The sequence below is a fragment of the Ovis canadensis genome, chromosome 7, assembly GCF_042477335.2.
Source record: "Ovis canadensis isolate MfBH-ARS-UI-01 breed Bighorn chromosome 7, ARS-UI_OviCan_v2, whole genome shotgun sequence".
In the NCBI taxonomy this organism is placed as follows: Eukaryota; Metazoa; Chordata; class Mammalia; order Artiodactyla; family Bovidae; genus Ovis; species Ovis canadensis.
In genome coordinates this window covers 78,070,150-78,181,096 of record NC_091251.1, presented here as the reverse complement: position 1 = coordinate 78,181,096, position 110,947 = coordinate 78,070,150, and the positions used below count along the sequence as shown (strand labels likewise).

Genomic DNA, 110,947 nt, shown 5'->3' with positions numbered 1-110,947 from the left:
GAAGGGGACGACAGAGGATGAGATGGCTGGATGGCATCACAGACTCGATGGACGTTGAGTCTGAGTGAACTCCGGGAGATGGTGATGGACAGGGAGGCCTGGCGTGCTGCAGTTCATGGGGTCACAAAGGGTCAGACACGACCGAGCGACTGAACTGAACTCAACTCAACTCAACTCAATTCAAGCCAACCTAGCTTGCAGGTCCTCCACAGCAGCTTTCTGGGGCCAGATACTTTTCAGCCCCACCAAGCATTACATGAACACAGGTCTGAATAAATCCTCACTGACTTCTAAATAATTAACTCATCATGCATAGATAATAATACCTCATCCAATAGGAAATAAAGACAGTCCTGGGCAGACAAATGCAAAGTAAGTGTTAAAGGTTTGTAAAAATGTCAGCTCATACTGTTAAGTGAAGATGGCCTCTTTCCAGTGGTATTCTCTCTCCCCCTCCCAACAACTCAATTTTTTAGACTCTTGGGACTCAGTTTACAATATCTCTAATATTACCTCAAAAAAGGAAACAAATCTGCAAAACTCAGGTTCCACTTAAGATGCATGTTTTTATTGAAAAAAAAATTTGTAACCAGACAGAATAGACAAAAATGTTATAATCTGACTATAATATTCTCTCATTCTTGATGAATCACTAAAATATAACAAAAGATTGCTCTCTATGCTAATTTTTAAGGTTGTCCAGTTAAACCATTATTTGGTATCCTTTCAACAGGTTAACCTCTTAACTATTTAGAGTTTCTTCTCAGAAACATTCATATATTATACAGAAAACATTCATAGTTTATTTGGGAAACATTCATATTTTATACAGGATGTACAAATTTGAGATGAGACCCCCCCCCCCCAACCTCCCAAAAAACAAAGCAACCCACACGATTGTAGCTGCAACACTATCCTAGCTGCATTGTGGTGATTACGTTCAGTCTGCATCCACTATTTACAACTGGATTTTAATGTTATTTACAGAGGGGCCAAAAGCACTCATCTAAAGTAAAGGCGCTCGGGTTTAATGTGCACTTTCATAGCCCTAGGAAAACACAACCATTATATACACTGTAAACACCACAGGGCATGAAATCCATCTCCAATCACAAACATCAACCTCACAGATCAAGCATACAAGGTCTAAGTAAGGTGCCTGACTTTTCCTTTGTAAGCATACTTTTCATCCAAGAGTACTGCTATTCTTTTCACAGGACACTATTCACTTATTTCAAATACAGGGCCAGTGCTCTAAACATTCCCGGAACCCTTTTTTGGGGATTGCCTGCACAGTCTGTGATGAACTCTGCTGAACATTCTTGATGGTGGCAAGTCTTCGTCCTCAAGGATTTGATTTGGGAAAACAGGCATAGTTATTCACAGCCAGGTGAATCAAACCATGGGATACAACCCTGAATCAAACGTGAGGCACCACTATAAAATGATGAGACCAATTTTCTTACAGATCATAAATTCAGAGATTTAAGATGCCTGAGCAATGGCGGTCCTGATGGAGTAGCAGAGATTCTCCTGGAGTGATGACTCAGAGGCAACACTCATTGAAATGGTGTATCTAGGTGGTGGTTTGCAGGTTTTGAAATCGGTCTGTTGCCTCGCACATACATTTCAATACTCCTCTTCAGTGTCAGTCCCTTTTGCTTTCTTATGGATTGCCCGATTAAAGCTGTGGCAAGCAGGGACCCAGCGATTGTCATGGAGCCCCAGCTTACAGCCAGGGAAGCCCTTCTGAGACCGGTGGCAACACATCCAGTACCCCGGCCCGTAGGGCAGGGCCTGGCAGTAGGGCTTGGGGTGCCACCGGCACAGGGACACATCCCCTTTCACATATTTTTTCTTGCACTGCTTGCACGGATCCTCTCTGTAGCGTGGATCCCGAACCCAGCGAGAATCTGCTGGCCTGATATTGTAATATTCAATGATAAACTTGAAATAGCAGCAGGTACATTTAAGAGCCACTAAACTCTTAGTAGGAAGTAACCTGAAGATTTTCACCATGATGTGGTGAGGCAGAAAAGCCATATACTGCTGAGGCTCTAAAAGCTGTTGGATTTTAAACCTAGTCTCCAGAAAGTCATGTGACACCTGCTTCTTCCAGCTGGACGCCTCAAGCATTGGTAATGTGCTTTCCACAGGAGAGGCCAGCGGGACAAATGAATCAACCGAGATACTTTTTTCCTCAGATGCACCATCACCTCCAGCAGCCTCTTCAAGCTGACTGGCCTCGGAAGACTCTTCTGTTGTGCTTTCATCTGACTGCGAATGGCCTGCCTGGTGCTGACCAGATGGCAAAAAAAACAGCATCCCTGGAAGTGGGTCTTCACAGGACTCCGAACTGGAAGGCTGGTCTTTCTCTACCTTGGACACAGTGATACTGATGCACAAAGATTCTTTTTTGCGCTGATCAGAATTTTGGTTAGCAAGTGGCACAAGCTCTTCACTAATGCCATCAACAGCATCTGTGGGCAATTCAATGGCTTGGGGACAGGTGAGAGGAGGAAAAGGTGGCCCAACAAGTTCCTCTGTCATTTCCACATCGTGCCTGTTGCTGCTTTTCATGGCAGTCTGCTGATCTGGCTCGAACTCTGCACTGTCTGTGTGCAAACTCACGCCTGCCGGCACCGAGGGGCAGCCCCGAGGCGCGCCATCCCAGGCCTGGGCCCCCTGAGGAGAACAAAGGTCAGCTCTTAAGGGGCTGCAGCCCACAGATACAGACCCCACAGTTTTCACCTGAGTGTCAGGAACCTCCAAGGCGCCTTTGTCTGCTTTGCCTTCCTCAGCCTGGGTGCCATTCACAAGTAGCACGCGGCCCACGTTGCGGCGAAAGCTGTTATTCCTCGAGAGGCTCCCGGGCTCCCGCTGACTCTGCCGCTTCAGGCACTCGGACTCCAGCCTGGCTACCATGTCGAGGACACGGACGGGCTCGCTCTGTGGTTCACCAACCTCAGGATTTCTCCTTTCTGCAGGTTCTTCACATGCTCCTGGGGCGGACAAAGGCTCGGGACTTGGGGGTGCACCTCTGGATTGCCCGGAAAACCGCACCACAGCAGGTGAGTTAGTGCAATTCTTTGCACAACTGGCTAGCAGAGTGCTGGCTCTTTGCTCAAGGAAGGCAACCATCTGTATGACTGACAGAGGCCTCCCGGCATAGACGCCGTCCCCGCCGTCACTCACGTAATGCACAGAACAATGCTCGATGCCACATGCGAAAGGCTCAGGCTGGTAGCATCTACTGTTGACCTCCTTCATCCTTTCTAACTGTATCTTGGCTTTTTTAAGATCCCCTGATTTTTTCCTTCTTTTAGTAGCTCTCCCATCAATATCCCAGGAGCTTTTTATTTTCATAGATCCTATTCTATTACTGCACTGGTGGGCTGCAAAGAATGCTATCTTTTCCTTAGTATTTCCCGGTTTCACAACAGCCCAGATATCAAGCGGCCCTTCCCCTTCTTCACCCTGGTGGATTGTTGCAGATGGTGCATTCTTCTTGGTTTTAACATTCAAGCTGCTCTCTTCAGGACTCTTCCCACTCATACTGCACAGAACATTTGGAGAAAGGATTCCAAAAGGCTTTCGAGATGATGCTTTACCAAGAGAGGCTGAAGGAAAGACACTTGATTTCATACGCCTAGCTTTGCATTCTTTATCGCTGATAGCCCGTTGGTGGCTCATAGGAATTCTCAGAGTTCCTGTGCCGATTTCCAGAGGTTGCCCTTTCTTCTGGAGTTTCCAGTATGGCTTAAGGTGCATAACAGAGGTTCTACAAGAAGGAAATACACATTTGATTAAGAGTCTGATTTTATTTTTAGAAAAGCTTTTTTAAAAAAAACTTATATTCACATGGTTCTAGCAAGTAAAAGAAACATTATCTTTCAGTTCACTAAATCTCTACCAACTCTCATTTCCACTAGTTTTTCATATACAAATCAAGAATAACAAAAGCAAAAACAACTACTTTCCATGGTTTACATGCTGGAAAATAAATTTCAGACTGAGTGACTAAAGGAATTTCAGACCGGCATTAATTCACATTCTATACATAAAATTAGTACTTTAAATGTAAAGAAATTTGAACTTACTAAGACACTTAAGTATCAGTATAAGACACAGTATAGAAGAAACAATAGGATAAAAGAAATCCATCCAAAATCCCTGGTATATTAATGCTTTTCTAAGTCACCATAACTAGCATTTTATTGATTGCAAAACAGTCTATCAGAATTGTTATATTGCTTTCTAAGCTATTCTTACTGTTGAATATTTTAGACATCTATAACTAACTATCTGTACAAGCTCTTAACTGTCAAATTTTCTGCAGATAAAATACAAAGTCCACAATCTTCATTAATTGACTGGTTCAGGAAAAAAGTTCCTGTTTTGTTCCCTGGGCAGGGGTGGAGATGGGAACCATTTTATAAATTACAAAGATAATTACATTCAGAGATATATGTTCTAGTCCTTTTCATATCACTAATTAGCGAGACAGGGTAATTTTACCTTGGGTAAGTCACTTCCTCTCCGGGTCTGAGTTGAAATGGTAACTGAGGGGTTGTGATACTAGTCTAGTCAAAGCTATGGTTTTTCCAGTAGTCATGTATCGATGTGAAAAGTGGACTCTAAAGAAAGCTAAGCACCAAAGAACTGATGCTTTTGAACTGTGGTGTTGGAGAAGACTCTTGAGAGTCCCTTGGACTGCAAGGAGATCCAACCACTCCATCCCCAAGGAAATCAGTCCTGAATATTCATTGGAAGGACTGATGCTGAAGCTGAAACTCCAATACTTTGGCCACCTGATGTGAAGGACTGACTCATTTGAAAAGACCCTGATGCTGGGAAAGATTGAAGGCAGGAAGAGAAGGAGACGACAGAGGATGAGATGGTTCGATGGCATCACTGACTCAATGGACATGAGTTTGTGTAAGCTCCGGGAGTTGGTGATGGACAGGGAAGCCTGGCGTGCTGCAGTCCATGGGGTCGCAGAGTTGGACACGACTGAGCTAAACTGAGATACTAGATTATTTAATGATTTTGTTAGTTTGTATGCCAAGATATCCCACTGCTATACAGAACACCTTGGATTGAGAAAAACAAGTCTTGTCGGGATGCCTGGTCTCCCATAAAATAAAACTACAGCCCAAAATGAACACCTGCAGTCACAGATTGGAGGGAGTGAGGCAAGGGCTTTCACAGGTCTAAGTATGTGGGCTCTCAACCCACTCTTGTTCCTAGGGATACAGTCCAAGACATACACATGGGGCAGTCAGTCACATCCCTTTCTCATTCACTCCGTAACAGTTACCAGGCCTGCACTGTGGCAGCCTTCATAGTGACTGCTTTCAGATAGCAGTTTTATCCATCAAGAATGAAAGTGATTATCCAGAACAGATTTAACTTTCATTTCAAATTTAATTCTTAGAGTCCAGTGTCAGCTAAAAGAAGAAATATGGATATGAATATCTTCCAGCTAGGTAAAGAGAAACCTTACTTTTAAGGCACACAAAGTACAGACACCCCTGAAATAGATGAGACTGATTTGTTTCTGATCTTTGGCAATTACAGCCTACATCTGTTGAGATTACCTCCTTGTGTGCACTGAAGCATTTTTAGCAGCTTTATATTTTATAGAATACAGAATCATTATATTCTATAGGTCAGTTTTACAAGGAGTTACCCAGAATTCCTCAAGAAGATGATATATATATATATATATATATGAGTAAAATAAATGAATATGAGGCCTCTCTTACATTCCTAGTGCCCTCTGTGTCAACAATTTTCTGGTTTTTCATCTCTCTTCAATACCTCCCATGTAAAATGTAAGAAACTGAGGTGCTGAAAAGCCCAATCAATTCGCACATGATGGTCTCACTGCAGAACGCCTGTGAATACATTTCATCTCCAGCAACGTGTGCGCCATTCTGCACTGCACGCTATGTTCTCTTCGCCTTCCTCCCCCACACAGTATTTTAGGTGCTATTATTGACAGACAGCAACATTTGGAAGAAACTAATGTGATTACAGAAGGCTTTTGTGTATGTGAACCTGCAAAGTCAGCTCAACTAACGCATTACTAATAGACAAGGTTTTAGTAGGCTTAAAGTAGATGATCCCACCGAACAGGAGTGAGGACAAGTCCAACAGGGAAGGAAAAAAGCCAGTAAGGTCATTTGATGCAACCAGGGTGACTGCTAGAGAGTAAATGGTGCTTCTGTGGGACCCCCGAAGGAAGTAGAACCTTTAGGCACAGGCTGGAGTCCTGTGCCTGGTTGAAGGCACTGGTTGAAGGACGGCTGAGGTATTAACCACTTGCCCTTCCTTTGCTGGGTTTGAAGGCCCTGAGACAGTAAAATGCTGGCAAGACTCAGAGAAACATGCAAAAATTAAGAGGTTGGGTTGAAATCAGTTTTGAAGCACGAGGATGATAGAGGGCATCTACTGCAAAAATCCGTAAAATAAAAATTTTACATCTCTGAGAGATTACATCAGACTGGCACTTTGCCCACCCGCCACCCCATCTCACTCTCTTAAGTACAGACAGGCACTGCAGAAAGCTCCAGTCAGATTTCCATGGTTGCCAATCTCTTCACACAACTGTATTTGAAAAGTTCACCACAATAAACTCCTGATTCCTTGCAATTAAATAAAATGTGGGTTATAGCACCTACCCACACATGAGTGTTTGTTAGATGCTCAGAAATGTCCTTGAAAAAAATTAAGATCCCTGTGCTCGTTGAATCAGAATTTCTGGGACTGGGCCAAGAATCTGTTTTTAACCTTAGATTTAATTTGAAAGAGAATTTAAAGGTCAGTCATGTGTTAGATCTAAGAGTGTCAGTGGGGTTCTGGTTTGGGCTGGGGGGCTGGGCTACTGACAGGCATGAGGTGGAACTGACCAACACCATTCAGTCCACACTGAAGCATCTACTCTTCAGGACAGACCCATCTTCTTACTTTTTATTCTCTTTAAAACCCACACACAAAAGTCAATGGCCATTTTATTGCCAAATTTCTGTCCAACTCCAACTCCTCAGTTTCTTTGCACTGCTTTTCCAGCTCTCTTTTCTTCTCCAGTCTTTAAACACTGATGTATTCCTCAGAGTTCTTTCTCTAGACCATTATTACTCTTAAGCTATATATCTAAGTGACCTCACAGTTTTAATGACCACAGACTCATGACGCTCCAGTGGTATGCTCTCCCAAGCTTTATATGCTATGACACGCCTAACAGACATACTCACCTGGATGTCAGAAAGAATCTCAAAACTCAAAATGACTACTTAATGACAGCACCAAGTACCTAGAAAAGTTGAAATCACTTCGATTCCTCCTCCCATCCAATCACCAAGTCACTAAAAATGGCTTCCTCTTCTTGTTCATCCCTTACCCAATTGCCCTAGTTTCAGCTGCCATATTTTCTCTCTACAAAGCCTAACCCCTTGCATCAATGAGATGCAAGGTCATGGAGCCCACTCCTGCCTTGCCCTTTCATAATTCAAACTTTGGAAGCTTGTTCACAGGCCATTAACACAGGACCACGTAGATTAAAGCCAAAATTATCACCTAAGATACAAATTTTAAGGTAGGCAGAGCCATAAAACTAACGAAACAGCTTCAAACTTTTTTCATACTAACTGCCACCCATTTATTTCTATCCATTTATTCTCAAAAATTTATTAATAAACACTCAGGGCTGGACTTCAGTGGTGCAATTATGAGTAAGACACAGTTACTGCCCTTGGTTGGTTTAGTCACTAAGTCATGTCCAACTCTTGCAACCCCATGGACTGGCGCCTGCCGGGCTCCTCTGCCCATGGGATTCTCCAGGCAAGAATACCAGAGTGGGTTGCCATTTCCTTCTCCAGGGGATCTTCCTGACCCAGGGATCGAACCCGGGTTTAAGGAGACAGTAAAATCAAATAGGCAATTACAATATAGAGTGTGCTATGTGTTCATAAGGGACAGTACAGGTGCTGTGACAGTCCATGAGGGAAGAAGGTGGAGGGAGAGGACAGAGAAGGAAGGAGTGTGTGAAAGGAGGAGAGGGACCATCAGCACCAAGTTTAGTCTCGAGGGCACAGAAACAGGCGAGAAAAGCCGAGAAGGAAGATAAAGTCCTACGAGTTCAAAAGTTAGACAGTGTTTTTGGGGAAACTGAGGCAGGTGAGAAATAATCAGCATCCCAGAGAAGGTGGAGAGACAGAAGTAAATGGATTAGAAACGAAAAATAGGCACGATTTTATTTAGCGCTTGATTATAAATGGAGGCTGAGGGAGGGAGTCAAGGATGGCTCCTCATGGCTACAGCAACCTGGTAAAGAGTGGCACCTTCTAGTGAGACAGCGACAAAAGCAGGTGAGTTGTTAGTATGGAGCAGGGGAAAAGGTAAGTTCAGTTTTAAGAAATGCTGCATCCAGGTCTGGCCAAGAGAAACAAGAGGAAAGGAACAAGACAGTTGCGACAGAAATTCAACGAGGATAAAGTTTTCTGGACAGAGATTATGATGTCTTTTTCCAGAATTTTCACAAGTATATACTGCATATCTTACGATTATAATCAGAAAAAATGCACATAAAAGTAAAGAGCAATCACACACCCTACCCAAGGCCATATAAAGAATTCTTTCCAGGGGACTTCCCTGGCTGTCCAGTGGCTAGGACTCTGGGTTCTCACTTATGGGGGCTGGGGTTCAATCCCTGGTCAGGGGACTAAGATCCAACAAGCCAAGCTGTGCAGCAGGAAAAAAAAAAAAAAAAAAGAGTCCAGTTAGTGCTGGAGATCCCCGGGTGCTCTGCTGCAAGGAACTGCAGCAGATGAACAGAGGAGAGTCAGAAGTTCACGGAGTGAATGGCAGGTGAAAAGTGAATGTCTGCAACTCTCTCATCAAGTCTGGCTATAAATGATCTTTGTACACAACTGTTACCTTAAGTCCTTTCCAGGAATAAAGTGAGATATAACAATGAATCAATTAAAACTTGAACAACCTTCCTCCTCCAGTAAAGGTCAAAATCTTACGTTCAAGTAATTCCAGTATTCTTTATCAATTCAATTTCTGATTTCAGCTCAAAAGAGCTGGAAAAAACTCCAACCCAAACATACTGTACAATCTGAAAATGAAGCCATGGAAGAGAATTTAACTTTGCTTGGCGGGGAGCAGGGGGAGGAATGCCTAGACAAATGTTAACGAGTCTAAAGAATCACACTAACTCTAGTCTACAGAGAAGCGAACTTGATCAATGAGGAAATCAAGTGGCAATATGGGAATAGAGTGAGGAAAAGAATGAGATTTCTCAGTGCTAGCAGGCTTAGTGCTAAAAGGAACCTGACATCAAAGGCCTGTTTTCTAACTTGTCGCTATTAGTCTGTGGCCTTGCCTACCTAAACAGGTTGGAAGATAACTCGTTTCCTGTTTCTTTCTACTTTATTAAAGTTTCAGGAATGCTCATTCCAAAGAGGAGTCATTTATCAGTATAACAGGAGCTACTCTTTATTTACAAAAGACTAGAGGAATAAAAAAGTATGTTTTCCTTTAGAGGATGAAAGAAAGTAGACAGTAAATAAATCACTGTTCTTTAAAAATGTAAATGCTTCCAGAGAACATCTTATTACGATGGCCTTCTTCACTGGACCATTACAGAAAAGATTAGCAGCTTCAGCAAAGTACTAAAATGACTTCTGAAGCCCTACAGGTAGATAGTAATAGAATTAAGATCAGAATTAGGTAAGTCTCTTGGATCTATATATATTTTTTTGCTACAAAAATACAAAATTAAAATCCTAGGATCAATTATGACACAAAATTAAATAATCTGACAGCATCTATTCAAAGGGCTTCTACCTTTCAAATTGGGATCAGTTTTTCTTAAGTGCCACATAAAACTTCTACTCAGAACTGTGATGATTTAAGCAGATGTGTCATAAGAAGCCACACTAACCTACAAGTATGTACAACTGCTTCTATGGCTATTAAAGTGGACAAAAAATGCCAAGATCAGGAGTGTGTGAACACAGGCAGAGACATAAAAAAAGTCTCCCACTAACCTCTAAGCATTGACAGAATGCATCCAACTCTCAGTGTATCTTAACAACAAAACAGAACAAACTCTAAGCCAGAAAAGACCGTATTTCTCAAACTGAGCTCCAAAATATTTGGGACTGGCTTTTTTTCAGGAGGGTGTTCACTCCTTTTTTAAAAGTAATACTGTCTAGAGTCATTTCAAGGGAACTTTGAACTTGTTTTGGAAGGACTGGATGGTTACTAGTGTATAATTTAATGGAAAAATCTTTTATTGTCTTTTAATATTATACTTATTTTTCCTATTTCCAATGTTTCTTACTGAAAACGAAGACTTCTATTTTTTTTACATAGAAAATTGTTACTTCTTTGAATGTGCTGGTGCTTTTTTAAAACTTTGACACCAATCATTCTTCCATACATATTTTATGTGAATTTATAGCCATAGCAATTTTTTACATCGTTGCATATGCAGTATATTCAGAGCTTTAACATGTGTCCTATTCGATTAAAATGTAACTTGGACATAAGGATGTCATCTTCTTTAGGGAATAAATGTTAGAGAGTCTAAGGCCAGTCATGAACACAGTTTAAAAACCCATTAGTTGCCAAACAACATTTCACAGGAAAATAAATCAGAACAGCAACCACTTCTCAAGTGTAGATGCAGCACCCACATTGCGCGTGTCTGCCAGGGTACTCATACCACTCCACCTTGAGCCTCAATCTTGAGCCAAGCAACCTAACAGCCCACTGGGCACAGGCTGGCCCACTGACACTGTTACAAACAACTAAATTTTGTTTTTAATTTTTACTGAAGCACAGCTGATCTACAGTGTTGCTTTAGCTCTACTGCGCAGCAGAGTACACCAGTCATACACATACATGCATCTGCTCTTTTTTGGGTTCTTTTCCCACACTGGTCATCGCAGAGCACTAAGAAGAGGTTCCTGTGTTATACAGTAGGTCCTTATCAGCTGTCTATTTCTATATACTGAACCACTAAATTTAAAAACGGTTTATCCCTCGGGAAGGAGGGAAAAGGCAAAGATTCAGGATAACAAACACTAAAGCATCAAGCAAAATAGTTTGCTTCCATTATCAATGAAGACAAATGTAAGATTCTTGTCAGCAATCCTGGGTGGAGGGGAAAGCAGGGAGGGGATTACTTGACCTACAGTGTTTATCAAAGAAAGAAGCCTAAATCTCAGTCCTGCCCAGCTCTTTAGTAATTCTACCACATCCCTGTATAATTTGTTGAATCAAGACTGCAGTAGCAGTCTTCACTGGGTGGTCAAGGTTTAAGAATTAACACTTGTAAAGAAATGAAGTTTATGATCAACAGAAAACAGAGAAAGTTGCTCTGGGGCTGTTATTGGAGCTTATCACAGCCGGTTTAAATACTGAAGTGAAAAATGAGTATTTTTCCAAGGGGAAATGTGAGAAATCTACACTACAGAAAGCCAATCGTTAGGCACTGAGGAGACCAAATTGTTATGTTACAGCAAAAATCACATACTGGGTTTTATGTAGTTGTATAACACATCTCATATAAAACTTCTTTGAGTACACAAAGTAATCATGTTTACATTTAGCTACCTTCCAAAGGCCTGGAAGTAGCTAATGATCAACCAAACAGGATCAGAATAACTTTTAATCCTACTAGCCAACACTGAAGGTGGGCAGAGGGGAGAAGAGAAAAAAAATATATTATTATAGAAAATCTATACTAAGAAACTCCAGTACTCTTGCCTGGAAAATCCCATGGACAGAAGAGCCTGGTAGGCTGCAGTCCATGGGGTCGCAAAGAGTCAGACACGACTGAGCGACTTCACTTACACTTTTCACTTTCATGCACTGGAGAAGGAAATGGCAACCCACTCCAGTGTTCTTCCCTGGAGAATCCCAGGGACGGGGGAGCCTGGTGGGCTTCCGTCTATGGGGTCGCACAGAGTCGGACATGACTGAAGCGACTTAGCAGCAGCAGCAGCAAACTAAGAAAACACTTAGGCAATTCAGCACAACACCTTACCCCAGTGGCTCAACAGTAAAGAACCCAGCTGCAATGCAGGAGCCACTGTTTTGATACCTGGGTTGAGGAGATCTCCCGGAGGAGGGCATGGGAGCCCACCCCATTATTCTTGCCTGGAGAACCCCATGGACAGAGAAGCCTGATGGACTACAGTCCACAGTGTCACAAAGAGTTGGATATGACTGAAGCGACTAAGCACACACAAACCAAGAAAACCTACTGCAATTCAGCAGAAAACCTTAAAAAGAGAAAATAGCAATAGGCAGAAATCACTAGCTGGTCTTGTTTAGTGAAAGAAGCTCCTTTATTTTCTATATACCAAAGTCAGCCAGCAAAAATAACATTGAGCTGTGAAATTTTTAAACCTGGCTACTCTCTATGCAAAGGTACTTTCTTTGACCTTCCTCAAAAAGCAGCTTTGGACCTGTTCACACAACTGGGCAAAGGATAAGTTTATATAGAATTTGACCTAGGGAACTCTGTGGATACAATTTCACTAAGATGTAAGCCCCCAAGGACAGAGACCCTTGTCTACCTGGTATACCACTATTGCCCTAGAATTTTACTGAAAAACTGTTCACTGGATTTGAATGAATGATGTATTCTACATTATACAGCCTGAATCTGGAAACCAGAGACAGAATGCAACATCCGTCCCTACTGCACAAGCGCCTCAACTGGATGGCTACAGCCTGTTGGATTCAACAAGGTATCAGTGGCAAGAAGAATGTGTGGCAAGTGTCTCAGAAAGCAAAACTGCTGTTTGTTAAAATGATTTATTATACTATTATTTTCCAAAGAGTCACCTAAAAATTACCTTACTAAAGATCCATCTGGAATACTACTGAAAAAAATCAGGGTTTTTTTTTTTCCACTGCAGATATATATGAAGAATAAATTCAATCATACTTATCAGCTATGATTAGAAAGGGTATTCAAATTCAGCTTACCTGAGGAGCACTGAGCTTGACAAGATGTGAAGAGAGTTCAGAAGAAAGTCAGTAAGAATATATTAGAGGAAATGTATTAGTTATTCTATGTATTAGTTATCTGGTCACTTTCAGACTCACTGAAGAAAATCTCTCCTATTAACTCCACCACAGGTACTTTCATGAGCTTCTGTGTGAGCTGCTCAGACCACTAGGCCTTAGATCAATCACTCTCCAGTTCGCCAGTTTCAGCTTCTTGCTTTAAATGAAATACGAAAGACGTGACCGGGTTTTTCTACACAAATTAATTCTTTCCATAAAAAAACAAAAATACTCATATAATACATATTAATAGGAATATCTGGAAGGTCATCAAAGATACCAAGTGGGCCCCACAACCCAGTGAATAATACTCAAATGTAAAAATGCAGGTCAAGAAATAGGACTTACTGTAAACTACAAAAGTCAACAAAATCAGATCACCTTCCAAGCCTCCCTTCTACAATCTTACCCCCAAAAAATGCACAATTTTGAAACCAAGGTCTTCAGTAAGTAATCCTATCGTTAACTACACTAAGCAGACATATTTTTGACCCAGAAATGATTTTTAATCAATTATACTTTTTGCCTAGAAATCATTTTTTTAATTAATTGTATAAGCTCATTAAAAGAAATGACTTACATAAGCAAATAAGACTTTAAAACAGCAATTAATAATATACAAGTAGGTGAGTATACTGTATAGAGCTTCTCCATCTTGATTATATTCTTTGCAGCCAAAGATGGAGAAGCTCTATACAGTAAACAAAAACAAGACTGGGAGCTGACTGTGGCTCAGGTCAAGAACTCCTTATTGCCAAATTCAGACTTAAATTGAAGAAGTAGGAAAAACCGCTAGACCATTCAGGTATGACCTAAATCAAATCCCTTATGATTATACAGTGGAAGTGAGAAATAGATTTAAGGGTCTAGATCTGATAGATAGAGTGCCTGATGAACTATGGAATGAGGTTTGTGACATTCTACAGGAGACAGGGATCAAGACCATCCCCATGGAAAAGAAATGCAAAAACAGCAAAATGGCTGTCTGGGGAGGCCTTACAAATAGCTGTGAAAATGAGAGAGGTGAAAAGCAAAGGAGAAAAGGAAAGATATAAGCATCTGAATGCAGAGTTCCAAAGAATAGCAAGAAGAGATAAGAAAGCCTTCTTCAGCGATTAATGCAAATAAATAGAGGAAAAGAACAGAATGGGAAAGACGAGAGATCTCTTCAAGAAAATTAGAGATACCAAGGGAACATTTCATGCAAAGATGGGCTCGATAAAGGACAGAAATGGTATGGACCTAACAGAAGCAGAAGATATTAAGAAGAGGTGGCAAGAATACACAGAAGAACTGTACAAAAAAGATCTCCACGACCCAGATAATCATGATGATGTGATCACTAATCTAGAGCCAGATACCTTGGAATGTAAAGTCAAGTGGGCCTTAGAAAGCATTACTACGAACAAAGCTAGTGGAGGTGATGGAATTCCAGTTGAACTGTTTCAAATCCTGAAAGATGATGCTGTGAAAGTGCTGCACTCAATATGCCAGCAGGTTTGGAAAACTCAGCAGTGGCCACAGGACTTGAAAAGGTCAGTTTTCATTCCAATTCCAAAGAAAGGGAATGCAAAAGAACGCTCAAACTACCGCACAATTGCACTCATCTCACATGCTAGTAAAGTAATGCTCAAAATTCTCCAAGCCAGACTTCAGCAATACGTGAACCGTGAACTCCCTGATGTTCAAGCTGGTTTTAGAAAAGGCAGAGGAACCAGAGATGATTGCCAACATCCGCTGGATCATCGAAAAAGCAGGAGAGTTCCAGAAAAACATCTATTTCTGCTTTATTGACTATGCCAAAGCCTTTGACTGTGTGGATCACAATAAACTGGAAAATTCTGAAAGAGATGGGAATACCAGACCACCTGACCTGCCTCTTGAGAAATTTGTATGCAGGTCAGGAAGCAACAGTTAGAACTGGACATGGAATAACAGACTGGTTCCAAATAGGAAAAGGAGTTAAGTCAAGGCTGTATATCGTCACCCTGCTTATTTAACTTATATGCAGAGTACATCATGAGAAACGCTGGACTGGAAGAAACACAAGCTGGAATCAAGATTGCCAGGAGAAATATCAATAACCTCAGATATGCAGATGACACCACCCTTATGGCAGAAAGTGAAGAGGAGCTAAAAAGCCTCTTGATGAAAGTGAAAGAGGAGAGCGAAAAAGTTGGCTTAAAGCTCAACATTCAGAAGACAAAAATCATGGCATCTGGTCCCATCACTTCATGCGAAATAGATGGGGAAACAGCAGAAACAGTGTCAGACTTTATTTTTTGGGGCTCCAAAATCACTGCAGATAGTGACTGCAGCCATGAAATTAAAAGACGCTTACTCCTTGAAAGAAAAGTTATGACCAACCTAGACAGCATATTGAAAAGCAGAGACATTACTTTGCCGACTAAGGTCCGTCTAGTCAAGGCTATGGTTTTTCCTGTGGTCATGTCTGGATGTGAGAGTTGGACTGTGAAGAAGGCTGAGCGCCAAAGAATTGATGCCTTTGAACTGTGGTGTTGGAGAAGACTCTTGAGGGTCCCTTGGACTGCAAGGAGATCCAACCAGTCCATTCTGAAGGAGATCAGCCCTGGGATTTCTTTGGAAGGAATGATGCTAAAGCTGAAGCTCCAGTACTTTGGCCACCCCATGCAAAGAGTTGACTCATTGGAAAAGACTCTGATGCTGGGAGAGATTGGGGGCAGGAGGAGAAAGGGACAACCGAGATGAGATGGCTAGATGGCATCACGGACTCGATGGACGTGAGTCTGAGTGAACTCCGGGAGATGGTGATGGACAGGGAGGCCTGGCATGCTGCGATTCATGGGGTCGCAGAGTTGGACACGACTGAGCAACTGAACTGAGGCAAGTACACACTAATTACAAGGCATGCTGCTGCTAAGTCGCTTCAGTTGTGTCCGACTCTGTGCGACCCCATAGATGGCAGCCCGCCAGGCTCCCCCGTCCCTGGGATTCTCCAGGCAAGAACACTGCAGTGGGTTGCCATTTCCTTCTCCAATGCATGAAAGTGAAAAGTGAAAGTGAAGTTGCTCAGTCGTGTCTGACTCTTTGCGACCCCATGGACTGCAGCCTCCCAGGCTCCTCCGTCCATGGGATTTTCCAGGCAAGAGTACTGGAGTGGGGTGCCATCTCCTTTCCGATTACAAGGCATATATATCCCTAATAATTATTTCTTGCTAGGAAATAACCACCACTAAGCAATCTAAGACAATTTCATAAGTGGATGAACTAGGTGGCTCTGAAGTCATCCTGAAGTAATCAGCTACCCTACACAGCATATAGAACATCTCAACACCAAATCATGTACTATATTTTAATCACTGCTACAAAGTCAGAGAAAGAGAATATTAATTCAAAATAAAATACTTACTTCATTAAATGCATTAAGTAAAATTTTATTTCCTGACAGGTTTTGATTCAAAATAAACAGAAGGAATGACAGATATCACCGTTTTCCAAATTTCACTGAATTAATGGATCTAGGCAACGATTATCAGTAGCTGCTAACATCACGAAACTGAAACACAACCAGACATTACATACTCCTGACGGGGGAAAGGAGATACTTAAAAAAATAAATTCAGTTCTATTCTGGCCAATTCTTTAGTGCTAGTCTCAGAGGAAATACAGAAGACAAAAAGATTAATATATATGTGTGCATGTATGTTTGTAGTTTTAAGTCCTCATCCCTTAGATATCTTGAAATCTTTTAAGCTTAAATGATACGTTTTCAAAACAACATGAGAGAAGGAATTCCCTGGTGGTCTGGTTAAGACTCTGACTTCCAATGCAGAGGGTGCGGAGCCAAAAAAAAACACAAACACAGAAGCAATATTATAACAAATTTAATAAAGACTTTTAAAAAAGCCCACAAAAATAATATTATAACAAATTCAATGAAGACTTTTTAAATGGTCCACATCAAAAAAAAAGGTGGAGAAGTGGTTCAGAGTATACAGATCAAGCAAGATTGGCAACTAGATGACAAATTATTGAAGCTGAGCAATAGCAAAGTGGGGTTTATTGTTCTATTATTTCTGCATTTGTTCAGTTCAGCCACTCAGTCATATCTGACTCTTTGCAACCCCGTGGACTGCAGCACGCCAGGCTTCCCTGTCCATCACTAACTCCCAGAGCTTACTCAAACTCATGTCCATTGAGTCGGTGATGCCACCCAACCATCTCTGTTAACCTAACTAAATTTTCTCAGAATTACTGGTTTTTTAAAAGGAGAAATAAATAAATGGAAGCATCTGAAAACGATGGATGGATGAGTCCAGAAATGTTCATTATGCACACACAGTTGGAACTGCACACCCTCTGATTTAGAGGGAGAAAACTGGAATTCACAGGTTCCCTGGGTAGGGAGCTCTGCAGGGATTACTGTTAAATCTGTCACAGATAAGCCCCAGGCTGTCTGATGCAGTTCTCCTTCCTGGTTCAGACCCAGGGCACCAACCAACAGAAGTTCTTCACGCCCTTTACTGAAAACTGAACAGGAAATAAACCAGAAGGCACAAAAAAGATAAGAAAAGGGAGACAAACACACAGGCAGTCAAAAAAGAACTTAAAGACAACAGTGGTCAAGACCAAGCAACTCATTTCTCAAACGAATATGGCTTTCAGTCCCTCATTCTGTAACCTAAATGTGCAGCTTAATACCTGAATCCGCCTTGCAAAAAATGCTCTTAACTTTCACAACTTTAAAGAAAAATATAAACATTTAAATAAATACATATGAAGTTTTGCTATTTAAAGATATCTTATTGCAAATTCTTTTCTAACAACAGTCACCCCCCCCCACATTCACTCATGGGGAAGGGGAAAATTATATTATTAATATTAAAATATTAATATTATTAATAATGTAACCATTGATATTTACTGAGTACTTAAGCTGTACACTATGGAGTTTGATTATGTATATATATGTATTAATTTCATCTTCAGGACAATTTTATGAGATACAAAAAATTACTATTATTAATTATTCCCATTTCACAAATGTAGAAGCTAACCATGTGGAAACTGACCAACTAAGTATAACAAATACTAAGTGCTAGGTCACTTTTTGGGGGGAGCGCTTTGCCACGTGGCATGTGAGGATCTTAGTTCTCTGACCAGGGATCAAACCTGTGCCCTCTGCAGTGGAAGCACCAAGCCCTAACCACTGGACTGCCAGGGAATTCCTGCTGGGTCATTTTAAAAATGTGCTTCATAATATTTTAAATGAGGCCATGTATGTGTATATACACATATATTTATATAACAATTAGTAAAACAATCAAATGATTTATCTATAAGTCACTAAATGGTCTGTACAGAGGTTCCTAATTACAAGTACAGTATATTTACAACTGTTACAGACCACAGTCACTTTAAGTTCATTTTAACAGAAATGTTTCTCTTGCCCAGGAAATAATCAAAGACCCAACGATAACTGAACATACAGGTCCAAGCTGAACAAGAAGCCAAAGAAAAAGCATTACATGCCATCAACTCCTTAAGTGTATCCCTGTCTGAAATTTTATAAATCCCTCATTGGGTCAAGTACAGATCACTTTACACAAAGGAATTCCAAGAAAAATGCCAGAATTATTCTACAATAGCATCCTCGTCTCCCACATCTTCATCAATCTGGACTCCAAATACAGGGGGAAATAATGTTAAGGAACTCCTTTGAATGAAAACACCTGCCCTTCGGGGTTGTACCAGATCATTAATGGACCCATCTAACTTGCTCGGTGGGACACCCAGTTTGACAGGGCAACCTCCCCACTCAGGAGACTATTTCATAACCTCAGAAATAAACCCCAAATTCCACCTTACCTCCCACAAGAGAAGTTGTGCCACATGATCTCCCTGCTTCTCTACAAAGCCTCGACATCTTCTCAGTCATCTAGGGCTGAAAACTCAGCACAGGGGTTCTCAAATTTCTAGGAACCTGGATCCTTTTCAGAATCTGAGAAAAGGTCTGAGTTCTCTGCCCCAGAAAAATGCCAGAATATCCACAGAAACAATTTTGGACTGAATTTTGGGGAAATCTCAGGGCTTATGATTAAATAGAGGCTGCTTTGGTTCCTCCTCCTCCTTTTACCTTCACCTTCACAGTAGCCATCTGACCTTTCTACCCCACTTGTCAATATCTTTATCACTCTTTATCCATAGGAACTACTGAAACAGAACTGGGTCCCTCCCTGCCTAGGTCTCATCCACAGCGCCAGCCCTACCCATCAACGGTGACTATAAGCCTTGTCTGAATTCTCAGAATATTCTCCTGGGTCACTTACCATGCCTACCTTGTCTTCATCTCCCCTATTACACTGTAAGCTCCTGAAAGGTAAGAATAATCTTACTCCTTTCTGTATCTCTTAGAGAGCATGCAGCAAAGTGCCCTGCACATGGCAAGCGTTTTCACAAGCATGAATGTCAAGCCTGAGTACTTAAAAGAAGCCAGCCGATCAGCATAACCTCTTAACTGGAACATTAGGAGTGTCTGACTCATCAATGCTTGGGCAGCCCAGGAAGTTGATGCAACTAAGCAGCTCCACCCATCATTTCCTGATCTAGCACCCTGCTCTCTCAGAGATGGGAGGCGTGTGAGGTGGAGACTCAGAGGCTCTCCAGCTCATGGTCAGTTTTCTACATTAACAAAAAGTACTTGGGCTTGAGCAGCAGCATTTTTCCAGCACTCTAGTTACCTAAAACACTCCTATGCAGTATCAGCTTTTAAAGAAAATCCTGCTCACCAGCCATGCACACACATTTCCACATACTGTCACTTTAGCTACAATAAAAACTTTCATGTAACTAAGAACCTCCAGAACAGAACAATCTAGATATGCAGGCATTCAGCTATGAGTTAGGCAACCTCCTTCTCATTTTCAAAGCCCCAACCACATCCTTTAAATACTACAATATATAGATCCTAAGTTTCAGTAAGAAACACTGTGAAGTCTCCACATGATTCTTTAGGATATTAAACACAGCTGTCTAAGGACATGTTTACTTATAGATTAAAAAAAAAAAATCAGTGTTAACAAAACTGATGATAAACAGGCTCCTGCACATTCAAACTAGAAAGAGGACACAAAGAAATTTTTAAAACTTCCATCTTTAAGGTATATAAAAGCATAAACTATGTCCTAGTATAATGTTTTGGTTATTTCTGTGTAAGTTACGTATATATATTATATACGTAACTTACATAGAAATATATATAACTTACACTAAAAAAACACCTAATGCTTTAATTACTTCAAAAGAAAGCCCTAACTTTCCTGGTTCTAAATTATATAAAGTATGCAGAGTTCACACCCAGAACCATGAGGTACTTCAATTATTAACAAAGCAAACCACAAAGGAAAACCTGATCAGATTTCAGTCCTGGGTTAAATAGATGCAAAACTACAGATACCAAACAGCAAAGCCAAACAAAACTCTCTCCCCTAAATTTTTATTAACAAGCTTATTCCTCTGTCCTATTACTAGTACAATAACATAACAGTAACCTTAATTCACAAACTGCTAGAATTTGTGACTCATGGGTATAATTCTTGCTTTCCATCCTCAAAGCAGGATCCTACTCGCTAGGCAAGATGGTCCTGTAGCTAACAAACTAGTCCATTGGAAAAAGAAAACAAACATCTTTCCTAAACGTAACAGCACCTGAGCTTCAAGGAATGTTTTGTATCTACAAAGCACTTTCATAAAGATCTCACTTAGCCCTCTTTCTGTTCCTCAGCTTATTTGCATGTTGGGGCCTTTACGCCAGCTGCTCCTTCTTTCTCCCCAATCTCTGTATGCCTACCTATCCCCTTGAGGTCCTCATGTCACCATAAACTTCATGTTCCTCCGTCTTTTTGTAGTTCACAGCCTGCAACCATTGTGCCGAAAAGGAGATAAAAGCCCAGAAATTGAAACCTGCTCAAGATCACAGTAGTGATGTAGTCATTACTTCAGAGGTCAACATCTTCTGATACGCTAAAAATTTAAAACACTGTATTTTAAGTTATAAAAGATTTAAATAAATAAAGAGGCTCACCAAGTTCTCTTTATGAAAACAGTCTTCAATATGTTTTATTTCAGGAACTGACACTCAGTCCCATCTTGTATTAAACATCTTATATTAAACTTCCCTCCCAGTTTTAAGACAATCTTAAAAAGCTCTGTATCCAAAACATCTTCTGCAGTAATTAGCAAAGAACTGAAAATTTCCCAGGAGCAAACCAAAAGCTAACATGCACCACCTGGGAGAGGTGATAGTGCTAAGCCCAGGATCAAATATAAGTAGACACTTTGGTGGTGGTGGTTTAGTCGTTAAGTTGTGTGCAACTCTTGCAACCCCATGGACTGTAGCCTGGGGTTAGATTCTAGCCTAGATTCTCCAGGCAAGAATACTAGAGTGGGTGGCCATTTCCTTCTCCAGGGGGATCTTCTCGACCCAGGGATCAAACCCAGGTCTCCTGCATTGCAGGCAAACTCTTTACCGACTGAGCTAGAAGGGAAGAGAGTAGACACTTTAAAATCAGCCTATTCAGGACTTCCCTGGTGGTCCAGCGCTTAGTAATCGGCCTGCCAATGCAGGGGACACAGGTTTGATTCCTGGTGGGGGAAGATTCCATGTGCCGAGAGGCAACTAAGCCCACACACCTAGAGCCCATGCTCTGCAGCCAGAGAAGCCACCGCAATGAGAAGACCTCACACCACAACAAAGAGTAGCCGCTAGAGAAAGCCTGCGTGCAGGAACAGACACCCAGCACAGCCGCAAATAAATAAATAAGAAGTCAACACTTCTTTTTCTTTAAAAAAAAAAAAAAAAAAACCCTATTCAGTGTTGCACTGAATGTCCTCATGGAGAGTAATATTCACTCTAACTCTTACTTATACTGAGCGGAATGTTTATGTGAGAAAAATATTAAAACACTAGTGCATGATTAAATAGAATATTCTTCAGTTCCTGAATTTGCTTGGAAAATAATTATTTAATATCTACAGATATGCTCCAATATGTTTGAAACTCTAATTCAAATTGAAAGCCAAATAATGTTAACAAAGGTTTCAGCCGCAGTTCAAATGGAGAAAAAGTAGTGTGTGAGTAACCACAGTATCTTTCAGTTCAGTTCAGTCGCTCAGTCGACAAACATAAAAGCATCTGCAGACTGAATGTCAGCATTTGTATTGCATGTGTCAATTTAGTTTCCAAACTTCATTCAAAGTAACATCAAAACAATAGTCAAGTATTGTATACATCATGCACCTATTTTCTCTTGATAGTTGTGTAAATCGAGACGCATACAAACTTTACTAGTTTTGTTCATACAGATTTAATTATAATGTAAAAAAATTTCAATTCTACTCATACTGAAGGGCCTCAATAAATTTCTTCCTCAGATGGTATTCATACGTTCTTCAAATTTACAAGATACTGCTCCCAAGACCAGAAGTTATACAGTGAAAAAGAGGATGACAGCAGCATAGGAAAAACTATTAATACATTTGTAAGTATATCCCACAGTGATTTGATTAAAACTACAAAAAAGGCTGGCCCATCCTCATCCAGATGGGCAACACTGGTGATGCACTCAAACTGCTACTTTCTAGAGGGGCGTAAAGAGAGAGGGCCCCTTAACTTTGAGGATTTTCACCAATCCTAAACCTAAAAAATTTACCTTTGGTGAATTTTCTTCCATTTCACAAGTATAGAACCATTTCTAGTCTCTAATTTGAATGTTCAAGTAATTATTTCTGGGCTTCCCTGGTAGCCCAGTGGATAAGAATCCACCCACCAATGCAGGGGACACAGGTTTGATCCCTGATCCAGAAAGATCCCCATGCCAAGGAGCAACTAGGCCCATGTGCCACAACTACAAAGCCTCGCTCTAGAGCCCGGGAGCTGAAACTACTGAAGCTGGAGCACCCTACAGCCTGTGCTCCGCACCAAAAGAAGCCACCACCATAAGCAGCCCGTGCACCTCAAGGAAGAGAAGCCCCCACTTGCCGCAGTTAGAGAAAGCCCATGCAAAGCACCAAAGACCCAGCACGGCCAAAAAGAAATACAATTATTTTTTAAAGGGTAATTATTTCTCCTATTCAAATCTTACAGTTTGAAAGCTAAGTTATAGAACAGATCTTTCAATAATTCACTCAGTATTACTGAGCATATATTGAGCATGTACCAGGAAATCTTTCAGAAGTTGCAGGTATAACACTGGGCAAGTACAAAAATCCTCATTCTCATCAAACCTGTGTTCTAGGTGGGAGACATGAATAAAACACATATGATACACAAAGGTAAATATGGAGGGAAATGGAAGCAAGAGGTATATGCATCATGCACTAATGATATATTCAGACAAAAAAAAATGAAGTCACTCTGTCGTGTCTGACTCTGCAACCCCGTGGACTGTAGCCTACCAGGCTCCCCCCTCCATGGGATTCTCCCTCCATGGGATTCTCCAGGCAAGAATACTGGAGCGGGTTGCCATTTCCTTCTCCAGGGGATCTTTCCGACCCAGGGATCGAACCCGGGTCCCCCGCATTTCAGGCAGATACTTCCCTGAGCCATCAGGGAAGCCCTATTCAGGAATAAGATTTCAGAAACTGGAATGCCTGAGTCCTCCATTTATACTGTCCCCCTTCTAGTATTAAACCAGGAGGTTTGAGTTATGTATGAAAAAGTGAAGAAAGAAGAAGAATCTAAGGAAGAGTTCAGTTTAAGCTGATTAAGCAGTAATCAGTATTTCTCCCCTCCCAAGAACTCATTCAATATAGGAAAATTCAGCCTCATCCCCCCTTCTCTCTCCCAAAGGCAGAACAAACATGGCTTAAAATTTTGTTTCTAAGCTCCTCAAGGCCTAATCAACTTCCACTTATTACATACTTTCTTCACCCGATTACCTACATGGATTTTAATTTACTATGTGTTCCTACTCTTCTGCTGCTGCTGCTAAGTCACATCAGTCGTGTCCGACTCTGTGTGACCCCATAGACGGCAGCCCACCAGGCGCCCCCGTCTCTGGGATTCTCCAGGCAAGAACACTGGAGTGGGTTGCCATTTCCTTCTCCAGTGCAGGAAAGTGAAGTTGCTCAGTCGTGTCCAACTCTTCACAACCCCATGGACTGTATAGCCTACCAGGCTCCTCCATCCATGGGATTTCCCAGGCAAGAGTACTTCAACTAATTCCACTGATGGTTCTAAATCTAACTGCTTATTTGCTAGATTATGGTTCTTCTAAAGATGTCTGATGGCATCCAAGAGTTCTCAACTCTCCCTAATTTTCTGAATCATCATACCTCAAAGTTGAAGAATATACTCCCTTGAAAGAGAAGAGTGTACTTAACCATTCATTCTTGCCACAAATGTTATTATTGCATGGAATTAATCTGAATAACTTTTAAGGTTTAAGAATGGGATAACATAATTGGAGAAAGAATGCAAAATACGCAAGAATTTTAGAAATAAATTGCTTTTAAAAGACATTTTGTGCAATTCTTCACCAGTCCTTTCCTGGTCTTCCAGGCAGTGGTTCTCTGTCTTTCAGGGTAGAGGCTCTACCCCATTCTCCAGGAACTTCTAAATACAATCAGTTCTGCTGTATGGTATACTGATACACTGGGGAACGATTCGAGTAAGATGTAAATTTCATGTTTGCTTATGTAGGATTTCTTCTGTAAGAAAACAATAGCTGCTGCTGCTGCTAAGTCGCTTTAGTCATGTCCGACTCTGTGCAACCCCACAGATGACAGCCCTAAAGGCTCCTCCGTCCCTGGGATTCTCCAGGCAAGAATACTGGAGTAGGTTGCCATTTCCTTCTCCAATGCATGCATGCATGATAAGTCGCTTCAGTTGTCTGACTCTGGGCGACCCCATAGACGGCAGCCCACCAGGCTCCTCTATCCACAGGATTCTATAAGCAAGCATACTGGAATGGGTTGCCATTTCCTTCTCCAAGAAACAATAGGTGCACATACAAAAGCTGCTCTCGGTTGATGCCAGCAGCATAGGGCGCGCGCGCACACACATACACAGGTACAGAACTCAAACATCTTTTTAAAACTTTTAAAAAACACATGCACCATCTGTACTGTTTTCCTGGAAATTTGAAATATTCTGCCCAAGTAAGCTATGATGCCTCAGGGCTCCCCAAACAGTCTGGGAGCTAACAGTCTAGGCTCCCCAAACCCCCAGGGGTAACGGTTAATAAATTAACCAACACACTTCACAAAGTGGCTAGCCCCCAACCTTTCTGCAGGACTCCAGATTTGTAAACTGACTATTTGAAATCTCTACTTGGATATCTAATAAGCATCTCAAACTTTCCTTTTTTCCTGATATAACAATTAAACTTATGCTTTTCGGGGGTCATCATTATCCATACAGAAAATTATTTGGCTAGTCTAAAATGAATTATACTTTGATTTTCCTAAGCTCTTTAATTCTACTCATAAGCTAAAAGATTAGATAAAATCAGGGTAGATGTTTCAGGTGACAAATCTCAAATCTCGATCAATCTTTTTTTCTTCCCACCAACCTTCTTTTCAGATCTTACCTTTAAACCAACTGTTAAGGAAAATCTCTAAAGACATAGGCCCCAAACAACATTGTCCCATAGAAAGATCTAAGACAAGGCACTTCAAAATCTAACCACAACATGTTTATACCAAAGATTACCTGTGGGCCCCCCACCTACACAATTTGGCCCAAATCTAAAAATCACTTTTTGTGATTAACCCTGGTGGCCAAGTGGTTAAGACTCAGCTCCCACTAAAGGGGTAACAAATTTGATCCCTAGTCAAGGAACTAAGATCCTCCCTGCTATGTGGTGCATCAAGTAAATAAGTAAATATCACTTCTAACCTTCACCTCCTTTGATTCTCCAGTCCCCTAGACCTTCTCTACCAGTCATCTTCAATGTGGACTAGAGGGTGGAGTGTGGTAACCATATTAATGAGCCAAGGAAGCTACTTGATCATCCTCAGGCAGCAAGTAGAGCCCACCAGGATTTGTTTGGAAGTCTCTGTAATGTGATGGACCCTCTCAACTCCAGATTTTAGATTTTACTTCTCCTTTGCAAACAACCTCAGTTGTATTTTGTGCATGCTGAGAATGTTTAGACACACCTTGAGCAGGCCTGCAGTCTCACCTATGAAAAGGTATTTGGATTGTTTTTAGGTCCTTTTGAAAGGTAATGGAGTTGGCTCCTTGTCACTACGGTGATGAGAGCCCTAGAAACAGGTAATTTCCAAGTGAAAATTCAAAGCATTCTGTAGCTTTGTTTTTTTAATCAGGAATGAGGTAGGAGGAGCAGCAGAAGCAATTATGGAGTGTATTTATAAACATGTAAAGGAGTATGCTTAACTCTGAATAACAAGATTTTAAATTGCTTAATTTACAGGAAAAAATGAAGGGAATAAGAGGACTGAAGAAAATAAACATCTGTTGTTGTTATCGCTAAGTTGTGTCCAACTCTTTGCAACTCCACAGACTGCAGCATGACAGGCTTCCCTGTCCTTCACTATCTCCTGGAGTTTGCTCAAACTCATGTCTGTTGAGTTGACGATGCCATCCAACCATCTTTTCCTCTGTTGCCCTCTGCGCCTCCGGCCTTCAATCCTTCCCAGCATGTTAGAGTGTATGTTAACTTGTACAGCTCTACACCATCACTGAACTTGGCACTATAGAAATTCAACCAAAGCACCAGTATTACAGTACCAAGCCCAATCTTCCAAAACACTAACGTTTTAAAGGAGAGATGCCACATCTTAATAAATTCTTAAACGAAAATAATATTCCAGCACCTAGTCCTGATTCTAAAAAAAAGTTCTTAGCAAACTAGGGATAGAGTAAAAGTTTATCTTAATAAAAGAAATCTACCAGAAAATTACAGAAAATAGCATACACACTAGCAAAACATTAAAAATATTCCCTCTCAGAATCAAGAATAAAGATGCCAGCCATCATATTACCAAAAAAATAAAAAGACTGAAACATTGAAGGAAAAGACAAAGATCTGTCATTATTTGCATACTACATGTTACAGGGCTTTCAAATTAAACAATCAAATTAAAAACTATTTGGTTTAATAGTACAAAAACATTATATAAAAGATCAAAATTAAAAACAAACAACATTTTAAAAAGAATTACCACATGACCCAGCAATTCAACTCCTAAGTATGTACCCAAAAGAGGTACTTAAAAAAATACTGTGCACAAGTTTATAGCAGCACTACACTTGAATAGCCAAAGGGGAGAACAACCCAGATTTCCACCAGTGGATGAATCAATAACTCACAATATAAAGAAATAATGGATTATTATTTAATAACTGACACGGGTCCAACCCCTGATCTGGGAAGATCCCACAAGCCGCAGAGCCTGTGTGTGCGGGAGTGCCAAACCGCTTCACCCATGCATGTCTTGACTCTCTGCGACCCTATGAACTTGTAGCCCACCAGGTTCTTCTGTCCATGGGATTCTCCAGGCAAGAACATTAGAGTGGGCTGCCATGCCCTCCTCCAGGGGATATTCCTGATTCAGGGGTCAAACCCAGGTCTCGGCATTGCAGGCAGATTCTCTACCATCTGAGCCACCAGGGTAGCCCCAACTAAGCCTGTGCACCACAACTGTGGAGCCTGTGCCCCAGAGCCCGGCTGCAAAAATGGAGCCCACAGGCAGCAACTGCAGAGCCTGTGTGCCGCAACTACCGAAACCCACACACCCTAGAGCCTGTGCTCCGTAACACGAGAAGCCACTGCGATGAGAAGCCAGTGCACCGCAACGAGAGAGTAGTCCCCACTCACCGCAACTAAAGAAAAGCCTGGGACTTCCTTGTGGTCCAGTGGTTAAGAATCTCTGCCTCCACTCAAGGGAATGCAGGTTCCATTCCTCATTGGAGAACTAAGATCCTGCATGCCACGTGGTAAGGCCAATTTAAAAATTATTTTTTTTAAAAGGTGAATCTTATGGTATGTGATTCTTATCTACATTTTAAAAGTAGATGGAAAAGAACAATCAGTAAGATCTGAGGTGGGAAAAACATAAAACTCTTAAAAAAATTATGCTAAGACTATAATAACCAAAACAGTATGGAAGCAGAGCAGAAACATGTAAGGAGTTCAAGAACACAGCAATCTAAATGATCAGATGCACAGTGAGTGGAAAAGCAGAATGTCTGAATAAACAGAGAAAACCAAATATCTGAGTAAAAAGGCAGATGCCTACTACACCATAAAAACACAAAAGTGCCAGACTGAGTAAACTGCAAAACTCAATACTGTCAGTTATGAAAAATGATTTTAAAGTCTTAGTGGGAAATAACTCCTTACCTAAGAAAAAGACACAAAACACTGCAATATCTGACTAAATACAAATTTTAAGTATCTACTTGAGGCAAAGACACCATAAAGTTAAAGACAAGCAAAAGACTGGGAGAATATACACACAAAAGGTTAATTTTGTGCAATATACATAAAAGGTTAATTTCCATGACATTAAATAGTTCACCTGGGCCAACAGGGGAGGGATGAAGTGTCACTATTTTAGCATAATGGTGTAAAACAAAAATGAAAAGACTATAGTCTGCAAAACAGAAAGGTATATAATGCCCAGCAAACTGGATGTTTTGGAAGGTGAGTTAGGGACATGTATTTTTTTCACATCTATTTTCAATGTTGTTTGAATTTCTGACCACAGAATGCTAATTTTATAATGTCAAAATAATTTTATAAGGAAAGTCTGAAAGGCAAAACTTTCAGTAGATGAGGGCCACTGAAGATTTTTTTAACTACCGCACAACTGCACTCATCTCACATGCTAGTAAAATAACACTCAAAACTCTCCAAGGCAGACTTCAGCAATACGTGAACCGTGAACTCCCTGATGTTCAAGCTGGTTTTAGAAAAGGCAGAGGAACCAGAGATCAGATTGCCAACATCCGCTGGATCATGGAAAAAGTAAGAGAGTTCCAGAAAAACATCTATTTCTGCTTTATTGACTATGCCAAAGCCTTTGACTGTGTGGATCACAATAAACTGTGGAAAATTCTGAAAGAGATGGGAATACCAGACCACCTGACCTGCCTCTTGAGAAATCTGTATGCAGGTCAGGAAGCAACAGTTAGAACTGGACATGTAACAACAGACTGGTTCCAAATAGGAAAAGGAGTATGTCAAGGCTGCATATTGTCACCCTGCTTATTTAACTTCTATGCAGAGTACATCATGAGAAATGCTGGGCTGGAAGAAACACAAGCTGGAATCAAGATTGCCAGGAGAAATATCAATAACCTCAGACATGCAGATGACACCACCCTTATGGCAGAAAGTGAAGAGGAGCTAAAAAGCCTCTTGATGAAAGTGAAAGAGGAGAGTGAAAAGGTTGGCTTAAAGCTCAACATTCAGAAAACGATGATCATGGCATCTGGTCCCATCACTTCATGGGAAACAGATGGGGAAACAGTGGAAACAGTGTCAGACTTTACTTTTTTGGGCTCCAAAATCACTGCAGATGGTGACTGCAGCCATGAAATTAAAAGACACTTACTCCTTGAAAGAAAAATTATGACCAACCTAGATAGTATATTCAAAAGCAGAGACATTACTTTGCCAACTAAGGTGTGCCTAGTCAAGGCTATGGTTTTTCCTGTGGTCATGTATGGATGTGAGAGTTGGACTGTGAAGAAGGCTGAGAGCCAAAGAATCGATGCGTTTGAACTGTGGTGTTGGAGAAGACTCTCAGGAGTCCCTTGGACTGCAAGGAGATCCAACCAGTACATTCTGAAGGAGATCAACCCTGGGATTTCTTTGGAAGGAATGATGCTAAAGCTGAAACTCCAGTACTTTGGCCATCTCATGCGAAGAGTTGACTCATTGGAAAAGACTCTGATGCTGGGAGAGACTGGGGGCAGGAGGAGAAAGGGACGACAGAGGATGAGATGGCTGGATGGCATCACTGACTCGATGGACGTGAGTCTGAGTGAACTCCGGGAGTTGGTGATGGACAGGGAGGCCTGGCGTGCTGCGATTCATGGGGTTAGAAAGAGTCGGACACGACTGAGTGACTGAACTGAACTGAACTGACAGCATGGTTGGGTTAGTTTTTCTGACAAACCCCTGGAGCAGCTTTACAAAGAATGTCTATGAAAAGCACCAGTTTGGAAATATGACACGTAGTGATTCATTTCTCTATTCAACAAATGCTGAACACCTACTGGGGCTTGGCACTGAGCTAAGCATTGGGACCAGTTAGAAATGTTGCAAGTTGTCTCAGCAAAAGATCAAGTATGCTAGGTATATTATTCTTTGGGCACTGGTATAAGGGATGTAAGGTACCATTTGAAAGGCATCTGTGGATAATATTCTTCTGATACTCCTTATATTACAAGAGGATCAGATATTCCTGATAATATAATCCATTTTTGACAACTCGAAAAACCAAAAAGCCCATATCAGCCTCTTCTTACAAGTAACTGTCTTGTTTTCAAGATTCTCTGACTTGATCAAGTCCATGTCCTAAAAATCTTTGAATAAAGAAATTTCAAAGCCACTCTGGTCATTTTCTCTGTATCTTTTTTTTTTTTCAGACCTTGGTTTTGTCAAAAGATGACTAAAAAAGGAGGACACAATATTAAGAGTTAACCCAAAGGAAAAACATTTTAGTGACTCATATTAGAGATATTTTTAATTGTGATTTAATCTGCACTGGTTTCTTTTTACAGTTGACATATTCCCATTTTATCACACCCATCTGCTATTGCAACAGCAAGCCAGTTTTAACAAAAGACCATGACTATACATAAAAAATGTTTTAAACTTTCTCATCTTAAAATACATTTTTAAAAAGTGTCCACCAAATGAAGGGAAGCACGAACAAAAACAAAAAACCCTGCTGATAACTGACAAACAATTAATCCTACCATTTATCTTGCATGCTCAGTCGCTCTGTGACACTTTGCACTGTAGCCCGCCAGGCTCCTCTGTCCATGGGATTTTTCACATGAGAATATTGGAGTGGATAGCCATTTCCTCCTCCAGGGGATCTTCCCAACTCAGGGATGGAACCAGCACCTCCTGCACTGGCAGCTTCTTTATCGCTGAGCCATTGGAAAAGTCCCACCATTTAGCTTGCTGCTGCTGCTGCTAAGTCGCTTCAGTCGTGTCCAACTCTGTGTGACCCCATAGACGGGGGCCCACTGTCTCTGGGATTCTCCAGGCAAGAACACTGGAGTGGTTTGCCATTTCCTTCTCCCAACACATAAAAGTGAAAAGTGAAAGTGAAGTCGCTCAGTCGTGCCCGACTCTTAGTGACCCCATGGACTGCAGCCTACCAGGCTCCTCCATCCATGGGATTTTCCAGGCAAGAGTACTGGAGTGCGGTGCCACTACCTTCTCCCCATTTAGCTTAGGGTATGTCAAAAACATGAGAGGTGTGGCAGCAGGTCCAAGTTATGCCACTACCTGAGAGCTAACTGCTTAACCATCTGGGGCTGAGGAAACAAACTTCTCCAAGGCTGCTGGTTAAACAGGCAATCACCATCACCTTGACAAAGGAAACTGCCTGAATGAGCTTTTCTTGAAGGTACCATAATGTTACCACAATTCTCCACAAACCATGCCAACAAGGTCCCCCATTTTCATAATTCCTATCTCAAATGCATGCTGTGGGCAATGCCAAGCAAAATGCACGTCAGTTTCTGAGGAAGTGATTATGGCAAGCATGACAGTTAAGACCTAGATACCCCAAGGCAGTTCCACTTTCACAGTATTTTATTGTTTTCACATAAGATGCCTGTTTAAATATGTTAGTCAAGATGGTTTTTACCCTAGCTTTATTTTTATTTATGGTTTTATTCTGGCCACGCTGGGTCTTCACTGCATTGCTCGGGCTTTTCTAACTGCATCACGTGATCTTAGTTGCTCCGCTACATGTGGGATCTTAGTTTCCCAACCAGGAAGTGAACCTGCATCCCCTGTATTAGAAGGTGGATTCTTAACCACTGGACAAGGGAAGTCCCTCAAGATGATTTAAGTTATACTTGTGAAAGACTTTGTAATAAGAATAAAGTTCAAACCCCAGAAAAAAAATATTTTCAGACTCTTGGTGGTGCATACTCAGTTGTGTCCAACTCTTTGCAACCCTTTGGACTGTAGCCTACCAGGCTCCTCTCTCCATGGGATTTTTCAGGCAAGAATTCTGGAGCGGGTTGCCATTTCCTTCTCCCAAGGATCTTTCCAATCCAGGGATCGAACCCGAGTGTCCTGTATGGGCACAGTCTTTAACGCTGAGCCATCAGAGAAGCCCCAAGACTCTCTATAAAGAACATATCAGTTCAGTTCAGTTGCTCAGTCGTGTTCGACTCTTTGCAACCCCATGAATTGCAGCACTTCAGGCCTCCCTGTCCATCACCAACTCCCAGAGTTCACTCAAACTCACATCCATCGAGTCAGTGATGCCATCCAGCCATCTCATCCTCTGTCATCCCCTTCTCCTCCTGCCCCCAATCCCTCCCAGCATATAATCATATGGAAAAAACCTGGCCTAATCCCCAAGTCATCCTGAGAAAGAGCATCATTTCTTCCCAGAGAGATCACCAGAAATTACAACAGATTTTAAAAAACAAAAACTCTTTTCCCAAGAGGAGAAGGGGGCAACAGAGGATGAGATGGTTGGATGGCATCACTGACTCGATGGACATGAGTCTGAACAAATTTATGGAGACAGTGAAGAACAGAGAAGCCTGGTGTGCTGCAGCTCATGGGGTCTCAGAGTCAGACCTGGTGGGTGACTGAACAACAACAAATAATACTGACTGGCCTCTATCTCATAAACAGCGCGGGGAAATCGTCTAATTAAAAACACAAAAGACAATGAGGGAAGGAGAAAAACTGAAGACTGAAAAAGGGGGCAATAAGCAGCACTTACCAGAGCCCTTTTAGTAGAAATATTTAACAACTGGATATTGCTATAACCATCTTCACAGCTTTGAAAAAGAAGGTTCGCCTAGACATCTAATTTCACATGCAGAGCGTCAAATATTTATTCCTCTTACATCCCGTCAAATATCTGTTCCTTTTAGCCACAACTGTCACTGCCTTGAGCCACACAAAAAATTTTAATATATGTAAATAGCTGCATTCCTTGAATCCAAGAGGAAGTGTCTGAGAGGCCCACGACTCCCTTCTGAGAGATTACAAACAATTTCTTTCACTTTAGTTGCTACACTGCTGTCCGAACACCTTTCAACTCTTGCCTTACCCAAAAGGTAATCATAATAAACAGACAAAGGATAACTTAGTGGACCATGAGGTAGCCTGGTGTAAAATTAATAGTAATGAGAGTCTAACCAACCCAAACACATCAAATCTAATGGGGAGAGGAGGGCACTGAATTTGAGCAGAAGTTAGGAGCAGAGACAAAGTCATAAAACTGGAAGGCTCGCTGCATGAGGGAGAACAGATGCTTGCCACAGAGCAGATGAGCCAGCCACTCGATAGGCAACTGGAATGGCTACAGAATCCAGGACAGTTAGGTACTGTGGTTCCAATTCTCTGTAATACCAAACTATATGACCTAAAACTGCCCTGTATTTCTGTATGTCCCCACACACCCATATGAAAAGCTAACAACATCTACTTACAGATGGTTATTTCTTATTTTTGGAAATGAAAAATATTCTAGAATCAGTAGAATCTTTTCCTCACTGCATTTATGCATGACCTGCAAATCAGGAGGCTGACTAAGCCTACTGAGAACTCCCTTAAATTGTTGAGTCTACTTACCTAATCTTTTTTTTTTTTCACCAAGAATTAGATGCCAGACTTCTGGGTAAGGATGATGGACTAAACACATAGCTATTCACTGATCCTTCCCAGAACACCAAGGGATTCCTTTTCTTTCAATATAAAAACCCACAGAGATGAAGAGAACTGAAGATTATAGCCACAAACTTTTGAAAGCTGGAAAACAAATGGTTAAGAGGTAAAGGACCCAAAGACCCAAGAAAACTGAATCCTAAGATAAGCATCAAGGAACAGGCCTCCAAAAGGCTCAGTGGGGATAAATGGGAAGAATTAACAGAAAACCTTTCTGAAATGCAATTCTCAGGTACCCTTCCACTCTCTCAGGTAGGCAGATAAATGCCTTTCCTTCACCCATGCAACACTGAAGGTAATCTAAGAAGGTTTATAAATAAACAGAGGTTTACATGGACTGGAGATCATTAGGTAAGGTGAAGACAGTTTAAGCTAACGTATGTACTAGATTCCAGTCCCCAGTGTGTTGATAAACAAATGTCTAACAACTGGCTGGGGTCTGGCAAGCAGAGGAAGGAGGGGAACAAGGGTAGTTATTTGTAATATTTGCTGCTTACCATAGCTGCTTCAAGCAACCAATGTCACTGAATGCAGAATTCAGAAGAGATGCCTGTGACAACATGGTATTCCCACTCTACAGATAGATGTACATACTCTTAAGAGCATCCACAATTAAAAATGTAATACAATAAACAGAGAGTGGTGAGCTTTTAGTATTTATTAATTTTAATAGAACATTTAATAAGTCTGTATAATCTTTAATAATTGTTGTATGTAGCAACTCACTCACAAAGTTCCTGAAAACAACCGTCTCTGACGTGCTAGTACTGCCCACTAACCCCAGACCCTTTGTCAATACCTTTCTCAAAAGACTGACAGCCAGGCCGTCACCTCCAGGCAGTGATTAGAAGAGACGTCTCTGGGGAATTTGTCCAGCGATTAATCTACAAGGAAAAATATAAAAATATTGACAAGTTCTCAAACTATATTTGACCAGCCAGATCATCCTACTTCAAAGCTCACAGTTGATAAGTCCTACTTGCACGTTCAGAGCTTCCAGTCAGCTTCTTAGGATCCGACTTAAATATCAGGAAACAGCGAAGAGTCATTAGACATTCTAGTATAAAAAATAGAAATGGAAATAGAAAAAGCAAGCTGAGCGACCTGGGCAGTCATACAGCACTCTGCAGAGCTCCACATTAGCTCCACGCTGATGCTCTGCTGTTGCTGTCTTAGAATTCTTTAATAATGTTAAACAAGGGGCCCCACATTTTCACTCTGTACTCAGCCCTGCAAATTATGTAGCTAGTCCTGACAGACTATACAGGCAGAAGAAAATTCTGGAGAGAAAGACACCACTAATATTTTCAGAAATATAGCACAAAATAATATAAACATGAAGTAAGAACAGTATGTTAAAAAAAGAACAAAAAAGAGAGAATCAAAAAGTGATCACAAGCATACTTTCTTGCTAATTTAAACTGTAAGAGTTGAAATGAAAAACTCAATAGAACAGCATAAGAATTCTGGAAGATGAGTCCAGGAGGTCCAATATCTGAATAATAAGAGTTCAAAAAGAGATACAAAGGAAAAAGGGGGAAGTCATCAAGAATGTGCCTGATGCAGGACACCTGGGTTCAATCCCTGGGTCAGGAAGATCTCCTGGAGAAGGGAATAGCAACCCACTCCAGTATTCTTGCCTGGAGAATTTCATGGACAGAGGCACCTGGCAGGCTTCAGTCCATGGGAGTCACAAAGAGTCAGACACAACTGAGCAACTAACACATATCAACAAAACAGTGTCATGATTGAAAGGATTCATCAAATGCTCAGCACAATGGATGGAACCAAACTCACACTAAGGTATATTATTGTGCAATTTTAAACACTGAGAAACAAAAGAACTGATCACATAAATAATCAGGAACTTAATGACTTTGGCTTCAAGAACAATGCAGTAAACTTGGAGGAAACTACAAAACAAGTCATGCCTTGAAAATGTGCAAGCCAGAATTCTATACTCAGCCAAACAATCAATTAAAAGTAAGGACAGAGTAAGATGGGTTCAGTCATTCAAAGTCTCCAAGCTGATTAAAAATCAAACCCTCCCTTTCTTAGGCAGCTATTGGAGAATACGTTCTGACAAAGTAAGACACAAGAAAATATGAGATCTAAAGAACCAGAACTCAACACAAAGAGGAAAAGAGTAAGCCTAAGATGCTGGTGACGGAGAAGGCGATGGCACCCCACTCCAGTACTCTTGCCTGGAAAATCCCATGGACGGAGGAGCCTGGGAGGCTGCAGTCCATGGGGTCGCAAAGAGTCAGACACGACTGAGCAACTTCAGTTTCACTGTTCACTTCCATGCATTGAAGAAGGAAATGGCAACCCACTCCAGTGTTCTTGCCTGGAGAATCCCAGGGATGGGGGAGCCTGGTGGGCCGCCATCTATGGGGTCCCACAGAGTTGGACACGACTGAAGCGACTTAGAGGCAGCAGCAGCAAGATGCTGGTGAAGGGAAGACCCAGGATAAAAGGTACACATAAAAACAATGGGAAACCAGTCAATATGGGACCATATCTTCAGGAATATGAGAAGCTAATAGAACACCTTAAGTGTTGGGATTTCCTGAAAGGAAATTTGGGCAAGTTGCAATCTGAACTATACAAGGCATTAATATAAAAGTAAGCAACAACAAAGAAAAACAGAAATTTCACAGAAAACCAAAATAGTATAGAAAAGTAAAAGTGTTCAAAGCTTGTTAAATGGCTTAACTGTGAATAGCACATTCACTCTTAACTGTGTAAACACTGAACACTGATCTAAGCAGTTATGAACACCTATGCCAAGATGGGAAAAGAAAAAAGGTACCTGGAGATGTGGAAAAAGAACTAAATCTTCATCTGCCAGATGGGAAATAAAGATAATACCTGAAGCTGAGAAATCAAGAAATCAGAATACTAGAATGCTATTAAGAATGACAAGGTTCAGAACTTGCTACCCCAAAATACAGCGCCTTGGCATAGTGACTATTTTAAGCTGAAGAAATCTGAGAAATGACAGGTGCAGGAAGGACTATCTAAACTCTGAAGCAGGTCCTAAGACCCTCATGTGAGAACAGCCTTCCCTATACCTGGAGGAAGGGAGGATCCTTATTTCTGAAGATGAATAGACAAAAAGAAATTCAAAGTAACTGGCCTTGTTAAGCTTCCCGTTTATTAACCTTAGCTCATATTATTTTGTCCTATCACATTCTTTCATGACTTTCTACTCTTTCAAACTCAGTATCAAAATGCTCAGGCCTGATTTCCCTGGCAGTCCAGTGGTTAAGAACACACCTGCCAATGTGGGGGACAAGGGTTGATCCCTGTTCTGGGAAGATCCCACATGCCAAGGGGCAACAAGGCTCCTGTGCCACAAGTCCTGAGCCTGCGCTCTAGCACTCGCATGACTTCACGAGAGAAGCCACTGCAATGAGAAGACGACGCACCACAACTAGAGAGAAGCCCCACTCACTGCACCAAGAGAGAGTCCATGCATAGCAACGGAGACCCGGGGCAGCCATAACTAAATACATACGTACATGTGTGTGTTCGCCGCTCAGTCCTATTCTTTGCAACCCCACAGACTGTAGCCCGCCAGGCTCCTATATCCATGGAATTCTCCAGACAAGAATACTGGAGTGAGTTATCATTTCCTTCTCCAGGGAATCTGCCTGACCTAGGGCTCAAACCTGGGTCTCCCGCATTGCAGACAGGTTCTTTATTATCTGAACTACCAGGGAAGTCCACAAATAACTACATATACACATTTAAAAAAAAAAATGCTCAGGCCTAACCACTTCTTCAAGTTTTCATTTCCTTATGAAGACTCGTCACACAAAATCTATATTATCAATAAATAAATTTGTATGCTTTTCCTTTGTTTGTTATGTCTCTTGTCAGTCCATTTACAGGATCCTAGCTACAGAACCTAGGAGGATAGTAGGAAAAAGAATTTTTACTCCCCTCCAAGAACACAGAGGTAAGAATCAGCTTTAAGAAATTAAAGCGTTTGCCTCTAGGGAAGGAGAAGTAGGGGACCAAGTGGGAGAACTGCTGCTTTTTAAAACAAGTCTTATAGAGCTATTGAATCATTAAACTATGCATTTAACACACTGATAGAAAAAATACAAAACAAAAACATGAGAAAAACTAGCACCAAGTTTAGCTTGATTTAGTTCATGATTCTTTTTTTTTTCAGATTACAAGTTTTCCCAATAAGAAACTGTTCTCCTTTCACTTGCTGTATTTCCCATTTTTCTACAATTGATTACTCAGATAATAAAAAGTTAACAATCATTTTACTACTGTCTGATATTCTAAGTCATCTGCAACTCCAATTATTATTTAGGGATATTCCTGTATCATATGATACAGGAAAAGGTGGCCGTTGTCCTTCACGGAGTTACCACAGCAATTTATACCAAATGACTCCCTATCTCACAAAGGGTTTCCTTCTGCAAGCCTAAAATTCTGTCAAAACACTACAAAAAGACTTTCCACTTAACCCTGTAAGAAATTCAAATAAAAAACACAATGTGCCTTTAAGGGGCAACAAATTCAATTTTTTCATATCTTTATTACCCTAGACACTAAAAGATTTCAGTACATATAAATTACAATATACAACATATTATTTAAATACAACTGATAGCATTTAGTATTTATTTTTAATCTTTCTTTATATAGCTGTCAGGTTGATCTTAACTAGCTAATAAAGTTATTATACAGTCAGTTTACAAAACACAGTTCAGGTAAGTGAATGCGGTCACATCCTCCTGTGCACCTCCAGATGGGGGCAGTCATGGTCAGCACAGGGTACTTAAGGAGGAATCTGCTTACCACAGAGAACTGAGCGAGTCTGTAGACAGATGTAGTCCAGTCAAAGCAGCTACACGTTTTCACGTATTCCTTTAAGAGTGATTTGACTTGTTTGGATTTGGTATAGTATCACTTCTGGATTTAAGGAAAACGAAACAAGGTTTTACAGTTTGTTATGTTTTGTTAGCAGGAGAAGGGAACGACAGAGGACGAGATGGTTGGCTGGCATCACTGACTCAATGCACATGAATTTGAGCAAGCTCCAGGAGGTGGTGAAGGACAGGGAAGCCTGGCATTCTGTAGTTCATGGGGTCGCAGAGAGTCGGACACAACTGAGTGAACGAACAACAACAAAATATTGGTAGGCAGGCGGCTGTGAAGAAACCCTAATCTAAAAAGACTCCTTTTGCACTTAAATTGAGGTGGACAGACATACCTGAAGTCACAGTTAATTTACATTTCTCATCTCTGTTTTGCCTAATCATGGCAAAGACTATTTTGTCCTCACTATTAATTAGTAAACCCTAGCATTTCATGCACTGGAGAAGGAAATGGCAACCCACTCCAGTGTTCTTGCCTGGAGAATCCCAGGGACGGGGGAGCCTGGTGGGCTGCCGTCTATGGGGTCACAGAGTCGGACACGACTGAAGGGGCTTAGCAGCAGCATGATAATGCAGCCTGGAGGATTATGAACACTCCTCACACACATACCTCTAAAGCCAGGAAAATATGTCTTTGACATTAAAAAACAAAAACAAAATTTTCTCAAACTGTCAACAAAAACAAGCTGCTGCCAGAAGAATCTCTTTGTCAAAGTCAAATTAAACTTTGCCAGTACACACAAAGAACATACTTTCAGATGAGTGGCTGTTAACCAACTTAATCTTAGAACACTCAAAACTTCAGGTTCACACTAGAGTACTTTAGGTAAATACTACTAATCTCTTCCAGCTTCTAGGAAGCTTACAGCCTTAGTTAGTAAAGTTCACTTGGTTTCTTACCACCTTCATCCATCCCCATCTAACCTTCCTCTCCAAAGCAGCTTTTTCTGTCATGTTTTGTTTTTGAAACAGCTTGCTTTATCCACCCTAGGTTTTCCCAAAATATTTCAGGGTTCTGACAATTCTGCCAGTGACTAAATCTTCTCCTGGGAATAGCTGCCTCATTATCACTATTAAAAACAGTCACTCCTAATACTGACTGATAAGAATCTCAAAACCAATCTAAAGATAAATGTATTACAAATGGAATAACGGACTCACCACAGGACAGAACTCAAGCAGTCTTTGTGTTCCTTTTAAGCTATTGAGTTTTGTGTAATCCTAATTCTGACTAATATGAAGGATTTACCATTACCTTCCTCATAACCAATTAATATGTAAATTACCGAGAGTCAAGCAAGCACAAAAGAAAAAAGGGAAAAAAAATCACAACCCACACTCAACACAAAAACTCAGCAGCAAATGCCCTTATGTTTTTAAGGTAATACTGCCTTCCAACTGATCTCCTGTTTCAGAAATATTTTGTGCAGTACATGTGTTGTGTGGGTAACTTCTGTTCTTGGCAAGCCAGTGCTCCTGGCTTGGAAAATCAACAGCAGATAACCTAAAGTAAGAGGTCTTTTCCTATATCCTTCAAATGGAACAACTACTTAGAAACCTAGTTCTTGCAAAAGAGATATACAAACTAGAGATGATCATGAATTTACTTCCGTCATCATTATTTTGCTTCTATCTAGCTTACTTAGTATTTGTGGAAAGTTACATAAGCATAGTTCATCATTCTGGAAACATGAAAGAGCAATGCAGAGATCATTCCCCCATCCATACACAACCCCCTAAAAAAGCAATGTCCAAAAGCTCTTTCACATCAACCAAAATCAACATGGGCCATTTTGCAGTGAAGGCAGAGAACATGTAACTCAGGGGTATGAAAGTTTTTGCGCTATAAACTCCTTCGGCAGTATGCAAAGACTATAAACTGGAATTTTTTTTAAAGCAAAAATACATATACTGAGAAACCTATTATATGGTTATCAAAATACTTAAAATTCATATAATATTCAATACATTTCTCTTTTAATATATAAAAAGCGCTAAAAAGTCTATTAACTACCATAATTTCCAAATTATGACCAACATAAATGATATTTTCAAGGTATCTATAACAACTACAATGTGATATAAAAATATGATGTCAATTGATGACAGTCACAGGGATTGCTAACTTGCTGTGGTTTGTAGGTACATTTCAGTCAGAGATTAGTGAAAACAAGTAACTAACATTTTTCTCATTCAAGCTCACGGATCCTTGAGGCTTATGAAGTATACTCATCTGGAGCATTTAAAGAGGTATTTAGAGATCACTTGGTCCAACCACTTCATTTTAAAGGTAAGGGAATTAAGGAGGAACTGATGACACTGATTGCCTGAAGTACATTTATTCCAAATCACTCAGTTCTATTTAAAAGTAAACCACTGTTTTCTTCTGAAAACCTGAATCTCACATCTAGGCCTACTTAGAACTTGCTTCAAACTTGCACCTCAGTTACATCATCTGTAAAACTAAAATAATAATCCAACTTCAGAGGAACGTAAATGTGAAACCAAATTTAATAATCCATGTTAAAATACTACAGCAGTTACCTTTAAAGGTAAGGCTAACTATCAATTAATTCCATGAGAAATCAAAGGCAAATTATTCTTATTCCTTCAGTTCAGTCACTCAGTCGTGTCCGACTCTTTGCGACCCCATGAATCACAGCACGCCAGGCCTCCCTGTCCATCACCAACTCCTGGAGTTCACTCAGACTCACGTCCATCGAGTTGGTGATGCCATCCAGCCATCTCATTCTCTGTCGCTCCCTTCTCTTCCTGCCCCCAATCCCTCCCAATATCAGAGTCTTTTCCAATGAGTCAACTCTTCACATGAGGTGGCCAAAGTATTGGAGTTTCAGCTTTAGCATCATTCCTTCCAAAGAAATCCCAGGGCTGATCTCCTTCAGAATGGACTGGCTGGATCTCCTTGCAGTCCAAGGGACTCCCGAGAGTCTTCTCCAACACCACAGTTCAAAACCATCAATTCTTCAGCGCTCAGCTTTCTTCACAGTCCAACTCTCACATCCATACATGACCACAGGAAAAACTATAGCCTTGACCAGACGGACCTTTGTTGGCAAAGTAATGTCTCTGCTTTTCAATATGCTATCTAGGTTGGTCATAATTTTTCTTCCAAGGAGTAAGCATCTTTTAATTTCATGGCTGCAGTCACCATCTGCAGTGATTTTGGAGCCCAAAAAAAGTAAAGTCTGACACTGTTTCCACTGTTTCCCCATCTATTTCCCATGAAGTGATGGGACCAGATGCCATGATCTTCGTTTTCTGAATGTTGAGCTTTAAGCCAACTTTTTCACTCTCCTCTTTCACTTTCATCAAAAGGCTTTTTAGTTCCTCTTCACTTTCTGCCATAAGGGTGGTGTCATCTGCATATCTGAGGTTATTGATATTTCTCCCGGCAATCTTGATTCCAGCTTGTGATTCTTGCAGCCCAGTGTTTCTCATGATGTACTCTGCATAGAGGTTAAATAAGCAGGGTACAATATACAGCCTTGATGTACTCCTTTTCCTATTTGGAACCAGTCTGTTGTTACATGTCCAGTTCTAACTGTTGCTTCCTGACCTGCATACAGATTTCTCAAGAGGCAGGTCAGGTGGTCTGGTATTCCCATCTCTTTCAGAATTTTCCACAGTTTATTGTGATCCACACAGTCAAAGGCTTTGGCATAGTCAATAAAGCAGAAATAGATGTTTTTCTGGAACTCTCTTGCTTTTTCCATGATCCAGCGGATGTTGGCAATTTGATCTCTGGTTCCTCTGCCTTTTCTAAAACCAGCTTGAACATCTGAAAGTTCATGGGTCCACGTACTGCTGAAGCCTGGCTTGGAGAATTTTGAGCATTCCTTTACTAGCGTGTGAGATGAGTGCAACTGTGTGGTAGTTTGAGCATTCGTTGGCATTGCCTTTCTTTGGGATTGGAATGAAAACTGACTTTTTCCAGTCCTCTGGTCACTGCTGAGTTTTCCAAATTTGCTGGCATATTGAGTGCAGCACTTTCACAGCATCATCTTTTAGGATTTGAAACAGCTCAACTGGAATTCCATCACCTCCACTAGCTTTGTTCGTAGTGATGCTTTCTAAGGCCCACTTGACTTCACATTCCAGGATGTCTGGCTCTAGGTTAGTGATCACACCATCGTGACTATCTGGGTCGTGAAGATCTTTTTTGTACAGTTCTGTGTATTCTTGCCACCTCTTCTTAATATCTTCTGCTTCTGTTAGGTCCAGACCATTTCTGTCCTTTATCGAGCCCATCTTTGCATGAAATGTTTCCTTGGTATCTCTAATTTTCTTGAAGAGATCTCTAGTCTTTCCCATTCTGTGACATTGTACAGGAGACCGGGATCAAGACCATCCCCATGGAAAAGAAATGCAAAAAAGCAAAATGGCTGTCTGGGGAGACCTTACAAATAGCTGTGAAAAGAAGAGAAGCAAAAAGCAAAGGAGAAAAGGAAAGATATAAGCATCTGAATGCAGAGTTCCAAAGAATAGTAAGAAGAGATAAGAAAGCCTTCCTCAGTGATCAATGCAAAGAAATAGAGGAAAACAACAGAATGGGAAAGACTAGAGATCTCTTATTCCTTAGTATACCTTAAATATCCTCAAATTCTAATTTATTTACTACATTAAATATGCTATCAAATGGATCTCCCGAAGGACAAACTGAACCTAAAACTTAAGACACTTCAAGCATAAAATATGTTTAGAACCAAAAGTACTGGCTTTGGAGTAAGACTATTACAAGCTATGTGCCTGTAATTCTATGTGAAATGCTTATCTGATCCTCCAATTCTCAATCAGTAGTAAGAATAAATGCTAACAACCACACATATAAGACTACCATAATTAAATGTCAGTCCATGAAGCATATAAGATTCAAAGATAACCTCATAACACAGTAAGGAAACTTTTCTGGTTTCTGCATTATGGATATTCACTTTCTCTTCCATATTACTTGATAAGATTACTTAAAATAGGATAAAGTATAGTACAAATAATATCCTTACTTCAGTGCAGCATCTCAATAATCTAAAACAAAGCCAATCAAATAGCCAGCAATTTTTTTCCCATGGAAACTCCTTGCCAAAATAATTAATTACATATTAAAGACAGTATGACTATGCATTGAAAAAGGAAGGGAATTAAAACTAAAGGCCATCCCCAAACTTCTAAACCAGACAAAAGCAAACAAACATTTGGAAGACAATGGTAACACAAAATAATTTAAGCACATATTTAAGTATGCAAGTGGGGGTAAAAATGCCAATAAAGGCAAGGCTACTCAAGTGCTCCCCACATATTCTGTCTTGCCTGCCTCCACAAAAAGAATTCAGCGGCCGACTGTAAACACGTCAAAGTTACATGCAGACATTTTAGTTGACTAGGAACAATATACAGAAAATACAGCAGGTAGCCCTGGGAACACAAAAGGATCATAGTCTAAAGCAGATTTGTTAAACTAAGGGCGGAAAAAAGAATCATTATCTGTCATGCCCTCCTGTCACACCCTCTTATTTGTACTCATAACTGCAAGCTGTTTTAAAGACAATGGCAATGTTATTAAGGGTACCTTCATGCTGTGCCAAAGCACATATACAGAGCAATTCAGAACAATCAGTCTTACTTTCATAAAAGCAAAGGTTGCAGCCAAATGAAATGGGTGGATACCACATTAAACAATCTTGGAATTAGCTTAATAGGATATGGGAAAAAATGATCCTAATGCCGATGCTAAATTCCCTTCTTTCTTTACACACACAACAATTTTTACTATTTGAAAAGCACTTGTCAAGAAAGATTTCATTTACTAAGACCTAAACACAGCCTGTTTTTAAGCACAAAGATGCTTATTATTTCCTTGTATAATATATAAACTTAAAAACTTCATAAACATATATATATGTGGAAACCTTTAAATATAGACACTAATAACTCAAAATCACTGCAAATGGTGACTGCAGCCATGAAATTAAAAGACACTTACTCCTTGGAAGGAAAGTTACGACCAACCTAGATAGCATATTCAAAAGCAGAGACATGACTTTACCAACAAAGGTCCGTCTAGTCAAGGCTATGGTGTTTCCAGTGGTCATGTATGGATGCAAGAGTTGGACTGTGAAGAAAGCTGAGTGCCAAAGAATTGATGCTTTTGGACTGTGATGTTGAAGAAGACTTTCTTGAGAGTCCCTGGACCACAAGGAGATCCAACCAGTGCATCGTAAAGGAGATCAGCCCTGGGATTTCTTTGGAAGGAATGATGCTAAAGCTTAAACTCCAATACTTTGGCCACCTCATGTGAAGAGATGACTCACTGGAAAAGACTCTGATGCTGGGAGGGACTGGGGGCAGGAGGAGAAGGGGACGACAGAGGATGAGATGCTGGATGGCATCACCGACTCGATGGACGTGAGTCTGAGTGAACTCCAGGAGTTGGTGATGGACAGGGAGGCCTGGCATGCTCTGATTCATGGGGTTGCAAAGAGTTGGACACAACTGAGCGACTGAACTGAATAACTCTAAAGAAAATCAGGTGTTATATAAACATTTAATGAAAGTGAAGAGAAGGCAATGGCACCCCATTCCAGTACTCTTGTCTAGAAAATCCCATGGATGGAGGAGCCTGGTGGGCTGCAGTCCTTGGGGTCACACAGAGTCAGACACAACTGAAGTGACTTAGCAGCAACGAAAGTGAAAACTGAACGAAGACAACAAGTAACAGTAAAACCTAACGCTTTGCTTGTTGCAGTTATTCTACTGCTCTATTCCTCAGGAAACAAATTATTCTCCCACTGGGTTTCCTGGCTCTGTTTTCCTAATTCTAATGAAGTTTAAAACATTAAGCAATTGTGGCACACAGGCTCAGCAGTTTCTGCACATGGACTTAGTTATCCCATGGCATGTGGGAACTTAGTTCCCTGACCAGGGATCGAACCCTAGTCCCGTACATTGGTAGCCAGGTTCTTAACCACTGGACCACCAGGGAAATCCCTAAGCAATTGTTTCTGGAAGTTTGGTAGCCACATAATTGTACAGCTTACTTTCTGAGAATAAACAAACTGCTTTTTAAACAAGTAGGAAGAGGAGGACTATGCATTATATACATGAACACATATTTAAGTAAGCATTTCAGCAAGAATGTCAAGTTTATTTGATAAAACAACTAGTTATTCTTTACTAGACTACATAGGTTTAAAATGCACTTTATTCATCACTGTGGCATGTCAATACTTTAATCAATTGTATTCAGGCTAAATTAATTACGTTAGTGCTCTGTTAACTGCCTTTAAGGCAAAAATCAGAAAAGTGACAAAGAAAGAGCTTAAACAATGACAGGACTATAATTACATGAACATAACCTTATACACAGACATAGTACTATTAGTAGTAAAACAAAAATGAGGGACAAAACTCAAGTCTTAGGAGAAATTTCACTACCAAACTGACTCAGTGAAAACAACAATTTTAATAGCTTGCATTTAAGACTCGTATTTATGAAAGATGTTTTTGGATATAATTTTAATGCATTAATTAGAACTTATATGTTAGGTCAACAGCTAGTACAAGAGAAATCTATTGCTCAAACCAAACTGAAAGAGGAGTGTCTTCTCAGATACACTGTTTTAAAAAGAACCCCACAAGAGTTTAAACTCTTCCTGGGCAGCTTCTCAGAAGGTATAGTATCTACTGCCCTATTTTGCTCTAAGAAAAGGAACCATTTATGAAAATTTCTGCCAAAAATTGCAAGGTAGATAAAATTTAAAATTTTAATAAATCTTTTTAAAATATCCATTTTGAAAACCAGGTTTACAGAGAGCTCCAAACCTAGACAAATGATTAAAATAAAAATAGGCTGGAGGGGCTTCCCTGGTGGCTCAGTGGTGGGGAGTCCATCTGTCAATTCTGGAGACACAAATTCAACCTCTGATAGGGGAGGATCCCACATGCTGCAAAGCAACTGAGCCCATGCACCGCCAACTATTGAGCCTGCCAGAGGCCAGGAACCTCAACCACTGAAGCCCTGTGCCCTAGAGCCTGTGCTCCACAGCAAGAGAAGTCGCCCCAATGACTGCACACCGCAACTAGCCAGCAGCCCCTGCATGCTGCAACCAGAGGAAATTTCATGCAGGAAAGAAGATCCAGCACAGCCAAAAATAAATAAATTAAAAATATGTTGGAGACTTCCAGTGGTTCAGGTCAGGAAACTAAGATTCCACATGCCATACTGCATGGTCAAAAAAGAAAATGAATAAAAATTAAAATAAAAAATAGGTTGACCACATAAATTATAGGCTATTCACAGTGACTTTGGGCAAAACCATATATTATTAAGGCTGCTGTTGCTGAGTTGCTAAGTCATGTCCAATTCTTTGAAACCCAGTGGACTGCAGCACGCCAGCCTTCCCTGTCCTTCACTACCTCCCAGACTTTGCTCAAACTGATGTGCATTGAATTGGTGATGAAATCCAACCATCTCATCCTCTGTCGCCCCCTTCTCTTCCTGCCCTCGATCTTTCCCAGGATCAGGGATTCTTCCATTGAGTTAGCTCTTTGCATCAGGTGCCGAAAGTACTGGAGCTTCAGCTTCAGCATCAGTCCTTCTAATGAATATTCAGGCCTGATTTCCTTTAGGATGGACTGGATGGATCTCCCTACAGTCCAAGGGACTCTCAAGAGTTTTCTCCAACACCACAGTTCAAAAGCATCAATTCTTCGGTGCTCAGCCTTCTTTCTGGTCCAACTCTCACATCCACACATGACTACTGCAAAAACCATAGCTTGGACTAGACAGACATTTGTTGGTAAAGTTATATCTCTGCTTTTTAATATGTTGTCTAGGTTGGTCATAACTTTTTCCCAGGGAGCAAATGTCTTAATTTCATGGCTGCAGTCACCATCTGCAGTGATTTTGGAGCCCCCCAAAATAAAATCCGTCACTGTTTCCACTGTTTCCCCATATATTTGCCATGAAGTGATGGGACCAGATGCCACAATCTTAGTTTTCTGAATGTTGAGCTTTAAGCCAACTTTTTCACTCTCCTCTTTCACCCTCATCAAGAGGCTCTTTAGTTTCTCTTCACTTTCTGCCATTCAGTTCAGTTCAGTTCAGTCACTCAGTCGCGTATGACTCTTTGTGACCCCACAGACTGCAGCACACCAGGCTTCCCTGTCCATCACCAACTCCTGGAGTTTGCTCAAACTCATGTTCATCTAGTTGGTGATGCCATCCAACCATCTCATCCTCTGTCATCCCCTTCTCCTCCTGTCTTTAATCTTTCCCACCATCAGAGTCTTTTCCAAAGAGTCAGTTCTTCCCATCAGGTGGCCAAAGTATTGGAGTTTCAGTTTCAGCATAAGTCTTTCCAATGAATATTCAGAACTGATGTCCTTTAGGATGGACTGGTTGGATCTCCTTGCAGTCCAAGGGACTCTCAAGAGTCTTCTCCAACACCACAGTTCAAAAGCATCATTCTTTGGCGCTCAGCTTTCTTTATAGTCCAACTCTCAACATCCATGCATGACTGCTGGAAAAACCATAGCTTTGACTAAACGGACCTTTGTCGGCAAAGTAATGTCTCTGCTTTTCAATATGCTGTTTAGGTTTTCTTCCAAGGAGCAAGCATCTTTTAATTTCATAGTTGCAGTCACCATCTGCAGTGATTTTGGAACCCAAGAAAATAAAGTTTCTAACTCTTTCCACTGTTTCCCCATCTATTTGCCATGAAGTGATGGGACTGGTTGCCATGATCTTAGTTTTTTGAATGTTGAGTTTTAAGTCAACTTTTTCACTCTCCTCTTTCCCTTTCATCAACAGGCTCTTTAGTGCTTCACTTTCTGCCATAAGGGTGATGTCATCTGCATATCTGAGGCTGTTGATATTTCTCCCTGCAATCTTGATTCCAGCTTGTGAGACATCCAGCCTGGCATTTCACATGATGCACTCTGCATATAAGTTAAAAAAGGAGGGTGATAATATACAGCCTTGACGTACTCCTTTTCTAGTCCTGGACTGGTCCAGTTGTTCCATGTCTGGTTCTAACTGTTGCTTCTTGTCCTACATACAGGTTTCTCAGAAGACAGGTAAGGTGGTCTGGTATTCCCATCTCTAAGAATTTTCCACAGTTCGTTGTGATCCACACAAAGGCTTCAGCATAGTCAATGAAGCACAAGTAGATGTTTTTCTGGAATCTCCTTGCCTTTTCTATGAGTCAACAAGGATTGGCAATTTGATCTCTGGTTCCTCTGCCTTTCCTAAATCCAGCTGGTATGTCTGGAATTTCTCAGTTCACATACTATTAAGCTTAGCTTGAAGGATTTTGAGCATTACTTTGCTTGCATGTGAAATGACCACAACTGTTCAGTAGTTTGAACATTCTTTGGCATTACCTTTCTTTGGGATTGGAATAAAAACTGACCTTTTTCAGTCCTGTGGCCACTGTTGAGTTTTCCAAATATTCTGGTATATTAAGACTGAGGCCATACTTTTAAATTTATCTGGTAAACTTGATGAGAATGATGCAAAAGTTTAGCACTTACCCAAAGTACTGCAAAAGGCAAAACAAAGATACATTTCACATCTGTGGGCATACCCAAAAACTGCCTAAAGCAAGTATAATGCTGCAAATCTGTTCTAAATAACTTATTATAAATAAATTATTTTTAAAGCAAAATAAGGAAATAAAAATTTCAATCCGTTTTGTGTACTGGGTTAGCCAATAAGTTCATTTGGGTTCTTCTGTAACATCTTATAGAAAAAGCCAAATGAACTTTTTGGCTGACCCAGTATTTGAAACCTATTAAAGGTCAAAAGAAAAAACAGCCTAATTGAACAGAACATAGAAAACTAATAAATATTTCATTTCAATCAAACCCCCATCTCATCCTTACTACTTTGAAGTACAGGAACTCTGCTAATCCCTTAACATCTGTGGAAGCTTCAGTTTGGGGTATTTTGTTCTGTACTTTTGTTCTGCAATTAAATGACTGCTTTGGATCAAAGAAAGATGATATGAAAACATAGAATTATTCAAGTTTACAATAAAATAAAGTGGTGGGAGAGGAAAAGGAGACTGATATACAGAAATCTTTGAAAGATTCCACTCTGCTCAAAAATGACTTAAAATTATATCTAATTAGTATCCAAACTTAAATATTCTAGATTTTTTTCATGAATGAGAATGACAGTGATGGTATTAAGGAAATTCAGGGTTGGTGTTCCAAGAATTTGAGATGATCTGAGGAAAAGGCAATGGCACCCCACTCCAACACTCTTGCCTGGAAAATCCCATGGACGGAGGAGCCTGGTAAACTGTAGTCCATGGGGTCACTAAGAGTAAGACATGACTGAGTGACTTCACTTTCACTTTTCACTTTCATGCACTGGAGAAGGAAATGGCAACCCATTCCAGTGTTCTTGCCTGGAGAATCCCAAGGATGGGGGAGCCTGGTGGGCTGCCATCTATGGGGTCGCACAGAGTTGGACACGACTGAAGCGACTTAGCAGCAGCAGCAAAGCCAATCTCATTAGAATTGAGACATATACTAACTCATATTAAACAATTTCATCCCATCAGCAGACATATCATTGTAACTAAGCAATAAATTCAAATACTATTCTTTCCCTTCCTTAGAAGGTAACAGATTGATTTTTGATATAAGATCCTAAATTTGTTTAATGCATGCAAACATATACACACTGTTTACAAACACACCTATAACTGAGGGCTTCTTAAACCCATCAAAAAAGAAAAGGTTAGATGAGACGGTATTTCCCTCCATGATTTAGCTTAATCCTAAGAATATTCCTCCAGGATTCTGTCCAAAGTATAGCAATATATCTACATTTCATGATACTTTTCATATTAAAATTTTATAATATCAATCCACTAAAAATAAAAAACCCTAAAAATAGATTTTATAGTCTAAGATGTAAAACCACTCATTATCAAAGTTTCAATTCACCCTTCTCAAAAGATTAACTAAGTACACAGTTTTATAATGACAAAGCACACAACGTGCCTTGACAGGAAGTCATAGCAGTTGAATTTAATATATGCCAAAGCCCTCATTTCAGATGCTACCTTAACTCCACATCTAGTATTACAGAGTGAATAACAAATTATGGTAGTAAAGCCCCACAAAATCCTCTTTACTGGTAGAAATAATCAGTAAAGAAATCTGTCTTTCACTATCTACTAGTGGTGGTGTCAGACCTCTGGAAAGCGGCATGAAATTTTTTGTTTACCACAGTCAGTTCAGTTCAGTTGCTCAGTCGTGTCCGACTCTTTGCGACCCCATGAATCGCAGCACGCCAGGCCTCCCTGTCCATCACCAACTCCCGGAGTTCACTCAGACTCACGTCCATCGAGTCCGTGATGCCATCCAGCCATCTCATCCTCCGTCGTCCCCTTCTCCTCTGCCCCCAGTCCCTCCCAGCATCAGAGTTTTTTCCAATGAGTCAACTCTTCTCATGAGGTGGCCAAAGTACTGGAGCTTCAGCTTTAGCATCATTCCTTCCAAAGAAATCCCAGGGTTGATCTCCTTCAGAATGGACTGGTTGGATCTCCTTGCAGTCTAAGGGACTCTCAAGAGTCTTCTCCAACACCACAGTTCAAAAGCATCAATTCTTTGGCTCTCAGCCTTCTTCACAGTCCAACTCTCACATCCATACATGACCACAGGAAAAACCATAGCCCTGACTAGACGGACCTTAGTCGGCAAAGTCATGTCTCTGCTTTTGAATATGCTATCTATGTTGGTCATAACTTTTCTTCCAAGGAGTAAGCGTCTTTTAATTTCACGGCTGCAATCACCATCTGCAGTGATTTTGGAGCCCCAAAAAATAAAGTCTGACACTGTTTCCACTGTTTCCCCATCTATTTCCCATGAAGTGAAAGGAAGGAAACCCAGAAGTTTAGCAACATGGGACTTGCTCATTGGTTAATTCTAGAATCACTGATGGAGACCAGAGTAATGAAACTCTCCAAGTCCAAAATTAAATGTAACTGCCCAATTTTGTAAGCTAAAGAGCGACAAGTTCTGAGAACTAAGGAAGGCAATCATTTAAGGTCTCCTAAACCTCTGAAATATAAATACAACTCCTGGCTCACCAACAAAAAATATAATGTTTCAGTTCCTAATTTTTTTTAAGTGTTTCAAGTTAGGTGTTTTAATACATTTTGATAACAGCTCCTTAGTCTTTCCAAAATAACTAACAACCATTATTGAACACTTAGTATTTTCCAAGACTTAAATGAAGCCCAAACAACAAATAAATTGGAAAAGTATCATCTAAGCCCTCCGATGGTGCTGACATTCTAACAGGGAAGGCAGAAAAACAGTTATAAAACAAACATACAAGAGCTAAAACTATAAAACTCTTAAATCTTCATGACCTGGGATTAAGCAATAGTTTTTTACATATGACACCAAAGGTACAAACAACAAATAACAGAAGAAAAGATAGACTCCAGCAAAATTTTAAACTTTTTAACTACCAAGAAAGTGAAAAACACAGCCTCCCAGAATGGGTAAAATATGTGCCATTAATATTTCTGGTAAAGGATTTGTATATAGAATATAATGAACTCTTATAACTCAATAATAATACAAAGTAATACAAACAATACAAAGAGATAGCTCAATTAAAAATAAGGAAGGGAGACTTGCCTGGCCCTCCTGTGGCTAAGATTACACTCCCAACACAGGGGGCCCAGGTTTGATCCCTGGTCAGAGAAATAGATCCCACCTACCGCCTCCAAGGATTCTGCATGCCACAATTAAGACCCAGCACAGCCAAATAAAGAAAGAATTATTTTTTCTAAAAAAAGGAAAGGATATTAATAGAAAAGTTCCCCAAAGAAGATATACTAAAGGCAATAAAGCCATGAAAAGATGCTTAACACCATTAGCTACCAGAAAAACTCAAATCAAACCCACAATGAGATCAACTTCACACACACTCAGGATGGTTAAAATCAAAAAGAGACAATTCTTGTTGGAAACAATATGGCTAAGCTGGAACTGTCATACACTGGTGTTGGAAATGTAAAATATGTGGCAGCTATGGAGAACAGTTTGGCAATTCTTCAAAAGACTAAACATAGAGTTGCCATATGATTCAGCAATTCCACTCCTACTTATGGTCTCTAGAGAAATGAAAACATACTCTACACAAAACTTGTACATGGATGTTTGTAACAGCATTATTCATAATAGCCAAAAAATAAAAACAACCTAAATGTCCATCGATTGATGAACAGTGTATATCCATATGCTGAAATACTATTCAGCCATAAAGAGGAATGAAGTGCTGATATGCGTTACATGGATAAACCTTGAAAATATTATGCTAAATGAAAGAAGTCAGACATAAAAGATCACATAAAGTATGATTCCATTTATATGAAATATCCAGAATAAGCAAATCTAGGGAGACAGAAGGTAGATTTCGTGGTTGTTTTTAATAGTCACTGGAGGGATGGGGGAAATCTGTGTGACTGTTAATGAGTATAGGGACTCTTTTTGGTATCTTTATGACAGCAGGTAGTATTCTCATGACTTGAATCGAGTGTTCTGTAACTGACTTTGGTTGTGATCACACAACTCTGAATAGCACTGAACTGTACACTTCATACAGGGTAATTGCATAGTATGTGAATTATGTTTCAATAAAGCTTTTACTTAAAAAAAAAAAAAGGATATTAAGAAACATATAAAAGGAACCTTCATCTAATCTGGAGAATCAGGAGAGTTTAGTGAAGACCTGGATGCTGCGTTTTAGTTGCAGCACGTGGGATCCAGTTCCCTGACCAAGGATCAAACCTGGGGCCCCTGCTTTGGGAGTGTGGAGTCTTACCACTGGATCATCAGGGAAGTCCCCAAACTCTTAATTATTATATTTAATCCTAATAACCCTTTGAAGTATGGGCAGTTATTATCATCATTTTACAGATAAGGAAACTGAAACATGGTGAAGGAAAGTAATCTGCCCAAGGTCAAAGCAAGTGGTGCTATTATGACTTGAACAAAAGCATTCTGGCCCCAAAGTCCCCCATACTCTACCCAGCCTTTTCCTGGAAACTGCCTATCAGTTCATTACAACATAGTTCTGTATATTCAATCCTGTACAGTAAGCAGATACATTATACATTTATACACAAGTTTCTTTGGTTGAGCACTAGGTGAAGTACTTAACTTGGGTTTAGAGACCATGTTTTGTTACACTTTTAACCTTTAAACTCTGGAATCATACTCAGCAAGACAGGTTTATTGATTATTAGTGGCTCTGAGAATTAAGACTTCCTGAAAGACATCTGTTTCACACAACTGAGGAGGTATTTACTCATTATATTATTATCACCATATCATTTATGTGTATAAACCAGTAAGCAGAATGTAGTTAGAACTTGTGGTAAAGAAATGTTTTAGTATTTGTGTAAGAAAGTAGATCAGGCTTGAGTTTCTAGCATGAGTATCTACATGGATGATAGTCCCTGTCTATGAGACATCAAAGTCAAAATAAATAATAGCCAGATATGTGGACGTGGTCCTCAGAAGAACTGGACCAAGGAGATAATCTTGGAAGTTTAGGCATACAGCATGGTAGCTCAAAGCCATGATATTAGGTTGATGCAAAAGTAATAGCAGTTTCAGATCCTGAATTTTAATTCATTATAACTAGGCTCAAACACATCCTTATTAGTCAAAATAGGAACCATTACAACCAACACATTTTTCCCAATGAGAAATGTTTGTTTATTCCCATAGCAAAAAAAAAAAAAAAAAAAATCCATGCTTCGAAATTCAATGAACTCTTGGAAAGCATTTTCTGCATCCAGCTGGTTGTGGAAGCATTTTCCTTGCAAAAAGTTGTCAAGATGCTTAAAGAAGTGGTAGTCAGTTAGTGGGAGGTTCAGCGAATATGGCAGATGAAGCAAAACTTCGTAAACCAATCCATTCAACTTTTGAAGCATTGGTTGTGTGACATACAGTCAGACATTGTCACAGAGAAGAATTGGGCCCTTTCTGTTGACCAATGCCAGTTGCAGGCATTGCAGTCTTCGGTGCATCTCACTGATTTGCTGAGCATACTTCTCAGATGTAATGGTTTCGCTGGGATTCAGAAAGTTGTAGTGGATCAGACCGACAGCAGACCACCAGACAGTGATCATGACCTTTTTTTTGGTGCAAGACCACTGAGCTGTTTGTTGCTGGTTGTACATAAAATCCACTTTTTGTTGCAGATCACAATCCGGTCAAGAAATGGTTCACTGCTGTTGTGCAGATTAAGAGAAGACAACACTCCAAAATGATGATTTTTTTTTATCTGCAGTCAGCTCAGGAGGCACCCACTTTTCGAACTCTTTCACCTTTCCAATTTGCTTCAAATGCCAAATGACCACAGAATGATCAACACTGAATTCTTGGGCAACTTCTTATGTAGTTATAAGTGGATCAGCTTCCAGGATGCTCTCAGTTGGTCACTGTCAACTTCCAATGGCTGGCCACTGCTTTCCTCATCTTTAAGGCTCTTGTCTCCTTTGCAAAACTTCTTGAATGACCACTGCACCGTACATTCATCAGCAGTTCCTGGGCCAAATGTGTTATTAATGTTCCAAACTGTCTCCACAGCTTTATGACCCATTTTGAATTCAAATACGAAACCACTCAAATTTGCTTTTTGCCTAACATCATTTCCAAAGTATAAAATACATGTAAAATAAACAGCAAGTAATAATTCATTAGCAAAAATCATAAAGCAAGAAATGTACATTAAAAGATGTATAGCATAACCACACTTATTTAAAATGTATTCCAATATCAAATGGCAAAGCTCAACAAGGGAAAACTGAAATTACTTTTGCACCAACCTAATAACAGATTATAAATGCCTAAGGAGAAAGCACAGATAGAGAAAAGGTCTTAAAACATTGGTTTTCCAATTTCATAAGCATCACAATCACCTGGAGGGCTTGTTAACCAGACCCAGATGGCTGGGTCCCATCTCCAGTTTTTGACTCAGTAGGTCTGGGTAGGACCTGAGAATTTTCATTTCTAACAAGTTTGCAAGTGATGTTGCAAGTCTGGGGAACCACACTTTGAGAACCAATAGCCCACTCTGATAATTCTTGGATAAGGAACCTAAAAGGAGACCAAAAGGAGCCCAGAACAAGATAGGAGATATACTACTCCAATGAAATTATTTTTTGCCAAGGTCACCAGCAACATAACTAATAATCCAGTGGAAACATATGACTCTTTAAAACTTCAAACTAAATTCTACTTGAAACAAAATGTATGGAGCACCTACCATATGCTAGGCAAATCTGTTGCCTGTAACTTGACCCTATCTTCTCCCTTGGGTTCTGAAATATCACTCACTCCCTTGCTGTTACTTCTTTTGAACACGTGTTATCTTGTTTCTCTTTCCACCCACTCAAAATATTTCAAGATTTTCCCAGAATTCTGAGTCTTCTCTTCTTCATGCAAGCTTTCCCAGGGCAATTTCACCTAATCCTCTGCTAAGTCGCTTTGGTCGTGTCTGACTCTGTGTGACCCCATAGACAGCAGCCCACTAGGCTCCTCTGTCCTTGGGATTCTCCAGGCAAGAACACTGGAGTGGGTTGCCATTTCCTTCTCCAATGCATGAAAGTGAAAAGTGAAAGTGAAGTCTCACCTAATCATCTGAGTACCATCTAACTGCCAATAATTCTCCCACACCTCACCTTTAGAACTGACTTTGCCTCTGGGCTTCAGATCCTATTTCCCACTGCCAACCAACCATATATTTATTAATACAAACTACACCTCTTTCTTTCTATATTCTCACTTCAAAAAGCACAACTATCCACCAAGAGGACCAAGCCAGAAATCTGTGACTCTTCCTAGAGCAACTGTTCTCAAACTTATCTGCGTATTAGAACTCCCAGGAGCTTAAAAAAAATAAACTCACTCATAAGTCTAGTAATAATATGGTAACAATAATCCTGTTAATTATCCTGTTCTATGCCTTACACGCATGCTCATAAAGTACTTAGCAAAAATGCTTGCAAACACCCAGGAAAATGGAGCTATCTTCATAAACACTTTAAATTCAGCTCTTCTGAAGTCTCTGATTAGAATCAACATTTGTTTAAACTATTTCACTAACAAAAAGACAAACAGCTGAAAAATTTGTTTATAAGACCCTCTAAGGTAAACTTTAAAAACGTTCAAATTCACTGATGACCCATAAACCAGGGTGGAAGGAGGGGGAGGGGCGGCACCAATATATTCAAACAAGCTAATAGGAGAAGCCCATTATATACAATACTTAAAAGAGTTTGCAAATAAGACGTTCAATTCCTCTTTGGTGTTACTTTGTATTTTGAGTATTTTCAAAAAAGAATAATGAAGATTTAACACAGCCACTCTCTTTCAAGGTATAATGCTTTGTTTGTATCCCTTGCCCAATGATGTTAGTTTAGCAAATCTACCTTTTCTTGAAAAGATGTGCAGGAATGGGCAAATGGTGAAGTCAGTAAGTTCATTTAAGGCTGCAAAAGTCTGCTTTCACCTAAGATGGCCAGTTTCTTATAACTTTAGAATTAACAGGATAGTTCACAAATAACCTGGAATGTGACAGGAAACCAAAGAATAAAAGGTACCAAAAAATTTGACTGGAATAAAGAGTACAGGTTATTTTTAATTGTTGTTTGCTTTAGCTGAACAAATGCGTCGTACATTTGTGTTACAAATGGATCAGAATAAAGCTAGATATTTAAAAAATAAAATGTGCATGCAAATACCACCAGAGTATATAAAGACAATTTTTTAAAAAAGCCTTAAAAAAAACTTACAAGCTTTTGCATATCAAAGAAAACCATAAACAAAACAAAAAGGCAACTTAAAGATTTGGAAAAAATATCTGAAAATGATGTGACCAAAAAGAGCTTAATTTCCAAAATATATAAACAGCTCATACAACTCAGTTAAAAAAAAAAATGAAAATATGGGCAGAGGACTTCCTGTGGTCCAGTGGTTAATAATCCGCCTGCCGATGCAGGGGACACAGGTCCCATCCGTGGTCCAGGAGGATCCCACATGCCACGGAGCAAACAGGCCCATGCGCCACAACTCCCGAGCCTCTGCGCATCAGAGCCCAAGCTCCACAGCAAAAGCAGCCACCAGAATGAGAAGCCCAGACGCTGCAACAAGAGAGCAGCCTCTGTTTGCCGCAACTAGAGAAAGACTTCGCACAGTAACAAAGACCCAGTGCAGCCAGAAATGAGCACATTTAAAAAAAAACAAGCAAACAGAAAAGGTAGCTCTAAAAAAAAAGGGGGCAGAAGACCCAAAGAGACATTTCTCCAAAGAAGATTTACAGATGGCCAACAAGCACATGAAAAGATGTTCAACATCACTAATTACTAGAGAAATGCAAATCAAAACTACAATGAAGTATCACCTCCCACCAATCTGAATAGCCAACAGTAAAAAGTCCACAAACAATAAATGTTGGTGAGGGTGTGGAGAAAAGGGAACCCTCCGACACTGTTAGTGGGAATGTAAATTGGTATAGCCAATATGGAGGTTCCTTAAAAAAAGTTACCAATCCTACCACTTGACATGTTTCTGGAGAAAATTTTAATTCAAAAGGATAAATACACCCCAGTGTTCAAAGCAGAACATATACAACAGCCAAGACACGGAAGCGACCTAAATGTCCATCAACAGGTGGATAAAGACGTGGTATCCAGACAATCACAAATGGAATACTACTCAGCCGTCAAAAATGAAATAATGCCACTTGTAGCAGCATCAATAGACCCAAGATTACCATACTAAATGAAGTAAGTCAGACAGAGAAAGACAAATATCATATGCTAACACTTCAATGTGAACTTTAAAATATGATACAAATAAACTGTTTACAAAACAGAAACAGATTCAGACATAGAAAACAAAACCAAAGAGAAAAAGGAGGCGAGAATGATAAATTAGGAGTTAGGAATTAGCAGATACAAACCACTATATATAAAACAGAGAAACAATGAGGTACTACTGTGTAACACGATGAACTATATTCAATACCTTGTAATGACCTATTATGGAAAGAATATGAAAAAGAAATGCAGATATATAACTGAATCACTTTGCTGTATACAAGAAATACAACATTGTAAATCAACCACAAGAAAAAATTTTTAATTTTAATAAAAATCTAAAATGTACAAATTAGTAATCTTTGTATCTTCAGAATTAATAGGATATTTAGAATGTTTATTGGTGATATACAAGAGCTTAATAAAAAATTTCATTCTAGACACAGTAACTGCTTCTGGGGAAGACACTGAAAGGTACAGTGTGAAAAAATGACTGACTTTCCAATATACACCCTTTGTATCATTTAAAACGTTTACTATGTGCATGTATTGTATATCGTCTAAGTATGCCTCCAGATTCAACCGCCAATTTACAGGAGATACAGAGGACACAAGAACATGTTAATTAAGCTAAGCCACAGGGACACAGTCATTAAAACCCAGACTGAGAAACCCCAAAAGCCATAAAATAAAATCTGATTTCTTTAATAAACAGATTCACAAGGGAGAGAGAAAATGGGAGCAGTAGATTAAAAGGGCCTTAAAGGTCATTACCAACCAAATGCAAATTAGGAACTTGACATGGATAACGATTCAAACTATGACATCTGAGATAGGTGAACCTTTGAACATGGACATTTGATGATATTAAGGCATTTAAGGGGGTGATATATATATATATATAGGTTTTTTGAGTCCTTATCTCTTAAAGATACCCTGGACTCCAATAAATACTTGGGATTTGCTTAAAAATAATCCAGGAGGATGAAGCAAGAGGGTAATAAATGAAACAAAACTGGGAATGATTTGACACAGTAGTAAAGAATCGACCTGCCAGTCCAGGACACACAGGAGTCTCAAATTCCATCTCTGGGTCAAGAAGATCCCCAAGTAGAAAACGGCAACCCACTCCAGTATGCCTGCCTGAGAAATGCCATGGACAGAGAGGAGCCTGGTGGGCTATACAGTCCATGGGATCACAAAGAGTCAGTCACAACTTAGTGACCGAGCATGAATACAAAGCTGTGACGGGTACATGGGAGTTTACTAATGCACTGCATCTACTTTTACGTGATTTAAAATCTTCCATTGGAGAAGGAAATGGCAACCCACTCCAGTATTCTCGCCTGGAGAATCCCATGGATGGAGGAGCCTGGAAGGCTACAGTCCACAGGGTCGCAAAGAGTTGGAAATCTTCCATTACAAGTTAGAAAGTCAAATATTTGCAAGATATAAATATTTTTATATAAATGAAGAAAACCAAATCATTTAAAAATACCACATACAACTTAAATATATGTGGGTTTTAGATGAAATAAAGGAATTTAATGATACTAAGATGGCGATTAAAACTCAGAAGCTAGGGGTCAGATCAATCTATTAATTTTGTTAGATTACATAATGGTATTGTGGTTATGGGGAAATTGCCTTTTTAAAAGACAAAATATTGATGTATTTACAGCTAAAAAAATGGTATGTCTAGAATTTGCTTTAAATTTTTTTTTAATTGGGACAAGGACAAGAATAAACAAGCATGGCAAAATGTTAAAACTAACTGGTACGTATATAGGGGCTCATGGACTACATGGTAGTGTGTATTTCCATCTTAAGATGTAAATAACATTATAATAATATCAACAGTAAAAATATTAGATTCTAAGAACTTCCTCCACAATGTGAGAGAAGGAGAAAAAACAAGATAAATAATCCAAACTAAAACCCTAATTCAGATAATGGTCAAGATTTGGGGGGAGGGAGCAAGAACCATTACACAAGGGTTTTACTCACTCAACTCACCTGAATGTTACACACAGCAGAGTATGGTAAAGAAAGCCCCAGTGTTCCACCACATTGGAGGCAACAGCCAAAGCAAAAAAAAAAAAAAATTATTTTCAAGAATTATTTCCTCCTGCCAGTTTTTGCCCTAGAAATCCATTTATAAAGAACTTTCAAAAATTTCTCAAGTTCAAGAGTTAGGATTGTCAGTGAGTGTTTTGTATAGAAACAAAGCTTCCCCAATACCCTGAGCACATACAGTTCTGACAGGACATAAGAGTTTCTGGGCGTGAAAATGGTATTCTTTCATTTCTAGTTCTCTGGCTCTGCTCCAAGACTACTTTTATCAAGTCATCTTGAGTGAGATCCTTTTTTAGGGGAAACAGGAGGAACTTTGAAAGACTTTCATGGAAACATTTGCACATACACATTCCAGTCCTTGAAGTAATGACACCAAGTGTTCTTCAAGGTTCTAAAGAGAAAATTCTAAAATTACCTAATTCCACCCAAATTTCTGCTGCAGCCAATCACCACCATATTTAAATCACATAATTGTTACTCTGGGTAGGGAGAAAAGGAAAATGAATACTTTGATATTTTACTAAATGCCACTATTTAATATGCATTTTTAACTAAGTCCTCTAAGTACAACCTTATTAGGTAGTTGGTTGATAGCACTATCAATGTCCAAAAATTACAGATGGGAAAAGTGGGGCACTGAGAGGCTAAGTAACGTGTTAAGTAAATGGTAGAACGAGACTTGAATCCAGTCTGGCTCCAGTACCTGGGCTACTCTCTCTACAGAATTCATACCCTAGAACTTCTCACTCGGAAACACAAGAAAGATGACTACATGAACATTTCCAGACGCTAGCTCATTGACCCTCTTCACAATTCCAGTTACCTTTGAGATTTTACATTTTAAAAAACAAGATAAACAAAGGAAAATAACAAAACTAAAACATCCGGGCAGATCCTTCTTTAAATAGTGTGGAAAGAATTAACAGCAGCTATTATAGGCACTGGAGAAGGAAATGGCAACCCACTCCAGTGTTCTTGCCTGGAGAATCGCAGGGACAGAGGAGCCTGGTGGGCTGCCGTCTATGGGGTCGCACAGAGTCGGACACGACTGAGGCGACTTAGCAGTGGCAGCATTATAGGTACTAGCACCACTGACCAAAGCTAATAAGGCCCCTTATCTGCCCACTCTACTGCAAAGCTCACTACTCAACAGAGCCTGTCTAGGTAAAGAGATGCCAATCAGTTTTATATCGCTTCATTCTTTCATTTGATTGGTTAAATCAGAATCAAACATCTGTAACATGAAAGAGACTAGGAAACAAAAAGTTGAAGAAATGTGACAAAGGAATAAACAATTCATAAAACAGAACTTGTTAAAAGCTCTTTGAGATCCTCAGAAAGATGGTGCATTCATAAATCAAGAAAGGAAGCTGTGAAAAGGCAAAAAAGTACAAGAAAAGACTCTTGATAACAAATTTTTAAAAAGGTAGTACAAGGTTTTATACTGTGGAGGTAAAACCTAGAAAGTAGACAGAAACAGGAAACAGACAAGAAAGAACCAAAGGATACCCAGCATCAATCCAGGAGGTCAGCATTTAAGTAACAGAAATTACAGAATGAAAATAGGGAAAAAAAATTGAAGAGAGGACATTTTCAGAGAAATATAAATGTTCTACAACTAAAAGATTTAATTAACTAAAAGATTTATAAAGTCTTCCAATTAATAACCCCACTCAGTGCTCAAATGAATAAAGACCCATGCCATCAAAATCTTTGGGAAATTTCAGGCAACAAAGACAAAAAAAGGCAATAAACGCTTTCAGAGAAAAGGTAGCTCATATGCAAAAGAACAAGAATCAAACTGGCCTCCCACAGCAATATAAATAAAACCAAAAATAAACAAATTGGGCCTAGTGAAACTTACAAGCTTTTGTACAGCAAAGGAAACCATAAATAAAACAGACAAGCTACCATATTTGCAGAGAAAATATCCGCAAATGATGCAACTGACAAAGACTTAACTTCCAAAATATACAAACAATTCAATAACAAAAAAACAAACAAACCAATCAAAAAAATGGACAAAAGACCTAAACAGACATTTCTCCAGAGAAAACTTACAGATGGCCAACAAGCACATGAAAAGATGCTCATCATAACTAATTATTAGAGAAATGCAAATCAAAACTACAATGAGGCACCACCTCACATGGGTTAGAATGGCCATCATTAAAAAGTCTACGAGTAACATGCTGGAGAAGGTGTGGAGAAAAGGAAACCCCTTACACTGTTGGTGATAATGGAAACTGGTCCAGCCACTATGAAAAACAGTATGGAGGTTCCTCAGAAAGACTAAAAACAGAAGTGCCATATGATCCAGCAATTCCCCTCCTGGGCATACCTAGACAAAACTATAGTTCAAAAAGATGCATGTACCCCAATGTTAGCAGCACTAATAGCCAAGACATTGAAACAACCTAAACGTCCATTGACAGAGGAATGGATAAAGAAGATGCCGTACATACAATGAAATACTACTCAGCCACTAAAAAGAATGAAATAATGTCATTTACAGCAACATGCATGGACCTGAGATTATCACAGTAAGTGAAGTCAGAAATAGAAAGATAAATACCATCTAATATCACTGATATGTGGAATCTAAAAAAAATAATACAAATGAACTTACTTACACAATAGGAACAGACTCACAGACATTAAAACAAAAAAAACTTACGGTTACCAAAGAGGAAAGGCTAGGAGAGAGATAAATTAGGAGTTTGGGATTAACATATACACACTACTATATATAAGACAGATAATCAACAAGGACTTCCTCTATATGACAGGGAACTTTACTAAATATTCTGTAATAACCTATATAGGAAAAGAATCTGAAAAAGGATGCATATATGTATATGTGTAAATAATCACTTTGCTGTACACCTGAACTAATACAACTCTGTAAATCTACTATATTCCAATAAAAAAATAAAATTAAATTTAAAAAAGAGAAAGACAAATGCCATATGATATCATTATATATGGAATCTAAACTATGAAACAAATGAACTTATCTATGAAACAAACAGCAACTCACAGAGAACACACTTGTGGCTGCCAAGGGCAGGGGCGGGGGACAGGCTGGGAGTCTGGGATCGGCAGGTGCAAACTATTCTTTATAGAATGGACAAACAACAAGGCCCGACTGCATAGCACTGGGAACTCTCCTCAATATTCTGTGACAAACCACAGTGGAAACAAACATGAAGAAGAATGTACATCCAGGATAAGTGAGTCACTTTTCTGTACAGCAGAAATTAACCCAACACTGTAAATCAACTATACTTCAATTAAAAAATAATAATAATAAAACTGGCCTAAGACTTCTTTTCAATAATAAAGAATACTAGCAAAGAATGAATCAATGCCTTTGAAGCACTGACAGAAAATTATGTTCAACCTACAATTCTACTCTCAGCCACACTAACATTCCATTTTTAAGAATAAAATAAAAACATTTTCAGACAAGGAAGTACTCAAAATTTACCTCCCACACATCTTACCTTAGTATGCATCGCAGCAAAACAAGGCAATACAGCAAGAAAGAGGACTATATAAAACTGGAGCAGAAGGACACAGGACATCAAGAGATGGATAACTATGAAAACGGGAGACACCAGAAATTCATTCCATCTTTAAGAAAATGAAACATATTGAGGTCAGTTATAAAAACTAACAAAACCCTCATCAAAAAAAAAAGTACAACTGAGAACTCTGATATGGAGAGGTTATGGCATCCGTTTTATCTCTGCAGAACTACCTTCTCCCCACCCCCAACACACATCTCCATCTGGGCATGGGACCAGACTCAAGCTACTCTAATCTAGTCTCTCCACCTTGCCATAGCAACTTGTTCAGAAATAAACACAGAGCCAAGAATCAGTACTGGTGAGAGAGAGAGGTGAAGGAGGGTACCAAAAATAAAGCCAAAGGGGAAAGCAAAGGGATATAGGGAGACACTAATTCTTCTAAGTAACATTCAAGCACCTGGACCCAATCCTATTCTACCCCCCTGAATTCCTTTCTTACTTAGGTTCTAACTGAACTAGTTTTCTAACACTAATAAGGATCTCTAACTAAAATACTCCTCTTTCAAAGCAGGAAGTCAAAAGACACCACCTACTGTTAGTAAAATAAAAACATACAGTATTTACTAAGGTGAGCAGAAAGCTAAAAATAATGATATATAATTATATCAGAAAGAAGGTGGGGAACAGGGTAGTGGTGTGGAAAATAATTCTTCATGGTTTTCTATGTCTTGCAAGCAAGGCACCGTCTGCTCTTTGTTCTGGACTATATTCTCAAGGACGTTCACACCATGAGCAACCTTGGAAGACAGAAGCCGTCTTCAGTATACTACTGTCTCCCTTTGAAGCAAAGAGCAAGCACGCTCTTTGAAATATTTGAAATCCTTAAAAGCAGAGTTTCCTCCAGTAACAAAATCCATTATGTGAACAGTGTTGGCCCTCTCTGCAGTGTCCTGTGCGAAGTGCAGCTCGGGATACAGGCACAAATGAATGTTGATACCCTAGCTACTGCTAAGGCTATAAGTAATAAACTGTACTTCATCTCTGACTCTGCCTCCAACCATAACAGTCTATATTTCCACCAGCATCCATGAAACTGTGACAGGCTAATTTGTTAGCTTCAAGTAGAGCAAACCCTCAGAGATCCTTTGTAATTCTGGACTGGTCGTAAATGAGAGCTAAATCTTGACTATCACTATAGACAATGCTTAAAATTGACAAATCTAGAAATGGAAGCATAAGCACATTAATATGGGGATTATCACTAGAAGAATCAAATAAAGAAGGAACTGAAGTGGTTCCCTGGGGGGTGGGAGGGGACTGGGAAGGCAGAGGACTAGGGGATTTTACTTTCATCATAAACTCTTTGAACTATCACTTTTTCCATCTACCATAAACATGCATTCAAAAAAGAAGCCTTTCTGGGCTCCTTTAAAGTGGGAAAAAAAAGAAGTGTACAAGAAAAAACTCTTTTCAAGAGGATGGGATGAACTGGGAGACTGGGGATGTGTATACGTACACAAGTATGTATAAAATAGATAACTAATAAGAACCTACTGCACCGCACAGGGAATTCTACTCAGTGATCCGTGGGCACCTAAATGGGAAGGAAATCTACGAGAGGACGTATGGATATGTACAACCGACTCACTCTGCTGCACAGCAGAAACTAACACAACACTGTAAAGCAACTATATTTCGGTAAAAATTAATGAAAAGAAAACCCTCTTTTTAGTATTCATTCCAGTAAAATTGGATAAGAGCATCAAGAAAACTACTCATTAAGCATGATATTCTTCTCACAGTTCCAGAAATCTAAAAGGGAAAGTCTCTCACCAATGATCATCTCAAGCCAGAAAACAGTCTCAATGTATCTCCAAAAATAAGTATGTCATGTCTTGCTTTGGAGATTTTTTTTTTTAATGAGTCTACTAGCGATGTACACAATAGTGTCCTACAACTTCTATGGAAAGCATATTACCGGCTTCAGCATATAAATGCATCCTTAAACATGATTTCCTGCAATAAGATTCTGCTGCTGCTGCTGCGTCGCTTCAGTCGTGTCTGACTCTGTGCGACCCCACAGATGGCAGCCCACCAGGCTCCCCCATCCCTGGGATTCTCCGCAAGAACACTAGAGTGGGTTGCCATTTCCTTCTCCAAAGCATGAAAGTGAAAAGTGAAAGTGAAGTCACTCAGTCGTATCTGACTCTTCGCGACCCCATGGACTGCAGCCTACCAGGCTCCTCCGTCCATGGGATTTTCCAGGCAAGAGTACTGGAGTGGGGTGCCATCGCCATCTCCGAATAAGATTCTAAGTTACCCCTTAAATCACCAGTGTTTTAAAAGTGAAATTAAAATTATGAGAAGAAATACTTCTATGGTGAAGGGAATAAAATATGTCATCTTACAAGGAAATAAATAGACAAACAGCTAATTAATGGTCAAAAAGTAATTCACATTAAAGAATCAGAATTTTCTAACCAAAATTTGAAATTAAAACAATTAAAAATAATTTGGAATTATATTGTATAGTTGGTAGGGGATGACTAGTTCCATTTAGTATAATTTTTTTCTTAAAAATCCAGAATAGCAAAACCTACTCACTGTCTACTTCTCTACTTCTCCACATAAATTATACTTCTTATACAGCTTCAACTGAACCTAATTTTTAGGGATGATGAAGAAAGGGCATATACAAATTCTGCTCCCGAGATAAGCTAAATTGTTCTTGGGCTAAACTATAAGTCTAAGTAATAGAGGATCTGATTAGGAGCCAGCTCTGGTTCCATTTAAAACGCACTTTAAATTGTTGTTTAGTTGCTATGTCGAGTCTGACTCTGCAACAAAAACATACAAGTGCTTCAATCACACTAGTTTCATTCAAACTACTTAACTTTTGAGAAGCTGGGGCAAATAAAAGAGCTCCGTGAAGTTAGTTTCACTACAGCGTTGCTAATTTCTTTTTCATATCTAGCTGCTCTTCACTAAGAAGGCTTACTGTGCAGTGACGTTCCTCTACAGTCAGACTGCATGGGTTTGAAATCCAGCTCCGACACTCTACTGAGACAAGTTGCTAAACCTCTAAGACTCAGTTTTCTGCAAGAAAAAAGGGACAGGAATACTTTCTTCATAGAATTGTTACAAAGATTTTTTTTTAATACACATAAAAGCTTTAGCATAAGACCAAGTCAAAAGAAAAAAGAAGGAAGAAAGAAGACAGTTACTAATATTGTCATGCCTTATTTCATGGAAAGCCACATCCTCTAGGAAAGAGATGCTCCATCTGCACACAGTGGAACACACTCTGAGATTCTTTCTTATTAATTAAACCACCAGTGAAGGTTATGAAAAGCAACTTCATCAAAAAGATGCTACAGGCATGAAGCAGACAACACATTTCAGCAAGCCAAACTCAGTCCCTTTCCACCAAGAGAAAAAGAGTCCTTAAATTTTGCACGTTTGTTTGCCTTGGGCTTCCCAGGTGGTGCTAGTCTAAAGCATCTGCCTGCCAACACAGGAGACACAGGTTCAATCCCTGGGTCGGGAAGACCCGTTGGAAATGGAAATGGCTGCCCACTCCAGTATTCTTGCCTGGAACATTTCATAAACACAGGAACCTGGCGGGCTACAGTCCACGGGGTTGTAAAGAGGCAGATATGACTGAGCACACACACACACACATCATTACGGAACACAAAGGTCAACAAAAGCAAAAACAATGGAGGTACTTTTAAATATAAATCTTAATGTAAATTATTTTATAGCTAACTTTATCATGTTACATTCTTTCCAACCTTCATTCATTCAACCAGCATTTGTTAAATAAGCATCTATGAAGCTCTCGGAATAAAGTGAACAAATTATGAAACCCCTCAAGGAATTTACATTTTGGTGGTAAGAAAAATAATAATCACAGTAAGTAGTGCTCACAGTATATGTTTCAAGGAGGTAACGATTATGGGAGAAAATTGACTAGTGTAAGGGAACTTGGAAGTGCAGGAAGAAAGTGGCAATTGCCATTTTAGACAGTGATCAGAGTAGGCTTCCTTGAGAAGGTGCTGTTTGAAAGAGGTGAGGGAATAAGAAATGAACATTTATCTAGGCACATGGGACAGGCTAAGCCAAGCACTTGCCTGTACCACCATTACCTAACAAATAAACAAAAATGTTGTCTCTTATCACCTTCTCCAAAAAAAGACATCTGTGCTAACAAAATATATATATGACTCAGTGGTAAAGAATCCGCCTGCAATGCAGGCAACTCAAGAGATGTGGGTTCAATCCCTGGGTCAGGAAGGCCCCCTGGAGGTGCAAAAGGCAACCTATTCCAGTATTCTTGCCAGGAAAACCCCCTGAACAGACAAGTCTGGCAGGCTATAGTTCAAAAGGTCACAAAGAGTCAGACACGATTGAGCGACTAAGCATATATAAATTCATTCAACAAATGTTTAGCTAAGGACACAGGAAAGAACATGATATGCACCACTTTCTATCCTAAACTATGAAGATCTCAGCAAGGGGCCTAAGGTTGACTACAAAGATCTTTTAAGTGTTAAGATATACTTTTTTCCTCTGTTATTTAGCTTATTGGGTCTTCACTGCTTTCAGAAAGGAAAGAAGGATGGGGAAGAAAGAAAGAAAGCAGAGATCTATAGAAATTTGTCCTCCAGATAAAGTGTGATGATACTACCTACAATGAAAAGTACCTCAGTCTCTATTCTTTAAAGCACAAATACTCTTCACCCGAAGAGTGAAAAATTTCAAAAGTAAGAACAATGATATTATAATCTCTCCCTGACTGCAGCAGGCCAAAATATTGCTACTGGGGGGTCTAATAATTTTTCTAACACTTTCTCAAAATCCACTTCTATTACAGAAAAACCGTGATCTACCAAGTACAAGGTACTATATGCCATGCTCTAGCTAAGTAAGAGGGCTCTGACCTCCAAGACCTCATCAAGTGGTATGGGAAAACATGCATTAGGTATCTTTTATGCTATTGGATTTACTACTTCAAAAGTAAGTACAGCACATAATACCATTTGGTTGAAAAGAAAAATACTATGAATTTTATTTCCCTCAAGTCACAACCAAAAGCTTGTATTTATAAGAGTTGAAAACACATTTTACAAACACTCTACAAAAAATTACTTTAGCAGAATTTTTTTTTCAGAACATACTTTATATAACTCATCTAAGTCCACTTAACAACTGGAGAGTAAAAGGTTAGAAAGTTAAGAGACCCACAAGAAATATATAAAAGGAACCAAAAGAAATGTATTTATTGATCATTTTCCCCAATTACGTTAAAGGCATTTTAAGATTAGCTGAAATACGCTTCTACATATTAAGGAATGTACGCAAGGAAAAACAGAAGAGCGAGACAATAAAAAGGCAGCACACTTTAACCTTATGCCCTACTCTTTTTTAATTAAGAGTGCAAATCCTGGACTTTCCTGGTGGTGCAGTGGATTCGAATCTGCTTGCCAACGCGGGAAACAAGAGTTTGATCCCTGGTGCTGGTTCAGCAAGATCTCCCATGCAACAGAGGAACCAAGCCGGTGCGCCACCACTACTGAGCCCAAGTGCTATAACTACTGAAGCCCAAGAGCCTAGAGCCTGTGCTTTGCAACAAGAGAAGCTACCATAACGAGAAGCCTGCGCAACACATGGAAGAGTAGCTCCCACTCAACACAGTTAGAAAAGGCCAGAACATAGCAGTGAAGACCCAGCGCAGCCAAAAACAAAAAAATAAATGGGATTCCCTGGTGGCTCAGGGGTAAAGAATCTGCCTGCCAATGCAAGAGATGTGGGTTCAATCCCTGGGTCAGGAAGATCCCCTGGAGTAAGAAATAGCAATCTACTACAGTATTCTTGCCTGGAAAATTCCACAGACAAAGGAGCCTGGCGGGCTACAGTCCATGGGGTCGCAAAAAAGTCAGACATGACTGAGCACACATGCACACACAACCTCCTACTTATACAACAAAAATGTGAATTTCCCAGAAAAATTAGTATTTACTTAAGACTTTTAATCATCAATTTTATTAATGATATTTGCCATAAAGGGGAAAATCCACAAGATGTTAAGATAAACAATAAAAAGGCATAAGGATTGGGACTTCCCTGGTGGTCCAGTGGTTAAGACTCCATGCTCCCAATGCAGGGGATCCCAGTTCGATCCCTGGTCAGAGAACTAGATCCTACATGCCCCACCTAAGAGTTCACATGCTGCAACTAAAGATCCCACATTCTGCAATGAAGATCAAAGATCCCGCAGGCTGCAACTAAGACCTGGTATGGCCAAATAAATAAATAAAAAGAGATATTAAAAAAAGAAGACAGAAGGATAAATTCTTAAATTTAAGACTGGTACTTGCCAAAGAATATATAGGCCTGCAAATTGTGCTGAGAGAAAAAGTGACAGAAGGTAACTAATGCACTGTACATAATGCCTGGCATATAAAACATGCTCCCTTTTTTAAAGTAAATGAATAAATACATAGGACTTGAAATTCCACAAGTTAAAAATGGTGGTATTTAACTATGTTATCAAGATAACCATGGAACGTTTCATAAAACATGGGCAAATAAAATGTCAAATGAAAGATATGATTCCTAAAGTATAAATCTATAGACTTTCTATGCATGTATTTTCAGGATCCATTTTCACAGTTTTCATAGCATCCCAAATAAGCTAGACTACTGTGATGATAGTATAGATCTTCAACTAGAAGACAGCCTGAACCACAGAAACTTATCCCCAAGGGCTGAAGTGGTACACAGAAAGTACCAAGAATCTCCAGAGAATAATTCTGATAACTGAACTTGAAATAAAATCTCTTGCCCTATTTAGGAAACAAGTTTGTCTCTTCTGGTTCCTGGACAATAGAGCAATATGTCCACTGAGACTTCCTTACCAAACTCAAAATCATCTTCAGAAACTCCAGCTAATCAATTTCCTTTGGTAGTTCCAAGAGTGATTTCAGAGCTTCAGATAGGCAATTTTTATGTTATTAATTATTTAATATACATTTTTTTTGATGATCCAGAGGATGTTGGCAATTTGATCTCTGGTTTCTCTGCCTTTTCTAAAACCAGCTTGAACATCTGGAAGTTCACAGTTCACGTACTGCTGAAGCCTGCCGTGGAGAATTTTGAGCATTACTTTACTAGTGTGTGAGATGAGTGCAATTGTGTGGTAGTTTGAGCATTCTATGGCATTGCCTTTCTTTGGGATTGGAATGAAAACTGACCTTTTCCAGTCCTGTGGCCACTGCTGAGTTTTCCAAATTTGTTGGCATGTTGAGTGCAGCACTTTCACAGCATCATCTTTTAGGATTTGAAACAGCTCAACTGGAATTCCATCACCTCCACTAGCTTTGTTCGTAGTGATGCTTCTAAGGCCCACTTGACTTCACATTCCAGGATGTCTGGCTCTAGGTGAGTGATCACACCATCGTGATTATCTGGGTCGTGAAGATCTTTTTTGTACAGTTCTTCAGTGTATTCTTGCCACCTCTTCTTAATATCTTCTGCTTCTGTTAGGTCCATACCATTTCTGTCCTTTATTGAGCCCATCTTTGCATGAAATGTTCCCTTGGTATCTCTGATTTTCTTGAAGAGATCTCTAGTCTTTCCCCATTCTGTTGTTTTCCTCTATTTCCTTGATCACTGAAGAAGGCTATTCTTTGGAACTCTGCATTCAAATGAGTATATCTTTCCTTTTCTCCTTTGCTTTTCGCTTCTCTTCTTTTCACAGCTATTTGTAAGGCCTCCTCAGACAGCTATTTTGCTTTTTTGCATTTCCTTTTCCATGGGGATGGTCTTGATCCCTGTCTCCTGTACAATGTCACAAACCTCCGTCCATAGTTCATCAGGCATTCTGTCTAGTCCCTTAAATCTATTTCTCACTTCCACTGTATAATCATAAGGGATTTGATTTAGGTCATACCTGAATGGTCTAGTGGTTCTCCCTACTTTCTTCAATTTAAGTCTGAATTTGGCATTAAGGAGTTCATGATCTGAGCCACAGTCAGCTCCCGGTCTTATTTTTGCTGACTGTGTAGAGCTTCTCCATCTTTGGCTGCAATGAATATAATCAATCTGATTTTGGTGTTGGCCATCTGGTAATGTCCATGTGTGGAGTCTTCTCTTGTGTTGCTGGAAGAGGGTGTTTGCTATGACCAGTGTGTTCTCTTGGCAAAACTCTATTAGCCTTTTGCCCTGCTTTACTGTATACTTCAAGGCCAAATTTTCCTAGGTTACTCCAGGTATCTCTTGACTTCCTACTTTTACATTTCAGCCCCCTATGATGAAAAGGACATCTTTTTTTGGTGTTAGTTCTAGTCATCACAGACCATTCAACTTCAGCTTCTTCAGTATTAATGGTTGGGGCACAGACTTGGATTACTGTGATATTGAATGGTTTGCCTTGGAAACAGATCATTCTGTCGTTTTTTTGAGTTTGTACCCAAGTACTGCATTTTGGACACTGTTGACTATGAGGGCTACTTCATTTCTTCTAAGGGATTCTTGCCCACAGTAGTAGATATAATGGTCATCTGAATTAAATTCACCCATTCTGGTCCATTTTAGTTCACTGATTCCTAAAATGTCGATGTTCACTCTTGTCATCTGTTTGACCACTTCCAATTTACCTTGATTCATGGACCTAACATTCGAGGTTGCTATGCAATATTGTTCTTTACAGCATTGGACTTTACTTCCATCACCAGTCATATCCACAACTGGGCACTGTTTTCGCTTTAGCTCCATCTCTTCATTCTTTCTGGAGTTATTTCTCCACTGGAGTTCATCTTTCAGTGTCATATCGTTTTGCCTTTTCATACTGTTCATGGGGTTCTCAAGGAAAGAATACTGAAGTAGTTTGCCATTCCCTTCTCCAGTGGACCACGTTTTGTCAGAACTCTCCACCATGACCTGTCTGTCTTGGGTGGCCCTACATGGCATGGGTCGTAATTTCATTGAGCTAGACAAGGCTGTGATTCATGTAATCAGTTTGGTTAGTTTTCTGTGATTGTGGTTTTCATTCCGTCTGCCCTCTGATGGATACGGATAAGAGGCTTGTGGAAGCTTCCTGATGTAGACTCACTCAATATTCACTTTGATCTATTCTCACATGGACGTCCTGTTTTACAAGAGGCTGGACAGCTAAAACTACATTTTTCAGATGCCCTTGAAGCAAAGGTTTCACATAAGAGCGAAGTGTGGCCAAGCAGATCACTTAAGATGTAGAGAGTGAAAAGTAACATGTAATGATATTCTTGCCCAAAGAAGTTAAAACTTCTGCCATGTATGAATCAGCTTTCTGATTCAACAACACAGCCCATAATGGCAGTAGCCCCTTCTCAGGCAAGTTCTATAATGTCCTTGTGGGGTTTGTTCCAAGAAACTCAGTCTAATCTGTTCACTCACCCTACTCAAAGTTTACCTCTTTCTTAATAAATCCCATTTGCTACAACTACTTACAGCAGATGCTCTTGCTACAGATTCTTATAAAATAAGTACAAAGTAAATAGGGATGTTAAAAAAAAAAAAAAAAAGCACCATCCTGGGACTTTCCCAGTGGCCCAGTGGTTAAGAACCCAGCTTGCAATGCAAGGGATATGGGTTTGAGTGCTGGTCAGGGAACTAAGATCCTGCATGCCATGAAACAACGAAGCCCATGTGCCACAACAAAGATCCTGCATGTACAAGGAAGATCCAACACAGACAAATAAATTAAAAAAAAAAAAAAAGGCACCATCCTATTAGCAGTTAGAAACCTATCAAGAATTAACAGCTTATAGATAAAGACATAGGCTTGACCTGCAAAGCATTATAATTGAAAAGCCTAAAAGGCTACTGGCCACATTACAAGGAGCACAATATAGTTAACAACAGAGCTTTAGACAGACTCATAGACCTAGAGAACAAACTAGTGGTCCGCAGTTGTGGAGGGTGAGGAGGATACACAGGGGTAGAGACGTGTGAGGTACAAACTATTAGGTAGAAAACAAGCTACAAGAATATATTATATAACACTGAGAGTATAGCCAATATTTTATAATAATTCTAAGTGGTGTATAACCTTTAAAAATTGTAGGACTTCTCTGGCGGTCCAGTGGTTAAGCCACCACACTCCCAATGCAAGAAAAGCGAGTTCACTCCCTGGCCAGGGAACTAAGACATGTCATGCAGCATGGCCCCCACCCAAAAAAACTGTGATTCAATCGTTATATGCTACACTATTGCATACCAATGTACACATTATAACTTACATAATATTGTACAGCAACTATACTTCAATTTAAAAAAAAAGAGGTTTAGATAGTTTGGATCTGGAAGAGAAAGAATTGCCAGCAAAGCTGATAAATCAGGAGAATTAAGAGACAAGAACCAAAAGAGGAGAGAATTCAAAAAATGTGAAGATGTCTTCTGTTCAACTAAATACCAAAGATGACAAACTGGGTTAAGATCCATTCCTATTACTTCCTTTCTCAAAGATTATCCTGTATAAAAAAATAATGCTCAAACTCTCTCCAAAATTGGGCCCCTTGTGTGCTACAGTTCCTCTATACCATTTATTTTTCTTTCTTTATTGATGGCTGTCCTGGGTCTTCGCTGCTGCATGTGGCCTTTCTCTAGTTGTGGTGAGCAGGCTTCTCACTGCAGTGGCTGCTCTTGCTACAGAGCACAGGTTCTAGGTGCACAGGCTTCAGTAGTTGGGGCTTAGTTGCCGGGCATGTGTAATCTTCTTGGACCAGCGACTGAACCCATGCATTAGTAGGCAGATTCTTAACCACCGGACCACCAATGAAGTCTTTCTTTCTGTTTTGTTAACATCACAACTTTTATTCAGTCTTCTTTAAAAAAAAAAAATCTCTTTTTTAGGTCCTAAAATAAAAGTCCAATCCAAGACCCACACCTAAAAAGCTTTCACAGCAGTCGAAGATGCCTCCTCTGAATTCATGGAACATTTATTTATCAGACACCAAACTAAAATCCAAACTAAATTATAAGCTTAAATAGAGCAGGGGCTGTGGTCTTCATTTCTTTATATTCTGAACCCTCAGCATAATGCTACATTCACTGCTAACAAATAGGCCCTTTCAACAGGTAGTTTCAGTAGGGTGGAGTTAAGATTGCAGGATTTAAAATTTCAACTAAATTGACTTGGAAGATGCACAAAGAAACTTTCTGTAGGGATGGTGATGTTCTATATATTGACAGGGTTATGGGTTAAAGAGATGTATGAACTTGTTCAAACTAAGGGACAAGTTAAACTATTTGTTTATTTACAAAATTAATAGTTCATGATAGGAATGCTCAAGTAAAGGGTAAAATATACTTACTCTGAAATACAACCAAAAATAAGATGGGCTGATAAAATACATTGACAGAGAAGTCAGAATGTATGGACAGATAAAGTAAATATAGCAAAATAAGAATTACAAAATCTAGGTTGTGGATATTTAGGTATTCAATGTATAAACAATTCTTGCAACTTTTCTGTGACTGAAATTTTCATGATAAAATGACAGAGGGAAAAAAGCAGACTGGAAATGAGGCTGTGAGAGGCTCACATTATTTCAGAAGTTAGTCAATTAAAGGACTGATCTTAAGAAGAAAAAAGGTATATACATTCTTCTAGAGGGATGTCTGGATTATTCCTCTTCTCTCTAGCTCTATCTCTAGTCTTAGACAGACTACACAGGCTAGTTCTGGTCTTGAGTACTTGTTGCCTGAAAAAAAATGCATACTCACTAAGCTCCTTTCATTCTAGAACAATCCAAATTTGTGGAGCCTAACCCCTTTGTCTGTCTTGGGATAAAATAATCTGTTTCTCATTCTAAACCTGTGACCAATCTGTGTTAACATAAATGTTCACCCTCTTGGTCCAATTCTTGCACTTCAGACTCAAGGCCCTCCACCCCAACAGAAAGTTAAAACAAAGGTCACACAGTCCCTGGCTGAGGACCTGGCAGAGAGTACCCAAAAATGCTTGCTGTATGAGTAAAACCCATGCTTGATAATAACATGATACATAAACAGAGTTTAGTTTCACATTTAAATCTACATTGTGTTGAGGTTGAAAAATGTTTGTGCTAAGTTTCCAGAGCTGAACATTTAAAAAGGGAAGATCTGGAGCCTCTTCTGTGGAAAGCAAACTAGAAGATGGACCTAGAAACAAAAGGCTGACAAACTCTTTCAACCGACTTTAAGAAACACCTATATTTAAATCATTAATGCTTTCCCCAGATAATACAGTATGTTCATCAGCGTCAAAGTACCATAAACATGAACTAAAAGGGGGGAAGATAAATTATGCATGGGTAAGAATCGACAGGAATTCAATTTCCAATGACCTAAATGCATTTGGAGTTCATTTGCTCTTTTTTGTTATTGTTGCTTCCAAAGGACCGCAGATTATGCACTTGCTGAATTTTGCCTTTGTCACACATGACCTAACAAGGAAGGCATTCATTCTACCATAGTAGCTTCTCTCAAGTGTCTGGTTCTAAACAGCTGCAAATTTTGGAAGATAACACTGAATGATGTCTCTAACCATTAGTATGTTCTCTCCCCAACAAATATGAAAATAAGATTAAGGGTTACTAGAGTATCAAAACTGCACAAATTAAACTGGCTGAGCATAAATTTATTAGAAAATGAAGTAAAAAATATGTATAAGAATTTTAATTCTATGTGTTAATAATTGATCCAATAAACATATCCTAAAGAATTTCTAGTACTTTTATTGTTTATATTTGCTTTTATCTGTCAGAAAGATGCTGTATCACTTAGTCCCCTAAGTACAGCAACTGGATAAAATAACAAAATAATACTGATCTCAAATAAATTTTCATTTATAAGAAGTAAAAACTGCTTCCTACTCCCAATACTGCAAGGCCTGGGTGAAAAATAACCTGCCCAAAGTAGAAACAAACTGTAAAAATGTTTATGTGTTACGGCTGGTTTAGTTATACAACTATTCAAAGCTGTTTTTTTTATAGTTTTCATTGTCTCTCAGTCATATCAGAATACATGAAGACCTTTATTCAGAATAAAAAACTCATTTTCCATTAAAAAAATTAATAAACTGCTAAACACAATGGGGTGGGGGAGATGCACTGCCAAGGGGAAGCTATTTTATTATCATTTATGTGTCTTTCAACTTACACAGTTTGACTTTCACCCCTTCCCATGAGCACTAGTACATTTAATTTATACACATCCATGTGGCCTTCCCCAGAAAGGCTCATTGGAAAAGATATTAAAGTGTTCTTTTTGTACCTCCTTCAACTCCATTACATAATATCTTGTCATGATCATTTAATTTTAAAGAGTAGCTTGGTTAACACCCTCGAAATCAGCAATTTCATTGTTAATTTGATACTTATCAGTCTTGAGGATCCAAAAAACCAAATTATGTCTTCAGAGCCTTAACACTGTCACCACACAATTCCTAATGTTTTAAAATATGTATATTGTAATTTTCAAATAGTACACACAATGCTGTAGAATGTCCAAAGTGTGGTGAGTATTAAAATGAGATTTACAAGAACATCCTGTTTTGTGAACTTCCAGTCAAATCTAATAGTAATTAACAAGGGTAAATTTCTGTTTTCATTTTCTGTGTAAACAAAGACACACAGCACAACTTCCACCAGCATGTTGACGCAAAATCTAGAAATGCAATACCTTTTCAATCACCTTTAAAGAGCAAATAAGAGAAGAAGTATTAACAACAGAAAACCCCTAATAAGTCAAGGTCAATGGGGAGGGACTGAGGACTCCCATCCTAGCTTCCAGCTGAAGACACTAAATTGCAATTATGCTTCAATTTCAGCCATCTACCTCTCAAACTAGATTCTATTTAAATGGTTTTATAGAGAGGAAGAAATGATGAGCAAAAGTACTGATATGCTGCAATACTTGAAGCTAGTAACAGCAGGTCTAGCCTGATCTCTTTGGAAAGCTTCGGAAGAAAAGAGGTGTTTACAGACAAGGCATTTTTAAAAATTCCGTAGTTTCATATTTGCAAGCACTACAGACAAAATTTTAGTTACTTGTCCAGGCAAGCAGTTCCTGGTATATGTTATTTTACTGTTACACCCAGTCTTAGTAGGAAAACAAGAAAAAGCCTTTTTGGTGAGCTATAACCGCAGGAAACCCTCAATTATCCATGGGTAGGGACAACCCGGATAAATTAAATCCCCAGGTAATTATTATTTAACAATAATATTGCATTAATTCAGGCCTCCTCCTTTCCTTTTTACAAAAGAAAAAGTTGACTTAAAAGCCGCTCTCTTCCAAGTCACTCTCTTAACAACAAAAAAGCAAATGGGCAGATAAATTATTTCAAAACTGTATAGCAAGAAACAGTAAGGAAATCATCAGCGCTCAAATTGGTTCTTTTTCAGCAATTCCAATCACAAGCCATCAAACTACAGTTAAGCTCTCTGAAAAGCATTTAGATCAAACAGCCACCATCCACCCCCACCAAAAAAAAAAAAATCCTCCTGATTGAGATTTTCCTAAATCAAATGGGTCTTATACTGAACTGTGTAACAATGCTTGCTCGAAATGAAGTTAAAGAACTTGACAACTACTACATTAAAATTGTAAAATGCTGATATCGAACAACTTTCGATGCAAATTCTCTGGGACCCCAGGCGCTGACAGAAGCTTGAACTTCCTTTCTTTCCCCTCCCGGTCCTCCCGGCACTTCTGCGCGCCAGGGTTCCGAACCCCCAGGGCCTGCAGTGACATCACAGCTCATCTCCTCGTAACCCCTGACGTCACAGACACGCGGACCCACAACACTGTGACTTCATCGCGGACTGGGGCGGAACCGCAGTCGACCTGCACCAGCCCAGAAGCCAGAGAAGCCTCCGAGCCTCCGTCCTGCCCGGTCCCCAAAGAAGGTTAAGGACAGGCGCCAGCTCACCTGCGCTGGGACAGGGAAGGACGGAGCGGCCGAGCCCTGGCGGGAGCCACCGGGCAAAACAACCCCCACCCAGGGCCCGACTTCCTCACCGGCCGCCAGTACCGGGGGTGGGAGAGACGATCCTGAAACTCCTCAGGGCCTATCCCGGATCTCTTCGGCTTCAACCCAGACCCGCGACCCCGTTCCCGCCCGCCGGCCCGCCTGTCCCTCCGAGCCCCGCGGGGGCGCTCAGCGCCCGGCCCGCGTGCAGGCGGAGGCCGTCCCAGGACAAGGTGCAGGCCACCGAGTCCCTGCCCCAGACCGAGCCTCGGACCGGCGGGCGGCACCCCCGCCCCCACCCGCCCGGCGCCCCAAGAGCGCAGGCGGGCGGCGGGAGGGGGCGGGGAGCGGCCACCGTGGCCGCCGCCGGACCCCGACCGCGCTGCTCTCGCGCCACGCCCCACCCCAGCCCGGACCCACCTGCGCTCCTGCCCCGGCCGGGGCCTGGCCAGGGGCTGCACACCCCTATACAGCGGCGGCGGCTGGAGGCCTGGCTCGCTCCCCACCGCTGAGACAGACCGAGCGCCCAGCGCGGCGCGGCGGAGCCCAACGCTCGCCCGAAACCCATTTGTTTGGCTAAAACGGCGTGACGTCACGCGCCGGCCCAATCGACGGTTGGCCAGGGGAGGGGCCGCGGAGTCAGGGTCACACCGCCCCCTGCCGGGGTTCTGCGGCACTTCGGGCGCTGGGGATTCAGAGGGGGAGTACTTAAACAGGGAGAAAACCTCGTGAGGCTTCTTCAGGCCCCCAAGCGGTGAAGAGTGAAAGCTCAAGCACTACCTGTAGAGAAAGGACTCAAGCCAGCCAGAATGGTAGTAAGCCAGGATTCAACAGTCAGTAGCAATGGCAAGTCTATTAATACTCGTGGGTGGATGTGGGTGGAACTATATGCTGCTGCTGCTTCTGCTGCTAAGTCGCTCCAGTCGTGTCCAACACGGTGCGACCCCATAGACGGCAGCCCACCAGGCTCCCGCGTCCCTGGGATTCTCCAGGCAAGAACACTGGAGTGGGTTGCCATTTCCTTCTCCAATGCATGAAAGTGAAAGGTGAAAGTGAAGTCGCTCAGTCGTGTCTGACTCTTTGCGACCCCATGGACTGCAGCCCACCAGGCTCCTCCATCCATGGATTTTCCAGGCAAGAGTACTGGAGTGGGGTGCCATTGCCTTCTCCGAGGTGGAACTATATAAATGGTGTTAAATTACTGGTAGATAACCTAGTAGACTTGGGTTCAGATTTTGCTTCTGCTACTATCTGGGGAAGCTGGGCTTCAGAGTTCTTATGCGTAAAATGAAGGGATTGGGAATGTCCATTATGTTCTTTTCTATACAAATGAAGGCAGGAATGCGTGCGTGCATTCTAAGTAGCTTCAGTCGTGTCTGACTCTTGTGACCCCATGGACTATAGCCGGCCAGGCTCCTTTCTCCATGGGAGTCCCAAGAAAGAACACTGGAGTGGGTTGTCATGCCCTGCTCAATGGCATTAATACCTACCAGCAATTTGATAAACTTAGAGGTTGACAGTCTCAAAATGTGATCTTTAGAAGAGTAAAGGATTGTAAATGATGACTACAAAAGAGGTTTTTGGTACTTTATTTAATACTTTCAAATGAGAGTGCCAGTGAAGGCTATTTTATACTCAGCCTTTAAACTGATAATTGTATTCACTGTAAAAATAATTTTGACCACATCATAAAACGAGGACAATAAAAGAAAAAAACGCCTTCACCCTAACACAGGTGCTCAGCATTCAGCTTATTTTCCTTTAGACATTTTCTCATGCCTATTTATTTTATAATGCTGTGCTCATAGTGTACACACAATTTTGGATCCTTGTTGGTTTGGGGTGCTTTTTTGTTTTTGCTTTTATAACTGTTTTTTCCTAGTTCTTCATAAGCTTCATAAACACTTCAGAAGCTGTGTAAAAGTATATTAAGTGAACATACAAAATTTACCAAATTCTTCATTCTCAGACTTATTTCCTTTATGACATTATAAGGAAACCATAGGACATTTTCATGAATGTAAATTTTTTAAGATAAATACCCAGAAATGGAATTTCTAGGTGAAAGAGTATTGGTACTTTTAAAAGTCGCGCCCTCATGGTAGTTTGCAGTCACTTTTATGAGTCATTTCTTCCAGATTTCCTTTGACAAATCATCTTGCTTTCCCTGTTTCTGAGTCTGTATTTGATATTTCTCAGGGTCCTCCCATGTGTGTGTGTATCTTTTAGCCATGATGAATTCTAGCCAAGAGACTTATGGGCAGCTGACATCACTAACTGAGGTGATGCCCTCTCTCTTTTGACCTCCAAGGAGCCTTTTCTCAGCATGGATATAGGCAGGGAGTTTTCCTTAACTCTGAAAATGAGGAATATGTGGTCTCTTACCGGTGGCGCTGGTGGTAAAGAACCCCCCCTGCCAATGCAGGTGATGTAAGGAGAGCAGGTTCGATCCCTGGCTTGGGAAGATCCCCTGGAGCAGCGCATGGAAACCCACTCCAGTATTCTTTCCTGGAGAATCCCATGGTCAGAGGAGCCTGGCGGGCTACAGTCCATAGGGATGCACAGAGTGGGACATGACTGAAGTGACTTAGCATGCACTCATCTTCTATCTGGAAAAGCCCCAGCCTCCTCTATGATCCTGCTTTTATGGAGTTCCTACTGTTTTGGAGTTTCTCTCCTCAGGGGAGAGACTGTTCAGCCTGGGGCCCATCTATCTCCTGCCTCATTATTAGAGCCAAACTGAGCAAGGACCCCAGAACTCTTATCATATCACTCACTGTACTGTTCCTGGAAATTGCAAATGGGTTAAAGACACTGAAACTGCAAAAAACACAGATATCAAAATTAAATGACACTGGTTTCCATGTGGCCAGTATATCTTCATTGTAAGAGTCTAATTATAAAGACTGTCTGGTCTAATGCAGTGTTTTTCAAACTGTCTCTGAACCAGTCGTGCAGGGATTTTTTTAATATTTAATCCATTGTGAACTATTTTGTAAAATGTAATATAACTGACTAAATCTTCTAGAAATGTGAAAATGTTGTTTTAAACAGCCCAAATTCTTATTAAACTCAGCACACATAAAGTTACTCTGTCAAATTGCTAGTAAAGTTTCTGAACCTCTTCCTCTCATTTCTGCTCTTTCTCATGGACTGACTCTAAAGCTGCCTAGTGGGCCACACTTTGAATAGCACTAGTCTAAAAGAAGAGAAGGCAATGGCACCCCACTCCAGTACTCTTGCCTGGAAAAATCCCATGGACGGAGGAGCCTAGTAGGCTGCAGTCCGTGGGGTCACTAAGAGTCGGACACGACTGATCGACTTCACTTTCACTTTTCACTTTCATGCATTGGAGAAGGAAATGGCAACCCAATCCAGTGTTCTTGCCTGGAGAATCCCAGGGACAGAGGAGCCTGGTGGGCTGCCGTCTATGGGGTTGCACCGAGTTGGACACGACTGAAGCAACTTAGCAGCAGCAGCAGTCTAAGAGAACAATCAGAGTAGCAGGCAGTGAAACCACTTGAGACAGTAGTTCTTTGATTGTTTCTCCATCTGTACAATGCGAATAAACTTTGAAAAAAGCTAGTAGAGTCAGTGCAGTGCCTCACACCTGGGAGGGAGTTCCCTGGCCTGCTTGGGTACCAGGGTGACACGGTGGGGTTGTGGGATTGAAGCAGTGCCGACAGAACAGATTAAGGGACTTCGGGGGCACAGCAGCTGAGAAGGTCTAAATATTATAAAGTATTGACGTATTACTTTGGTTATTTCATCAATGATTAGAACTTAGTCATCTCAAACCAGCAAGCAAACATCACATTAAATTAAGACCCAGTTCAATGGATTTGTTTGTATAGACCCAGACTCTCCACTCAGATAAAAACTAAGAACCTATCACAGCTCCTCAATAGCTCACTCCTACCTCAAAAGAAAAACACGTTCTGATCGTCCTCCACAACCCTAAACTCTTAACCCAACCTACTTCTTCCATTTAGGACAGAGGAAACCAAAAGGAAACTGGACTTTGTCTCTAGGCCCCTCTTTACTGCAAAACTAGCTTCCTAGGTGTGATTATGATTTTCCCTTCCTAGTTCACTGTATTACCTTGAAGCTCAAACAAGTGAGAAAAGTGAAAGCGCTTTCCAAAATTTAAAGTTTACACAGGTTAAGGCATGCAGTTAACCTCTCCTTGAATGAAGTCATTGGAGCATGTGTGAAGCACCGAGCTTCTGCCCGGGGTGTGCACGGATGAACCATGGTGATGGTGATGGGAGGTAGCAGAGGCTACTCAGCCAGGAGGAAGAACCTCATTCATGATAAACAGAAGAGCAACTGAAGGGAAGCAGAAGGACCAGGGCAGCAAACTGCCAAGAAAGATGAGTATATCTTGTAATGTATTGTTGTTGTTCAGTTGCTAAGTCATGTTCAATTCTTTGCAACCTCATGAACTGCAGTACGCCATGCTTCCCTGTCCTTCACCATCTCCAGGAACTTGCTCAAACTCATATCCATCTAGTCAGTGATGCTGTCCAACCACCTCATCCTCTGTCTTCCCCTTCTCCTCCTGCTTTCAATCTTTCCCAGCATCAGAGTCTTATAATTTTGAAAATAAATTTAACTTCTCCCAAAAAAAGGCCCTTAGATCAACTAACTTTATGGTAACCTGCACACTTAAAAAGGGAAGTAAAAGACAACAACCTCTTCTAGGGAAATGCCAAGGCAAAAGCGAATCAAGGTCTCAGGTCTTCCTCCCTCCAAGGTACTGTCCTTAAACCAGCCCATTGTTGTTAAGTGCCCTTTGACCTTTCAGCAACATTCAGATGTCAGCTTCTACAACACAAACACAAAGATCCATAGCAATTTCCCCTTCCTCAATTTCTCTCCATTCTGACCCTGTCTTGGCTGAAATGTTACCTCCTCAGAGCTTTCTCTAACTCTCTGTGCAATATTTCAGCCTTGTCACTTTCCTTCATGGAATCCATGCCTGACAATAATAGGCACCCAATACATACCTGTCGAATTATTTAAAATATTCATACCTACTCACACCAAACAAGTTAATCCAGGATGCATAAGTTCATCATCAATGGATGATTAATAAAAATAACAAGAGTAAATGGTCTTGTACAGTAGAAGCAGAACCTGAATAAAATTAAAACCTAAGGTCTTAGTACCAGGAAATGACCAAAAGTAAGAACATCTTGTAAAACTCAACCAACCAGTCATGATTTTGGTGCTTCCATACAAATTACCTTTGACCAAATTTTCTGATTCACCAATTAATCAGATATATTAATATATCATATAATATATATCATTATATTATTAATTAATATATTAATATATGATTGATATATTTGCTATATAATAATATAAACATAAGGATATTTATATTAATACTACCCACCTGGCATTTAGACAGGAACTAGCCTTCATCGGGTAATACCAGATAACTCATTCTTATATCTTTCACATTTTTGATAAGGCTCTGATCTGTTTGTCGAAAAATGACAAGAAAAAAAAATGATAGGGGAAGGGAGGAGTCACTGTCCGTTGGCTGTCTATAAAACAGCAATTTCCCTTTTCTTCCTTGCTAACAGAATCCTGGGCTTAGGCACTCTCTGTGTGTTTCAGGTGAGATGGGCCCATATCCATGGGATAAACAATGACTGACCTAAGCCAGTGGTTCTCAGTGGGGAGATAGATTTTGTCCCCCAGGGGACATTCAACAACGTCTGAAGATATTTCTGATTGCCACAGCTTGGAGAGAATTGCTCTTGGCATCTAACAGGAGAGGCCAGGGATGCTACTCAACAGCTTACAACAGTTCAGCACTGCCACTGCAAAGAGTTATCCCTCCCTGAAAGCCAAAGGTGAGAAACACTGCAGCAAAGTCATCACTCGAGTGGTCCCGAAGTCTTTGTCGGGGATTGGTTGAGGCATGTGTATGTGATGCAAATCTACCTAATAAAATGCAAAGGGAAGTTTACTGAGATATACCTGAAAAAGGTTTTTCCTGCCAGGCTCCATCTGGCCATGGGATTCTCTAGGCAAGAATACTGGAGTGGGTTGCCATGCCTTCCTCCAGGGGATCTTCCCAACCCAGGAATTGAACCCAAGTCTCTATGTCTCCTACAGTGGCAGTTGGGTTCTTTACCACTAGCACACCTGGGAAGCCCAAGATATATCCAGAAAAGGTTTTTCTTACCTTTAGTAAAAAGACATTATTTTCTGCTGAAATGCATCACTTTCATAAATAAAATTATACTCAAGAACAAGAAAAGGGAGAGAAAAACACACAAGAAGAAAAAGTTTGTCTTCTGCTGCTAGAACTGTGCCTGGTAGTGCGGCTGCCATCCTGGAATCATGAGCGATGTTAGCTGCAGACAACATGAGAGAAGGGCAAAGCAGAAAGATGGAAGTATCTTGCATCCTTGATGCCATAATTGAACTTCTGATTAAAATAATCCTTGAGATTTCTTTTTATATAAAATAATAAATTGTATTAATATTTAAGACATTATCTATGGGGTCGCACAGAGTCGGACATGACTGAAGCGACTTAGCAGCAGCAGCAGGACTTCCTAAAAATTGTGAAAATAGCTAAAAACATCCTAGTACTTATATGTGTATGCTGTGCCACACTAAGTTACTTCAGTCATGTCCGAATCTTTTGCGACCCTATGGACTATAGCCCACCAAGCTCCTCTGTCCATGAGCTCCTCCAGGCAAGAATACTGGAGTGGGTTGCCCTGCCCTCTTCCAGGGGACATTCCCAACCCAGGGACAGAACCCACGTCTCTTACGTCTCCTGCACTAGCAATCACGTTCTTTACCACTAGCGTCACATGTGTGTGTGTGTGTGTGTGTGTTAGTCACTCAGTCATGTCCGACTCTTTGTGACCCCATGGACTGTAGCCCACCAGGCTCCTTTGTCCATGGGATTCTCCAGGCAACAATAATGGAGTGGGTTGCCATTTCATTTGCCCGTATGTGTGTGTGTACACACACACATATGGGAGCTTCCCTGGTGGCTCAGATAGTAAAGAATCCTCCTGCAATGCTAGTGACCTGGGTTTGATCCCTGGGTTGGGAAGAGCCCCTGGAGGAGGGCATACCAGCCCACTCCAGTATTTTTGCCCAGAGAATTCTGGTGGGCTACAGGTCATAGTGTCACAAAGAGTCGGACATTACTGAAGCAACTTAGCATGCATACACACACACACACACACTTATATTCATGGATGGGAGATTGTTGTATAGACCATAAACCGGTAGCAGTGGGGGGGGGGGGGACACTAACCTACTTCTTTGGGGGCAAGCGCTACTATAGTGTAATAATAAAATAATTTTGTTTTGCTATGCTTCTGGAACAATCCTAAACTAATGATGCTAGAAGTTGATAAAACCAGTGGGAAAAGAATCTGTGAATGCATGTTTGTGTTCTTTAAATAAATGAGTTGGAACTCGTGATACTTTGAAATCTTTAAGAAAACGATATTTTCAAATCACTGACATTTACTTTGGGGGAGCCTGCAGCATTAGCACAAAACTAGCCAGCCTGTCCTTCTTCTTCCTCAGCTTTAGCACACCAAATTCACAGGCACCTGCTGTAGCAAAGGAAAGGCTGCCTGGCTAATGTAACCTAGTTACATCAGCTTGCTAAAATGGTCCAGGGCATTGACTTTGCTCAAAAGTGAGCTCTTTAAAAAAAAATGCCACCAACATATTCTGCAATTTTAGGATTTGCTGACATTTTCCACCAGGCATAACTATGCTCTTAGTGCCAAGTCTTACTTTGAAATACCAAAGATACTTTGCAAAAAGTACAGAGCTCAGTTACCAGCATTTCCTTGCTAAATCATTTGTTTTATCAATGAGTAATATACTAATATTACATTAATGAACTAGATATTTTCCTTGGAAAAGTATATGGTGGTTGGTTTCTTCTGAACACACCCATTCTGAAGCAATGGACCCATCCCTCTACTGTGTTAGAATTTACTGTACTCTAATAGAGAATCCCATCATTTTTTCACATCTTGATCCTCACCGCTTCTTAAAACTGCTGGGCTATGGGTAATGTTTTATATACCTTCAGTAAGACTCATGTGGCCAACAACACATATATGTATTAGAGCTTGTTTTGTCCTTTCTTTGAGCCACCCTGGTGGCTCAGACGGTAAAGAATCTGCCTGCAATGCAGGAGACCCAGGTTCAATCCCTGGGTTCTTTAGATGCCCCTCCTCTCAACAAAGCCAAAGCATGCTTTCAGAGTGGCATAATGGCCTTGTGAAAGAGTGGGGGCACCTGACTGCTCCCTCTTATTCAGAGCCACTCTGGTTTTCTTATCTCAGAGCCCCTATTCTCACACTCAGATAATATGCTCCTTAGGGTCCCATTCATTGCTCCTGTGCTTTGCCATCTATTCCCCTGACTACTGCTGCACTTCTCCAGCCTCTGCCCCCACTATAGCTCCTCTATTTCCTGATTTTCCTACCTAATGACCTGACTTTTATAATCACCACTAGTTGAGAAGACGATTCCTGTTAGTCCCTACATGATACCATGCGAGTCTCTACATATTGAGTGTAGGTTTGAATCCTCTCTCTTTCTCAGTGATTTCCTTCATTCCCTGCTACTCAGGGCCTACTTGTGCATGACTGCAGGCATTATCTTTCTTGTATTTCCAGTACTGGCAAAACTCTAGGGCTTTACTCTCCAAATAAACCAATATGTGCTTAATAGTTGTGGTAAGAATCTTGTTCTTAAGTTCATTAACTACTTCTCCAAAATGTCCTAAATATATTTCCACATATGTGTTATTCTATACGTTGGCACATCTGATTCTTAATTTCCTGCTTTGCGGAGGAAGTTGTGCTCTGATGATAAAAAGCCCTGTTGGAATATTACAGGGAAAAAAATTGTTTTTCAAGCTCCAAAATAATCGGTTAAGCCACTCTTCCTTTAAAAGGCATAAAATGAATAAAATTGGTATTCATTTTTTTACCTTTTTGCGATTGCTCTTACAATCCAGGTGCCCAGAGAAGATGCAAGTACTGTGGCTCATACAATCTGCAATCTCACGACTCCTATGACTCATTCCCTGAATCCCTAAACAACATTAGTCATTCTCCCGATCTGTGATCTCACAGAACTTTGTTCCACTTGTGCTACTCCACTTAAAACATTTCAAGGTGCTTTATTATGTATAGAGCTTCCCTTCTCCTCTGTGAGCTCTTTAAAGACATAAACTGACCTACTGAATCAGTGAATGAATGAAAGAGCTAAGAGAACAATTTTATTGACTATATCAAAATATTCAAAAGTATTCAGAGGTAAAAATATCTTTCCATTAAATGCAATGATATTTAAACTGCCAAACTTGTCAATTTTACATAAATGGAACTAAAAGAGCATGTTGTTGTTTTTGTTGTTTTTACTCGATGAGACATGTTGGACTCTGGGACCCCACGGACTGGAGCCCCTCAGGCCCCTCTGTCCATGGGATTTCCCAGGCAAGAATACTGGAGTGGGTTGCCATTTCCTTCTCCAGGGGATCTTCCCGACCCCTTCTCCAGGGGATCAAACTCATGTCTCCTGCGTTGCAGGATTATTCTTTTACCGCTGATCCACCAGGGAAGCTCCCCCAAATTAAACAGCATGACCCTCTCCAATGGTCATAGCTTTATGATCCTTTCCTAAGTGGTCAACTTGTCTTTATGGTCACAGTGCTGCTTGTTGTCTTTTGAAAAGGCTCCCATTTTCCCCCAGTGTCTTCTCAAAGGTAAAATGATTCACATGTTCCCTTCAGAGGGCCTGATGCATCAAATTAATGTTGAGTTTTATTCTGTATTGGACTATAATTTGTATGTTATTGTCAAAGATGAATTATTTGAATCTTCTAACTTATTCATATTAAATAATAAAATTATTTGAAAATTTAATGAGTTTGTGATAAGGATTTTCTTATTTGTTTTCAAGCACAGTTTAGTATTCATTTAGGCAGTAACTGAGCCTGTCAGTTTCAAATCTTATCCCAGTCAAGCTCTCCCTTCCCTTTTATCCCCTGTCATTCTTACAAAACTGGCAGTCAACTGTAAAAGCAAAGCAGGACTACCTAGTACATAATGAAAATGGAAGAGGAGAAATGGGAGGATGAAAAAGAAGAAAGCTGTCTTCAAATACTTAAGAAAAAGTAAACTATTTTATGCATATATAATTTGTCCCTATTCATAGGTATGAAAAAAAAAGATCACAAATAGGGGATAGATGACTACTACATGGAAGTATCTTCATATAATGGAATAAGAAACAGTAATAGAATTCAATCATTTAGATCTATGTGTATCAATGTGGTGATTCTCAGAAAACACTGGGTTCAGTGATAGAAGTGAAAGTATGAAATTGGTTCACTCATGTTGGACTGTTTGCAACCCCGTAGACTATATCAGTGATAAAAGCAAGTTGCAAACGGATACACATTATATATTACCATTTACACAAATGTTAAAAACATGCAAATGAAACACACACAACAATGCTAACTATTGTTTGTGGACAGCTATAATTGCAATAAAAGTATAAAGATATGGATGAGAAGGGCCCCAAACAACTTCAGAATCATAATTATTTCTGAGGAGAACAAGAGAAGAAAATGTTAGGAAGAGGCACAAAGAAGGACTTCAATCATAATAGAATATTCTATTTAAGAAAAAAAATAGCTGAACCAAATATGGTTGGTTCACAGCTGCTGTTGCTGCTGCTAAGTTGCTCCAGTCGTGTCTGACTCTGTGCGACCCCATAGATGGCAGCCCACCAGGCTCCCCCATCCCTGGGATTCTCCAGGCAAGAACACTGGAGTGGGTTGCCATTTCCTTCTCCAATGCGTGAAAGTGAAGTCTCTCAGGCATGTCCGACTCTTAGCGACCCCATGGACTGCAGCCCACCATGCTGCTCCATCCATGGGATTTTCCAGGCAAGAGTACTGGAGTGGCGTGCCATTGCCTTCTCTGGGTTCACAGCTAATCTTTTTAAAAATCAAAATGGTGAGGGACTTCTCTGGTGGTCCAATGGTTAACACTCTGCATTTCCAGTGCGGGGGGGCATGGGTTCCATCCCTGGTAGGGAAACTAAAATCTCACATGCCCTGCAGTACAGACAATAAAATAAAATAAATAAAAATGGTATTTGTAAAATTATTCAGATTTTTTTTTGGCATCTTAGTTGTATTTTATAAATGTAAGAAGTAAATGGAAACTTTTCACTTGAAAATTTTAGGAGAGGTTGTGATGTGAAGAATATCCTTGAGAAAAAAACCATTTAACTTACTGCCTATAGGTAACAGTGATGAAAGAAAAAAAGCTTCAGTTCATTCTTCTTTTCCCCTCTTATACCAAAGTATTTATGACACTGTTTGTGAAACATGCAGAAGTCTTAATGTATAAAAATGATACTTCTTTGTTAAATGGAGAAAGCAAAGTTAAGATTTCTGTCTTTACTTACCCTGGCATTACTGCTCTATTTTTCCAGTGAAAAGGCAAAGACAAAACTCAGGCATTTATAAGCCACCTGGAATTTGAACTCAAGGAGCAAATGCCTCTGTAATGCTGTTTAAAAAAAAAAAAACCCACGGGAAAAAAAACCACAGTGGTGGGGGAGGTTCAGGAGGGAATCATACCTGCAGCTGATTCATGTTGACGTATGGCAGAAACCAACATAACATTGTAAAGCAATTATCTTGCAATTAAAAAAAAAAATCTAAGTGGAAAAAAAAAATCACACATAGAATTGACAGTGAGACAGAGTATCAAAGTTCTCTTCTCATCCCTATATTGTCCTCCTATCAGCTTCTTTTCTGGCTGGTTCCGTAACCCCCAGAACTGTACACAAACAAAGCACACAAATATATGACTAACTTATGACGAAGCAGCATCATTCAATGACTAAACACCGTGGAGGGCAGAGGGCGCTGAGACACACAGAAGGAGACACCCACAGAATTCTGTTACGAGCCATTATGGAGCTGCAGCAAAGGCACTGTCTATGGTCACTCCACCAAGTGCCCAAACCCTTGACCTCTATTCTTCATGCAAAATAAATTTCAAACATATTGTTAGGGCTAATGAGGCCTCAGTAAGCTCTAAACAACAACAACAACAACAACAACAACAAAAAACCTGATTCATCATTAAAGACTTTTACTTTAAATCTGAGAGATTTAAAATTCTTATGAAAAAAGAAAAAGATCCTGTTTATTGAAAATGACTTAGTTCCAAGGACTTACATCAAAAGTAACATGCTACATAAAGTAGCCACACTCTGGTGTGGAGCTGATGGGAAGGAGAGCTAGTAACACCCAAGCATCCTCAGGAGGGATTTCCAGCTGAGAAAACCCAGTAACTCTGTGCAAGGTATTCTACAGTCTTCTCACATACTGCATCTACTTGACTCAGGAGAGAGAGGTCCCAGGAGATGAGAACTCAGAACTTGATAAAGTAGATTTATTTTTCCGTAAAGAAGTATTAAGGAAATATCCAAAGGTCTCTTGCACAATAAACAGATCAAAGGCTGGTTGAAAGTATTTATAGGCAGTTGTTTTGAACCTTGGCTACTCGTTAGAATCACCCAGGGAGTTTCTGAAGAGTAGGATGCCAAGGCGCCACCCAGACCAACTGAATCAGAATCTCTGGGAGGGGGAGCTGCGGCATTTGTGATTCTGATGCACAGTAAGGTTAAGAATTGCTGCCATAGTGCCGGGGATTCGCTGGTAAACTGGTTGTTCGGGGTGGGGGAGGGTTATTCCAAGGAGCCCTGATTCATACAATATGAGCCTATTTCTTGGTGTAAATACTCCCACCTTAACCAGTTTCAAGCTACTAATGTGAAGATGAAACAAGAGGCAAGTGGGTAGGGCATAGTCTTTAGAAGAATGACATAGCAGTAGAATATGACGAAAACTGGTTAGAACCAAATAGGTCCAAGATGATGGACAAGTTGGTTTCCACTAGACCTTGAGCCTCAGTATGATTCTAACATATCAGCAAGCTAAGTGATAAACACACCAGTGGCATAACAGTTCCAAGGCCCACCATCAAAGATCAAAAGGTAGACAGTGGCCCAATTCCTGGAAATCTCTACCCCTTCCCCCAAAATAGTTGGAATAATCCTCCCACTCATCAGCCTATGAAATTACCTAACGCATAAAAACTAATCGTGCCACATTTCCAGGCCTTTCACCTTCTGAGATGGCCCACATTCTATCTATGGAATGTGTTTCTAAACACATCCACTTTTTACCTATCACTTTGTTTCTCACTGAATTCTTTCTCTGATGAGATATCAAGAATCTGAGCTTAATTAATTCCTGAATCCAGGTGTGTGATCTTAGTTAAAAGACAGTGGGTTCAAGTCCTAAACTGAGTTACATAGTTTCAGAGAGGCAACATGGAATTAGAAACAGATGGGCACAATCGGCCCTCACAAGCTCCTGAGTGCTAGCTCTAGCAAGCTCTAGCAATGACCTTTAGGGGCTTTTGATGATGAAGTTACAGTCAAGAGTGAGAAAGCAATAGCACAGAGTCAAGTCAGAGTTTATTTCCTCAATTTAAAGACTATGCGGACAAACTAACATATTAAACCAAGACTCATCTACCATTTCATCAGCTTTTTCTCATTCCACTCTTTTCTAAACCAAAAGTTATTTTAAAATATCAGTCTTATAAAGAGAATTCTCTTTTCCACTTTATTAATAATTATTTGAAATTAGGTCATTTTTACGATAATTATTCAGACAGTCTCACAACTAGAGTAAATTTAGTCTTCAGTATATGAACATAAACTACGAGTTTCAAGTGTCTTTGGTTATGAGATATCTCATATGAGATTGCTACAACAATTCATGTTATGGAAAGAAGACTTGTTAAAGAGAAGTGAAATGTTGTCCTTATACCATCCAGAAATAGAAGAAAAGGAAACCATTTACTTGTGAAAGTCATTTTTAAGTAAATTACGTTTAAAAACACTATCCTGTGAATTATATCCTATCAAGCTCATTTCTGAACAAATATACAACTATTACAGAGAAACTAAATGCAAGAAAATTCAAAACCACTTTGTAAGAGAGACCAAAAAACCCAAAAAGAAAAGTTTGTTAAATAATACAAAAATATGATGAACTATCTAGAAATCAAATAAAATGAAAACAATTTACGAATAAGATGCATATTCATTTAGTATACATTTAGAAAATCTAAGAATCATAGTCCTATTAATTTTCTACGTCAGTAATTGTATAATCAGTTAAATAGTAAAACCAAGAGAGGACTTCCCTGGTGGTCCAGTGGTTAAAAATCCACCTGCCAATGCAGGAGACACAGGTTCGATCCCTGGTTTGAGAAGATTACACATGCCGTGGGGCAAATAACCGGTGCACCACAATTATTGATCCTGTGCTCTAGGGCCCGAGAGCCGTAGCTACTGGGCCCACTTGCAGCAACTACTGAAGCCTGAGCACCTACAGCCTGTGCCCTTCAACAAGAGAAGTCACCACAATGAGATGCCCGTATACCGCAACAAAGACCCAGCATAGCTAAAAAAAGAAAAAAATAAAAAATTATTTTGAAGACAAAAAGTGTTTTCCAAATTGTTTTAATGAACTTATTAACAAAAACAAAAATATTGTAATTATTCTACCCACAAATATAAAATGAAAGCAATTAATTTTTAAGATTCGCAATTTAAAACTCTGTCATTGTAAAACATTATGGACATGAATTTGAACAAACTCCAGGAGATGGTGAAGGACAGGGAAGCCTGGCATGCTGCAGCCCATGGGGTCGCAAAGAGACGGACATGACTGAGCGACTGAACAGCAAAGAACAACAAACCACTGGAAAACATTATTCTAGGAATTTATGATATTATCAAGTTTCCATCTGAACCACTGTATATTCACTTGTGTGGCTAGTCGCTCAGTTGTGTCTGACTCTGTGTAACCCTATGGACCACAGCCCGCCAGGCTCCGATGTCCTTGGGATTCTCCAGGCAAGAATACTGGAGTGGCTTGCCATGTTCTCCTCCAGGGAATCTTCCCAATCCAGGGATCAAACCCAGACCAACTGAGCCACCAGGGTAGCCGATATAAAAACTTCATAGCAATAAAACTAAAAGAAAAAATATAATTTAGTTTAGCAGAGAGAACAAAAGTTACCTGCTGTGGTTTTGGATCTTCAAAAGTAGACTCGTTGACAAGGGATCACAGTGGAAAATGATACATGTTGTTTTCCAGCTGTGTGCTTAGAGACTGAGCCTTGGTGTGCAATCCTTTCTTGTTGCCAGTGAAGAATGTGCTGTGTAGGGACCTTCCGCAGACGAGGGTGGGAAGGATTCCTGGGGAGCTTCATCCTTACTTTCCAGAGGAAGGGAAGAAGGACCTGTGTGTGGGTGCTTAGTCACTCAAGTAATGCCCAACTCTGCGGCCCCATGGACTGTAGCCCACCAGGCTCCTCTCTCCATGGGAATTCTCCAGGCAAGAATACTGGAGTGGGTTGCCATGCCCTCCTCCAGGGGACCTTCCCAACCTAGGAATTGAACCCAGGTCTCCCGCATTGCAGTCAGGTTCTTTACCGTCTGAGCCACCAGGGAAGCCCAAGAATACTGGAGTGGGTAGCCTATCCCTTCTCCGGGTGATCTTCCTGACCCAGGAATTGAACCAGGGTTTCCGTGGTGCAGAGGTTAAAGTGTCTGCCTACAATGTGGGAGACCTGGGTTCGATCCCTGGGTCAGGAAGATCCCCCGGAGAAGGAAATGGCACCCCACTCCAGTGTTCTTGCCTGGAGAATCCCATGGACGGAGGAGCTTGGTGGGCTACAGTCCACGGGTCGCAAAGAGTCGGACACGACTGAGCGACTTCACTTTCACTTTCCTGCAGTGCAGGCAGATTTTTTACCAGCTGAGCTACCAGGGAAGCCCCAAGGGAAGAAGAGGGAGGGGGACCTAATTTTCAGGAATTGCATTCTGTCCCCTCTGCAACATCTTAACTCCTGACAGGAGGATGAGAGAGGAACTGCCTGGGTCAGTGTCTTCCAGTTCCGTGGTAAGGTAACCAAAAAAATCCTAAGCATCTGTCACTGTAAGGAGCACCAGGAAAAAAGGGAAAGCTCTGTGTTGCTTCTGGAAGAGGATCTATTTCAGGATGAAGTTGGCCTGATGGATGGATCCTTTCTCAGGGATCCTGAACCTGAAATGAAGCACAACCCTGTGGGACCCTCCCAGCTAAAAATCCTTTCTGTGTTCCTCCCCTCCCTCTCCTCATTTGTTTCTTTTTTGTAGGAAATAGGCTTCTTTCAGCCTCCTGGACTTTCCCTGAGTTCCAAAGGGCAGTTCAAACATCTGCTAATCAGGAAAGGGAGGGAATGCAGACACAAGGGAGGAGGAGTCAGGAAACAATAGTGCAACCTTGGGGCAGAGTCCTGGTTCCTCCCGGAGGAATATACAGAGTATTATCTCTGAGTTCTTCTGGGGAACTAAGGCCCCCACCCAGGAGGAGGGTGGGCTTAAGGCTGAGCGCACGGTTTCTGGAACACCACCCTGTTACCTCACCACCAATCAGTCAGAAGAGAGTGCAGCCCTCTACACGCCCTGCAGCCCTCACCCCAAATTTTACCAATTAAAAATTCCTCAAAAACCGTGAAGGAGTTCAGGGTTTTTGAGCACAAGCCACTTGTTTTCCTTGATTGGCCCTGCAATAAACAGTTCTCTGCTGCAAACTCCACTGTTTCTGTTTGGCTTCACTGTTCATCAGGCACCTGAACTTGTGTTCAGTAACAACCCCTTGAGGGTGGTATTTGGTCCATAAAGGACCTGAGTCCACCTGAGTCTCTGCCAGATATCCTATTTGGAAGATTGGGAACAGAAAGATCATTTTCCCAAACATCTTATAGCATGCGTTTTCTCTTCTTAAATTATCAAAGTTTCTCTCAGCCAACAGAGCTCTCAACCCATTACACAATCCTTTCTTAAGTGGAAAATGAACTAGCATGGGTAATAGCCAGCAGTTCTTTTGAATTTTTCCAAAAGAACTTAGGCTTCAATTTCATAGGTGTTCAGCCCTTCACATGCATGGCTCATCTTCACATCTGCTTTGGAAAGATTCTCCTTTATCTTCAAAGGGTAACTTCTCTTTAAATTGGTTGTTTGGTGAAAATTCATTTCTTTTTCTTGATGCAACTCAGGAAGAACTTGGAGTTTCAGTCAAATCATCGGCCTCCCCCTTTCCCTGCTTTCCCTCCCGCCTAACTTTAAGGCTGTTACACATTTACCAACTTTTAATGTGCTCTTATATAAATGTATGTATTTATTTATTCATGGCTGTGCTGGGTCTTCACTGATGCATGAGGGCATTCTCTGGTTGCCGTGTGAGGGCTTCTCATAGCAGTGGTTTCTCCTGATTCGGAGCACAGGCTCTAGGCACGACCTTCAGTAGTTGTGGCACATGGACTTAGTTGCCCTAAGGCATGTGGAATCTTCCTGGACCAGGGATTGAGCCTCTGTCTCCTGCATTGGCAGGTGGATTCTTTACCATTGGAACACCAGGGAAGTCCTCTTTTAATATGACCTTTAAATGCATCAATTAACTTACCTTCTTTCATTAATTTTGTGTACATTTGGTTTCTTTTTTCTTCAAAAAGCTTTAAATAAGTATTTAACTCACATCAATCCATTTCTTAAAAATCTCTTTTATTCATCTTCTAGGAGCTGAGCGTTTTCTAAAGCATTTCTTATATCCGGTTCCAAGTGCCCACAACATACGTTGTCTTTAAGAACAGAAGCCTGGTGGCTCATCATTAGCACGTGCTCACCAGAGCCTTGCTCCATGTGCTCTTTAGCATTTCCTCATCTTTTTTTTCTTCTGTAGGATCAGTCCATCATTCTTCCTTTCTATTCTTCCCTTTCTTGTGAGTACAGCTTTATGTTTCCTTAAAAAATAAAAATTTTCATCAAAGCATCTTTTAGTGCTTCTGAAATTGTTTCTTACCCTTGCTGTGTATATTGAAGGCTGCTTTGGTTGAAGTTACTTTAAATTTTATGTTTTAATGCATATTCTAAAGACTGAATCTCTCTTATAATGTCAATCATCAGCTCAACTTCTCTTAAGTGTTTACATTTATCTCTTTGAGTCCTTTTCTCAATTGCTTTAAGCTCATAAAATGTGTTGAAAATGTCTGGCTCTTTATTAATGACTTCCAGCTTTAATATTTTTGATCATTTTTCCTCAAATGTGGCATCCATTAAAGTTGATTCAAGGCTTCTAAATTCTTTTCTTTCCCCCTCAATTGGATCCTTTATTTTGCATTAAAAGATACTCCCGGGACATTTGGTAAAATTCAATGGGGTCTCAGGATTAGTTAGTATTATCAATGTTAATTTCCTGATTTTGATGATTGTATTGTGACTATGAAATAGAATGCCCTACACAAACCTCTGAACTATTTGGGGGCAATGGGACATCAGGTTGGCAACTTACTCCCAAAGTGAAAGTCACTCAGTGTCTGACTCTTGCAACCCCACGCTGTAGCCCACCAGGCTCCTTTGTCCATGGAATTTTTCAGGCAAGAATACTGGAGTAGAAACTGGAGTTTCCTACTCCATTACTCCCAAATGGTTTAAGATAAAATGTTATCTGTACTGTACTTTTAACTTTCCTGTAAATTTCAGATCACTTTTTTAATTAATAAATTTTATTTTTTAGAGTAGGTTCACAGCAATGTTGAGCAGAAGGTACAGAAAGTTACCTATACACCCCTGTTCTCTTTCACACATGGGTATGCATACCCCTCCTTTATCACCATCCCCCACAGAAGTGGTCCATCTTTTACAACTGATGAACCTACTCAGACACATTATTATCACCGAGAGTCCATAGTTTACATTTCACTCTTAGTCTTATATATTCTTTTGGCTTTGACAAATGGTATCCTTCATTATAGTCTCATAGAGAATAGTTTCACAGTCCCAAAATTCCTCTGTGTTCCTACCTATTCATCCCTTTTAGCTTCACAACCTCTGGCAACCACTGATCTTTTTATTGTATCTGTACTTTTGCCTTTTCTAGAATGTCATGTGGTTGGAATCATACAGCATGTAGCCTTTTCTAAATTCTTTTTGAATGAAGTCAAACTTGTCAAAAACTAGATGTCTTTCTCTAGAAGGGCACAGACTCCAGTGGTAAGTTTTTTTCTGTCTCATATAGAGTAGCATATAATAAGTAAAACTGTGACTATAGATATAAGTACATCATTTCCCACAGAAATCCAGGATAATCTGGGCCAGGTCTGTATTCCCCTGCCTGTGCTGCCATCACCTGGTACAGTGTCTCCAGGACTCGTGTGACGCAGAGCATCACGTTCCCAGGACCCTGCCGGCTACCTCAAATGGCAGAGAACACACCAGATCACTCGGTCCGAAGCCAAACTAGTGACTAGAAACAGGCACAGACCTTGATGGAGGTAAGGAAGAAGAATCAGTAAAACACTGGCCAATGACTCTCCCTTTTTTGGAGTAAATATTTTATTCTGAGGTCCTGGAGGCCTTATCCTGCCCACAAAGTTCACAGAAATCTCCCTATTCTCAGATCCCTTCCTTGGCTTGTGTCTGACTGGCCTTTGAATAAAGTAAGGAGAAGTGCTGATGCAGTTGCAGAATTTCAACTTACTTCACTAACTTTATCTTTAAAAACTAGGGGAGGGACTTCCCTGGTGATGCAGGGGTTAAGACTCTGTGCTCCCAATGCAGGGGCCTGGGTTTGGTCCCTGGTCAGAGGCACAGGCTGTAACTGAGAGTTCTCCAGCCACAACTAAATATCCATCAACAAAGATCAAAGATCCTGCATGTAGCAACTAAGACCTGACGCAGCCAAATAAATACATAAATATTTAGGGAAAAAACCTAAGGAAGAAGCAAGAGGTGTTTTCGAAGTGTTCACATTTCAAAACTGTGTAGTCCAACTGGGATCAAAAACAGCATGATTTTCAAACTATTCCTGCACAGAGTAGTAAAATGACTGATGACACAGAAGGCACTCACGTGCTACTGGTTCACAGTGAGCATTTCAGGGGCTTTTGGGAGCTGGATGGATGCTGCTCAGGGGCAGGAGTATTGGGCCATATGAGCGTCTCAGTGCAGAGCCTACTCCTTGAGTCCTGGGGGACACAGGCATGGTCCAGCTCAATGAGTAGTTCAGTCTTGTTGAATCTGTGGGTCAGCTGGGAACCGGCCAGTTTTAACTGGGCAGGGATGAATAGGTCTGATAACCCCAGCTGACATCGATATATGTCTCAAGGTTACCTGGGGGTGAGCTGACCTGTGCTGATCTAGGCAGTGCTGCTTACCTTGGCTAGATGTGCTCACGTGCCTTGGGGTCATCAGAGGGGGGGTGCATTGGGCTAGACTCGCTCAGTGTATCTCCGAGTCAGCTGGGAATAAGCTGATGCAGACTGGACCCTTCCGTGCCCTGGGCTCTACTCTAACTGTTCCTCATCTTCCTCCTAGAATGGCAGAAAAGCCTGGTCACATCTTCCCTTGGCAATGGCAGAGGCAGAAGGACTCTTTGCCTTTTAAGAAGTTTCCTCTGGCTGTGAGACAGCAACAACTGTTTTGATGGTCTTTTCTTTCCATAAAGTCTTCATCCTCAGGGAAACTGTTTGGAACTGGGATGTACAGTAAGAGCAGCTGTGGTTGCCCACCTCTTCTTTAGTTTCTACAGTTCCCTTCACCAGCTCCAGAACCACCTTTGCTAGGATCTGCAACAGCAAAATACACACCCTGCACCCTCCCTCTTAGCGCACAGAACTCCATTCAGAAACAAAGTTTTGAGTCTGGTTAGCAGAATTCATGCCACATGCCTGCACCCTAACAAGGAGGAAAGCGCGGAAAGGAAAATGGTTCCACATTGAGAAGGCAGGATTTATACTGTGAAGAATTGTGATTATGCAGAGAGAATGATCAGAAGGTTTGGGGCAGCCATGAATTACAGATGCTCATTACAGTTGTCATACTGGGTCATGTGACTTGGCTATTCAAGACATAACGGTTCATCTAAAGACTAAACATAAGGGAAATATTTGCTCTTTGAAGTGGTTTATAGGACTCTAATAGGTACACCATGATACAACATAACCCTGTCTCAGGGAATCTGTGTAAGACATGCAAAGAGGTGAGCAGTTAGCAAACAGAGATAAGTGAGGATACAAGAATAGAGAGAGAGAAGAGCAGGGAACAGGGAGCCACACCACCAGTATCAGAGGTGATTTTTGCAGAAGCCATTGTGGTATTGCCTGATTTGCCACAAATATCCGAACTAACCTTCTAATTCTAAATGGAGCCTGACATAATCACATCCCAAGAGAAAACATCTCTGAACACATCTCTCTGCTCGTGCACTCTGAAATGTGCAGTCTCCTGAACCCTCCCCTCCAAGGTAGAGCAAATTCCAAGTGTCCCAGTGGTTGCCCATTAGATTTGAGCTCGTAAGGGACCCATGTCAGGTTAATTTCATCCCAAAGCATCTACTATTTATGGGAAGTGCTCAGGAGATGTTTGTTGAAAATTGAACTGAGGGTGTAAGCTGTAAGTGCAGTGGGATTCAGAATAGAAAGCAATCACTCCTCTAACTCCAGTGTTTGAGGTGCTCTGGGTTGGTCCTCTCACCACAGATTCATTATCTGCTCTTCTCTGCCCCGTTTTCTGTGCCTTAGAAGGATGACCTCCAAGGACCGCATGCCCTGTACTCCCTTAGCCTGTGGCTTACCCCTGGGAATTGCCAAGAGAAGCTCCTGATAGTTGGAGGAAGGGAAGAAGATATGGGAACGTAGTGCCCACAGCACTGTGGGGTTCTAGCAGAGGTCATGTTGCTTTCTGGCCGCAACTATTGCCAAGTGGTCTCTCTCCATGGTTCCAGGTCCCTGGGTCTCTAGTATTACTGCTCACTTCCCTTGCCTTTCCAGACCTATGGTGGTAACAGCTCTCAGCTGTTGCTTATTCCTGGGAGCATCACCAGTAATTTTATTGTGTCTCTTAACTCTGCTCACACCTCTGACAATAGTCCTTGCTTAAACTCTTTGGCTAAACTGCTGAATGTGCCATTTCTTTCCAGCCAGCAAGCTGACTGCAACGTTATATTCGTATTCTAGAAAGGAGGAGATAGTACTGTACTTGTTCCCAAGTAGTCTTACCATTTGGAGATAGGTCAAGTTCACACAGATATAAAGAATGTGCAAAATAGCCTTTAATAAAAGCACTGGAGATACAGGAGTGACTCCTCTGCTCTCTAATATCAGTTTCTACTCCCTAAATTCTTTCGTGGGACCCAGACCTCAACCTCTCCCCTCCCTGACCTCCTTATCAGAGAAACCTCCTCTCCCATAGCTACAAAGTTTTTGTTTTTCATTCTCCCTTTCCCTGACTTCAGGAGCCCATTGCTTCTGTGCCAAATGTCAGTTTGGGGACTTAGTCAAGTCCCTTGGGGTTTCCAACCCTGGAGGCTCAAGATGGAAAAAGGAAAGAGAGAACTCAGTGGACTGCACTCAGGTTGTGGTAACTATAAAATAATCAGATCATCCACGGATATGGTTAAAAATCCTGTAGGTGTTTCCTGCACTTGCTAGAAGGTTTACTAAGGGCTGGATGTCTTCTATAAGGCTGCTGCTGCTGCTGCTACTGCTAAGTCGCTTCAGTTGTGTTCGACTCTGTGCGACCCCATAGACGGCAGCCCACCAGGCTCCCCCGTCCCTGGGATTCTCCAGCCAAGAACCCTGGAGTGGGTTGCCATTTCCTTCTCCAATGCATGAAAGTGAAAAGTGAAAGTGAAGCCGCTCAGTCGTGTCCGACTCTTAGCGACCCCATGGACTACAGCCTACCAGGCTCCTCCATCCATGGGATTTTCCAGGCAAGAGTACTGGAGTGGGGTGCCATTCTATAAGGCTAGCCTGACATGTATCTAACTCTGGGAGAGAAAGGGAAGAACTGGAGAGGGACCTCTATCCTACCACCCTAAAAACTATTTCTTGGAGGAAGCAGAACTTGAGCTTACCTTTAGGGGAGAAATAACATTAAACAACTGATAAGAAAGAGGGCATTTCAGAGAATGGAGAAGGATGTGAGCAAAGAAGATATAAATGTGGCAGCTGGGAAGAAATTAGTACACCACACACTTTGTTGTTTGATGTAAGCAAGTACCAATTTGGGAGGCCTTAAATGCCAGGATAAAGGCTTTAAGGAGTCTTTAAAGCTTCTTAGCAAGAGACAGATGTCAGATGTCACATATAAAATAGATTGGAGGTATAGAGACAGGATGACAAGTCAGAAAATAAATATAGTTATCCAGATGTGAGGTTATAAAGGTCTGTGCCAGGTAGTGGTCCTTGAAACATCACAAAGGAAGAAACCACACTTTGGTTTTGAGGAGGTGGTAGTTTAGTCAATAAGTTGTGTCCGACTCTTGGGACCCCACGGACTACGGCCCACCAGGCTCCTCTGTCCTTGGGATTTCCCAGGCCAGAACACTGGAGCGGGTTGCCATTTCCTTCTCCAGGGGATCTTCCCAGCCCAGGGATCGAACTTATGTCTCCTGCATTGCAGATTGATTCTTTACCACTGAGCTACCAGGGAAGCCTGGTTAGAGGGTACAGGAGGTAGAAAAGGGAAAGTAGAACATAAAGACGACAAATTGTGGAATTGAGAAACAGAGTATGACGGTGCAGAGGCAAAAACCGAAAACCTTCTTAGAGAGAGCTAGGTTTAGATGAAAATTTAATCAAGTTGTAGATACATTGCATTAAGTATCTCCGTGACTCCCAGTAGAGATGGAAATAGAGGCATGAAAAAAAAGCGACAACTGAAGAAACGACTTGAAATCATAAAAGTAAGCAGCACCTCTGAGAAAGGCTTCGTATTAAATCAGGGCCCCAGGGCTAAACAGTAGGACATGCTGCTCTTCAGGGAGTTAGAAGAGAAAATAAACTAAAGGAGTCAGTACAGAAACAATATGAAAAATGGACAGAGAAAAAGGTGGAGAAATGAAATAGCATAAGAAAAACATGGATGGAACTTCCCAGGTGGTCCAGTGGCCAAGACGCCACTCTTCCACTGCAGGGGGCACAGATTCCATCCCTGGTTGGGTAACTAAGATCCTGCCTGCTTCAGGGTGTGGCCAAACAAAACCCCACAAAAACAAAAACAACAACAAGAAGAAAATCAAGGAATGATTCCAGAAAGGATACATTTGAATTGTAACACAGACATCTCAGCCTTTGCAGAAGGATACTTCAAGATTTTTTTTTCCTTCCAGGTTTTGAAAATAGAACAACAAGGTCAACAATATGAACAAGTTTTGTTAAGTTAGAACTTCCATTCAAAAATACTTCCCTGGAAGTGCTGATTTGCACAATTGAATAGGATATAATCCTGAAGCCATTGGAAGGTATATTAGTTAAGATGTCTTTGGAGGCAGATAACAGGAAATCCAATTCAAATTAGCTTAACTAATATAACTGAAAGCTTGTTGGTTCAGTTTCCAGAAAAGACCACTAGTTGGGCGGGCTTTAGGTTGGTGCAAACTGAAGGAAAATAGCATTTTCCTTCATTTCTCTTGGTTTACTTTCATCCACAAACCAGCTATATCCTCACCATGGTTTAGCAAAATCTGTTTCTGTGCTTACATCTAAGATTACATCCTTCTCTCCTGGTGGCTCAGCAGTAAAAACTTTGGCCTCCAATGCAGGAGATGCAGGTCCCATCCTTGGATCAGGAAGATCCTCTGGAAAAAGAAATGGCTACCCACTCCAGTATTCTTGTCTGGAAAATTCCATGGACAGAGGAGCCTGGCAGGCTACAGCCCAGGGGGTCACAGATTGACAGGTAATCAGTCATGAGCCCTCTGGATATGAGGTGTGTGGTCAATCTTGCTCAACTGCTGGGCAGGTTCCTGAGGTCAGAAGGCTTAAATGAATGTTAGGAAGACAACTAGGATTCCACAGATGGATACTGAATTTGGATGTGATGGGCAAGTATCGTTGGCTTAAACAAGGTAGAAGTTCTCTGTCTCCCTGCTAAAAGTCTGGAACTTTGCAGCACAAGCTTAGTACATCAGCTCTGCTCCATAATGTCCTTGGGACCCAGAAGTCTCCCTTTAGCTCACCATCCTAATGACATTCCTAGAGCGTAGGCTTAACCCTCATTATCCCAGCATAGAGGAAGTGACAAACAAAAACGGGCAAAAGGGCACATTTGAAGGAAGATTTCTAGAAGCTGTCACGCATGGCTACCTTAATCACGTGACTATACCTACCAGCCAGCTGGGCTTCCTAGGTGGCTCAGTGGTAAAGAATCGACTGGCAGTGCAGAAGACATGGGTTCCATCTGTGGGTGGGGAAGATCCCCTGAAGGAGAAAATGGCAACCCACTCCAGTATTCTTGCCTGGTCTCAAGGACCAGGAGCCTGTCAGGCTACAGTCCAAGGGGTCGCAAGAGTCAGACACAACTTAGCGACTAAATCACCACTCCCATGTGCCAACTAGGCTAGGAAATGAACTTTATTCTAGATAGCCATTTTCCTGGCTAACCATTCTATTACTGCAGAATGAGGGGGAAATTAATATTGGGGGACAAACACCCTCTGCCACTTTGAAAAAATGAGATCTGCTAGGGTTGACTCAGTGATCTCAGGCTAATTAGTAAACTACTTGGGAAAGTTAGTTACCTATTTGTAATCTGGCAAACAGGACAGGAGTGAGATGAGAGAAAAATCCCAATTCAGAGGAATGAAACAGTCAGTCCTCCCGAGTCAGAGGAATGAAATAGTGAAAAGGAGTTTACATCCCATTTTACCACCTAATAGTTGGGCAACCCTTAATAGGTTGCATAGCCTCTAAAAGCCCTGTGATCATATCTGTAAAATGGAGATAATATCATCTACTCTACAGAGCTAGGAAAAGATTGAGATAATAGTTTTGAAGGGCTTTGTAACACAAGGGTCCGTCTAGTCAAGGCTATGGTTTTTCCAGTGGTCATGTATGGATGTGAAAGTTGGACTGTGAAGAAAGCTGAGCACTGAAGAACTGATGTTTTTGAACTGTGGTGTTGGAGAAGACTCTTGAGAGTCCCTTGGACTGCAAGGAGATCCAACCAGTCCATCCTAAAGGAGATCAGTCCTGGGTGTTCATTGGAAGGACTGATGTTGAAGCTGAAACTCCAAGACTTTGGCCACCTGATGCGAAGAGCTGACTCATTTGAAAAGACCCTGATGCTGGGAAAGATTGAAGGCAGAAGAAGAAGGGGACAACAGAGGATGAGATGGCTGGATGGCATCACCAACTCAATGGACACGGGTTTGGGTTGACTCTGGGAGTTGGTGATGGACAGGGAGGCCTGGAGTGCTGTGGTTCATGGGGTCACAAAGAGTCAGACACAACTGAGCGACTGAACTGAACTGAAGCAATAATGCTCATACAGATAAAAGTTTTTGTCTGCAAACAGTAACTATTACTTATGACAAAGCCTACAATAGAATTGTTTATGTTTAGGAATACATTTATTGAATTAAATTTGAATTCGCTTTTTTTTTTTTCCTTTTGGCCATGAAACAGGGCATGCAGGATCCTAGTTTCCCTGACCAGAGATAGAACCTATGCCTCCTGCAGAGTCTTAACCACTGAACTGCTGGGTAAGTCCCTGTGTTAGCTTTTTTAAAATCAGTTTTTCAATTCGAGAAGTGAGTTTTGTGACTAACTGAATTTTTAAAATTTTTCACTGTATTTCTTTACTGCTGGTCAAGTCTCATCTATCAGCTTGTTTGGTGTATACTCAGAAAGCAGTTGAGCAAATATTCTCACCATGTCATAAAAAGCCCAAAATGAGAAACTTCAGATAAGAAAATTTGAGTCACAGTATTTATGATATTCATTTCTACCATAAAATGAATTTTTCAAATTATGATAAATTATATAAGTAGAGTCCCAAGTTTCACATATTCTCTCTTTTGCATACAGAATAGGAATGAGTTGAGAAAAAGTATCTCATTTGCTTTGTTTAATGTAATTCACAAGTTATAGTGGGAAGAGCAGTGGGGCTGGCCTGTTGCGACAGGCTCATTTCTACTACACAGTGGCCTCAATGGTCGGTGATGTGTCGGTCTGCTATTAGGTCAAGAGATTGATGGTATACAGGATGGTTACGTAAGTAGACCAAACTAGAGGGAGCTAGACTTCTCAATGTGGAAAGGAAGAAAACTAGGCCTGGAAGAAGTGATCCCCTAGAAGTAATGAGCACTTCCAGCAGCCAAAGTGTAGCTTCTGAATATCGTTCTCCACTAAAATCGTCCAAAACTCCTTGAAGAAATGGTTGAATTCGGGGCTGGGACAGGGAAAGTACAATATGTCCCTGAAACATTATTGTGGAGCATAAAAATAAGGAAGTACTCAAAAAATGATGAGGAGTTATTAGAAAGGAGTCAAACTGCAGAGCTTCCGTTAACTAAATCTGGGATTATTTAAACTTAAAATGAATGATGGTAGCAACAGATTATGACTTATTGGATAAAATAGGAATCCTGGGTCTATCCTGATATAAATATATATAAATAAATAAATGGGAATGAATAGAAGCTTTATTTTATAGAACAGTGCAAAATAATGAATATAGATGGAAGGATGGAATTAGAATATCACCATTTGTCAGTTATTATAGTAATCACTTGTTTAGGGAAGAACCAACAATGGCCATTAAAACCAGGATATTTACATAATATCAAAGTAGCTCTCCATAAAATACTGCTTAATAACACAGTAATTAACAAGTACAAGATGTTAATTTTACAATGAAGAAGTTTGGCAGACATTGTCTTAAAGAATGATAATAGCCAACATTATTAGAAATGGGACAAATTAACATGTGTTCATTTGCCTCCTAATAATGCATTGAGAAGAACGTAGCATCATGCCTGTGGTACTTCTCCAAAAAGATGAATAATCTGAATCCAATCTAATAAGTAAAAGGCAAATTCAAATTGAGACATGTTCTACAAAATAACTGACCTATTCTCTTTTAAAAAGTTGATATCATGAAAGACATGGAAAAACTGAGGAAATCCTCCAAGAAGGAGTCTACTGCTACTGCTACTGCTACTGCGAAGTCACTTCAGTTGTGTCCGACTCTGCGACCCCATAGACAGCAGCCCACCAGGATCCCCTATCCCTGGGATTCTCCAAGCAAGAACACTGGAGTGGGTTGCCATTTCCTTCTCCAATGCATGAAAGTGAAAAGTGAAAGTGAAGCTGTTCAGTCGTGTCCGACTCTTAGCGACCCCATGGACTGCAGCCCACCAGGCTCCCCTGTCCATGGGATTTTCCAGGCAAGAGTACTGGAGTGGGGTGCCACCACCTTCTCTGACAAATTATATGCAGGTGGGGCCAAATCACCTGAAACAGAAGACCACAATGTTAGAGTCTACGCAAGAGAATAAAGGGAATCAGTCAGATATTTGATGGACCAGAGAACTGGACAATCCCAAAGAAACAGATATTTTGCTGGAAAATGAAATCTGAGAGTAGCAACTGAAACTGGTTTTATCCATTCCAATAACAGATGAGTACAATGAAGTCCTGGTAAGACCTGAAAGGGTGGCAACAGTCTCACCCTTATGAATTTTCAGTGCTGACCAACAAAACCTCCCTTCCAGGACATAGCTCTGAGGAGAAACCTCTGGCTTTGGAATAAAAATTGACCAAGATAGTGACAATGATGATGAAGTTAAAAGATCCAGATAAAAAATGGTTGAGGGGAACAGGGTCAGGAAATCTCAGAAAGCAGTCAAATGTTTTAAACGTTACGTAAACACAGGAAGAAGGACCATTGTCAGGTTAGATATTAATAGCTTTTCTTTCTTTTTTTAGTAATTGATGATAATATTAGTAATATTAAAATCAGTATTACTACTGGTATTCTGAGACAACTAGTATTGTTATTCTGGAACAGTTGTTGGTATTATGTTCAGTTCAGTTCAGTTGCTCAATCGTGTCCAACTCTTTGTGACCCCATGGACTGCAGCACACCAGGCCTCCCTGTCCAGCACCAACTCCTGGAGTTTACTCAAACTCATGTCCATTGAGTTGGTTATGCCATCCAACCATCTCATCCTCTGTCATCCCCTTCTCCTCCCGCCTTCAATCTTTCCCAACACCAGGGTCTTTTCCAACGAGTCAGTTCTCAGCATCAAGTGGCCAAAGTCTCGGAGTTTCAGCTTCAACGTCAGTCCTTCCAATGAACACCCAGGACTGATCTCCTTTAGGATGGAGTGTTTGGATCTCCTTGCTGTCCAAGGTGGGAAAAAATAAATGAAAACTATGGAATACTCTAACTCTATCATCCCCTGTTACCTTGAGAATCAGGGTTATTCGTGTGGAAGATAGAAGACACAGATGTAATATAGAAGAGGTTAAGTAAAAACTACTTGTTGTTGTTCTGAATTTAAAATAGAAATATGAATGCAAATATGTAAGGTAGTATACATTCTACCAGCAAGGCTTAGAAATAGCAACTATGTTGTGCTCATGAAACATTTCCCTTTCAAGAAACTAGGAGTCCTTAGGAAAAAGGCTGATTCCAGGGTTTGAGGTCTAGAGCAGAAAATGGAACATCTCTCATAGTAGCCAGCAAGAAAACTATTGAAAACTATTAGGATCTTGTTCAAGGAGCCAATTTGAAGATTCCCGGTCAAACACAGGACAATTGGACCTTCAAAAAGGAAGCATGCTAAGTCGCCTCTGACTCTTTGTGACCTTATGGACTATAGCCTGCCAGGCTCCTCTGTCTATGGGATTCTCCAGGCAAGAGTACTGGAGTGGGTTGCCATTTCCTTCTCCAGGAGATCTTCCTGACCCAGGGATCCAACGGGCAACTTCTGTGTCTCTTGCTTTGGGAACACTATTGCCACCTGGGAAATCCTTGAAAGAGGATAAGAGTCGGGAACTTCCCTGACAATCCAGTGGTTAGGACTCGGTACTTTCATTGAATGGGGCACCGGTTTGATCCCTGGCTGGGAAGTTAGGATCCTACAAACTGTGAAGCACAGCCAAAAAAAAAGAGAGAGAGAGAGAAATGTTTGGTAGTTTCGTGGTTAAGACTCACACTTCCAATGCAGGGGGCATGTGTTCAATCTCTGGTCGGGGAACTAAGATGCGACACTGTGCAGCCTTAAAAATAAATGGGCAAAAGTTGCAATAAACTGAAATCTCTTAAATATGTTCAGGTTCATTATAATATTTTTAAAATCTCATTGAAAATTTAAAAACATAATAGAGAATCAATTCATTGTACCAAAAACTGGGGAAATAAAAGGGAAAACTCAAACATTTGTCCTACCTTTTTCTGGAAAATCCATTCCATTGGATAACCAAATAGTATCAATAGATGAAGGAAAGCATCTCATGATAGAATCATGTATCTAAAGTAATACATGAAAGAAAAATTGTAGAAATAGAATATCATCCTTTTGATTAAATGGAGGATTAATACAAGGAGTTCAACGTTCATCTTACAGAATTCCAAAAAGAGAAAGAATGGATGGAATGAAATAAATAATAGAAGATTATTTCCAAGCACTAAAGAAAGACAAGCCTTTAGACAATCTGCTAGATAGCACAAGGAGCACAGCTCAGTGCTCTGTGATGACCTAGAGGAGCGGGATCGGATGGGATGGAGAGGGAGGGGATATGTATATACCTATAACTGATTCACTTTGTTATATAGTAGAAACTAACACAACATTGTAAAACTATTATATTCCAATTTAAAAATAAATTAAAAAAATCTTTTTTTTTTTTGCAATTCTCAACAAATTAATGAATCTAAACATTTAGTGGGGTTTCCCAGGTGGTGCTAGTGGTAAAGAACTCGACTGCCAAAGCAATAGACACAGGAGTTGCTGGTTCAGTTCCTGGGTCGGGAAGATCTCCTGGGGCAGGAAATGGCAACCTGCTCCAGTATTCTTGCCCAGAGAACCCCATAGACAGAGGAGCCTGGTGGGCTACAGTCCATGGGGTCACAAAGAGTCAGACATGACTTAGTGATTGAGCATACATTATACAAACTCAAACAGACTGAGTTTATAACAGACAAAATATTAAGGAAAAGAAAGGATAGAGGGAGAACCCGTAGATTAAAAGAGATGAAAAAGACATAACAAGGAAGGGTTTTTTACCTTTTTAAATGAGAAAAACTAGACTATTGTGTAATGGAATGCAAGAAAGGGACTTCCCTGGTGGTCCAGTGGCTAAGACTCCGCACTTCCAATGCAGGGGGCAATGACAGGTCATGCATGCCCCAGTGAAGATCGAAGGTCCTAAGTGCTCCAACTAAGACCCAGCACAGCCAAATAAATAAATGTTTTTTGGAAATGCAAGAAAGAGATCACTATAAAAGTCAGAACAGTGGTTATTTTGGAGGGAGAGAAGGGACTGTAAATTACAACTGGCACAGGAAGGGGTTTCTGAGATGACCAGAAAAGTTCTATTTCTTGACCTGG

At 40.5% G+C, this 110,947-nt stretch overlaps 1 protein-coding gene across 6 annotated transcripts; it reads right to left on the bottom strand.

The window, feature by feature from the left end:
• Positions 1-546: 546 nt before the first annotated feature.
• On the bottom strand, positions 547-79,980 carry FBXO34 (F-box protein 34). 6 transcript variants are annotated; one of them, XM_069596685.1, is made up of 3 exons: positions 79,795-79,980; positions 34,789-34,873; positions 547-3,781 (listed from the first exon to the last, which is right to left on the bottom strand). In XM_069596685.1, exon 3 carries the CDS (start codon positions 3,769-3,771, stop codon positions 1,630-1,632), a length of 2,142 nt encoding a protein of 713 aa, XP_069452786.1. In that variant the 5' UTR covers positions 3,772-3,781; positions 34,789-34,873; positions 79,795-79,980; the 3' UTR covers positions 547-1,629. The 6 variants fall into 6 exon arrangements, with proteins under 6 accessions (XP_069452786.1, XP_069452787.1, XP_069452788.1 ...); XM_069596686.1 differs by lacking the exon at positions 79,795-79,980 and adding an exon at positions 64,353-64,861; XM_069596687.1 differs by lacking the exon at positions 79,795-79,980 and adding an exon at positions 38,814-38,927.
• Between the last annotated feature and the right edge of the window lie 30,967 nt (positions 79,981-110,947).

Coding starts and splice junctions, on each gene's coding strand:
- FBXO34 (XM_069596685.1), bottom strand. CDS start 3,771: ATGCACCTTAAGCCATACTGGAAACTCCAGAAGAAAGGGCAACCTCTG.